Source organism: Neodiprion pinetum, chromosome 4 (assembly GCF_021155775.2).
Source record: "Neodiprion pinetum isolate iyNeoPine1 chromosome 4, iyNeoPine1.2, whole genome shotgun sequence".
Taxonomy (NCBI): Eukaryota; Metazoa; Arthropoda; class Insecta; order Hymenoptera; family Diprionidae; genus Neodiprion; species Neodiprion pinetum.
Window position 1 is genome coordinate 22,960,413 of NC_060235.2, and position 129,668 is coordinate 23,090,080.

At 39.2% G+C, this 129,668-nt stretch overlaps 1 protein-coding gene and 1 pseudogene across 8 annotated transcripts; both read left to right on the plus strand.

The window, feature by feature from the left end:
• Positions 1 to 23,099: 23,099 nt before the first annotated feature.
• On the plus strand, positions 23,100 to 116,305 carry CARPA (Carbonic anhydrase-related protein A). 8 transcript variants are annotated; one of them, XM_046624655.2, is made up of 11 exons: positions 23,100 to 23,189; positions 24,083 to 24,616; positions 65,247 to 65,294; positions 85,479 to 85,615; positions 94,126 to 94,317; positions 105,088 to 105,183; positions 108,996 to 109,062; positions 113,323 to 113,477; positions 113,896 to 114,021; positions 114,139 to 114,190; positions 114,281 to 116,305. In XM_046624655.2, the coding sequence occupies exons 2-11, from the start codon at positions 24,553 to 24,555 to the stop codon at positions 114,343 to 114,345; spliced, it is 1,002 nt and encodes a 333-aa protein (XP_046480611.1). In that variant the 5' UTR covers positions 23,100 to 23,189; positions 24,083 to 24,552; the 3' UTR covers positions 114,346 to 116,305. The 8 variants fall into 8 exon arrangements, with proteins under 8 accessions (XP_046480611.1, XP_046480610.1, XP_046480612.1 ...); XM_046624654.2 differs by having other exon boundaries at positions 23,106 to 23,783; XM_046624656.2 differs by having other exon boundaries at positions 23,106 to 23,209.
• Positions 94,476 to 97,046, plus strand: LOC124218184 (ATP-binding cassette sub-family G member 1 pseudogene; annotated as a pseudogene).
• Positions 116,306 to 129,668: the final 13,363 nt, after the last annotated feature.

Consider the following 129,668-nt stretch of genomic DNA (forward strand, 5'->3'; position numbering starts at 1 on the left):
AAAAAAAACGTTACATAAAGTTGGTACGTAAACGGTGCGCATCAACATTCAAGAGGGAAAAAACGCGTTGTTTGGTTGAAACAGATGGGATTGGCCGGCTTGAAATTAACGCGATTTAGTTAACTCGCCCCTTCGGCTCTTTCGTGCAGCCGACAGACGCGGGTTTTTTATGATTCCACGTACGAAATTGGATTAACATTGTCGAAAATAATTGCGTCTCAGATTTAAATGACAAATTAGTAACAAGATAGCCGTGATAATACGCAAATTGCTGCGTATGCGTAGAAAGACGCGCGTTTCGTTGCATGTGTATGATGCATATAATACTTATATGCACAAGGTATCTAATAAATAAGTAAGCACGTCAAGCTTCTGCAGAGGCGAAGCGTCATTTTGGAAATATTGTAAGGAATTATATTTGAATATTGTATTGTAAGGATGATAATGTCGGTTCTCGTTTCTGCACCCTCACCTTGTACACCCAGCTGTGATTCTTGTTCAGTGAAAATCCGATATACCATGTATAACGTATACATGCATACACAGTTACACAGACACACACGCACGCACACACATACGACAACCCTCCTCGGCCCCCTTTTGACAGCTATCATATATACTCGTGCGATATGAAATTCATCGCACAAATCTCATTTCTCGATTGTTATACGACGTACATTATTCACTGAGAGTTACACTGGCGAAACGAAAGAAGGAGTTTTTTTTTTCTACACGCTGTTCAGTGATAGTTACTTCAAGCATTCAACTACGTATTGAGCAATTTGTAAAATATTCTCATCAGTTTCAATATGATTTTTTACAGAATTTAAACAGTTTCAAACAACGAAAACTGCAGTTTGTCAAATTATGTTTTTTATTGTAGTGAACTGGAGTCTAGTATTTTGAATTTCATACGTGTAGTATAATAACGAGAAAACATGTATTAATAATGTATTTGAATTTGCGTACAATTTATTACCATTATTGTTGTTGTTGTGTTTTGGAAATTCAAAAAATTTGGAACAGTTTTTTTATTTATTAGGTTCAAAATAATTTAAAATGTGTATATACATATAAACGAACAACTGATTGAAATAATTCATAAGACAGCTGTTTTTTATGACATTGCAATCCCTCTCTGTCCTCTGTGATTGCGGAGAGTTTAATTTCACGGATGATAATAATAAATGCGTGACGAGTAATTATTCACGCATTAAAAAGGGTTCGTTCGATACATGGTATCAACGTCCATGTGTTGTAACATAATAGCTGCTGAATGTAACGAGGTGGATCAATCAAATTCGCCAAATTATTTATCCATCCATTCGGCATCTGGAAGATTAACATTTGTTAATTTTTTGTTTGATTTTTTTTTTATTCAGAAATTTCCCTCTCGTCCCATTTTGTACAAATTAATTACATATATGAAGCAGTCCGTGCCAAGCCAACCTACTGCGAAAATTGACATTTTTGATTTGGCTGATACTGGACTATCTTTTTTACATTCTGCGAAATAGAGAAAATCTTTTCCTAACCAAACACAATCGATCGATATATTCAAGTTTACAAGAAAAAGGTTTAATCTTGAAATAGAAAGAAAAAAAATTTCAGTAAAGAAGCCTTCGATATTTTATTGCATCGCATTTTTAAAAAATATACGCAAAAACAATATGAAAAATAAAATTTTAAATTGATTGATTTTTCGTCTAGTTACAAGCATTTGAAAGATAAAAAAATATCAACATTTTTAAAAATTCATATCTCATGAACGGTTCGACGCAAAAATTTGAAAAAATCATGGAATCTTTTTCTCACAGAATGCAAAAAGATAGCCAAGTTTCAACTGATTCAAAAATGTCAATTTTTTCAATAAATTAGCTTGGTAACGACTATCTTATATACATAATCGTGTCTGTATTTTTGCATTTCTAAACACGAATTCGCCAAGTTCCGATTCTCCGCCAAAATTCCTTAATGTAAAATTGCAAACGCATGCATATATATATATATATTTATATATATTTTTTCTATATATATATATAGTATATATATGTTTATACGTACAGTGCATAGACTATAATGCGGGTCATACCTACGCAGTGGTGATAATCAGTATTCGGTCGGCGCCTACCAAGAATTCAATACCATCTCGAGGTTATAAATTTTTTGTTCTCCCTCGTAAAGGCGCGTGTGCTAGAGGGACTCGAACCTGGGCAAATAACACAACGGGTGGTGATTTTCGCGGTTGCAATATCGGCGATAGAAAGGAAAAAAACGTCGGTAACGATTCGAACCGTTGCAAAAATTGTTCGATGTATAAATAGTGGTAACGAATCAAAAAAAAAAAAAAAAAAGAAGAGAATAAATTTAAACTCGTTATTATACGTTGAAGAAAGAATTTTTCTAATTTACAAATTTCAGCTACTTGTTTATTTATCATGCTTTCGACAGGTATTAATTAATTGTAGAATTTTCATTTATCTTGTGGAAGCAATTGTTGAGAAAATATTTCATAGTAGTATACTATGTGTATATATTATTTATAGGAAGGGGGGGCAAAACGGGGTAGGCCGGCAAAATGGGGTACCCCAAAGATTGCGTAAAAATTTTTTTCTTACTGGAAATTGAAAATTGACATTAATTACGTTGTTTGCAACTAAAAAAAAAAAAAAATTTAACATATTTACGTTCATAAAATTTTAGTATTTCTTCAAGTACCCCGTTTTGCCCCCCCTTCCCCTATATATATATATATATATATGTAAGTTATACAACGAATAATATATTTGAATCGATTGATAGTTTATATGTTTAATTATAATTACCATGTATTGAAATCAAACAAACATTATCCGTGAGCATTAATTAGCATGTACTACAAAATTTTTACATCTGTTTCTACGCGATTATGTTTCGACATTCTTCATACATCTACAGAACGAATAAAATTAGAAGATGTAAAAAAAAAAAAAAAATGTTATCGGGAAATTCGTTTTCTTGAAAGTAGAATTAACTCGTTTGAACAAATTTTGATTAAATAAAGACCGAGAGCTTTCCAGTGGTTATAAATAAACTATACACATAACCTTGCGATTCGGATAAGATTCGCAAATGTAAAAATACGTGAATTTGTATTTATCCGAACGATTATTGAACCGAGAATTCGGTCCGCGTGTAGAAAATCGGGCAATCCGAAGCCACCCGTTATACGACTAGCCAGGGGCGAAGGCGCAGGGGCGGATATTAATACCGAGCATAGGGGCACGTGGCGCACACACACAAAAAGAGAGAGAGCGAGAGGGAGGGAGGGAGGGAGAGAGGGAGAGAGCCGTGCACACGTACGGATTAAAGATAGAAGATCATTCCGCGGTTATCATTCATAAGCGGGGTGTAACATCCATAGATCTGCGGGGGGTAGTTTTATCCCTGGCTGTATAAGGGCGGGATGATATTCGCCGGGGGTTGAGGGAGCGCTTGGTCAGAAGGAAAAACGCCGGGGCGAACAAGAAATATGTTTAGTCAGCTCCTCGCCCCGCCGCATTTCCGCCTCACCCTTCACCTTACTTCGCCGGAAGTGGCGGATGCACGATGCGCACGTACGATCAAGAGGAACGATCACTTCCGGTGACTCATACTTTTGCTTCACCCTTCTTTTTGGAAGTCATTTTCGTATCGGTCCGTTCGTTTATTTTATTTACTTTCTTCCCCCCCCGCCCCCCCTTTTTTAAAGCGCGTTATTTACTCGGTACGATTTTTTAAAGCAATCGCACGTCGAAAGTTAGTCAAAATTTACAGGCTGAAATATTGTTATCGATGGATTTTTTACGGCGAAATTGGCCAGAGAATTGAAAGATGGTATTTTATTGCTATATTTCAGATATTTGATAATCATAATTCAATTCGAATCAATAATATATGTATATTTAAAACTAACGGAATAATAAAATATATATGTACAGTATAAACTCGTTGGGTTCGAAATTGCACAAAGTATTTTTTTAAATCGAATGACAAACAATTTCGACCAGATTCTGCAGCAGCTTCGATTACCGTCTTGAATTTATGGTTTCAGTTGGAATATATCGTTGGTAGACAAAAAATTGTTAGGCGTCAAAGTTGTAGGGAACTGAATTTGATGCAGATTTAGTTACGACCATTTTTAGTCAAAAGTTGGAAATGGCAGAGTTAGCTGACAAAAACAAATTCCTACACAAATTCAAAATGGCAGCTGAAGATGGCAGCTACTCTAGAATATGGTGGAAATTATGGATTTGGAAAAGCGAAGACTTCCTCCAACGATTAGAAAAAGAAAATGGTGGTATTAAAAATTGCAATCTTAAATTTAAATTCCGACTCGATTAATTCGAAAACATTAGGAAATTTCGATCGTGCATATCGAACTCTGCGTAATATCAGATCTGTAATCTGCGTTGTTATATACTTACATAAACGAGGTAAACAAATCTTTCGTTTTTCTTCGACGAATATAATTTTCGACTAGAGAATTCCTAGGACTTCGAAGTGATATTTTCCGTACTCCGCGCATGCGCATTCGCAGACTCATTTTACGGTCATGTAAACAGGTACTTTGCGCACGTAAATCATGCATGGAAAAACGCGTAGAACACGCTTGCGTTATATAAAAGCTACTTTTCACCGGGAAGCCTTAGAAAAACTCCGATGAACGAACCTCGTCCAAATTCAAATTACTGTTTCGTTTTGCGCGGTACAAAAACCCGTTATTAAAATGCCGAAGCGATTTTTCTCCTTTGTCAATAAACGTGAGACTGTGCCCTGTAAATTAATCCGCAATATGTAATCTACGTTCGTGAGATTTTCACAGAGAGGAAAAACCGAACGCGTTGTATACTTTGGGCAGGGGATCACTGCTTTCATATTTCTGCGATTCGGATTTTTATTTTATAGATCAGAAATAATCTTTTTCCAACTCTGATGCATATTTTTCATGAAATATAAAAATGACGATACATATTAAAGGGATGCTTATATCAATATTATACTTATTTTATTGTTTAGAAAAATCATTTTCGCAGACCCTAAAACTGGTGCTACAGCGCTCAGTTTATGAGACTTCCTTTTAGACTAGAAAGAAGCGTTTTCCGTACACGCCGGTAGGAAATTCGAAATTTTTTTAAACTTTGAATCACCCCAACGTACATACGTGTGCCTTGAAAAGTTTGTCGCGATGTTACGGATCTTTTGTCGTTTACTTTCCAGCCTGCTTTTTAACGATCATTTTTAATAAGCAGTTTTGCAGTCAGTTTCGATGTTTCTTTGAATTTTATTGTACAATACATTATTAAAAAAAAAAAAAATTGACAAAAATGTAGAATAATTCCGCGACACAATTACCCTCGAAATCCGTTAATTTTTTTCATCACTTTTGATAAACCGAATTACTGTGAAGCGTGTAATTTTTTTTCACAATAAAGAGAAGAAGAAAAAAAAAAAATATCCAGGAAAAAAATGCCCGCACGCATTTACCGTCAGGCCATGAATGAAATAATTTGGAATAAGTTACCGTCAGTAACAGCTGGAAATTTTGGATGAGGAAACGGAGTGGCGGGGAAAAAGGAAGGGTAAGGAGTTTTAAAATAATTTTATGCAAAGTAGACTTTAACTTTGTTTTAACGCGCAATAGCTATCCGCGCCTCGAAACCAGCCATCTCTCTTTCTCTCTTCCTATCTTTTTTTCTCCCCCCGCCCCTCTCTCTCTTTCTCTTTACTGTGATGTATACATATATACACTTCCTATGTATATGCATACATATGTATCGTCGTTATACGTACCTTGGATAGACGGAGAAGCTGCCGCTGCTGCTGCTGCTGCATTCAGAAAACGAGAGGAGCTCGAGACTTCGGGGAAATAGTCGCCAATTCACTAGAGATTATCCCTCGACAAAGTGAGGGAAAATCGTGAAAGGGTTTTAAACTTATGATAATTTATTTCAAATTCCTCATCAGCACTTGCTAATTTTCCTCGTTCTTTTCCTGTCTAGTTAGACGTAAAGACGTATAATAGCTCCATTTTTATTTCGATTTTTCTTAATATTCATTTCGTCAAATCACATTTTCATCCCGTTTTTCAAATTTTTAAACCAGTCGAGAGTAAGGAATTGATTTTTTTCCCCTCGTTTCAAGTTTCAATTATGACATTTGTCTCTCTTCTCTCCCTCCAGTCCTTCCGTACATTGTCATTATACGCGTGAAATTAGTTTCTCGTTGTATTGTCAAAAATTGTTTGATCTCTCGTTGAAGAAACGTTGCAAAATGTAGGAAACAAAACGACGTCTATTCGATTTTTAATTTCTTTCTCTTCTTCCTTTGGTCTTCTTTCTCTGAAGTCGTGGCGATTTTATCTCGATTCACGGTGAAGTTGGCAAGTTGTAAAAAATTGACGAAGGATATGCAATATATACCGTTCGGGTACCGGCTATTATACATTATACATATGTATATTGTATACTTATACAGAATCATTACATATGTATCGTCGCAGAATGATCGAGCATACAAATGATTATACGGGTATACAAAATTGTTCGACAAATTATTTTCGAGCAAAAACCGACGATGCTACCGCCAAGCTGCGCTTTTTACTTGGGTTTGATACGAATATATATGTATACTAAATACGTACTACCTTATACAGACTAACACGCGCGTACCTTGAATAATTATTATCATTATCAACTCGATATCAGAAACCCTGTAGGTTATTATTATTATTGTTGTTGCTCGTCGAGGCGGAAAATATAGTTCTTTTTTTGCAGTTGGTGTTACATAAGATTGATATAACTTTGTTGGTAAGGGTGAAATAAAGTTCAGAGGATGGTATTGTGTTTGTTGTTTAATTTTTTTGTTTTTAGTTTCTCGGTCTTTTAGACGGCTGGTGAGTTGAAAATCGACGATTCTTTACCGCGTTACATTTGTTTATTATACCGTGATATAGAGAGGAAAAAAAATAATAAAAGAAAAAATAGCAGAGGTTTGATTGGATTTCTGTTTTTCATCCATTAAAAACGATATATTTGTTTAAATATGATTCTTTGAAGTTCTCACTTTGTTGAAATTGCACTTGACGATCGAATCAGTGTACGTGTAATAATAAGTCAAAAGTACAAGGTGTTTTATAAAAGAATTGTAGAGTGAAAGAAAAATGTGAAAAACGTTAAGGAAAAAACATAACGTGTTGCTTAGAGAACAAAAATTAAAAAAAAAACAACCGCCGTGAAATAGCCACGTAGAATTTGAAAATCGGTCGTTGTTGGGTCGAAACGTGGGCATATCCGGTTGTACTTCCAGTTTTCGGTTTGTTGTGTCCTCACTGCCCGGTGCCTCGAAAATGTCAGCGAGGGCAAAATTTTGGCAGAAATGTTTTAATTTTTCAATGAAGAACCTTTCGACCGGACCGGACAACGAGTCTCTCTCTCTCTCTTCCTCTCTCACTCTCTCATTCGCACCCTCAGGAGAGAGAATCCAGTTTTCGATATGTAATAATTAACGCGCAAGGGTTAGTGAAAGAGAGAGAGAGAGAAAGACCGCGTCCCGCAGCAGAGATCCGGATAGAGAATTTACATATGTACTCATAATTCACGTGTATGTATAATACACGTGCATGCGTAGAAGCAAGGCTCGTAATAATACCGATGATCCCTCAGGTGTGCGAAACCGGCGCGGGTTCATCGCCGTTCTTCCTTATACACAGCAAAACGTTTATTATACACATGCGTTTAATAGGATCCTGTAATACACAGGCACGTGTATTTAATCATTGAAATTCAACATGTATAGTACGCATTTACAGCACCGGCTCTAATGGCACAGGGACGCCATGAACCGCCTTATTATCACCGCCCCCTTCATCGCCACACGTCAATTTATGCATTCTCGTAAATCAGTTAGCAGACAAAGTATTAATCGAAACATGTCAAATGAAATTGATGCAGGAATTGCTTCTAAAATGAACAGTATTTTTTTTTTTTTCTACACAAATCCAGGTTAATTTAGATTGATTCATACAGAAATGTCCGTAAATTCTGCTTAATTTAAATTATTTCGGACTGATTTCGTCAATATGAAATAATTTTTTCTAATTCCAATCAATTCGAATTAATCAATTTACCTTATGCAATTCAATTCTATTCAATCGATGTTAATTCGTATTAATTTACAATAATTCACATGCCATTAACACGCCGATTCGACAAGTTATTTCCCTCTCGGATTAATTGTAATCGTTTCACTTACTCGATTACTTCTTCTCACAGTCACTTAACGAACGGTAACTTTTACGTATAATTCGTATATTGTTGAAAGTGGAAAACGCGGGGGATTTGGCGAAATTGCTCTGAAATCGATATCTCAGAAGTCACTAACCCGAATCATTTGACTCAATTCTTTCCTGTCGGGATAATGAACTTTTTCTTCGTCGCTGACTGCTCTATTTATATTTTTGCTTTTTTCCATAATAATACTTTTTCTTCCATCATACAACACTTCAACAGTACAATACATTCATTCGTTATAACATTGTTGACTACTACTTTTTCAATTTAGCCCCCTCCCCGGATGTGCCTCTTTGGCTCATGCCACCGGCCGGCATTCTGCACATTTATACACATCTGCATAATACAGGTATACAGCTACGGAGCGACGCGTTTTAAACACGTGTTCCGCGTAAGTAATTAATGTTGGAAAAAGGTTTTTCATTTTTATATACGTTCATAATGAACCCTCGTGTTTTTCCACTTCATGCCCTATTTTTTTTTTAGATACTTTTAAATTATGATCGGAAAGTTTGTTTTTCATTCGTTTTCTTCTCAGCTAGCCGCGCTTCATTTTTACAATTTTCTACCACGCTGTATCGAATTTTTTTACTTTCATCAGATTTGTCGCAAATATCGGTTTTCTCAACGAAATTTTCGGTTATAAAACAGATACAATTATTGATAGGGTAATTATTATTATCGGTAAATTTTCAAACCCAGCGAAAAGGATGTGCTAGACTTGTCAATTACTTTTTTTCTTTCATTCGAAAATTTTGATGAATATTTCACTGAAAAGTGACAAAATAAATCCACGTTTCGTTATGCCTATAGTTAGTATGTATATGTATTATACATATACGTATATTAGGGCGGTTTTTTTAACTTTCTTTTTTTCTTCTTTTTACTAATCGTCATCAACATGTACAGCAGTCTCGACCGTTTTTGTAGAAATTTTGATTATCTACGAAATGAAACCAAAAGCAGCTTCCCAAATTGTGTAGTTTTCAAGATGTTTCGGTTAGAGTGTTTGAAAAATTGAAACCCGATGTATCACCTTTCAGAATTTTACTGCCGAGTTCCGGTTTCACGAGGCCTCTCGTTTGAGGCAAAAAAACTGACTTTGCGAAGGGTACGTAAGACGAAAAAAATTTTTTCCTCTTAATTCCGGCCCAATATATATATATATATATAAATATATATACGTAATTATATACATCTGCAACTATAAATACTCGTTTTTTATTCATTTAGATAATCGTCGTCCAATCAACTTCTATACCCATATAGAACTTATATTAGGTACTCGGTAATTAAAAATGTGCAGTGATTAATCCTTTGATATTCCGATGCTGCCGCCGCGTTGATCAGCGGATTTTCCCACCAATCATCCACATTTAAAATACATACGTAGGTATCTCTGTGTATCACGCGATATATTCATACATATAGAGTAGTGTATCATTGCGTGCAGTTGCACACGCGCTTCATTCGATGTCCCCTACAGCAAATGACGAGGATCGTAATAATAATTACAATAAACGAAAGATCAGGTTTTTTTCTTTTATATAGAACCAAAATACTCAAGGATGATTACAACATTTCTGTGAAAAAAAAATGACCTTTCACGGTGATGGAGGAATTGGTTGGCACAAGAAAAAACAAATATTGAGAAACGTAATTAAAAAACGAGACGTGACATGTAAATAAAAAATAAAAAAATATCGATAAAACTTAAAAAATTGGGGAAAGAATTTTTTCTGGTACTTATGGTATATCGATCATACCCGATTACACCTGACACCCTGAGTATTAACATATTTGTCTTAGCCCCTCCCTCGAGACTTTCTCAATATAGCGACAGAGACAGAGATTTAAGATCGATGATTCATTCGCATACTTTTGCTTATCTCTTATTTATTTCCCACACTGGCACATCTGCAACCCGTTCGGCTTTCCTTATTCTTTCTAATCAAAACTTTTAGATCTCGTCTCGGACGTGCGAGCTACTGAATTCTCCTTCGACTCGTTGCGACGAAAGTATTTCACATGATTTTTCTCACTTTATTTTTTTCTATTAATCAGTTTTCACGGTTTTTGTTTTTCGTACTTTTATTCCACTATTTTTCCTTGTTTCTTCTCTCTCCCTCCCTTGGCATTCTTATGTATATAATATACTAGATTATTCAGAATTTATGCATCATAAATTTAGTAAAAATCAAAATTTATTTTTTTCCGAAACGCAATGATTATATATACATATAAAATATATATATATACATATATATACTTTCGAAAAGACGATTATGAAAATATTTTGTGAAAACCATTTGCCATCGCACAATTTTTACATTACGACATGTAAATTCGAACCTAATTTCGAAATTGTTTTATTACAAATTGAATATTAAAAATTTTCCATTTGGCTAATTGTATAAAATCTTAATGTATACATAAACGAACAAAATTAGTCGAACCAAAACGTTATAATTGCAAAAACGACCATGAAACAAAATTTTTCTATTTCTTTCTATCGTCTATCGTCGTGTAAGATTTTCTACCCCATGGCGTTTAATTTTTCCTATCAAATTCTTTTTTCAAATTCCTACAAGTACGATGATCGAAAAGATTTGTGTTGTGTATAAAAAAAAAATTGAGGAAGTATCGTATTGCCTTTTTGAAAGTTTTTTTTTTTCACACTCTTGCGGAGATCCTGTGCAGGGTATAAGTAATAAAAAATGAAAGAGGATAGAGAGAGAGAGAGAGAGGGAGTGGGAATGGGGGAGGCTCATCTCGCCTTCCTTATCTGCAGAACCATCCTGCAACGAATATAATCTCCTAAATCTTTTGCCAAGGGGGTTTATAGTGTGTGTACCTCCTACACGTGCACCTACACCTACACCTTCATATATACACGTGGGTGGGTATAAGCCGCGAACGACTACCTATCTCGAGCCATTTTCCTGCCACCGGATCTTTCATATCCTTCTTTGGACTCTCCTTCTCTCTCTCTCTCTCTCTCTCTCTCTCTCTCTCTCTCTCTCTTTCTCTGTCTGGCTTCTTTCTCCTTCCGTTTCGTTTCGTTTCGTCTCGTTCAGCAGCTCGCCCCTACCTTATACTATAGATGTACATACTCGTATATACATGTATATTGCATGTATCGTTCTAATACAGAATATTTTAACAAGGCCGGATTTATATACAACGTGTATTATACATACACATGTACGCACGTAACTGAGATGTGAAAGCTCTGCGAGCGGCGAAACGGAAAAAACAAAGAAAGGAAACTGAAAAAAAAAAAAAAAAAAATTCACAATGAAATATGCCGAAAACAAACGGGATATGAGGTATATTATATGGTGTGTGCGTATATACATATATATATATATATATATATACTACGGTGTTTCGGAAAGAAATAATTTGCGATTTTACCACGTGGCACACCCTCAAAAGTTTGTTTAGGTTAGAAGAAAGATTTTGGGGAAATACGAGCGTTGTACGATACGTGGAAGATCGTCCTCATTTGAGTTTTCACTTTTTATATTTTTTTTTTTTTTCAGTTTACGAAGAATAACGAAAACATAATTTTTTTATTGCTTACATCGATCTAAATATCGTCTTACATCGTAAAGAAGACCCACACTTGTGTCGTTAATTCTAATTCTCCGTTTGATATTTAAGATGTGGGCTTGAAGAATTTTTCATTATTCATTCGATCGCGTAAAAAAATTCTAATTTAATATGAACTTTTAGTTTAGGAAAATAAGGTTCCCGTTCGATATATCTTCGTGTTACAAATCGGTGATCTTTCTGTTGAATGTAAATTTCAGGAAGGCAATAATAATTGAGGTGCTACAATATGCCTCTGATTCATGGATTCGATAAAACGCTGAGGAAAGTGAGAAATCAAACGAGGACGATTTTTCACGCAACGTAGAACGCTCATCTTTTCTTAGAACTTTTTTTTCAACCTAAACAAACTTTTCAAAAGGTGCCATTTTGGAAAATCGAAATTGTATTTTTTTTTTTTTTTTTGAGATCAATTATTATTTCTGAATACACGTGCATAAAAAACGTTGCAAACAAAAAAAAAAAAAACAAACAAAAGAAGAAAGTGTACTTTCGACATCATTTTTTTCGTCGGTGTAATTGCGGTAAATTTAAACGCATATTACCGACATGTGTAGATACAAGCACGCGTATTGGTACATTCAAGTACATACATCCGATGTGTATAATGATGCCGTGCAAACAATACGAATATCGCGGCGTTACTTTTCCAAGTGTCGTGCGGGTCGATCGACGTCGACAACGACGTCGATTCAACGGACGAACAATTAAAACGACTCGAGCACTTGAGCGACTCGACTACCCTCCCCCCCCCCCCCTCATTTTCCACCTGCGCCCTGCGGTGACCAATCAAAATAATCCTCTATAGTACCCACGTAGTTAAACTAACGAAGGTAATAACGGAGAATGGACAAGTAGAACAAGAATAAAAGGATTTGAAAATAAAACGGAAACAAAATAAATTTACTTTTTTTTTTTTTTGTTTTTTTTTTCAAATGGGAAGAGTAAATTAAAAAAGCGAAACACTCGAAGGGGTGGAATATTGTAAAGTTGAATGCAAATCGACTCGACTACCGCAAAACGTCAATATACGTATCGGGCTGCGCTTCTTAATCCGTTTGCAGTTTTTAATCTCGTTATCGCATTGTTACTATTACCAGGATTTTTATTATTATCGATCCCCCGAATGTTTGAAATATTGAAAAATCTGTATGTATAGAATTTATTTCGAATCTGTTATTTAGTACGCAGTTCTGTTATTTGGGTGTAAAAAAAAAAAAAAAAAAAACAAAAAAAAAATTTTATGGTAACAGAAAATCTTGGCGTGAAATAAAGGTATTTTTTACGCGATTTATGCGTTATAAGCGGAGATCGGTTGTTCGTGAGGGTGACCAACCATCGGAAATTTGAATAGAAAATGTTGTAATCAAATAATCAAGGATCTTGTCAAAACTCAAGTCAGTCGGTGGAAAAGATTTTGAAAAAAACATAGTTTCGAGAAAAAAAAAAGCAAAAGAAAAAAGTGTATGGGAATCCAGACTTAGTTTTCGATATGAGAGGAAAAAAAAAAAAAAAAACAAACCGAAACTTCACGAAACCTTATACTAATTACGTGTAAAAATCCAACCTAGTCCTTCTAATACTCTGGTAGAAAAAAAAATGTTGAAAATCGAGGTATTTTTTTTAAATCAAATCCTTATCCCAATGGCTTGAATTCCATCGTACGACGGAGTGTTCGCTTGTTAAGAATTCACTCGGTACAACAAATGAAATTTGTCCCTACATCAGCGTGCGTGATAATAAAAACGCGAAATTAAGGCGTGTCGTTGTAAGAATAGCGTAACTCGTCGAATTGCGTTCGTGGCGGGGGAGGTTGTTTCTCCTTTTCTTTTCCCTCCTTTTTTTCTCGGGGGTGAGTCGGGGGGCTAAGTGAAAAGTTTGTTTGCACCCACGTCCAACCGCGCGGGTAGGACGTGGACGAAACCCTATACACGACCCCCAACCCCCAACCCCCAACCCTCAACCCCCACCCCGAGTTTAACGGGGCTGGCTAAGTACCGCCGACTTCTACCCAGGATCGGATAGCGTGTGTATAACAGTGATGTTTCTATGTGTAGGGGAGCCGAAGACGCCGAGGATCGGGTTACTCGAGCCTTGCTGCATTCTCCTTATTTCCGAAATTGCGAAGGCGAGGAAAAGAGGTAAGAATTTGGACGTTTTTTGGTCACTCGATCACGCGTTTGCATTACAGGCGTGGGTTGAGAACATTTTGCAAATCAATTTTGAAGATCATCCTAATTTCGTATTGGTATGAAATGCAGGAAGAACAGTGAACGACAGCTTGTATCAATAGATGTGTAACGATTTTTTCTTTTTTTTTTTTTTTCATCGACCCCTAAATTGTAGAAAACGTTTCAAATGTACTTTACACTTTGAGGAAACCAGTAGAGAAATCCTAATTGAAAAATTAACATTCATTTTTTTTTCTTTGATGTTCGATTTTCGTTTTTTGCCACTTTTCTTCGAGGGTATTTTTTCACGTCGTTGATTCAATTCATTCTTTCGGTCTCTTATACCCTCCAGTGAATTGGTCCTGACCTTGTGAACGTAGAAATGTGAAAACAAAAATCACGTGTGTAGTTACATGTTTTTTTTTTTTTTTTACAAACAACAAAAAATGCATTCAATTTGCAAATAATTTTGTTAAAATTCTTTCTTCACCTCAAGTAACCCGTGTTCACACGACGAGGATTATTTGTCTGAAAAAAAATAACGATAAAATCTCCTGTTTTGATTTTGTTTTTTTTTTTCGTGTGCAAACGTAATTCGGTCAAGACAGAAATCAATTTTGGACAATGTGTAATTTTTTTGAAAGTCGCTCGAATCGCAGCTGCAAGACTGATTTTCATTTTGAACCCAAAACTGTGATAATTTTTTTTTTGCTTATGGTGGAAAAACGAAAACAGTCAAGGACTGTACGACAGGAACGGATAAAAAAAATTTTTCCCTCGGTGTAGGTAATCAAATCTACAAAAATGATTACGAATTGTAAATCAAAGGTTCGATACACATATCGTTCCATTTTCCGAAAAATCAGATTCTTTTTTCCTTCTCCTTCACGATTCGCACTTCGCCAAGCGATTCTTCTCCTCGGTTCCTCTTTTTTATCCGGATCGTCAAGTCTCCTGCAGAATGAATGAAATAACGATAACAAGAACGAAACCCGGGACATTGGTTGGCATTCAATTATTTCCTTCGAATCGAGGAATAACCACTTTTTCACCCCCTCTGCGCGGCATTTCTTTCACCCCCCACAGCTTTCGTGCCAAGCCTTCGACCCGACGGAGATAATTGCGCACGCGACTCGCATATTATACACCCGCTAATTCCAGGATTATGCGTCTCAAGGTATAAGTACGAAATGCTATGACGCTCACATTTGCGGAAGAAGAGTCACGCGGAATTTCCTTGATAGTAAATCGTCGGGATACGTAGATTAGAATTAAACTGTTTCACATCGGGACAGTGTCACAAGTATTTTACAGAGTGAATTGTACTCGCGAAATAATTAATTCTGTATCTAGAAAAAAGAAAATTTGCTCGCACGATAAGTAAAGTCTATCGAGTTTAAGTAAATTTCGAATTACCTAAGTGGCTGAATCGTGTTCAAATAAAATCCTCTTGAAATACAAAAAATCCGCGTGATTAGGCAAGTCTATCAATTCAACGTCAACACTTTTTGATCATCTTATTGCGATACGACCGTACGTCGAGTTTTTATCAAATTAACTGATTCATAATATGATTCGATGATTCTCATGAGTATACAAAAATAAAACAACTAAAAAAATCCTGAACAAAAGCACGGGTGACGATTTTTCATATCGAAACGCTTAAAAACGGTGAGAAAAATCCCTGATATATTTATTCGATTTCACTCTGCCACGATTTGCTTGTATTCAAAAGACAATTCTCTGTAATATCAATCGGACAACGAAGAAAAATATACATATTATTTTTGTTATAACGTTTGCATGGTTAGAATTCTAATTCTTCAAGATTGCACAGCCTTATCGATTTTTATAAAGAAATATATTATCGCAGCAGTATCGAATTGACTATTGAGAGAGAAAGATATTATCTTGCGGTGCAGTTTATTTTCTTTTTTTTTTATACATATAATGAACAGTTTTCCAAACGAATTATATTGATCAACCAGATTGAAACGAAAAATTGATATAAAACACAACTGTTGATCATAATTTCACTATCTTTTTGAAGAAAAAGAAGAAGAAGAATGAAGGGGGAAAAATATCGGCAAATAATTACAATCGATTTTCAACCGCACTACAACCGTCCAATTAAGAGCGACGTCGTCGAGGCCGGGGTTGAATTTCATTCATAATTTAGCCCCGCCGTAAATTCTGCCCGAGTTGTACGCCTGCCTGAAATACCCGCCTAATTTCGTTTAGCCAAAATCAACGCTGCGAACCGAAAGAGAGTCGTGCCAGGCCATGCCATGCCGGCTCGAATGAGAGAACAAGTCTCCTTTCGCCTCGAATTTCCTCTCGTTCGCCGGACCTCTCGACCGGCTTCAGAACGGCTGCAACGAACCGAGAGAACGAACCTAATCGCGAGTTATATAACCTACTTGTGTGCTTGCGCCATGCCATGCCTCTGCGGGCAATTATAAACAGGGAAACGTCATTTCGGGGTGAAGCTGTCTCGAGGGTTGACGGGAAATTCGGAGGGCTCGAGAAAACAATAGGAACGTCAATTTTTTTTTTTTCAGAATTAGATGAAATTTATTTGCATTACGGTGTGACGGTGACCTGTCTGAAAATAACCCATCAAAAAATAACCTCTCATAAATAATCGAAACAATACCAACCCATGACAAAGAATTGACTAAAAATTGAATTATACTAAAATGAATTGAATTTCACATGGGTTGTTGTTTTTTTTTTGGGGGGGGGGGGGGGGGGGGGTAGTAGTATATTATTTGTGGGTTTTTTGGTTCTCGTACCTTACAATACATACCTAAAAAAATTAAATACTGTCGTAGCGATTTGATTTCAGACGTGTATACCTACACGATCCCCCAATTTGCGTGAAGGTACGGAATAACAAGATAATTCTGGTTGGAAAAATTTTTACTCGTCAATTTGTGCAGTGGAATGAAAAAGATTCACATATAAATTAGTTTTGATTGTTTGTACGGCGTAGGACTCAAATTTTTTGATTAGGTTCATGTACAACTGTGGAAAATTCGAATCTTAATACTTCGTAAATTAAACAATCAATCCAAACAGGCTAAAAGACATTTGTTTTATACGAAACTGTTACTGATATGGTTAAAATTTTTAACACCGTTCAAAGAAACTGAATAGATTTTGATAGATCGTAACCGTGTTTTTAAATACCTATTGATTCGGAGATTTGTTACTTATATTAGATATATCGCTGAGAGAAATTTTTAGTTCCGGTTACCGCTCAGTCCTTAACTATTTTCATTTTTTACCACAATCGAAAAATGTAGTTCTAGGTGAAAAATGAAAATTAGGCTTCTAGCTGTTACCGGAAAGTCTAGTATCCGTTACTATTCTTTCTCATTACGATCACTATGACTAGATTTTCTTGGTAATTGTTGCGAAAATTTAATGCTTGTGCAACAATAAATTGACGTTGAAGCCTTATTTAACTGAAAAAGTAGAGTAAACCTCACAAACTGATTTTGCGTTGCAATTACCAAAAAAGGATCGACAATAGTGCAAAATAGTAACGCGTATCTCATTTTTCGTAATACCAACAATATTCGAACAGTTTTTTTTTTAACGATACCTGTTTTACTGAAACTGATTAGGGAAAAATTATGGCTCGTTCGTGCGAAAGTCAAATATTTTCGGTCGTTTTTCGCGACGAAAATGTTTTTCACGTTCATAACAAAAGTTTCGACCGCTTCGATGCAAAAAAAAAAAAAAAAAAGAAACGACCAATTTTGCGAGAAGAACTTTTTTTTCACAATCTTGTTCGGCAATTTCGAAGAAGAAAAACATCGTCCCCGTGAAAATTTTACCGAAATTCAAGCCTTAACGAAGGGCGGAAAGTGCAGGATCGAAATTATAACCGATTTCGAGAGCGCGGCTAGTAAATCGCTTTGCGCTATCGGGCTTTTTGACAATTTTGGAAGCATTTGAGGCGGGAGAGGCGCGGATTCGGGTTGCGTCCGCACCCTTGGCCATAAATCTATGGGTTCCTTATCGGGGCCGTTTGGCTGCGTGTAAGCGGTGGAATCGCGGATCCCGTTGCGTGCTTGTGTGTACGTGACGCGTGATACACGCGTGCACACGTCTCTTTGGCGGCACTCCGGCTGCTGCTGCTCCTCCTGTGTCCGCGCAGAGATTAGGCACCTTTATGGCGCCGCCCCCTCCGAGCCTGCGGTTTATTCTCGAATTTCACCCCATCTCTGGGAACAGATTCCCGCCCCCTTTTCCCATTCCGAGACGCGATAACCCGCGGGAGGAACTGCGTAAACGACGACGAATATGGGCGGGAAATTTTTAGATAAACAGCTACACTTGGTAATAAAAAAAAAAAAAAAAGATTTTTTTTTTCATCATCCCTTTGTTCGATCTGGAGGTTACGCTTTTTTTTTATGAAAGTTAACAATGTTCTACTTGACCCAGCGAAATGCGGTAAAACAGTTCTTGTTGTTTTTAAAAAAAAAAGTATCTTGGTTGATTCGAAGAACAACTTTTTGCGTAATATGGTTTGATAAGACGTTTTGCTTAGCCAAAAAACCGATTTACATATAGTAAATAAAAATAATCGAACGAGGCATTGTCTCAAATTAAATGAGATTTTGCTAAACCATATTACACTGATAAAAATTTGAATCATTCGAATAAATTTTGTTTGGATTCATCGAGCTTTTCTCCGACTACTAATTGTCGCAATGTGGAAAATATGGAAAACGAAAGAAAGATCTAACGATATTATTTTAATTTCATAAATCCAAAACATGAAACAAATTACTGGCCAAATTCTGCTATATTTCACGGCAATCATAAGTCGAGTAAAAAATATTCTCCTATAAAATTGTGCAAAAATTTTGGTACAGACACATGCGAAAGGCAGCAGATGAACATGGGGTGAAAATTCAAAGCGTTGACGCGGAAGGAAGTCGATCAGAAGAGTAAAACGAGGATTGTGAAAAAGAAAGAAAAAGCACGAGAAAGCAAAAAAGCGCGGTTGAATTTCGCTCGTTTCCGGAGTTCCAGGAACGAGGATAAAGTTGTTACCATTTACCCACCGCTCTCAAATTACGCTTCCATGCTTGTATATTATACTCCTGCAAAGGACGATCATCTCGGCACAAAACCGATCCTGCTGAAGCAAAGTTGAGCGAATCGAGAGGCGCTTCAGCGTTTTCCCTTAGCGTTATATCTGCGGGCAAACGATGATGACGCTCAGGGCGAGCATTTCGCGAATACTTAGGCACTCCGCTGCATCTCTATCACCGCTGTGCAGGATTATTCAAAGCTACTATTGAAAGGGTCATAATCGTCGGTTGGTAGGGAGGAAGGGACTCGTTCGCGAACGGAAGTAAAACTCTTCTCTCCGACTCTGTTTTCATCCCCCAAACCAACTTCCCTGATTCAGACGTCGCGCTCTTACGGCTGCAGATATTCAAATTAGGGGTGCGGAGTTCTCTTATCACCTTATTCGTTATATTGCGATGCGAAATTGTATTACGCGAGGACGGGAAAGAGGAAGGGTGAAAAAAGGGGGATGGGGAAATTCACCTCACATGAGGCTAAATTAACGACAAGTAACGAAAATCGAAATTATATGCCGGCGTTACTGTACGGGGTGACAGAATTTAATAACCCGTGTAAAAATTACCCGTGTAAAAATAACGTGTCATAAATAAACCAAACGAAAATAAACAAATAAATAACAAAACTAACACGAAAATAACCTAGAGGGAGAAAAATAGCCTAGCAAAAAGTAATCGAAGACAAAAATAACTCGCGTAAAAATAACTCGTGACTAATATAATCCAGAACACAAAATAACACGCGATGATAAAAACCACAGAAAAATAAGCCACGACAAATACAAGTGACAGAAAATTGACCACAGAAAAAAAAAAAAACCATGCCAAAAATAACCTGCACAAATATAACCCAAGACGAAAATAATCGACAAAAAAATAACCCAAGGCAAGAATGAATCATAACGGAAAAAAAAAATCACGGCCAATTATAAATAAGCCAAGATAAAAATAACGCACACAAAAATAATCCGCACAAATATAACCCAAGTTGAAAATATTTAATGACGAAGAGCAGATAAAACATTAAATTACATCAAATTAAATTGAACTTCAGATGTGTTATTTTTGTGGTGACACGTCTGTTCGACTCGTGACAAAAATAACTCGAACACAAATATCCCAGCGTGAACTAACTCGTGCGTATTTAATACAATGTGATCTTGTTCTTGATTAAATTGAGTGAGCGCCTGACGTCGTGAAAGTGCGACGTTAATACTCAACATCTACGTGTTGTATACATTTGGAACTCAATGAGGTGTCGCTTTCGTTAAATTCGTCTTTGTTATATCTTCTTATCCGGAATAACAACACACACAAGAGGTGCGAACTACGCTGCCGATGTCTCTGCCCTCAGATTTACTTCAGACTGGGATATTTGTGTTGCGAGTTATCTTTTTGAGATTATTTTGTCGAAGTTATTTTCTCACGACTTCAATAGACGTGCGACCATTTTTATCTGGGTTATTGTTTTTGGATCGTTTGGTCCTGGTATCATTATACAAAGGTGGAGAAAAATAAAGAAGGACAATGGTAACGGTAAGAAAACTCTGGCGGACTTGTATACACCAAATTACTACTGAAAGTTGATCGAACGATTTTCACACGAATCTCTGATTCGGTCTTTCAACTGTTCCGTTTGGTTCTTCTCACTAAGGACCCAAATCCCGAAGACGCGATGAAAAGTAGTAAGCGTTCATTAATGTTTATACAAATCCATAAATATAGATTTTCGAGATCACTGTTTAGGAATCCAAAGTCAGATTTAGAAAAAACAAAACAACAGCTCTAAAATGGCACAAAAATGGTTCTGGCATAATGAATAATCGTGTACATTTTTTTAAATTTTCTGCATGGATATTTCCGAGGTCACTGATTACGAATCAGAAAAATATTTTCAGAAACAAAACAGCGAACTCGTAGACGACTACTTTGTGAAGAGTTCATTGGATTGGCACGGAATTCAGTGTTTAGGATTTTTCACGGTTGCTAGATGCTGATGATGAATATGAAGCCAAATTACAGTAAAATGCGTTTCAAAATGGTGATTATGAATAAATTACCTGAAAAATTTCACAATGTTTTAGATACAAGGATTGGGGAAGATGAGGATTGAAATAAAGTAATTAATCACTATTAAAATGATGGTGAAAATTTATTTTTATTTAATTCTACAATTTCTTGTAACTCTTGTAATTTCTTGTTGACTTTTTAGAACGGGAGCAAAAAAAAAAAAAATACGACAACCTTCATGATTAATTTACCATTTGAAATATTGTCGATATTTAACACACGAATCCATTTTGTAAATCAAAATCGATCAACTCTTTACTATTCTACGTGTATACGAAGTTAATGATCGCAATACATACTGTACTGAATGTACCACTACAACTATTCCAATAGTCAAAAGTCTCTGAATGAAAACATCTTTGTCTCAACTTTTGGCCAGTTTTTTGGATGCTTTGATTGGAATTTCTCAGTTTTGTTCAATTTCATTGAACACGTTAATTGACATATGTTTGTGAGAATGTCTCGTGAAAATAATCATTCCCAATCGAATATGAGGTTTTCATTCAAGTTTTGGAAAAAGAAAAAAATTAAAACTATTTCCGACAGCAAAATCATCAGAATCAAAAAGCAGTATTTGTGAAATATTTCACTAATTTCATATACGAGACGTATACATGATATTATAATTCATTATCCGAAGCAATTCAGGATTCGATAACGGCAAACACTAGAGCAAAAATGAGTCGATGTATGGTTTGAAATCTTTCGTGTTGATAATTTTCCTGGCGTAATTTTCCTGCGTCTGGATTTTTTCGTTACTGAAAGCATTTCGGTTCAGAATACGTTTCAGAACGTAGTGCTCTACGGGATTTTATAGCAGAATTAGTTGACGTAGGGTCAAAAGTCACCGTTACAAATTTTGGAAGTCTGAGCTTGGATTCGTTATCGATGACCCAAAAAATCTCCGCTTACTAATCACTGTTAAAGTTGGAATATCTACTATTATTGGAGTATTTTCTACCACATTGGATTCGTCATTTTGGATTTCAAAAGTTTGGCCTCAGATTCGTGATCGGTCACCCAAAAGATCGACGAGTATCAGTTTTCATCAAAATCCAAATGTTTTTATTTTCGGCTTATTGAATGCGCCAAATTTAAATTTTGCACATCCGACCTCAGATTCGTGATTAGCGACTCAAAAACCTCACGTTATCAAATTTCATTCAAATCCATTCGTCCATTCTCAAGATATCATAATTTTCATTTGATTTTTTGAAATTTCGTTACTTAAATAGTTGATAAAGTACTGCACCGATCAAAGCCAAAATCTAATCAGTCAGAAATTTAAAAATGCCGTTTGATACCAAGATCATTGAAATCCGGTAACTCGCGTTCTCGAGATATAGTCGAACAAAAAAATTCATCACACACACAATTGATTCTTCAGATCTAATTTTGAAACGTCGATATCTAGCGAAAGCTCAACTTTTCATTTTCGGAACGATTACGATAACTTCCTTACCCTATGAAAATAGAGAAACGGGAGGTTAAAAAGTATCTCAGGCCTAACGTAATTCCGAAAAAGCAAATCGTCCACTCTCGCCTGACACTTGGCCGACGAAATAATTCATTGCATCGACCATCTCTCAGCTCGAACAATTTCCGAGTGCACCTGCAGCAGCCGCATTAGTTTAATTCGGGATCAGCGAGGCGTCGCGACGCCGGAATCCCGGCGAATGCCGAAAACGGCGCCGCGACGCCCGGCTTCGCCGTCACGCGCATGTTCCCCAAAGTGGTGGCGATACGACGACGCGTTTGTTTCACAATGGTGGGGGCACGAAACGTGGTCGAGAGCGTCGCGACGCCCGCCGGCTGTCAGTGCCCGTCGAAAACTCCGGGAGAGACGGTCGCCTCGCGTCCGAAGGCCCGATTCATACTCTAGAAATAACGAGAATTGTCGAAAGACTGACGCAAATGTAATTTGCGAAATAATTGAGTTTGTACCCAGGAATAAAACTCGCGCGGTTATCGATTGAAATACTCAAATTATATTTCTATAATTTACTTTTTCGACTAATACCGTGTTTTGTTTGTTCATTTGTTTTATCACTTATCCTACAAAAATTAATACAAACGAGACGATGATTTTTAGTCGAACTTCTCATCTCGAGATGAAAGAGAAACTTTTTCCATGATATGATCGTCGGTTTTTTTCTAACAACGGTTTATCGTTGAAGTATTTTTAAATCGTTATGCAGTGCTATCCTCGTTGTTGTTGTTGTTATAATAATTATTATTATTATTACTATCGTCGTCATTGTCGGTCGAACCGATCAAACGAACGACGAAATCAAATTTCAAGAAACTTTTTTTGAAACTTTTACTTTTAATTTATTCTTCGTTATCCTTGGTTGGTGATTTCTCTCTCGTTCATACGTCATCTTCATTTCTCTCTCTCTCTCTCTCTCTCTCTCTCTCTCTCTCTCTCTCTCTCGCTCTTTGATTTTAATGTTCTTCGCGACTGTCTATAAATGATGTGAGATCCTTTGGAATACGGGAATACCAAAAAGGTACGAAGAAAAAAAAATGATCTCCAAGATTGATCCAACGAGAGATAATTTTTCAACTCCGAATAAATAACCAAGTTTACGCGTAATATGAAAATCGTGCTGAATGCACAGTTCATCCTCGTGATATGATATTTCATCATATATTTATAAAAAATATATAATATACATAATATATATATATATATACCGAAGTTAATAAGTTGTTTACGATGAGATAACCCTACGGTATCGAGTTGCGCAAGCAGATGCAGTAAATATAACTGAGGGTACGATGCGTAATATGAATATTTTTAACGCAGCTAGCAACGATAAACACAGTTTCAAGAACAAAGATGAGAAAAACAATGATCAATGAAGCTTAGCTGTTAGCTATACGGAATGATAGCGATAGCGAAACAAGGACGAGAAAAAGAAACGAAAAATCTAACATCGTAGCATTATATAAATGCGTCGTTGAAACTACGATCGCAGATCCATGGATTTGAATATCGGCATTAAGCGCTGATAGATCGTCGACGAAAATTCTCGAGGGTTAAAGAAAATACAAAACTAAAACGAGGATAAATTCTTTTTAAATATCGTGAAAGAAGATCAGAGAAGATAATAGTCAAAACGTGTGAAAGTGAACGTAGTGAAGGAAACGAAGGTGGTGGAAATTTATAAAATAATCACAAATGCAATTAATACATGGACGGACATTATTAGAAATATAAAAAAGAAAATTAATTATTCCCGAGTATAATATAATCACTTCTAATATCGTACGAAAATGTTACATCTGCGGTGCAGGCGGTTTTTCTGTCTCCTCAGCGTTTTTGCCAGCGTTATTATCGGTGAGTGAAGTTTATTATACCCACATTACATTATCGATAATTATCGTGAACAAATCCGACGATAATGATAAAAATCACGTTAATAATAGTAATAATTCCGTATTCTGGTTTGATATTTTACCTCGACCTATTTTTTCATCCCTATTATCTTATCGTTCTCAAATTTCTTCCACTTTCTTCGATGATGCGGTATAATGTATATTATTATTGTGACTATTATTATTATTATTATTATTATCATCATACCCAAGCCTATATCTAATTATAGCGAATGAAGCTATATAAATTAACCAGGAAAATGGAACGGCAAATTTAGGCGTGTACCTATGCATATGCACCAATATATATATATGTATGTGCGTGTGTGTGTCTGTGTGTACGTAAACGTATAGTGTATACGTAAGAAAATTGAGCCACACCCGTTAAAAGAACCCTATCTTATACTCATATTTTACAGCCCTTCTTCTTTGGCACGCATGCCTTATTACAACTGCACGCGTTACATAATTTTACCTATACATAGGTATATACCTATATACATATATACATATTCCTGGCTCCGTCGTTAATTTTTCGAGTCATCTGAAATATTCGAATTTGCAATTTCTATATACATATATACACACGTGTGCATAGGCAAGAATTAGTCATGGGGGAAAAGTTGGTTCCGAAAATTATTTTCTTCAAAATAATAAGAAAAGAAAATACCTACCGACGTTTAGTATTTCACACGCGTACACAAAATTAATTGAAAATTAGAAAAAAAAACAAACTTAAGATATAACGAATTGAAACAAATTAATCCAAAACTCATTAATTTGTGGTATTGAAAAATTGAGGGACGTATTTGCTGCCGAATTTTTTATTTTCTTTTTTGTCGTTGTATTTTGCTCCAATTTTCAAGGTACGAATTTTGAATGAAATAGATAATATTGTTTGATATTTCATGTACATGATTATAGTATACAATATGAAGGCTAGAATATACATATATATATAGCTGGGGTGTTTCAAAAAAAGACGAATTTTTTTTTTTTTTCTTATGGTGTCCAACAATTGATAGTATACCTAAAAATAAAAATTTTGCCGCCAATATGAGCTCTTAATATCAATAAGAAGGTTTGCCCCTATCCATTTCTTTATTTTCCATTTAAATAACACGGGAAAATTTGTTTTTTATTTTTGACAGTTGAAAATTTTTTATAACAAGTTGTTAATATTGTTTTTTGTTGTAAAGAATTAATTGTTCAATAAAATTTCTTAGTATTTAGTAAAAAAAAAAAATTGATTTGTTATAAAAGAGACCCAAAAATCATTTATGTGATATTTTTAACCTTTATATTTATGTATTAGTGCTTTTTGTGAGTTAAGTATTGAATTAATTAGCAAAAAAAAAGTTTACAATCTCAGGTTAACAGAATTAAAGTAATTTTACATAAAAAATTATATGAATATGGCATATGATATTTTTTTGTAGTTTTATTTGAAAATATTTGAAATTTTTGATTAGTGTTATATTTGATCGCTGATATCTTTGAAACGGTTGATCTGAGGAACTTTGATCTTCTGACGTTTTTTGTAGAGCGTAAAATTTCCTACAAATCCCTTTTTCAGATTGTTGTTACGATGAACCGTTCCAAAGTAATAAAAGTTCAAAAATAAAAAAAAAATTTTCCCGTGTTATTTAAATGGAAAATAAAGAAATGGATAGAGGCAAACCGTACTATTGATATTACGAGCTCGTATTAGCGCCAAAAATTTTTTTTTTAGGTATACTATCAATTTTTGGACACTATAAGAAAAAAAAATCGTCTTTTTTTGAAACACCCTAAATTATATACGCGTATATATGAGCACAGATACGTATGGTTTCAGCGTTCATGAGTAACGTGTGAATGTGGGACGAATTCGTTCTCGCTTCGAGCTCACAAATTCGTGATAGAAACCCGACAAAACGTGCTGACGTAGCCGGGATGGGAGGGCGGAAGGGTGAGAGGGAGGGTAGGTACGCGATGCCTGATTTGATAGAGTCCCACGTTGCGCGGAATTGGAGAACGAGAGAAAAATAGACAGGTAGAGGGAAACATGGAGAAAATGAAAAGAACTACGAAAAAGTGGAGAAATTATTTAAAAAAATAAATAAACAAATAAAATAAAACAGCTTGGTTCTGATCGGCAGGAAATCAACTTCTCCCATCCCCCCTCTTTTCAGTTTTCGCTATCAAATTTTAAATCATTTCATTTCACGTTATTATATATTGTTATTTATCATACTATACATTTACCAATGCAATGTAGAAGACAAAAGACTATGGAGAGACTTTATTTTTTATTTATCGATTTGTTTTATATTTTTGATCCTGTTTTTTTTCCCCAGCGCTTTGAGCTTCTTGCCCCAGTGATTTTATCTTTTATTGTACAGTTTTACGAGTTCTTTGAACGAAAGAAAGAGAAGAAAAATAAAATACGCGAACAAAGAAATCGAGTCTAGGTAATAAAACGAGCGAGATATTAAGGTGGATTTTTAAATATTGCTGTGAAGGGTGCAGGTAGTTTCTCGTTGAAAAGGCGCCGAGCGTTTCTGCTCATCTTCCGAAGCTTCTCCAGCTTTTGGATGCACGATAAAGGCTGCTGGTTGGTTTCATTTCGTTCCATTTTTACCCGAAGAAGATTATAATGTACGCGATCTTCACCGCGATTTGTTAAGAGAGGGTATTTTCCTCGGTTTTTGCAAAAACAAGAAAAAAAGAGACTCGCGTATTTTTAAAATCTACTTTCAGTTCTATTTTCACAGTCTGCAATGAAAGGAAGAGGAAAAAATATTGTCCATTGTATTATCCTTTTTCATACCCATGTAAGAATCATCTATCCTTTTTCTTTATCCGCTTATTTCATAAATGCATTATACGAACATTTGTCCGAAAGAAACAATTCAGACAACGATATTTATATTTTACATAAACATAATGATTGTGAATTATTTTTCATTTGATGAGTAAATTTTATTTATAATTATCAGAAATTATTCCGGCGAAGAAACTCAATTACTATGCATATAAAAATTCCATTATACCTATGTATAATCCAAAAATGTGTTTATTAAGTTGTAAAAACTTTCTCGCCCACTCGTAAATTCTAAATTAGAAAAATTACAGTGAAATCAGATTTGTCGAATTACTTTGTGCCCCGAAACTGAGGGTGGAGAGATAAAGTCGCATCCGAAGTCTCGAATTGGTTCAGAGGGAGATTTTCGATCCCCAATTTCTCATCAATATCGTTTAATGATCACGTCTCGTCGTGGCGGTTTTGACGTAAAGATTAAACGATCACTTCGCGGCTGTATGAAAATATCCAAGGATTACAGCCGAACTCCTCGGTCTGAAGTATTCTTGGCTAGAGGGGGAATGACCAATGGGAAACTCGAGTGATAAACCGGATATCGAATTTCTTCCCTCACCAAGAACCGCGGTGAGCCTTTAATCCCCGCTTAATCTTACCTTTTTTTTCGATAATACATCGACCGACCGATAACTGATATCCACCTTAATTAAAAGTCATTATCGAGGGTCAAGGCTATCGGAGATATAAATATATACAGTGTCTCTCTTCTGCTGCAGCCTCGTTTTCAAATCACAGGATATAATTACCTGGGGGTGAAGTAAACGAGGGGAACGAATCTCTTTTCAATATTCGTTTGAATTCATAAACTATCAACAACTGGTTCAGACTGTTAGAAAATATCCAAAGGAATCAGTTAACCAAGTTTTTATATGTTAATCAACTGTGAAACTAATTATCATTCCGTTGTCTCAAGGTGCACAGATTGCTACGCTAATCACTGCAGGATACAAATGCGGCTGCTTTTTTAGTTTTGAATTCTATCAGCTTATTCGGAATCCTAAAATTAGGACACAGCCGAATTACCGAAATAAAGACGGACAATAATTGAGAAACAAAGGCGTAAAATGAATGACTGAATTACGATTTAATGTGGATTTTAGAAGAAAACTATTTCCATAGTATAAAGAATCAGTGATTCCAAACAGTAAATATTTATCAAAATAATTGAGTGATTGATAGTTCGAGACTCGTTAAATTATATAACACGTTTTATAAATGTCAAACTCGCGTAGCTGAACCAAATTTAAATTGATTAACCTCAGCTTCGCTTTTGTAGTATTTACGTGATAATTTATTTATTCTGACATTCCATATGTAACGGTACTTAGATACTTGAAAAATCAGAATAAAAAAATAAGAGTAAAAAAACAATGAGGAGTTAGTAATACTCAAAATCTTACGCAGCATACACCCGACGAATGTAGTCTGAGAATGAGAATAGTCTCTTGAACACCCACTTAAGTTGATTTTAAAGTGACGAAATTTGAGCTACGGAAAATCATTCGAAATCACTTTCAACCATCGTATTGTTTCAATTCGCTTAGGGTACCTAATTCCCGGTCATTTCAAAAGTTACCCAAAGTCTCCGTATACACGAGTGAATTTCGAGTTACTTAAGGGTGAGAAGCAGGGTTTTCAAGTTCGAGGTAGGGAGAAAATGAAATGTTGGGGTTGTCTTCGGTGACAAAAAGAATTGAAAATTACTCTTCAAGTAACTTCGGAGTGCCTTTGTGGAGTTGGTTGATAGTGGGAAGGGAGAACTCGACTCAGTCGATAAAGAAGAATACTGCCGTGTTGACACCGCTGCAGCGGGCGAGATGTCGAGGGGCGCCGGAAATGAAAATCGGGTCTCTAAGTCTGGAGCTTTTCACTCGTTAATACCGGATGCTTGAATAACATTATCACCCGCGCCGAGGTACTTCAAACACCCTCTTTCATCCGGATGCCGTATCTCTATAAAATCATCGGCGAGAATAGGATCTGAAAGAATTTTTTTATTCATGGTTTATTCGAAAATTAACTGAATTAATCTGCCGAGAGAAATTACTGAATTTGGTTACGATGCATGAGTCAATTATTTCCTCAGCCAAATGAATACATTCATCAGGCTGATTCTCGATACAGATTTCCGTACCGACATTTACTAACATTTAGCCAAGACACAAACCTTTTTCGAAAATTCAAGCCAATCAAAAGGATATCCCCCACCGTCTCGAACGTTGTAGAGAAAGGTTTGTATCTTGGATAAGTGACAGTAAATGGCGGTATGGGAACCTGTATTCAGAACCAGCATCGAGGGGTTAATCAGTCTCGATTGTACTCGTTTCTTACTACCTTATCTAACTTATTTCCCTCATCTATCCTAAGACAAACCAGATTCATATGCCTACTTGAATGTTTGTGACACATACATGGTAGAAAAAGTTGCAGGCTAAAACTGTCGTCGAATGTGTAAAAAAAAATCATTCAGTTCGGCTAATATAGCCGAGTGTGTGGCGACAAGAACTTTTAACCTTCTGCAGTTGCGAAAGCTTATGCATGCGCCTGTTGCGTTCTAGGAAGAATGCTGTGAGAGATCTTCGATTCGATGCTTGATTCAGATTTAAGTTCGGTACACAAACCTTGCAATGTCAATGCGTGCAAATTCTGATCTTCGGTTCGTTCAGGTTTCTCGTTTCAGCTCGTCGTTATCTGTGAATCCGGTTATTTCGGGTCTTACCAACGATCACTGTTCGTGATCGAAATAACTGTATTTACGCAGTTTCTTCTTTTTTTCACGCCACTTACTTTTCCCATGCCTGTTATACAAATTACACGTACACCTGATTTCTTTTATCATCGGAAGGAAAAAGTATTTTGCGTGTGAAATAGAAGAAAGCAAGTGAAAAGTCGAGTATTTTTTTTTTTTTTTTTCAAATCTCAATTCTATCGATCGACAATCAGTAGCGTTATCACATGACGCTAAAATTAATAATCACTGCAGAACGATACGTGACGAAGTATCTATTATTACGAAATGCCAGGGTATGAAGTCCAATTAAATTAATAATATGTCGCTTATTTCATGCGAAATGAATTTAATATCTTTTCATTTCACCTTCCTGCTTATCATTATAATTACAGAAGCGCGCGTTCTTCCGTTTTACTTTCTGTCCATCTCTCACTCTCACCTCTCCTCTCTCCTCTTCATCATGATCCGGCATTCTCCTTCTAATTTCAGTTTACTTTTTCCCCCTCCTCTCTTCCTTCCTTCTTTTTCACCACGCCAGGCGTCAGTAACGGTCTGTCCAAGACGACACGGGGATGGAAGTGGAAGTGGAACTGAAAGTCGAGGGGTGAGCGAGTTTGCTTCTCGTATAATAGCATAATATTCTACAAAAGACGCAAGGAACCTCGATGTTATAACGAGGAACTTTCTCAGCGGCGTGGCAGCATCATGCCGTTTATACACACACGCGCGCACACACATATATATATACATATGATACATACACCTGCTGCTGCACACAGTGGCCCGTCTAACTCGCATCCGTTCACTCCTTCATTATACGCCGCAGTAATAATTTAAACTTATTCTAAGATTTTACCCTGCGACGGTAAGGGAGAAGCATGAAAAAAAAAGGAAATAAAATTAACTGAAATATACGTGTGTAGAAAAACTGAAGAACTAGAATGAAACGAGAAATGAACAAAAATGATGGTGTACTTTTGTTGCAATTCGCCGCGAGGGGTGGAAAAAAAATTATGCATCTTTCCTTCGTCCCGTAATTCGATTTCTTAAACACGAATAAACAAGAAAGGTAAAATATAAATTATGATAATAATAATAAGAATGATTTATCAGGTGGCAGAAAAAAATGGTATAGAATATTATACATTCTTAGGATGGTTTTTGCTGTATACAAAATAGAAAACAAAACAAATTTTGTCGCGCTTATTAAAGATGTACGAGGTGTATAGTCATGTCAAAAGTGTGTAAAAAAAAAATCTCTGTGATCCAGATGATAATGTTTGAACACCGAATTTCAATTATAAGCACCTTGTCATCAACAACGTCAGAGACATCATATTATTCCACAACTTTTTCACCCAAAAATCCGTTTAGATCGTTTGATTGTGTTGAAAAATAGCTCATCATGTGTATAAAATAATCCCCTACAAATTGTATGAATCAGAATCTTTCTTGAGTTCGTCAGTTGGCAAATGAAGAGTCCGATGAGTGCAACCGTAATAATTATCACATTTCAAACTTGTGATCCAACAAGAAATACGTTGTTGTCTGTCACAATTCGACTTGGACGAACTATGAAGAATTCGTTTACAAATGAAATCAGCTATCGCTCATTAGAATCGGACAAGTAATACGGATCTGTCGGTAAAAAAAAAAATAGAAGAATACTGAAACTTCTACGGCGCAGTTGGGAGAACGAGGTGTTTGTAATTGTACTCCAGTGTTTAAACATTTTCTTTTTCATCTGACGAACTTTTGTAGCTGAATATAACTGGATTAGCTTCTGTAAGACTGTGCAAAGCTCTGTTTAATCATGTTTTGGTTTCAACACATTTTCAATCTGACTGTACAGCCTTTACGTCCTCAAACAATCCTCGTCGATCAGATAATTGAGGTTATAGAGACATCGGTTTGATTTTATATGCTGGGGGGAAATGGAGAAAGGAGAATAAGGGTTAAGAATAAGAGAAAGAAGTACAAGTGTAAGAGTTTGGAGAAAAGTCTTGGCACTACAAACTCGATGGGCGTGGGTAGGCGTGCATATATATGTGTGTGTGTGTGTAGATAAGGGGGCTAGCCGATATAGGGGGGTGGTGTCTGCGTCTGGCTCTTCTTAGGGGTTGTTGATATCGACGCTCGGTGTGTTTTCCGCGGCAGCTGAAAGAGAAAAAGAAGGAGAAGGAGAAGACAGGAGGGAGACGATAGATGATAAGAAGAAGAAGATGCTTCGCCCGAGGGAGAGCGCAGGAGTTCTTTAAAGAACAAGGTCCTTAAATACCTGTACACATCGCCCCCTTCCACCTTCTTCTCGTTTTTTCCTTCTCTCTCTCTCTCACTCTCTCTCTCTCTCGATATTCTCCAAAATTCAATACCGCGTCCATGACGCGAAATTCATCTACGCACTAAGAGAGAAACAGAAAAAGCAAAAGAGGGAGAGAGCTTGTGTAAAGTATCAGTGATAAGGTGAAACTTTTCATTGTGCACGTGTTATTATTATATCCTGAAACAAAATTTTCATCCAAAGTCAATGCTAGCGGCGGAGGCTGTCTGACTCTTTTTGTTCCCTTCTGTACACCGTGAGGCGCAGGGTTGGAAAATGAATGAATGGATGAATTAATGAATGAATGAATGAACGATGGCAGGAAGGAAGGAAGGTATGAATGGGTGTTGAATTATCAGAGGAAACGAGGTCGTATTTCACTTCCCGTCGATGTCAGTGGTAGGCTGTGAGAGAATGACGCGATGATAATTATGAGCGTGATTCGCTATTCGTGTAAATAAGATCAGCGATTAGTTGTTTTTTTTTTTTTTTTTATTGTTCTACCACTCCATTTCCAATACGTCTTAGTTGTAAAGACCGATCTGTCAGGTGTACAGTCAGTACACAAGTTTAATTCAATTAGCAGAATGTGGAGGAATCAGAAAGGCGAGATAGAACCAACCGATTTGTACCAAAAAAGCTCCGTGAAACGACAATTATTTATAGACACTATTTACAATTGAAAAAACCTTCACCGTATGTATGTACAATTTTGACAAATCGTAATGAATTTAGTTTGTGATTGAACAATTATCTACGAGTCACCCGAAGTCGGATTTTTTACTTAAAACTCGAACTGTGCAAACTCGAAAGACGAATAATGTAAAATCAATACATTGCAAGTTACATCGAATAAACTAATGTTTTTTTTCAGAATACTTAATTCATGGTAATGAAATGAGCTATGATTAATCGATTGAAATTGGAGAAACTAGACGAATTCATGGAACCAGTCTTAGGTCGTTATTTCTAAAATTACCTCGATCAAAATTCATGGTTTTTCAATCATTTATTACTTTGGGTTGGTTTTGGGTAAAAAAATGTATTTAAGGATCACGACGTCGAACTTTCTGGAATACGAATATCTGCCTCACAGAATTTTTCGACTGTAGAAAGATAAAGCGTAGAATACTATAGTGTAGAATCGTCGTAATTCTGCTATATTATAATTCGTATCGACGAATCTGTACGGTGAATTTCTGTACGCTGACGTTTAAACGTTTCGAGAGTTCTCTGAAACAGAATTCGATATTGCAACCCATGAATTTTCCAATCCTTCTACACTTGTACCCCAAGTCTGTACTCTTTTACACAAATACCCACCGCAACTCGAATCAGTAATTAATTAACCCCGATTCTCTGCATCTCAATCCATCGGCTTGGACAGTTTTTTCATCGGACTGTACACCCGATCCATCCTTAATCTTCGGAATGAAATCGAGCGACGCGAACACCCGACTCCACACTCCGGTTCAATAGTGACGTGTACTGCGGTGATAATGACCCGGGAATATCGAAGTAACGAGCCATCGGGTCTGCGGAGAGGGTGGCGGTGGTGGAGGATGAGGACGAGGATGAGGAGGAGGAGGAGGGTTGCGGGATCGAGTTGAGTGTGGGGGATACGTGAGCTGAATTAGGCGTTTGAAACTGGCCGAATTGCTTTTGCCAAACTTTGGATTGGCTACGTTCGCTCTTCGCCTCCCTCCAAACCACGAAAATGTGGAGAAGGAGAAGCGTGCAGGTATGTCGGGTGCAGGTTATATTCGTCTATACGGGAGTCGTGATTGCCACCCGAGGGGTTGTCGTCCTCCTCCGACGCTCGAAAGTCGAAGAAAGAAGAGAAAAAGAAAATAAGCTCAAAAGTTGGTCAAATATTTACCAGAAGTCAGGTTCGAGAATTAAGAACTGGATAAAACGCGACCGAACCAAAAGTTGGGAGAAAAGAATGAAAAAAAAAAAAAAAGCATCCGCGGAACATCTCCGACAATTTTATTTAACCCATAGATTAGAGCTGAGAAGAATATAATGAATAACATCCCTGCAATACGATAAAAATGAATCCGATTTTTTTTGTTCCCTTTACGCAATTTTTATTTATTTTTTTTTTTTTTTTTTATTTTAAGGACCAATTAATCTTTGAGTCGATTACACTCGCGCTTAACTTGATACACAAAATTATCACTTGAATTACCCCAAATTGAGGTTTTGTTTCCTTCTTTTTTTTTTTGTTCTCCAAAAGAGGATGATATCAGTTAATTTTTTTTCAATATTGTTTTCGTCTCCTTCCAGCATTGTTTTTCTTTTCCAAATATCCGTCGTAACTGTAATACGATCTTTCTTTTTTGCAAACGGATCGTCTATCTCTCGAGAGGTAATAGTTATTTTGTATTTTATTTGGGTATTTTTTTTTTTTCTTATCGTTTTTACTTTCGGTCAGTCACCAAAGCCCGTCTCTCGTACCTGTTTTGTCTGCACAACTCCGCCACCCGATTCCGAAACTTGAGCCTTGCAGAAGCGAAGGTTGGTGTGAAAAAAAATGCTTTTATTCGCAATACTGAACAATTCGATCCGACTTGTCACTGCATTTTCTTTGTCTGTTTTCGTATTGTTTTCTGACATAGCTTTTCGTTTTTACTAAGCGGACTCCTCTGTCGTCAAAACACACTTATTCTTCGCAACTTTTTAAGCAGTGACGAGACAGAAAGTGGATAAGAAAAATCAACGAGACGCTAATAAAAAAAAACAAAAAAAAAAAAAACGTCGTATTATACAAATTTACTATTTTCTGACTTTGTCCTTTAAATTGTGCTGTGAGACCCTGCTTGCTTATCTCTGAATTTCATGATTTTAGTCTAGTTTATGCGAATAGTGACCTATAGATTTTGACAATTGACATAAATGGCCGTATCTTTTTATTGCGTTGACTTAGAAGCTTGAATTTTTTACACCTCCAAAGAACCTTAGACCTTGGTATTTGACGTTAATTTGAACTTGATGGCTCTACCCGTTCCTGAGAAAAAGGTTCTTGACAGACGGACGGACAGCGAAGTGATCCTGTAAGAGTTCCATTGTTTATTTATTTATTTTTTTTTTTTCGAGCTACGGAATCCTAAAAACGGAAAATTGTACCTATGAGAAATTTTTTTTTTCACTCTTTATTTTTCTATTATGACTCGCGGATTATTGTAAACGCAACTTGGTTTTCCGCTGTGTTTGTGTAGGAAAAATTCTGCTGGGGGATGGAAATGTAATTGGAATATCTTGTTTGGGCGAAGGTGGCGGGCTGCTCTTTCTCCCCTCTCTTTTATCTCTCTCTCTCTCTCTCTCTTGGCCGAGTTGGTACTTGATTTACGGAGTTTGTTGAAAAATACACTTTATTCCGCGGTACATTTGCTAATTCACCCTCCAACCCGAAAGTGTCACTCGACTGGAGGGGTGGCTCTGCTCGGCGCCGTGCCGCCGCTCTCATGTAGGTATATACATATATGTATACATACACGTACATGTACACATAGATACATAGTGTGCACACCCACCCACACACAACGAATGCAGAAGAACCCGCCAGTATTTAATTTCCGTTCCCTGTTTTATTATACTTTTTTCATCATTCTTTCATTCGTTGGCGTTGCGATATGTACGTAAGATTTGTAAGCATTGCGATACGAAAAATTTCGAGAATTCACGTGTAAGGAAAGTTTCCCAGTGATTTCCGAAAACCCGACTTTGACAAGGATTATCATTAATATTGTTATAATTATGTATTTCGGATAATCGGTCGTTCGTAATTGAAAAGTGTTAATTTTTTTTTTTTTTCATATTTTCAAAACTTTCAAGCCTTGCAAAAAATTCGCATTCAACCGATCATGTAACGTTGTTATCACACGCATGCAAATGATTCTTTGTTTTCGGTTTTTTTTTTTTTTTTGTTGCCTTTTCTGATTGAAACCACCGCTCTTTGTTTTCGTTTTTCATTCTTTTTCGACTCTTTCACTCATTTCCTCCGCCTTCCGCAACGCGCGACGATCATGATCAATCCGAGTCTCTGAGGCAGCAAGTAAATGCGGTGAAAGCATTCACGCGAGAGTTAGCTCTCGTTATCCGTTTTCCCACTGCATGCAGCGTTGACAATTCGGACCACCCGCTTTCGCCCCCCTTTCGCCCCCTTTTCACCGCCCGCATCACCGACGCCAAATTGTTTAAAACCCCGTACAAAGCTGCCCACTTCTTTTTTTTTTTTTTCTTTACGTTTGTCTTTTTGTCTTGTCATTTTGTTTGTTTATCTATACCTCGCCTTTCTTCTTTTCACTCTTGTCTGCCATTGTTTTATTCATCCCCTCTTGTTCTTTCTTCTATTTGTTGTTTGGCTTCTCTTCTCTCGTCTCTCCGCCAGATTCTCCCACTGTTTTTATACCCTTTACCAGGTACACGCAACGACGATATATATATATATATATATATGTGTGTGTGTGTGTGTGTGTGTGTGTGTGTACACACATACGCATACGTCAAACTGACAATGCCGAGAGTAAGCGCAGATTGAAATCGAAGCTTTGTATTATACATACGACGCCCACATGTAAAATTCTCGCTGTGCTGAATACGCACAATGGGCTCCCTGCCCGTTTATCTCGGAATTTGTGTAAAACGATTTATTTCATATTTATTATTCTCGCGCAGGTACAGATCTGATGTAGATATATGTATGTATATTATACACCGCATAATCTTCGTGTTTCAGGACTGATATCGCAACGCGCTACTATCCCGGTATTTTTATCAACAGTAATATACAATTGAACCACACAATGCGTTTAACGAAGAGAAGTTATATCTTCACTGATTCAATATCTATTTTCCTATCGTTTTCGTTTTTCGAATGTTATTTGAATTACAAAAAAAAAACTTGTCACGCAAGTAATCATATTTAGTATAAATTTGTTGTTCTCATTACTATATATTTCTCTATTAAATGAGGCGTTCAACTATCGCAATAGTTAGAAGAAAGTGTAGTACCTACAAATGACCGTGATCGAAAAAAAATGTAGTATCTCATACTACAGATTTTACGTTCGGCGCAACAAATTTCTTTTTTATTTTGTACCCAGAAAAAATGAAAATAGTTAAGGAATTTACGGTAAAGATGACTCGACTAGAAATTTGTCTCGTCGATCCTCGGCCTTCCGATTTCCTCAACTTCGGTTCATCCGGATACCGTCACGAGTAGCGTCAGGTAGAACGAGATATAGCCGAATGGCGGGGGATCGGATTGCGTAATTTGAAAATTTTTGGGTCGAGTTTGGACCCTCGGCCTAATCCCGGGCCTGGCTTTAGCCCTAACCACAAACGCGGTCCGACCCGCCCTGTTATGCAGGGCAGTTAAAATCCCCCAGAGGGTGGTGAAAGTGCCCTTACAGGAGCGGCTTAGGAGCTCTTCGTAGAGCGGGACAATCGGCCAGAGGGTGAAAGATTCCTGGGGAAAACCGCCGAGCGAATAGTTTCAAAATTGAAAAGAAAGTTTGTAGGAGCGACAACTTCATGGCCATTATTAATCTCCGAAGCGAGTAGCTGACAAGCGAAAGTACCCGAAATCTAGTACGTGAAAAAACATTTGACACGTATTTTTTTTTTACATGCCAATTCGGTTCATTAAGGGGCAAAAACTGGTCTCAAAGTTTACCCTGAAAAATTCAATTATTGTTAGAGTTTCTCGATAATGATGTAAATTTTTTCTAAAAAATAGATCGAGTTTGTTCGATATCGGTAGACGATAATACGCACAGTGTTTTCACCCTGAGGGGTTGCATCCCTTGAAATACGGGGGTTGTTTTTATCTCCAGAGCGACGGAATTGACACGTGACAAAAGGTGCGTGTTCGATGTTTTTTTTATGTGCTACAAGGTATCGTGATATGAGAAAAATCGGCGAGAAGCAACTCGGGCACTTTACTTAGTGAGAAAAGACTGGAAAGTCAAACGACAGCAGTTGACTTTCATTCATCATTGTCGTAACGATTAACCCGCGCATCGCTCTTGGCGAAGGTTCCCCCTTTATTTCCCTTTCAATTCATGATGCCCGTTGAATATCGAACCCTCGTTTCTCGTCGCGCGATGATCCTGCGAAAACCGTCCATCCTGCGCACCACTCGAAACGTCGGCTTGGTGACAAGTTCGCCCGGCTTTTTACCTTCTTGTTCTTCTTCGGTGACGAATGAACGAACCTCACTTGAGGCCTGATACTCAAAGCGATGATCCTCTTTGCGGGTTTCGTAAAAGCTGCTGGGGATCGCGTTGAGACTACGGGAGAGACTTTTGTCGGAAGAACGAAACGTCGTCGTGCAGTTTATTTCTGCTGAAACCCAGCTCTCTTCGACTTTTCACGAGCAAATAACACCCACTTCCGGAAATTCACTATGTGAGTTATATCGCCTTCCAGCCGGAAGTAGAGACCATCAACTTCTCTCGCTGGAACCTCTTCCTGCCACCTAAATCCACGTGATGCAGGGGACATCCTTCGATGCACCTTCTCTCTCTCTCTCTCTCTCTATCAGCGAAAGGTTATACACACGTGTGTTACACGGCGAGACTTTTTTTTTTTGGAAAAATCGATCTATTGGATCGGTTTGATCGTGTTGCACTGGTTGATTTTCTCGCTGGTGTTTGAATGGGTATTTATTGAAGGACAAAGTTGATGTTTATTGATCGGGTATTTTTCGCATTATTCGGACAGCAAAATCAAAAACAAACACGGGATCTTACTTGTTCATATTTTATGAACTCGAAACAAAATCCAAACTTGTTCGTTTTTCTAAACAGCATCCCGTATCAACATTGTTATCCAAGGTTTGTCAATTACCTCGACAACCGATCGTTGAAGATTTCTCGTTTGTTTTCGATGTCTCGAATCCTTTCTCGTCTGAAACTTAAAATCCAAACAGTTATAATACGACATACAGTACCTTCTCCTCGTTGTCTCATTTTCTTTTTTAAACCCTCAAAGTGAATTATTCTCCTTTCTTACCTCGCATTGTCGGTATCAGAAGGTACACCTAAAAAAAAAAAGAAAAATTGGAACATCAAAAAATTGCCAGAGAAAGCGGAGAGAGGTTTTTTTCCCTTTGAGCCAGAGAACCAGTGCTTGACTGATCCCAATCCCGGACCTGAACCTTGTTTCAAAGAAGCTCTCACTGCGCAAGCTGGAAAATCGTAATAACAATGGCGATAGTTGAACAATGCAAGTCGCTGAACCACTGCATGCTGCTACTGCTCATTCGGATGTGGAGAAGTGGCCGGTGTGACCCGTTAGCTAAAATTGTCTGATAATCCATTTACGCCTCTGGACGTCGCGTCGTCCCCCCTTTTCAACCCCCCCATTTTCCCACTCCCGACGGATCGCGGGGCGCAAACAGCAAGCGTTCAACGGGACCGAGAGAACAGGGCTTAGCATTCAAATGGGGCCAATTTGCAGCAGGTGATAAAGGTGATAAAGGTGACACAGTGGTTGCAGCACCTAACGCCTAACGCCACCCTCCCTTCCATCCTCCCTCTACCAACTCTCGACCACTCTCGAGGTGATAAGCTCCTAAATAGCTGGCCCCTTTACTGGTGTGTGAGAGAGAGAGAGAAACCGTAAGCCATACTATCCAACCTGCAGCGAGTGTTACAAGCGACGGCTATGAACCAACGCAGAAAGGTTATTTTGAAGTTATGCTTTGGTTTGAGATGGTTATTAACAACCGGACAATTATTATTATTTTTTTTCTCACGTCTTTCTAATTCCCTGGTGGTATACGAAAGGAAGAAATTGGGCTTGGTAAAAATTCTTTTCAAGGAAACTCAAGTAAGGATTAAAATTATATTGTACTCTGGTAATTGAAATAACAACGGTAAGATGATTTTGAGATCCGTAAGTGTTTTTTTCAACTCATCGGATTTGCCGGTTTCCCGCTTTTTATTTTTGAACCACGCAAATCCTTCGCTAGTCGCTAATGCCGTCTGAGATCTCGGTGCAACTGTTTTCGACGCCGACACCGACGTTCCTCGTGTGATGATGTCTGTATGGGGCATTCCACTTCAATTCGACTAGGGTCCGACCCTTACCTTTTTGATTTAACTTCAATGATAATATTTTGACGGTGATTGTCACATTTTTAAAATTATAATCAATAATTACATGAACTCTGTGACCAAAACTAAAAATATTCCAATTCCAATTGAAGTGGGCAGGCAAAACAGTGATTTTTTTATAAATTCTTAACCAATAAATAATTTTTATAGTGCTTAGGTTTGTTGTTATAATCTCCAGGGTTCGATATAGTTGCCCTAATACAACAACAATCTGTAAAATTTTTATTGAAATTCAAAACGAAAAGATCAAAGTAATTTGCAAGAATGATTTTTAATTTTGAACTTTTCTTTGAATTTCAATTGAAATTTAGCGATTGTTGTTGTATTGGAGAAGATGGATTTTTTTTTTTAAGTCAATGCAATACTTTTGTAACGTGCATTCTTATGTATAATAAATTCAGGTTCCGAGGCATTGATGCTGTATTTATTGACCTTCGACACCGAGAAAGCACGTCTCTTGGAGAAGATGTATCGAACCTTAAATATAAAAAAAAAAAACCAAAATGACTGAAAAAAAATTATTGATTAGTTGAAAAATGTGTAAAAAATTACCGTTTAACCCATCCACTTCAATTTTGATTGCAATATTTTCGGTTTTGGCCACAGAATTTATGCAATTTCTTCATAATTTTCAAAAATGTCGCAATCACTGTCAAAATATCATCATTCAAGGTGCTCTGTGTACGTCGTGGTAAAAGTTGTAAAAATTTGAAATAAAGATCTTGATGATATTTAGGGTCGGAACAGCGATTTAAAAAATCTCGGACCAAATCCACGAATTGTCGTGGAATACCCCGTATACATACACACATATTTACACATCATACACCCGTAATGTCCATACATCGGAAAACAATTCGCCCTCTGATAGGTATTTTTGTAGGTGCATACGTGCAGTTATACAAAGTCCTGGTATTACACATATTATGTTATAGATGTACGTTGTTGTACATGAATACGTATAACTCGCATTGCATGATGCGCAAAAGTTGGATAAACAGATTATAATTCCGGTTGAATAATACGTGTTCTCTCGATCCCCGAGCAGGTGTGTCAACTTTTCTCTTCATCTTCGTTGTCGAACCGAAAGTAAACTGACAAGTATTTCTTTTCTCTTCTCTTGGTGTTGTGCTACAGAAATTTTCATTTGTCATGTGCTCTTTTTTCCAATAAAAATGATGGAGATTATGAACGATGTTGAAGCAGCCATCTCACACCACGTTAAAGCACTTTAACGGGAGTTTGCCGAATTTTCCTAATTCCCGTGGGATCATTCTTACTTGGACAATTTGGGAACAAGGCTCAGCAATTATTACATTGCACCCTTAAATACATATATATATATATATATATATATATATATATATATATATATATATATATCTAATTCTCTAGCTTCGAAATCGTCCGATTCCACTCCAAAATACACTTTATAACATCCGGCTAATATCCGGGATTATCGCCTCCTACGGAATATCCGAAGCAGCGAGGTAATGATCAAGATTTTGAAGAATTATATCTATTCCTGTAAAATGAGAGTGAAAAAAAAAAAAAAACGAATTACTCATCAAAAGACGCGAAGTGAATTAAAAGAAAAAAAATTAAAACCATATTTAGGTAGAACAATTTCGAACGAAAAATGGGATCACGAAACTTGGATCACATCTTTGTATAAAATGAAATAGAAATAACGAAAAATGAGATTGTAAAGAATGAGAAAATTTCCCACCTTGGCTCAGATGACGGTTAAAAATTGAAGAAGAAAAATAAATAAAAAAAAAAAAAAACAAGTAATAAAATAAGAGAATAAACACCGAGTACACAAGAAACGTCGCTTTCACTCGAGAGAACGCGGCGGCGATGATCGGGGGTTGGCTCGTTTGAAATTTCTTTACTCCATAACCCTCACTTGTTGCTTCGGGCGCCGGCTTGACACACGAACCGAGCGTCTGGGGCTTAGCGGAGTCAGGAGTCAGAGGCCGTATACATTTTTCCTCATTTTTCTCCCTTCCACCCTCCTTCTGTCTCTCGGTCTCTCCCTCGATTCTCCTTCATGCCGCCCTCTCTGTCCCTCTAGGTGTTTTCGCACGTTGTCCAAAAATCTGCGTCGTCGGTAGAATTCGTGCAAATTGTTTGCCTTCTTGCTTTTTCTAGTTTTATTTATTTATTTTTTTTTTTTTTAAAGGTTAGATATAATACAGATAATTTTCTTCGTGACGTTTTAGAGTTTTCTCTGTAAGGTTTAATTTTCATACGAAAATCGCGATCAGCTCTCGTAGGCATGAATATAAATTGGATGGAATCCAATCGGATATCAATATATAGTGAATTTATTCGTGTACCGCTGTTCTTACTATTCCCACTATTCCTTGCACTATTTCCACCATTGCTACCATTTCTTGCACTATTCCCACCATTGCCATCATTCCCTCGATCACCGCTCCACTCACTATTTCTACTATTGCCACTATTCCTTGCACTATTCCCACGATTACCACTCTACCCACTATTCTCTTGCACGATTCTCACTATTGTCACTATTCCCTGAACCATTTTCACTTTTTTCACCATTCCCACAATCGCCACTGTTTCCTGAACTATTTTCACTAGCCGTCACTATTCCCGCGATTACCACTTTTCCCATTATTTCTACTATTGCCACTATTCCTTGAACTATTTCCACCATTCTTCTTACTTCTATCATTATTAACAAGAAAATACAATCTCATCGTGTATTGAAAAAACCTTCAATACACCTGCACATTTATATAGTGTTAAATATATCAATCCACCTACAGAGCGAATAGTTTCAATTGTTCGGATTAAAAATATCTCGCTATTATGCTGAAAAACATCAAGCCGTTGACGCTGACGCGTGCAGCGTAGAGTGAAAAGAAAGCGTGTGAAAACGGGGAAAGCAAAGAGAGAAAAAAAAAAAAAAAAAAAATGGCACACCTCGAGTGAAGAAAAGTGACAGCAACCGATGGTATGAGAGAGGGTCTCTCGTTGGTGTAACGTGGCTGCCTAAGGGGGGCTGAAGGTGTTTGGCTGGCACTGAATGGGTTAATGGAAAATCACTATCCGCTGTGACGAGGGCGAAAGATTGTTCATCGCTCTCCCCACGAGAATGGCTCGAGAGAGCGGGAGAGAGAGAGAGAGAGATATGGTGATTCCTCTTGCAATTTATCCCTTTATCGCGTTTTCATCATCCCCATAAAGAGACGAGCGCGATCTGCACACGCGTAGTTCTCTCTTGTATTTTGTGTATTTTATGGATGTACGTATGTATAAACGCGTCGTTATATACACCCCTCGTTGTTCGCCCACCTTACCGCCCTAATCTCGACTGTTCCACCCTTATCACACCCCGTCGAACATCCGCGATATTGCTTGCCTAACGTCGTAGTTTCTACACCGTCCGGAGGAAATTTTTTCGTCGCCTGTACGCACGCGCAAAAATTAATCCACAACTCTGATCGTAACGGAGATTTTTGCGCATTTCGAGCACAGTGAAGGGATTTGGAAATTTAGAAGAATAAGAAAAAAAAAAACAAAAAACCGATGCAACTATTCGGGCAATCTTGTAAATTTATCAAATTATTCACCGACTATATATATTTTGATCGTTGTAATCTGTTGCAGCTCGTTTGAACGGCATTGTAAAATAAAATTTCGAAATTGATAAAATGTACATAACCGGTTAAACAAAAACTGTGGGTGTTAATGGTAAGTAATTTTTTTTTTTTTTGAATTTTCAATTACTAGTCTGTCTCCTTGACTGACACTTTTTTCCTCTTCTCTGCTTCTTTGTTGTAATGAAAAAAAATATTGTATCGTAGTGCGTACTAAACAAAAAAAACAAAAAAACTCAGTCATACGAACGGAGACAAATAACAGTGCAGGCGAAAAAATATAAATTTCGTCCGCGTCGAAGCTAAAGCACCGTTTTCGTTACATAAACATACGCGTGTGCATTATATATGTGTATATATATATATATGTATATATATATACACACTTTACTATGTACTCAACTGTCGGTTTTAATTGCAGTTTGGAAATGAATCTAGGAGATCCACGGCCCTGTTGTTATTTCCGGAAATTCGTGCTCGTTGAAACTCGGAGGCCGACTTTAATTAACGTATCACTCGAGCCTGTAGTTAATTAACTATATATGTATACAAAATTTATACATATACATATACATAATAATCGCAGTTATTTATTTATGCGAATAGGGGTTCAACGAGTGTGAATCATACATATACATTACAACGCAAATTATTTAATAAAAACATTGTTTAGCGAACGGAAGAAGAAAAAAAAAATAAATAAATAAATGAATGAAACTGCGTAAAAATATTTCAATACATTATGCCGATGTCTTATGTAATGAATCGTATACATCGCATGCCGAAAAATTGTTTCGTAAAAAAACAAAAAAAGAAACAGATAAATTCGCCACTTGGTTCAAACTTGGCCGCGTTAATTTTGATTACATTTTGAAATATTTCAACGAGTTCCGACCAATCTGTTCGAGCTTTCAATTATCGTTGAATATGGTCTTGGAAATGAATTTAAAGACAATTGAATTATCATCGTTTGGGGTTTTTTTCTCGCCAATTTGACGTTAGCTTGTTCGCTCAGTGATCAACCCTTTCGTATGGATGGCATGCATGTATATATATATCCGTCGTTTGCGGGGGGTTGAAACAAGGATCCGGCGAACCGCCGCGAGTGTCACAGCCGGTGATCCGAACCGAAACGGAAACCTCGAAAACCCTGCGGAACTCATCCCCAATTTTCCCTTTAAACTCGTTCGTACGGACGTTCCTACGTAACGACGCCCTGAGAATTGTTTCAGGAAAAACCCTTTCGTTCGTATAACCCATACGTGTTTTATATGTACCTATACAGGTCCGAGCTGTTTATAATTGGACAATAAATTTCAAGCCTTCGCGTTCCGGCGAAATTAATTGCACGTACGCTTTGAAACACCCTTTGCTGAAAATTTTGCACGTGTCGGTTTATTTCAATATTCAATTTCTTTCTTAATTTCTTACGTTTCTTTATTCGATTCTTTTGTTTTTAGATTGGTTTTTTTTTTTTTTTTTTTAATTCTCTTCGCTATCATTTTAAGAAAAAGAAACATGGACGAGTAAACTGGTGAATAAAAAATTTTGGATTCTGTACACTCGAATATTATTATAATAATTGAGCGGTCCGAAACGATTCATCTCAATTTTATTCTATCCATTTTTTGTTAGATATATAATAACGATGATTATTATTGAGGTTTTTTCCTATCTTTCTTTCGTCGGTTCGGTCATTTTTCTTTTTAACTGTTTCTCTCACTTCTCGTTTACCGGCCTAATTACATTAAGGAGAAAGTAATTTTTATTCCTGCGTGTTTATATGTTATATACGCGTATAACGTGCATGTAAAGACTTTTGGACATGCCAAAAGGGAGTAACGAAAACGTGGGAAATAAAAAGAAAAAGAAAAATGGTATAAAAAAAGAGAAAAACCAACATTCATATTTCAAATCCAGACACGCCCTAAGCGAACGGCTCTTCCGTATTATGTAATGTATTATGTAATGTATTATATACATGTATATATATAATGTACATTACGCGTGCGTTTGTAATACAGTTACATACATTTATGTCTATGTAGAAGACCTTACGTGCGTTCATTCTTCGCCCACAAACGCACACGCATGTACGTACATCAAATTATATACGAGTACATGGTATATTGTATGGTATTGTATTATCGGAATTAGATACTTGAGCTGCATTATCGAAATTGATGGATCGATTTTCCACTCCGTGCTATCGCACGACGATATTAACTCCTCACTCATTTACATACACGCATATTTACAATCCATGCATACGGTTATCATGTACATACGGATGTATAATATGTATATATATTCCTAGAAACACACGCGTATTGTTAATGCATAGTAATTTTTTACTCACCCGCCTCGCTTTTTGCCTTAACGATCATCATCTGTTGTTTGTTTGTTTGTTTGCTTGTTTGTTTGATTACTTACTTTTTTCGAAGCCGTTTTTTTTTTTTTTTTTTTTTTTTTTTATATTTTGTCTGCTTCTACTCCGAACTTCTATTTTATCCGCTTCTCTCTCTCGCTCTCTCGCCGACGGTTAGCCGCCGTAATTAGAGTCGCATGTACCATGCATGCCGCACATATAATGCATACGCGATATGCGTGGGAGCAAACCGTTACCGCCCAAATTGTTTATCACGTTTTATATACTATATAGTTATACGTACGTATAACGTATATCTGTATTATTTACGGTAAAGCCTCTTGCCGAGTGTGTTACGCAATGAAAATTGCACAACCCCAGCGAAAAGAATTGTCCTTTGCAGTCGCGTTCGCTTTTTGCCCTTTATTGGCTAAAATCTATTTCAGGCTGTTACATATACACATACATACATATATATATATATATATATATCCGCCGATCGGTCAACACATTATTCATCATGTGTCCGAAGTAGTAATTCCATTCCACTATACATGTATATAGTATACAGTAATATATGTATGCATATTACTGCATTATACAGATATATACAGGGTGTCTTATTTTAAACAATCCAGTCGAATATCTCGAAAATCAAAAGTGCGAGTGAAAAATGTTTTAGACAAAAGGTTTGAAGAAGGAAAGAAGATGAAAACATCGGATTCAAGGTTAAAGTTAAAATCATGTAAAAAGTCACTTTTTTCGAGATTATATATTAGCGAAAATACCAGACTTATCACAAAATATTGTGGTTTACTTTTGTGAAGCTGTGAAGCATTTTAATCACCATAAAATCATGTCATCAAAAGGTACAAAAAATATCATATGCCATATTTATATTATTTTTTGTGTAAAATTACTTTAAATCTGTTAACCTGAGACTGTAAACTTTTTTTTTGCCAATTAATTCAATACTTAACTCACAAAGTAATTAATTCAATACTTAACTCACATAGTTTTATTGGAAAATATTTGAAATTTTTGATTAGTGTTATTTTTGATCGCTGATATCTTTGAAACGGTTGATCTGAGGAACTTTGATCTTTAGACGTTTTTTGTAGAGCGTGAAATTTCCTACAAACCTCTTTTTTCAGATTGTTGTGACAATGAACCGTTCCAAAGTAATAAAAATTCAAAAATGAAAAAAAAATTTCCCATGTTATTTAAATGGAAAATAAAGAAATGGATAGAGGCAAACCTTCTTATTGATATCAAGAGCTCATATTGGCGCCAAAATTTTTGTTTTTGATATACTATCAATTTTTGGACACCATAAGAAAAAAAAAATCCGTCTTTTTTTGAAACACCCTAATATGTATACATGTATATATATATATATATATATATATATATATATATAATACATGAAAATCTGTGCTTCAAAAATATACGCGCAGATCAAAGGAAAACGCGGGAGCTTGAGGCTGATGATAAATTCGGAAGGTTTTGGGGGTTGAAAGGAGGAAACAGCAGGTGTAACGAATATAAATCAGGAGCTTTGAATCATTCGTTTGGCTTCCTGTTTCCGGGTCTGAAACTTCCGGCGTTGGGAATCAAAAATTCCCTCGACCCCTGGGCTTCGAGCAGCGTATGCCCGTAATCTCAACCCTCGCCCCCCACCCCCAACGGTATTTTAAGGAATATAAACGAGCCGGATTGCGTCATCGCCGCCGTGCCCCTTATTCTGCGCCCTGTAACATTAAATAGATAGGATATATACCGATCCGTGTACGTGTGAAGGCTGCGATGCTATGTATGGTTGTCTCTTCCTTGTCGACCCGCTCAATCAAATCAAACAGCCTCGTAAACTATCCACGTCAATTTGTTAAGGATCTATCAGGCATACAGTCGAGGCGGAAAACAACCCCCGGAAAAAATTATATTTTCCTACGCGTACGTGATACTCGCATTTATTTGCACTCCAAAATTTGGCAGCTCGGAAAGCTAAAAACTAATTTTATTTGACCGATACAATGAGAAAGAAACACGACAAAACAAGAACGGTATTTCCTTTTGAACTCTGAATTTTTCGAATGATGAAAAAAAAACACACCGTACCGCTTAATCGATCTCTATAAATCGTAAGGTAATTTTTTTTTCCCCCTCATCTTGTAAATGAATTATTTACAGACATTGCCCGAAGGTGAATTTTTAATCAGCTCGTCAGTTATAATCGCGGGATAAACAATTTACGTAAAATAAATAGAGATCACATACAATTGCGATAAATTGATGCAGATTTCTTTCGAAATATATTCACGTTATTTGAAATTGACAAAAGATTATCCATAACGTACTTCATCTCGATTGATCAACTGTTTCGATAAAAATTCGTATATGTAACATTTTTTTTTTTTTACCCTGCCAAGGGGGTACTTTTCTATCCAGCCACTCATTCGTCGCTTTTGCATCACAATTTTTCTATTCCGATATTTTTTTTTCACCTGACTGTACATCTGATACATTCTTGACCCCGGTTGTTATGCCTCGCTAACCACAGCCGCTGTTGCCTTTGTCAAAATAAGAAAGAAGAAGAAATTTCCTGACGGCGCGTGTTATATGAATCCCATATATTCATTTTACTTTTTTATTAAGAAATAAAATATTTTGGCGTGATTAAAAAGAACATATTATACATATGCACGCAATGTTCGATAACTTGTAAGTTTTTAAATCAACAGGTTAATCTCGACGAAGCGGATTGAATAAAAAAAAAAAAACAAAATTACCGAACGGAGTCTCAAGAAGCCGGAGAATTTTGGATCCTAATAATTTTCATAGAATATAAAATTCTCCCCTCCTTCCGTTCCCCCATTTTTTTTCTTTCCCTCGCATTCTTCACACTTTCAATTTCATCTCCAATTCTTCGCAGACCTGCGATTCATTGCAGAGGGTGTAAAATTTTCACTTTCGGGAAGTCGAAAATTAACCATCGTGACGACGATGACGACGCCTACGTTTCACCGGAATTTCATTGATATTATACGCACGATAATCGGGGACAAAAGGAAGTTCTTGAAATAAAAAGGCAACGGGCGTGACGATAAATTCGACGAAGCTTTATTTCTCTACAAAATCACCTCAGATGGATCGGGATACTTTTTATTTTTTCTTTCCACTCTGTTATTTCTCAGCTTCCGTTCTTCCTTTCAATTGTCCTTCCTCTTTTTTCTTTTACTTTGTCCTTTTACGTTCTCCTACATTCGCTCCGTTTTACTTAGTTCTTCACTGTTGTTACACTTGCGAGGGTTTTCGGTACGACTGTACATATACGTACGACCGCTACTTAATTTCACCAACCACCGATGTTACACTACTACTATTATCGCGGTAAACTAATTCCCCCTCTCGAAAAACCGGAAACCTTCGATCCCCGACGCTTGAATTTCGCGACAAAAAAATCTCGGCGCAGTAAAGTTGGAACGGAAAATGACAGGAAGCGAGAAGTCACGTGGATATTGTTGAAAAAGTTAGACGTTGCAATAAACGTAAATAATGGCTCTCGATATTCTTCATTCAAATTTTCTCAATCAGTTATTATTGTTGTTTACTTAAACACTTGTATTCATTTTTCGTCTCATACTCATAGGTTCAAAAATTTGTGCTTCAGATGACGGACAACTGCGAGGGTGTTTTATGTGTATATATAAGTTTATACATACCGCAGTGACCGTATAAATGAATTTATTTTATGTTTTCTTTTGCGGTCTCACGATTCACTTAGCAGATTAAAACATTCGGATGCTGCGCATGCGGCGACAGCGACTACGAGTCAGGAAGATTTCGTACTTTGGTATATTTGGGGAAGAGGGGAGGGGGTGATAGATAAGAAGACGAAGAAGAAAAAATCAAGGAGTGAAGGTAAACGAAACAGCAAACGGAGAGAAGTCGGTAACGAAAAAAAAATTTACAAAAAATGGGAATAGCTCACGAAAATTGAAATGTTTCTTGTTTTTTTCTTTCTTTTTTTTCCGTTCCGTTCTTATTCGTCTCACGATATTCTGCAAAAAAAAAAAAAAATACCGTCATTAATTTTAATTAATTTGATAAAATTAATACGATAGAAGATTAAAACACAAACAAAATTAATTCCTACACTATTGATCATCTCTTTTTCATTGTACGTGTTTGTGCATTTGTGGAATTTGCTTCATTTAAGACTCGTTTACGTTACAATACTCTGCGAAGAAAACGAAGAAAAAACAAAAGGTTTGGTACAGTTTTCCGATAACTATCATTGTCAACTACACAGCATACAGCGATGAAATCAAATCTATGAAAATTTAACGTTGACGTTTAACAAGTGATATATCGATGAGATAGCGGCGAGAGATTGAGAGATAAAAAAAATTCGTCAGATTAAATGACGTATATAAAAAAAAAACGGAAAAAGAAAAAGAAAAAGAGCGGAGAAGCGAGCTTTGATTACATGTTAATTAATTTCAAATTCGGGTTAACATTGCGCGTATTTGTGTTACACCGTATAAGCCCCCGCACGCACGTATAACGAAAGTTTTGCGAATGACCGACCTAATTACAAGTCTGGCCGTATATATAACGGTGGCGAACTGTGCCTATAACTAGGCACGACGACTAGGTGTTGCATTTACGTGACATATGTATACATACATGTGTATATTTATATATATATATATATATATATGTGTGTGTGTGTGTGTGTGTAATCCATAGGCGAGAGACTAGCTTGTGTTTGAGGCCAAAACATGCGAGGAACAACACCCTGAGCACCATTTGACAATTTAATAATATTCCATGCCCCCGGCTCCTCCTCGTGACGCTGCGACAACCCGCACGGGATATTATATCCCATCCTTACATCCTTCCACCCCTCCATCCCTCCGCCCCTCTTCCCTCCTTACACTATAACCGTATACGAAATATATAACGAAATACCACGGGACACGTAAGGGTGACTAATTAAATTCAGTGCCATTGCCGGGAATGCCTCACGTGCTGCGCTTTCACTGTCCTTTTATACGCCATTCCCTTGCATGATTAAGGCGAGATACCCAACCGCTGATTTGTCACTGAATCGTCGGCGATGCGGTCTGAGAAAGGTTTGAAAAAATCGTTTATATTATCTGGATTTTCAACTTCCTTAACGAATTTCTTTTTATTCGGATGGGGAGGGAATAGGCGATATAATCAGTCCCGAAGTTTAATGTTAAGTTTCTATTTGCAATTTCCATGGTTTTTAACGGCTTGTTCGATTTTACAATTCTTAAACCTTATACGTAACAATGATGTCACATTGGGGTCGCTGGAGACCCCGCGTCAAAAATCATTGCGGAGAAACGGAGATGTCGATTCAAATAGCTTGAAAATATTCTGGAATTCTCTATAACTATTATATTTAAACGCAAGTTGATTAATTTTAGCAAAATGATTCAAAGCATTTTTTAAGAGCTGTACGACGTCGGGAAAGTGTTATAGCAGAAAAATTCATATTTCCGTAAATATTACGGGTGAAGCTGTTCTTGTGGATCGGTTGATAATTTCTGTTTGGTTGTTGCTTCATTTTTACATTTTTTACATTTTTTTCTAGGATAGTTATGGTTGAAAAATTGTGGGTATTCTTTGGAAATTCTAGACTAAAGCTGGGGATAAAATTTCTTATGATAAAATAAAACTGAAAGAAACTGATACAATATAACAACCGTTGTCCTTCCTTGGAAAAATTATTCCGCAGTCCGTTTATAAATCATTCGTGAACGTGACAAATTCGAAAATTTTTTTTTCATCAACGTTTCTTGAACTTTCATCAATTGTACACACAAGACAAAATGCGAGAAGTATACACGCGCAATGGAACAAAATTTGAAAACTGGATTAATGATTTGCTTTATGTTTTTCTTTTTTTTTTTTAATTCCAATCTGCCTTTTAAAAAGAGTATTTCTGTTCCTGGCCAAAAGTTTTATTTCAATTTGTTTCAAAAAAAAAAAAAGAACGTTCCTTTCGATAAGTGAGCTTATAGGCAAAAAAAAAAATTATTAAAATAAAAAATTCCCTCTTAAAAGCGGAGTCCCATATTTGTCCGTTAAAACGAGAGTTTGATTGGGACTTAAAAAAAAAAAACGAAAACGACTAATTAATTACCTCCAAATTTTTAGCGTATATTTATTGTTATGTACAAGTTAGGTATTAGGAAAAAAAAAATTCTTAAAAATGCAATCATCTTTATGAAAAATTCGGCCTGAGCGTAACCACTGGTATCAAGAATTTATTCACTTCACTTTTGGTAGCCTGAAAAATAAAAAAAAAACAACAACAACATTTCAGTTCGTACGCATGTAGCTATCGTTCAATAAATTTTGGTTATTTTTATGTATTTTTTTTTTTTTCAACACCTAAATTGTCAATAAATATACCCGGATTCGTAAGTTATTGACCGCACAGTTTAATTTCATTTAAATCCCTAAGAAATTGTAGTCTCGGAAGCCAAATATGGGAACTCCACCCTTAAAATCTTGTCCGAAAATCCGAACAGTGACATGCGGCCTCTGTCTGTCATGTGCATGTCTGAAAAGTCCTGGGGCGGGGGTCGAAGGGTGTATCAGGTTGGGTTGCCGGGGTTGCCGGGGGTTCTCTTCCTGCGCGGGCCGAAAATTTAATATTGTGTAAAAGCTTTCCGCCGTTTTAGGAGTAGCCTTCTCTGCATGCACTGATGCCGCCGGCGAGGCGGGGGATCGAGGAGTCGGTTTTAACGCGAAGCAATTTAATATGCTGATGCGTCGCATAAATACTCAAACAGCACGTTTCTGGCCGACTTTGGTCGCTGCTGCTGCTGCTCCTGCAGGATACCGGGATCCAGATCCTCGGTCTGGCCACCGAAAACACCGGATTTCGCTTCGACTTTAATCCTTCACTCAGAAAAAAGATTTTTTCAGACGCGGATTTTTTTTTTTGTTCTAATCTTATGGCATGAAATGAAAATTTAACGGATTGGAATTAATTTTCATCGAATCAAACAGAGTTTTATCGTTTGATTCGAAGTCGTTGTTGAAAAATAATCGTATTCTTTTGTTATACGAACAAATTCGGAAGTTGGTGTTTTATACATTCGTGAAAATGTGGATAAAGTTGCGCAATGTTATAAAGAAATTGTCGAATCGAAAGATTTTAATTTTATTTCAGAGAGAAAAGAATTATTCCGAATGAAATTCTTTGTACGTATATTCTTATTTCATACATCGTCAAAGCAAAAACGTGGGATGATTAAAAAATAAAAGGATGTAACGGTGTCGAATTTTCGAATACGCGAAAATTTATTTTACGTACAGAATTCCGAGATGTAGAATGAAATGAAAATACGGAATCTTCCAAATGTTCTGTATATTTTAACATACCAACTATCTACAGTATACATACATCATATAATTCTAGAAATCATAAATTTGCAATTTACAAATTTCTCTACCGCAAACCTTCTATATTCCAAGTTCTTCTGAATTTTTATTAAATACATATATGATCAAAATAATATCGAGAATAGAAGATTGATAGAGTGAGTATAGAAAAAAGAATACACCGAAAATTATGTATTCAAACGTGACTCATGCCGCGGTTATATTATAATTATTCTCTCGAGGAAATTTATCCCTCTAGATGTTGCATGTGCGGCATGGTTGAAATTAGTTTTCAGGTGGTTCTGATAATTAGCCGCTCATTACGGATCGAGTAGCGGTAGAAGGAGGGAGGGGAATAGAAAGAGAGAGAGAGAGAGAGAGCACCTTCCGCACCCTGTAGCCGTACGCTTACCCAACCATCCCCTATTTCTCCCCGAGGTTACGAAGCAGCCCTGTTTCTCCTCCTCCTCCTTCTCGTTCTCCTTAAATTCTCCTTGTCGTCGCGTCGTTACGTGTGACATAGTTTCCTAAACATTCCAAAATAGTTTTGCCAACAATTTTCGGCCTGTATTTTCCCCTGGCATCGTAGCCACCCAACGGCAGAACAGACTGTTAAAATCGCGTTACAATAGGTGTATGTATAATATTGAAATCTGAATGTTTCTTTGTTTGTTCGTTTGTTCGTTCCATACGCCTTTCTATATACAAATCGTCCGATCGCAACGAAACGTTGGTGAATTGTTGTGCGCATACCCGCGACGCTTGCTGAATTAGTACAACCATTTTACAATAAGTGGCGAGCGAGTCGTTTCGACAAATATTAATATTTAAAAGTTAAAAAAATCACTATTACGGATTTCAACATAAATTTTTTTAATCTAATATTATTCAAATTATTCAAATGTTAATATTCGAAAGTTGAAAAACTTAGTTTTATGAATTTCAACATAGATTTTTCCGTACTAAAAAAAAAATCGCACGCCTCGAAAATTTGACAAAAACTTTTGTTTCGTGGTACAAAATATACCCACCAAAGGATTTGAAAATTCCCGAAAACACTCTTTTTTCGAAATTTCAAAGTTTTTGAGCAGAGGAAAAAATTTTTTTTTCAGCCAAACCCTTTCGCGTGAGTTATTTTTTAGTGAAAGATTACCAGAATCTCGGCGGAGAGGATATATATAATAATATATGTATATTATAATTCGTATAATTATTACACATAATATATGCACAAAACTCCATCGAAAAAGGTAGAGAGAAGATTCGTGCGAGCGTGTTAAAACCACATCATGCATCATATGTCGAGTGAAAAATATCTATCATTCATATTTCCTTTTCCAGTATGTTAAACGCGCAGCGTTGCGTTGTTACAACACGTACGGACATGAAATACGCCGGAGAGGAGGGGAAAAAAGGGCGAGTATAGTAAACAGAGGAAACATTTTTTTGACATAAAAAAATGTGGGGGCGGGTTTAACTAAAACAAAAATTGCGGAAAACAGATTTCCGTTTTTTTTTCCGATTTCGTTTTTGTTTCGCCTTTCTCTTCCACCTTTCGTTTTGTATCCACTGCGAATGGTTATACGCGTGCACCAAACGTTCGCTCTACCGCGAATTTATAGAAATTAAAAAAAAAAAAAAAAAAAAAATGCGACGTTCTGAAATAACCGCGGTTTTATCCGCTGTAGCCTGTATAATAACTCGCCACTCCGCACCGCTGCTGCTGCTTCACGGTTTTGCATTTTAAACCGCGTATTCCAAAGATTCCTAGCCTGACCTCAACTCCGTTTTTACACTCCACGTTTGGTCGGATGCGGGATATAATACACCGTTTACACGCATACTTATATGCACGTTACCATAAACTAGGCATGTAACTTTGTATATAATGTTTCAACGAAGGGGGATATCCGGTATTTAAGGAATTCCGATTTTTACTGCAATTTTTTTTTCATCCAACAGTTTTCTTTTTATTTTCACTCCTGAATATACGCGAATGTAAAATAATTTATTCAAGCGTCCGCAGAGTTTACAACTGCCTTTATGACGCAGGAAATTATATCGAAGGTTTTTCTTTTTCTTTTTTTTTCTTTTTCTTCCATTGAACCGTTTTCGGATGTAATTCTTGCTTTTGCAAATTATGAAACGTTATACCAATCGAAATGGGAAATTTTAATCAACAGTGCGGTAAATTTCTGCTTTCTCTCTGTTTTTTTATTTATTTTTTTTTTTTTGATCTACTCGACCGAGTTTTGTCGCAACGATTATTACGTGATCGAAGGATTGATTGTTATTGTGTTCAAAGAAGTTTGAGTTACAAGTTGGGATGATCTGCGATTAAATTTTATCGGCATGAAATGAATTATTCTTTCTCAACTTTCTTCTTCTTCTTCTTCTTCTTCTTCTTTACTGATCCGGAAAATCGTATTTCTCATGTTGATAATGAGTAATCAGTCCGAGTCTTGATTAGCTCGTTGATCAGGCGCGTGCAGAAAATCCCTTCCCAAGACTTTGGAGGCGGTAGGAAATAAAGAAGGAAAGGACTTAAGGACTTACGACGGATGGAAGGATGCATCCGCGCCGTGGAGAGATAAAAAGGTCTGCTCGGCCAAAATGAGATTGCGATCCAATTAAAAGTCCTGCGGAGTCCGGCGAATCCTGAATCCCAGGCTTCGAGCCTTGGAGAGCCGACTCAAAAATTCATTCCCTACCTTCTTGTCTACCTTCTTTACACTCTCCGAGTAAGAATATAAAAGGAACAAAAAAAGAAAAAAAAGAAATAAAAAAAAAAAAAACGCCCGACCACCGTGCCAATTTTATCTAACCACCTCGTCATTGGGTGTTGCTGTTGTTGTTGTTGTTGTTGTTGTTGTTGTGTCGTTGTTCTTGCCGCTGCTGATGAATTGCTCCGAGAGGGGTGATTAACCTTGACCTGACAAATTAATTGCCCGTTTTTGTTCAAATTCACGGAAGGAAATGAAAGGGAAGGGGATAAAGCAAGGGAATTATATTGTTGAAACAGATGAGAATAAAAAGATATTCATAAGAATTTTTACATCTTGATGCGGTTGAGGATGAATCGGCACGAATCAAAAGTTGTGAAAAGAAGATGGAAAAAAGTAAGTGTGCAACTTTTTTTACGCCTGTGATAGTGAAGACAAATGATACAATTCTGCCTAATACTAGACAGAAATAAAACTATTTTTGAGCAAATTCCAATAATTCAAGTTTAAGATATCGAGATTTTGGAAAAATATTTTACATAATGAGAAAGTTCAAAATGATGAAGAGAATTCCAAAGATCCTTTGAAATTTTAATTTATTTTTTTTATTTACAGTTTTGTCCAGAGTTACTAAAAACAGATTTGTCTAACAATAAGTACGTTAGTATAAATATTTGGTGATACTTCGTAGGCATCTGATTAACGAGTAAAATGAGCCAAAAAACATGAAAATCGGATCAAGAACACCAGAGACTAATTATTTTGAACACCGAAGTTCAACTTTTTTTTTCGAACTTTTGACATTTCAGCTCAAGTTATTCGAATTTGCTTAGATTCATTTGAATTGGATACAGAAGCGATGTTTTTTCTCGAAGTTCACCGTGACCAGCGCAAATAACATCGCGGGGGATGCTTGTGAACGATTTTTCCTCATTTTCAAACTTTCGATTTGAACGGTCTACAAACCAATTCGTCCCGACAGGGAAAATTCTTCTCAATTCTGCTTCCCTTCACATTTCTTCGTTATTTTTGATTCTTACGAGAACAATGGAAAATTATAAAATCTCCAGACACAAAGAGAAAGAACAACGCGATAAGGGATCAAAAAGGGATTCTTCATTCGGGGGTGAATTAGCCGCGTAGGAAGGAACTTGAGCGAGTAGTTTGAAATAAACAAAACTATAAAGCCGGTGGCTCGGATTACTGCCTCGGGAGGCGAGCAAACCCCCATACCGTCACCCCCCTTCATCCCCCTTCGACCCCTTTCTCCTCGCGAGCCCCGTGTGGTTGCTTTTTATTTACCCTATTCCCCTTGTTTACTTGAGGGTTCGCTCGACGCCCGGGAATCCCCGCCGCTGCAATACCTCGTTTTTCACCCCTCGGTAGCCTGCAGGAGAGAGAATTAGGGGATGATTGAGACCTCGAGAGGGAGAAAAAGACGAACACGTAGAGAGAGAGACAGAGAGAGTTAGAGATTGAAAGAGAAAGAGACGCGAAACGTGGAATAAGAAGGTAAAGAAGAACAGGAGAAAAAACGTGCTCTCTTATAATATATCGACAAAAAGGTTTCTCCCAGAAATTTGACTCCACGACAATTTTGCGGGGAATCAAAAACTTCCTCCCAAAGCAGGATCATGATCCTCTTCTATCTGTTCCGCGGATACAATTGTGAAAATGTGCTTAAAAAAAAAAAAAAAAAAAATGACATCACGAAGCTTGAAAGAACCAACGAAAACTTTGATTTCTAAAAATTCAAACGACTAACCCATTTTTTATTCGTCACTTTCTTTACAGTGAATTTAATAGGGATAAAGAAGATAAGGAGAAAAATTACGAAATCGATTGAAATTAATCGTTTGTTGATTTACATACGTCATTAAATTTACGGACAGTTTTTTTATTTATTTATTTTTTTTTTTCATTCGTCAGTTTGTTTCGTGATCAATCGTCTCTCAAATGTCAAAAAACGCGACAATCAAAGCACAGGTTTTGGCTGTTTGGAAGCGAATTTTGAGGCACCGAACCGGCTTGCATTAGCCGTAAGAGAAAAAAAGGTGACAGCGGTGGGACGAAAAGATCGGAGCGGCGGCGTGGATACGTTGAGGAACGTGCGTTTAAAATTAACGTGGGACCGAAAATAGGGTCACCGGCTTGGGTAAACGAGTTGTCACTCTGACGTGGCAGGGTCGCCAACGAGTGGCCAAATGTAATTTAAAGAAGAACCGGCGAGCTCTCGCTTTTTCTTTTCTACTACTTTATTCTCCCATTCCATCCCCACCAGGGCTGCCAACCACCTCGGAAAAGTTTCCACGGTCGGTTTACAATTCCGCCCGCATGTAGAGTCGCCGTCTTATTTGACTTCGGTGAACCACTTCTTCTTCTTCTTCTTCTTCTTCTTCTTCTTCTTCTTCTTCTTCTTCTTCTTCCTTGTTCTCTTTCTCTCTCTCTCTCTCTTCTCTAATTTTCCCTTATTCACTTCGACGTCGTTGCAGGATTCCGCCTCCCTCTTCTCCACGTTTCTCATCCAGAGAAAATCCCACTCTGTCTACAACTGCGCAGTGGTCAGGGGTAGTTCTTAATCCCTTCCACCCTTCTTTCGTCAAATCTCTGCTGCGAATTGCTCCGAGGGAAGCGAATGAGAAGAAACGGAGCAATATGACGGAACATGCAATATATTCGGGAGTAAATCGAACCTTTCTTACACCCTCTGCAGGTGTAAATTATCTTGAGGCTAGAAATGACGTTTGTACATTGTGCAGACCAGGGAGCCATTTTTGGTCAGACATAAAAGGCGGTTCCGTTGCTTCTGGTACTGGAAACCCATTCGATTGTTGATTTATTCACTGAAGCCATCTGTCAAGTAAATATCGGTGCAACTTTAGACCAATAAATTCTTTTCATAATTCTTTTTTACGACGGTCAAAGCCGATCAAATACTCTTATGAGATTCGTGATCAGGCCTTTATTTATACATGCAATGAGTGTGGCCACAAATTGGATCAATCGATGGTCAAATATAGTACAACTATCCTACGCAACACGATTGTTTCATCCATTTGAATTTTCAAGAGTGGGTTAGGAATTATTACGAACTGAGGGAAGAAGTTGAAAATATTGTTACGAATTTTTGTTTTCTGAGCTCCAGTCGCGTCATTGGAATATTGCAGAAAATAAGAAGGATAAGAAGAAGACGAAGAGAAGGAGGATATTTTTTCTTGGTAATGGTTCGAGGGAATAAATTTAAATTATAACGATCCAATGAAGAATTAACTGATTACGGGAACGCACGCGAGGGGTCGAAACTCCTCCTCTTCTCTCCCTCTTACATATATTCGGATGAAATGAAAAACACGCGAAAAGTGTATTTAAACCTGCAACCCTCGTGGCTCTGACTCAGGTGTATAATAACATCGTGCGGTACATTTTTAAAATTGAAATTTATCACTTTATTGCCAAAAAAAAATTTCACCCTGTCGTAGACACTGATTATCGTCGTTTCGTCGATTCAACATTTAACGAAAATGAAAATTCTGGTCTAACAATTGCGATCACTTAAGGGGTTGCATCATCCTGAGAGGCTGAAATGAGATTCGGTATTCATGAATATTTTTTAGCTTAACTAATGCATATTTTTCATTTCCATCTTTACACATTTTTAGTAGAGGTTTTCAGCTTCTTAGATGTATTTTTGTAATTTAACAATATTTATACACACCTCCGTGCGCATCAATTTTTTTTCCATCGCCAATCTACGGAATTCGTAACGGCCTCACGGTTCGCTCGAAACATAAAAGAATGAAAATATTTTGTTAACTTGGGTTAAATGCACAGCATTACAATCATAACAATTAGCTCCGATGGTTGTGTTTAATACGTATAATATTAATAAAATATTACTATAGCAATCATTGTAAATACAAGTAGCGATGTAAGCAGCTATTTCAACTACTTTCGTACATGATGTTGACATTTATTTTCCGTACGATTTTTCATATCGCACCGTTTATATGCTTTCGTTACAGTTTTTATTATATTGTCCTAAACACCGTTCGAGCAGATGCTCTGTGTCAGTGAGAGATTCGTAAAAAGGGCGAATTGCTTTTCTGTACATCTTTACGAAGCACAGATTCATGCTGATATTAGTGAAAGTTTGCATGTACTTCCGCTTTTCGCCAAGTCCGCCAACTCGTTTCACCGGGCAGACAAAATTCGCGTTCAGGTTGTTCGTTGGTCGAAGATTTAGGATAAAACGTCGACCAGATCGCGTTTTTCATATCTTCTACGGAATTACAATTGCTTCTTATCGAAAATCTACAGTAAACGCTCAATTCGTCTATTAACTTTCCTCTAAGTTTACCTCTACCGCCTATTTAGTGTATTATTATCTTTTTTCACCTTGCGGAGTCTTTTCCCCTTATTTTTTTTTAGTTCTAAATCGTTACCACACGGTTTGAAGTCTATTACTGCCCTGAAGGTTTTAAACAACCCGTCACCCACATAATTACAGTATTTAACACCTGCAGCGAGCGAGCGCCGCACAGTGCGGTAGAAAAAAAATTAACATCTTCGTTAATATTCTCATAGGCACAGACTTCGCATTCAGCAGAAAATTGTCCTCAGGGTTCAAACTTTGATAAAAAAAATGAAAAAAAAACATCGATTTCCAGAAATTTTCAGGGTGGTGTAACCCCTTAACGTTTTACCTTTATTTCTTTTTTTTTTTTCCAAAAATAAAAATTCGAATGTCCGCTCGAGCAAGTCTCACGGCAAAGTTTAACTTCCGTTCAAAGAAACTGACGATTAATCAACTTGATCGAGCTTTCATCCCCGATGATTTTTGATTTTTGGTTTTTGGAAGCATCGGTTGTGGCCTAAGGTTTTTTCGATTTTTCTTTTTATTTTCACGCATGTTTATCCGCGTATATCAGCGTATAATATATTCTAATGTAGTGTAAACAGAGAGTTTCGAGGGTGCTAGGAACTCGTTGTGCAGCACTTGACGACACTCGGCCACTTAAGCTTGCGTAGCCATGTCCGCGTTGCACGCGTGTAACACACGTGTTACGCGTGCTTAGGGCAGGTAGGCCGCACTCGAGGGTCGAGGGTAAGGTCGCGTTATACGCGGGCGTCGAGTGGGGCGGAAAACCGTTTCCTTTCACCTCGCCCATTTACCCGCGAACCCTGCTCCAAACGAATATATCCATATCCACTGCACCCTCCAATCACACATGATATAGTTATACTCATATTTCCATGCACGGTATTATTTACCATGTGTAATCATTTCTTCCGGAGATTTCTCTCACTCTATCTGTCTCTCTCTTTCTCAAGTTGACGATGACGTGAGATTTCTTCGGATCAATGATTAACGCAACTATGAAAATGGGAAACAAAATTTGGAAACAATCGAAACGTTGTGAAAAATGCAATTTTAACCAATTGTTGTTATGTTTTTTTATTTTATGTTTTTTTTTTCACCTTAATTAAGACGAACGATTACTGAATATGAGAAAAATGGGTCTAGAACAATTGAAGCGCTGTCAAGAAACTATTGTCACCATTTTTTACTGATATAGATAATTATTTATTCTGATTAAAACAATTGTGTGATGTAAAAAAAAAAAATTAAAACACTTTAAAAAATACATTTTCACCATTTTTCAAGTCGGTGATCATGTTATATAAGTTCAAAAAAATTTCACAACTTGAATTAACTGACACGATGTATTTAGAAAGAAAAAAAAAACTGTCTTCTCCTCTATCAAGTTTTTCACGATTTTCTAACTTTCCGAACCGTTAGAATAATTTAAAATATAAATTCAGGTTTTCGGCAGAGATGAACATTGTTGAATTCTGAAAATTATGTATGGACTTTATAAATTGCGCGTGATAAGATAATTCGTTTTCTTGCTACAGCAGAGTAAGAAAAGTCTAGTTTTTTCAATGATGTGTTTTTATTGTAGTACTATTTTATTTTTTCGTTTCATTCGCTTAAAAATCTATTAGAAATTGTATAATGGATGTGATTTTTTCATACTTGAAATAAACTCATATCGAATGTGTATGATTTCTATAGGTACATACATGATCAATTTATTTCTGTAAATATATATATTATACATGGAAATCAATTAATCGAGTTATGTATAACTTATTAAATTAAATATACACGTGTAATTACCGGTTTTTGAAGATTTGAAAAATATTCGAGAAAATTTCAAAATGTACGAAATCTTGAAACAAAAATAATAAAAAAAAAAAGCGCGCCAACTACGGCACTTAGCCAGAAATTATCACCTCGTGTGGCGTGATTGGTAACCGTATACGTATCTCTTTCTCTCTCTCTCTCCCCGCGTTCTCGTTTTTTCGTCTCTCTCAATAGGTCAGGTATTGCGCGGTTGTACAACGGCGGTAATTTTCACAAAACGTACGTAAATTTATTCAGCGAACGAGGGCAGAGCTTTCCGCTATCCGCATGCCGCAGGGACGGGCCGCACCGCAACCTCCGCTTCCTTTATAAAACGTTTTATTTTTTCCACCTCAAATTTCTCCTCCTCATTAACGAACGAGAAAACAGAACGAAAGAAAAAACAATTTTTTTATTACTTACGTTATCTCATCAAAAACCCTGCGGCGGCGTTATTGTTCTTTAGCCAGGCTTGAAACTTGTCGAGAGCTTTTTCACAGGATAGCAAAAAAAAGGATTTTGGTGGAGATACCGAGAAATGAGAAAAAATATTTTCACAATATCGATTTTTATAAATGTGAAATTATATTTTATACAATTTTTCAAGTATGGAAAGTCCGCAAAATCGAAAAGTCAGGACGTAGAAAGACCAAAATAAAAAATTGTCAGAATGAATGTAAGAATATATCCGAATTTCAACCATTTTATATTCTGGTTTTCTATAATTCATCTTTCTGCATATTGACTTTTCTACACTTGGACTTTTCGACATTGAAAAAATTCTGTTGCATATATTTTCGCGTCTTTGAAAATTCGACACTGTGACTCTTTTACTAACCAACTGATCCTTCTATATATTTACCCCCACTTACAAAATGAAATATATCATCATATATCAATATATCAATTTTTTCCTCTTTCTCTCTCTCTCTCTCTTTCTCTCCCCCCCCCCCCCCTCCCTCTCCCTCTCGATCTTCCACCCACCCCTTTCTCCGCTCTATGCGTTCGCATAATGCGGCCCTGTTCAGCCGGCTTCTTATTCCTCGTTCTCGTTCCCATTCTCATTTTCTTACCGCAGGTTTTCTCCTCCTCGTCTTCTCGGCAGCCAGTGGTCGTAACAGATTGAAGGCCATAAAAATATTGTAATTTTCCAGCGAGACCAAGAGCAGCCTGCTTTCTCTCCCTCTCTCTCTCTTTCTCTCTTTCTTTTTCAGCCCCTCTTTTTTCCTCCAACCATCCCCCTCGACGATAGGGCTGGCTGAATTATGTATCGCAGTTGAATTATTAAAAGCTGTTTATTTATCGCCTTAACTCTCATTATGCTATCCCTCCCCTCCTTTTCCTCGCCCTGTTTTCCTCCTCATTCCCATAGCTCCGGAGGTATTTCGCCTCTTCTTCTTTATCGTTTCAACCATTTTTCCCTCAGCTGTATTCTTGTAAAATTGTATTATCGCGCAGCCAGCGAGACGGCCGGTTTTATATCTAGGTATAGGGTGAAAAAGAAATTGATAATTCAGCTTAAATCGCATGTTTTTCCTGCAGCTCCGGCTGCTGCTGCTCTTCTTGAGCCAAGATGAAAACTTAAATTATGCGCCCATGGTGCTTCATAGGTACACGCTCCTATCGGTTCAAACTGCGAATCTTATTCCCATCCACTTTTTTCGCCGCACCATTTTCGCTTTTCGTTTTATACCCTCATATCGATTGCAGATTTTCTTTTTTCTTTTTCTCAACTATTAAAACGGTGTGCAAAAAATCACGCTAATACAACCAGAAAAAATGTCTTTTATAGTTTCAATATATGAACGTGTTGGAATGTTGTCCCAGCTCGAAACAAAAATTTATCGGATTGAAAGAAAATTTTCTTGCTTATGCCAAGTATAATAATTTAGATTCATATTCAAACGAAATTTTCTTGTTTTTCAATTCCTTCGGTATATCGTCAGTTGTGCAGTATGTAAAAAAAAGTAAAAATTTCACATCGTGAGTTGAAGAAAAAAAAATGTCACAATACTTTGATTAGTTTTGAGTGACCCGTATAGTGTTAAATAAATTATTTTAACCGCAGCAAACCGTAATATCTACTATTGTTCGAAATATAAAGCAATGGTATATACATGAATATAAAGAACAAATTTTCTAACTACATTTATGAAATTTTTACAATTTCACGCGACATTCACTAATGAGAATCACATATTTATCTGATTTCAGAGTCCCAAGCCAGCTGGGAAGAATGGTGGACCTACGACGGAATATCAGGTATGTCATGGTAGAACAATAAAAAAAAAACAAAAAAAAAACCGGAACGGAAACGCGAACAATATCATTAAAAAGAAAAAAAAAAAAAAAAATGCGAGCAACCCAAATAAAAAGCAACAACTGAAATTGAAAGAAAGAATTTTTCAACCCTGCAAAGGGTGGCTGTATATGTATACACGTGTATACATGTATACATGATACATATACACAAAGTACTATTACATTACCACGCGCGTTTATTACATTGCCGAATGAGGAAAAAGTGAAAAGAATAGAAAGGGGGAGGAGAGGGGCAACATTTTTCCGTCGAAAATTTCTTAATTTTCTTAATTTAAACTTACGATCCTCCCCCACATCGTCCTACTCGTATATTGTACATATATAATATATACATATACATATACATACACATGTACCGGAGAATTTTTTAATCTCCGTCATGTACAAATGTTCCTTTCTCTCTCTCGGTGTTTTCTTCTCTTTTGTTTCTACCTTCTTCTTCTTCTTCTTCTTCTTCTTCTTTTTTCCGCTTCTTCCTTCCTTCCGTATACATGTATACCTATATGTATATACACATTCGCATGTACGTATAGATATATTTTGACCATCTTACCCGATCGTCCCCTCCTCTCCGCGGCTCCCTCATTTTTCTCCCTTGGTTTATTAAAACTGGGAGGAGGGTGGGGTGTGGAACCCTGCCTCGTCAGGCGCGAAACGCGTTCCTTCGGGAAGAAGTAGGCAGCGGATCGTCGGGGGTGAATTTTGAGTTAGGGGGTGTAACGGCTGGCGCCGCCTGCACTCGTTCTCTTCCGCCGGCGCGGATTATACATGATATGCGGCGTGTATGTGCAATATACATGCACGTACCTACCTACCTACGTACCTACTATACGTACCTCGTAACCTTAAAAAGCAGAAGTTGTGTCGGCCGGCTGGTCGCTGTGTATACATATATACATATGTATATATATAAATATATATATATATATATATCAGCTCCGCAGTCAGTTTCGGTTCACCCAGGCCAAACTCCCTGCCCTGCCACCCTCCGCCCTCCTGACTACGTCGTAAAAAATACCTACACGGAAGGTTGCGGAAAACTACCGCCGCTCTCCCGCCTTTTTCACCCCGAGCCCGATCGCCGCGGATCGGTCGTAACTTATTATGCGTTCAACGTTATGTCTTTCCTGCTTGTATTCGTATGGGGCATTCCACGACGAATCGACCAGTGTCTGATCCTTGACCTCGTGGATTTTGACAGTGATTTTTATATTGTTAACGCAACTTTAAAAAGTACTGGATTTTTTTTTTCCACAATTTTCTTGAGTTTACTTCTTGTTTCACTTAGGATTTTAGAAACGTCAACGCGTCTTTGGACGTGATTTAGAAATCGATAAGGAAATCAAAAATCTTGTTTCAGTCATCGAAATTTTTAAGCTCAGACCCAGAGTGGGCCGGCGTTCGCTTCAACTCTTTTTTTTTCAGCTTTTTAAGGAAAAACAATTGAAAACAACACGCAAATAGAAATGACTTCAAACCTTGGGCTAAGTATGAATATGTTTGAACGGCAACCTAAGTAATCTGATTTTTTTTTTTTCATTATTTCTACATTCAAAAGCTCAAAAAAAGTAGAAGCGAATGCTAGCTGATTCTGGGTACAGGTTTAAAATTTTGATAACTGCCACAAGATTTTTGAGAATTTTTTTTGATATTTTTGAATTAAGTCCAAAGACGTGTTGGTTTTCGGTAAAACAAAGTTACTTGAAAAAGTTGGAAAAATATTTTCGTACTCTTTTGAGCTGGAACAACGATATAAAAAATTGGGTAACAAATCCAAAAGGTCGAGGGTCAGATCCTGGTCGATTTCGCGTGAAATGCCCCGTAAACTCAAGCAAATGCAATACACATGTATACGTGCGTACGCGTACATGTTCGTATGTTTGTGCAACGTTATTATGCTACTCGATTCTTCTTATGGTCCAAAACACGTTACAATCTCACGTGTCATTGATTTTTTCCTTCTACTTTCTCACTGCCATTGTAGTTTTATATGCCACAAAGTTTTACCTCGCCATTGCAACTGATCGGCCCCTCAGTTTTTTTTTTTTTTTTTTTATTTATTATTTTTTCCATAAGACACATATGTATAAAGCAATTGTATTATTGTACAAGTATCATTATGTTACAGGCATTTAGGAGAAGGGGAAAAAATGGCGAAGAATTGTGTGTCGAAGAAATAATTAATGCATGTACCTACATGTATAGTGTGTGTCAGAAGCGAGGGCAAACAAAATTCACTGGGTATATAAATCCCGGTTTGCGCATTCTTTTCTTCTTCAAATTTTGATTTTTTTTTTTTTTCTTTTTCTCTTTTTTTTGTGAGCAGCGAGGGCGTAAGGGTGTCTCATTAATCTCGTATCATCTGGTAAAACACTGATAACGAGTAAGCGAGCGCACGAGCACAAAATCCAGCTACACTGGGCATCCGATCCCGAGCGAGCTTTAGATTTTATGATTTTGACAATTCGACGATTGCTCTTCATGTGTGTTGTTATACACAACCTGTAGGAAAATATTGTTTAGAAAAATTTATATAGAAAAATATTCTGTAGAAAAATATTTTGTAGGACAATCTTCCCGCAGAACAATTCTCGTGTATAATAAATCATGCAGAATTATTCTGATGCGAATCTCGAATTCCTTTGTGGAAAAAAAATTTCTGTAGAAACGAGTCTATTATACAGAAAATATTATTCTCTAGAACATTTGCTTTGTGGAACTGATTTCCGTAGAATCGAACCGGATGTATCTTGAAATATGTAACATATGTCTACATATTCACACACACGCGCAAAGTTATATGTAGATAATCGTATTCATTGCGAGTTACTGAAAGGTCTGCAGAGCCAGGAAGCAGATTGATATATTCGCGTTGCCTTATGCAACGGGGTCGCGCGTGAGCTGAAAGTGATTCGTCGTCACGCGTCATACGGACGAGTTTTTTTTTTTTTTTTTTTGCTATTTTTAAAAACTTTTTTTACATGCATACATTCGTATAATCGTAAGAAAATTGCTGTGATACGGGATTTTTTTGCGAAATGAAGCAAACGTACGAAAACAATCCTTGATGAAAGAAAAAATTGAAACAAAAATTTGACTTTGGGAATATTTATTTATCGTAATTAATCGCTAACCATTTTTGATCTTTGATTTTTCACTTCCTCGTTGAAACTGGAACGACGAAGACTTTTTGGTTTAATTTTCTTTTCTTTGTTAATTGAACAGCAGTACCGGTAATGTGATTTTTTCGTCGTTAGTATTTTTGCTGTTTCTCGTTTGACGTTGCTTGCAATGTCGGATGCCCTCTAGGCTGGAGATCAGAGGTTACACCGCCTCTAGCTTTCATGGCATAAAAGTGCACAGTTAGAGAAACCGAGGGCTGCACGGTTCGACGCATTTGCATGTTTATATTCGGCCTGGCCTCGTCGGCTGCCTTTATATTACCTTACGTAGGTACATATTAAGCCTTACCGTACAGAGCCACTTGACTTCTTGACTTTCCTCGAACCACGAAGTCTCGCGAATTATTATACGTGCCATGAACGAGGCGCACGCATCGTCGCTACAACTATAATAATATGACTGTTGTTATTAGTTCATGCGGGGATTGGCTGAATTTAATCCATCGGAAAACAGACTTTCGAGATTTTCAGAGGGTGGGCAAAAGAATATTAAGAGAAACGGAAGAAATGAGTTTCCAATATTTTCTAATAAACAGATTTGAAAATATTACATGCCCGGTTTGCGAGAAATATAAGAAACAAGCGGCTTTAGGCTGGCCGTGACCTCCGAGTTCGAAGAAAAAAAACCTAAATATCAAATTCGAATTTCGAACTACAAATTTAGATTCGTCATTAACGATTTAAAAGCCCTCACGTACCATATTACATGAAAGTATGATGATTTTTTCTATATTCAATTACTATTACGGATCCATCTTTACAAATTTTGCAAGTCTGAACTTGGAATTGCCATCGGTGACCCAAAAAACCTCCACCTACTAATTTATGCCAAAATTCGAATAATTTCAGATTTATTTTCCACCACATTGAATTTCGCAAATGTGATCTTAGATTCGTGATCGGCCGTTTATCAAACTTTCGAGTACGAACTTTTCATCAAAATTCAAATGTTTTTAGCTTTATCAGTATATTGAATATGTCGAATTTAAATTTCTCAAATCTAACTTTAGATTCGTGATTAGCGACCCAAAAAATTTGACTGTACCAATTTTTATCCGAATTCATTCATCTGTTCTCTAGAATTCATTATTTTTCTTTTATTTTTTGGAATTTTGTTATGTAAATAATTTGAATAGTATTGAACAGGTCAAAGCCAAAATCCAATCAGTTCCAAGTTTAAAAAATTCGCGACGGCTGAGGCTGAAATTATTGAAGTTCGAAGACTCGCTCTCAAGATATCGTCGGACAAAAAAATTAATCAAACACATGCGTACATACATACCTATATGCACATACATAATTGCCAACTGATCACTTTGGTTGTGACATCTGGTGGCCGAAAAAGAAACCAGTTTTAGTCAGAATTTAAGTAAATTATTAAAGCACAAAAGTCATTTAAATAAAATGGAAAGGTAGATAAAATTTCTTCTCAATACCATGAAAGTTAAACAAGTGAGCACTGATTGTAAATAAACTGATGAACATTTCGGTGCACGTAATATTCAGCCATGCTTTTCCAGCTCCACCACTATGACCATTCCCAATCCTGGCTGCTTGCCACGATGACCAATGACTAACCGTCATGAATTTGAGCTGAAAAATTTTTACAGTCGATCGTGTCGAGCAAAACTCCCAGCGAGAACTGTCAAAATTTTTGAGGTTACGTTGACGACGGTTGGTTGCCCTGGTAAACAGCCGCTCTCGGATTGTAGCGCGTGCGCATTAAATTTTAGCAGACGACGGACCGCGCAGTCGTTAGGAATTCACTTTGTATACAAGTAAAGGGGGATAGAAAGAAAAAAGGATGGTAAAATAAATGAAATAGACGAAATAGAGAATAATTGAACCGTCAGACCGTAGTTGCGGTACTTTTAGAAAATTGCGGTGCGAACTAGCCCCAGTTAGGAGAAAACGGAGTGGAGGGAGGCTGCGGCAACCGTTGCGCGGGTACCTACAACAACTTCATGGTTGTAAATTTGTTAATTAACTAAGATAATTGCTCGTGTTGCTCGTAATACACCCAATCCCGGACAGTATAAACACGCTGTTACAACCGACGCGACGCGACTCGACGGGCTGAGAGAAAGGTTTGCCGGTTTTAGCCGCAGCAACGGTTACGAACTGACTTCGAGTCCGATCAAAGGATGAACGAAGCTTGTCTACATTTCGGTAAATTTTGTTTGACTTTTTTTTTTAAATAAGGGTGGTGGTAAAAATATCGAAAGTTCAGAAAATGCAAGAGTGGGAATATGGAATTTTGAAAGAACCCGAAATTGTTAAAAATTTATAGGTGTATTTTGATGTGCAGAAAATTTAGAAATGGAAAAGCTGAAAGCTGAAATATTCGTCGGAATTTAATGAATAAGAGTATAGCAGAATTCTTTTCTATAACGTCTCAATTTTCTGCATTCCAAAAAGTCTGTAAAGCAAATGTTTCGCATGCACGCAAATTCGATAACGTGACACTTATATTTCCCGTATTTTACTATACATTATGATACCCAGCTTTTATTTATTCGTCTTTATTTCTAGTTGCTTATAATACTCATCTGTATGCTATTATAAACATTGGGTGTGAAGCTGAGGAAATGAATTATTCACAACATCTTATTCAAAGGTTGATGAATAAAAAATTAATTCAAGGTGCACGTACCTAATAGGTATTATAATAATAGTAATATAATATACATTTTCACAACTAGTTTAATGTACAGAAAGATAGAAGAATACGAAGCAAAGAACTATACATTATTTCTTTCAAAATATTACTTTTTCACTGCACTGTAATACAGATATCGAAGGATTTCAGTAAACAAGAATTGAAAATGACATGACATTGAAATTCAAGTCGATAGCACATCTTTCTTCTTGACTATTTAAAAAAAAAAAAGAAACAAATTATTTTTTAAAATCGAAAACTCTCAGACTATTTTAAATACATACAAAATTTAAAAACAAAAATATCGACTTTCGGTATCATTATAAAAATGTCGAAAGGAAGCATTTTTCGGTACGTTGGCTTCCCGCACACTCGATGCATTTTGGTGTCCGGCTACAGTAATTTTTGGTAAGCCCATACCTTTGACGTTTTGTGCATTGTGGGATTTCCCTCATGACTCGGGGTAAATCGATCACTACCACGGTGTGCTTAAGTAGTTTGATATTATAAATTTCTTTGTTGTTTTCTCGGGGTTCTAGATCCATGCAGATCATAGGTTATTTTTTTTTTTTTTTCCTTTGCTTGGATCTTGACCTGTTCCCCGTTCATGGCTTTTAGCGTGCAGTCCTCTTTAGCTATTTGATCTAGTAGTTCTGTTACACCCGTTACATTAATCGGGGATGGTTTTGGCTCGTTTTCGTTCTGCCAATCGGTTTCTATGTCGTCTACATGGGGTGGATTTTGAAAGTAAGCTATTATTTGTTTCGACAGTAGTATTACTCAGCCATAGTAGTCGCGTTCACCCTTGGTTGTTCGAGATTTCCGTTGTCATCCTTTGGGCTTCCGAGTCGCTTCTTGGTGTTAGTCACCTTTTGGGACTCACTGTTGTTATTCCATTGTGTAGGCGGTGCTGCGGTGTTCGCAACATTGTTGTTGTTGAACTGGCTCGTTGAATATTTCTCGCCTTGTCTCTCATCTTCTGCTTGCGTTGTTGTTAAGTGTATTGTTTTTAGTGGGTTTTGCGATCGCAGCTAGGGAATGTTTGCATCGCGAATGGTAGTTTTCTGGCCATCGTCACCAGCGCGTGATCTTGTCTCGTTAATGTTTGGTTTTATTTGGTTATTAGTCCCGTTGTAACTGCTTGGTCCTACTTAGCCACCGCATACGGATGTCGCCGTGAAGTCACTTACCGTGTAAAAAGTGACCGGCATAAAACGGGCGTAAGCACGTCCGACTACGACGAGTGTCAACAAGGAATCGCTGTGATATTTGACATTGAAAAATTGCATGATTTTGGAGAGATTTCTTTCGTTTATTTGGAACCAATCTGGAGAATGTCCCGGTCGAATTTCGACGAATTCCAAAATAACGACGAGCACGATTTTTATGTTCAGACGCGCTTATACCCCGTCGCGATATATCGTGACTTCTGCTTTCACCCTCCCTCCCCGCCTCCCCATAATTCGCCAGGGGTCGAATTCGGGCAATGCGATATTCGCGGTCGGATTTGGGGGTGTTAAAGGGTACGTGGAATCGGAGCTTCAGCCGGTGGTGCAGTAGGCGGATTTGTCCGGCGGTCACTGCAGTATACGATCGGCACGCGGGGATGTCCAGGTGTCGATTTTGGGGGTAAGAACGGCGAGGAAGGGGAAGGAAATTCGCAGCATATCGATGCCGATGTGGTGTACCCCTAAACTTGCGGACGGGAATTCCCGTCCAACGTGTTTGCGGGGCGGATTCCGGGGAACGGAAGGGGGAGATTCGTTCGCATCCCTGGATATACATGTAGAGGGGGATGAAAAGACGAAGAGAGGGGGAAAGAGAGAAAGACAGAGAGAGAGAGAGAGAGAGAGAGAGAACATATTCCATGCATACATGCATACCAAAACGAGGAGGAGGTAGAAGGAGAGACGGTGACCACCGTTCAACACCTGCCATCCACCCTGTCGCGTAACTACGTTACATGCATACGTAGGTGTACGTATAGACACACAGATGGATACATGGCGTCACGCGAAGGCTGATACGGAATATAAACGATGGTCGGTTTTCTTTCTATCTTTCTCACCTCCAAACATTATAATAATTTTGAAATAGCCACGAGCGAATAAATTTTTCGAAGCATTATTATACGTACCCAATCACTGTATGATGGAAAGAAATTTCGCTATCTAGACTTTTTCTTCCGTTTAGATTTGTATGAATACGAATTTGTCTTTTCTGAGAACTATTAAAATTAAATGGAAACGGAGGAAGGATACAAAATGGACGTATCGCAGAATATTAAAACATTGTCCGTCTCATAATATAAATGCGTTTTGAAGAATTTCCGTTTGACAGAAATTTTTTTTCTTCCGTCTCACATGTTTCTTTTGTGACCGGTTTAGTTTGATTATTGTTTGTTCACGGAAGAATCAAATCACCACAATAATTTAACACTCGTTTTGAGACAAGGTTCTTAAATATGATTCGCCTGAAATGAACGATGAGTTTTTCTCTCTTGGTTATGCTCTCGTGTTGAGAGGGAATCAGCTGCTGGATGAAAAAGGTGCCATTTACGTTTCGTTGATCTTGATAATTCGCGCTGCGGGCGGCTCTGCGTGTCCGGCGGTGACTGGATATGGTATAAACTGCTACGTTGTTCGTACTTTTTCTAAAAGTACGGAGTTTAATAAAATTGACTGACAAAATTTACGCACGATTGCTCTGGCTGCGATAGCTGAATTATTGTCTCTGGCTAAATGAATGAAATTTCTTCTAATAATTGTGTTTATTTTCACACTTTCAACCTGTTATTTACAGTGTGGATTCATGGAGAGGTTTCAAAAGAAAAAAGTATAATTCACCAATGCCAAATAGGGCGCCAGTGGATATAATAAAAAATTGGTACGGAGACAGTTTAATAGGTTTGCAAGTCTGGTTTATTCACGTTGAAGGTAATTAATTAGGTTAATTCGCAATGTAAATTAAACACAATGATGAGGTTTATTCAAATCCAACTGAATCAAAGTTACAATTATTGAATATTATTGTGAAAATGGTATTATTCGATAAGGAGACAAGTACGAAATTTCATCAGGCTTATTTTAGAGGACTTGCCTTGATTTAGGATATTTTACGAACTGCTCTGATCGAAGGTTTTCGAAGGACCGCTATAATCAGATGACGCTTTCGAACTGCCCTGATTCTAATCAACGGAACGCTTTTAAGAAATTCGTTCGTCAGCGTGTTGTTTTCTAACGTGCTTTCTAATTGGTTCCTTCCATTTTTATGGAAGTTGAACCAATACGGAAGATTCTCACATATGTAGAGATAATATTCTGGGCCTTCTTATTCACCCTGAACTACCCCTGTCCTCTGGGACTAGCGTGTTAGGTTCGTTGCATCCACCTTTCCCACGGGTGCGGGTAAGAATTTTGGTACCTGCCTTGTATACATTTATATTAAATCTGGACATACTTCCAGAGTGTGTAGGAGCTGCCTAGGCAAGCATGTTGAAATCAGAAACTCATCATAACTATTCAGTCGTAGACAACGGTACAAGCTTCTTGTGAGAAGTTAAGAACAATAAAAACGATGGTAAAACATGTTACAATTAGCAGTGGTGACTCCAAGTTGCTATGGGAAAATCGCAGCGCCAAGCAATTTGTCATCGTGCCTTGGAAAATGTGACGTTATTTTTGCAAGTTTTACCAGTAAATTTTGGCAGAATTGTACAGCATTAATTCAAAGAGATTTTACAGCGTCTGCTAGTTGCATCAATTTACTGAATCCATTTTTTACTAACCGTATGTATGGTATACATATGGGGAATGGACGGCAGATATTATATTTACATTGAATGTGACAATTAGTATTACGTATTTACACTTCTTCGTCTATCTAAGCTTAACCTTAACCTAGCTTCGATCTAACCTATCTTACAAGGAAAGTATCCCAGGTCGATCTCTCCGATTTCATTTCTTTTGTAAAAATATGTTATAGTAGACCAAAAACTGAGCGACAGGTATTTTTTACCTACCATTAAACACTTTAAAGGGGTGAAACAACCCTCGAAAGTAAGGTAAGCATGTCAAGGAGCGATTTGGCGGGTTTTTTTATTTTTTTTTTTTTTTTATTCTTATTGAGAAAATTACATTTTTCATTTCTCGTTATGAGAAAACTTTTCCAGTTGGATCGGTTGAAAAATATTATGTTCTTGCGGGTGAAACCGCTAAATCGCCCCTTGACATGCCTCACTTCGGAGGGTAGTTTTACCCCCTTAAAGTGTTTAATGGCAGATAAAAAAAAAAAATTCATGTCACTTGGTTTTCAGTCTACTGTAACATATTACAAAAGAAATCAAATCGGAAATATCGACCTGGAATACCTTGCTTGTTACTCTTAGCTGTACGCTCGGTAGTCCGGACGAATTCCAGTTACATATTCATGTTATAAACGCGGTTCGTTATACACTACCTGATGATAATTTGCAGCGCTAGCGAGAATCTACGTATCTGTGTGTAGCCATATATAATAATGAGCGCAGGCGAAGTTAACCCTGCCAAACTCAAATCTCGTGAAAAATCAATGGTCAGCATGGAATTTAAACTACGAAGCTCGGTGAGTATCGAATTTAGTCGAAAATTTTCGTCGATGAATTTACTATTCCTGCTGGGAATCTTTTTAATACAATTTCTCGACTTGTGTTGTATTCCGATACAGTTAGCCCAAGATGTATCACATCCACTCTACACTCCTGTTCGTTACGGGGAACTTACATCAGTATTTTGATGGAAGAAATATTAATTCGCTAGTACGTTATTCCTATTTCTTTAGTAGCCTTCACTAATTTCATTTTTACTACTTGCGGATTATAACCAGCGATGCGCATTTATTACTTTTTGCTCTGGTGAACTAATAAAACGTAGTATTCAAATAACGATTTTTCTTTATACCGTAAGAAATATTGCGAGAAATGCCGATATGTCCCTAAGATGTCAGCAATTATAGAACTTTTTGGAAACAATTTGTCTCTCCGTGTACCACTCGTTCTATGGTGTGGTCCTTCTGGTAGGCACGTGCACGTAAACCTGTTTGGGTCAAGTCTTCCCTTGATATTATTCGATTATAGGGTTAACGTAAACAAGAATGAGCGTTTCCCGAAAACGGGTAAGAGATAATAAAATATTTGGAGTGAAATATAAGAACGACTTGAAATGAAATTATAAACGTTGTTAAATATTTATACGTACATAAAAAGAGTCCCTAAACGATATATCAATCCATGAAATGTAGCAGATGATGCAAAATAAGTCTAATATTCAGGGACATCAGGCATCGAGGGTATGACACTTTTCTTTTCTTCTTCTCTTTTAAAATCATACATCAATTTTTGGCGTATCTTTATTCTTTTATACATTTCCTTTTCTTCTGTACATATCTTCTATCTGGTCATGTATATGTAATATATATATATATGTATATATGCGATGCACAGTCATCCTCTGCACCGTTAAATTACGCCATTTAAATAATCTCATTTATTTCAATTCGTACGGTCAACACGCAGGGGTGGTTCGCGAATAGAACGAGCATCTACACCTACTCGCGTTGTACATCTATACAATATATATATATTGTGTATAACATATAGCTGCGGCAGACCGAGATAAATGAACTTAACAGGGGTGCAAATTTCACCCTCAGCATGAGCTAGGCAAAAACCGTCGTCTCGTGTTCTCCAGATTACTATTTCTGCATATGTGGTATTAATTTCACCCCGTCTACCATTTTTCAGTATAAATTATTTTCTGGTTTTTTTTTTTTTACAATCCTTTCGTTCCATTCGTAAAAGTTTGCCGAACTGCGACAGAACTATATAAAAATAATGCCTGGATTTTAATAAGCAAATAATTTTACATAAATATGGATGGCTTTTTTTTTTACGGTCAAATCAAAACTGATTTCGAATATGAGAAAATATAATGCTGATTTGTATCGATGAAAATTTTTGAAAAAGAAGATCAAAAAAGTGTATAACGTGGATATTAGTCCACGATTTTTAGACCCGGATACGTTGACTCCCAAATAATTGTGGCCCTAAAATGGGGGCAGGAAAGTCAGAAGGGTAAAACACAGAGGAATCTAAATTCCATTCTGACGGGGCTAACGATTATTCGAACCACTGCCGTTCCGGGTGTGTGCCGTGATATTTTGTCAAACTTTGGAGAGTGCCTGCCGGTGTTTGCGGGTGTAATTAGGGTCAGTCAGTCGGTCATGCGAACGTTGTATGAAAGACGAGCTTTTTATTAAAGGTATATCGTGCCGAAAGCATTATCCGCGAGAAAATATCTCTCGATCGTCAAAACTCAACTGGAATTGTTCGTAATGAGGATTTTTTACGCTCACATGTAGATGTTTTTTTCGTAATCCAGAGCTTTCGTTATTGGCGATTATTGAAGCGGGATATTTTCTAGAGTTTTGTAAATGGCGCAAAAACTTTTGAAGCTTCGACTCATCATTTATTGAGTTCTCGTTTTTTTTTTTTTTTGGAATTTTTGAGAGGTTGGTTGGCCAAAAATCGACGCTTTTTATTAATTTTATTATGAAATAGTCCTGAATTGATTGTTCGTCAGATTATGATTCCAAACTATCAAGATCTCTCTGGAAATACTAAAATGTAAAATACGGGGGTTAAAAACAAAAAATTAATTATCGATGCTTTGATTCAAATGAATTGAAATTCGTTTGATTTCATTCTATATTGGCTGGTTTTACTCAGAATGCTATTGTCTACAAATTCTTTGGGACACTTTATTTTCGTCATAATGGCATCGAAGAATATTTAATTTTACAACATTGCAAGAATGTTTGATAGCAACATTGAATTAAATGTTCTACAACGAAAAGGACATCTGTTTCAGTGGCTTTGTACAGAAAACTGTTTTACTGAAAACTAACAAGTCATCGTAGAATGAAATCGAACTAATTTACGAAATTCTTGACAACACGGAGACGATTTCAATCGATGCATTGAAATTCAAGCCTTTGTGCAAAATTCCAGTACTTTCTATTTTTATAATTTTAGAAGGATTTTATTGGCTGAAGAACTTATAACGGTTTGACGAATACACAACGTGCAATCATCTCGTAATAAAATCTATGAAAAGTATCAATTTTTGACAAATTGAGAATGGAAGAACCTCGGTACAACTAGATTTCCAATAATCCAGAAAAATTAAATACTGTCCAGATTCTTATTTTTTTCCAGCAAACTCTTAGTCTTAGAGATTTGTAAAAATGCATGATTGTTGACGATGGTTTGAATTTCATAACCTGTGATTCGCATGATATCTTAATGACAAATAACAAAATGCAAGCCTTCTCAACAAAATGACTGCCAAAAAATTTTAATCAGACCAAAGGTGCTTCGAAAATCCTTAAAACAAGTGACTGATTTCGCTTCAAAATGGACTCACCTATTCACCAATGCCTTGCTTTTATTTGTCATCGGTGTCTCATGCAAATCGCCGTGATTTTTTTCTAAAAATCGGATCTCCAGAGACAAGTTATTTAGACGTGTTGGATGATTCTGAACTGATCAAAAACCTACTGGTGGATTGAGATAACTTAGGTTAGACGAACTTGAGTCAGACGAACTTGGGTCAGGATGACTCAGGTTGAACGAACTCAGGTCACGATACTTATTATGGGTAGGTTAGGTTGGGTTAGGTTAGGCTAGGAAGCCCAAACCATCGACATAAACATTGATTTTTCCCAAATCTCGCAAGACCAAAAGTACCTACGTCAGAAAAAAGTTAAAGTCCGACCACTTTTTGACTTTTCTGTATTATAATGAAAAAATCGGATTAATACTTGGACGGCGACCCCGCGATGTGAGTTTGAAGGAGCGAGGCGAGGTTATCGGGAGTGTCGAGGGGTTGGGAATTGGATACCACGCGGAGGAGTAGTGATTACTTTCTTATCACGGCAGGGAGAGGAAGACCATTATCACATTTATCACGTGCCCGAGCTTGCAGCTGGAGGCGGGAGGCGGAGGCCAAACCCCCGGCAAGTTGTCGGTGCGGTGGAAGGAAGGAAACAACCCTATTATTGAAACTTCAAGCCCCGCGAGCAATCATTCTGCAATTAGCAAAAGTGATTAAGTGCGGCGGGAGGCTAAGGCTAACAAGCTCCTCGCCGAACCTTACCCTCCCCTTTTCTACCTTTCCTCCCTCTCCGCCCGTTCCTTCCTCGCTGCAAAGTTCATTCGACACCTGCTTCAATTACTCTGCCAACCATCATCGCGATCTCTCTGTTCTACATATCCTCCGTACGACCGAAGACGGTCTGATTATTACCTATTTCACACCTCGAGATCCCAACTCATCCCTGTTTCCCCGCCTCGTCTCTCGCTCTCTCTCTCTCTCTCTCTCTCTCTCTGTGTATCTCTCATTAATCTTCGACATGCCTCAAATACTTACCGACAATTTACTAATTAGCCTGGAGAAATTTGTGCACATAGTTATACGTAGTTCTTCCGTTTATTCGAACCGAATCGAGTGTTTCGAACTTGGAAAATTCTATACCCACCTGAAATGAGAATCTGATCCCTATTGTGCAGTTTCCGATTCGTAATGAAAATCCCCCACTCTTCATACTCCTATCTCGATTACACGAGTCGCGCGGAGCATTCGTGCATACGGAAGCTGGGAAATTCACCCCTCGCATACGGGCAAGCAAAAGTGAAAAAGAGATACTCGCTGTGTTTTTTTGATAATTGTTGCAATCCGTTGCTCGCCCTGAAGCATTATCTGCACTTGCATCTGCATCACGTGGAACATTTTTTGGCGACCGAGGCGCCATTCGATGCGAATAGACTCGGTTCTAATGACGAAAGCTCAGGGGTAGCGAGCTTCGTTCACTCTGAGGGAGAACCGTAGGGCGCTCAGTCCAATTAAGATGTTTTTCACCGAGCTTCGTGCGCCGGGTTTTCTCCAGTTTAAAAGCATCCCCTCTATATTTATGTATACCTTCTTTCTTTCGTCGCGTTCGCCGTTCGGAATTCATATGCATACATTAATACATTTTGCGGGCACGTGCATAGGATGGCTACACGCCTAGGGGTGGAAAATTTCCGGCCAGCATGTCTCTGAGAAGTCAAGATAACGCGTGTCACATTTTTCTACCAAAGTTTACGAGACATTTCCGCAACCAATAATTAATTATCAGGCGTAGAAAAAATAAATGATATGTCTGAACCAACTATCTGGATTAGTAAGTCTCAGGGTGAAAGACAAATTATTATTACTGAGAAAACTAAAATGACCGAAAGATGATTTTCGCGAAACTAGGCCAGCGTAAATATTAGACAATTTATAAGTTCACTAAACGGAGCTGAAACTAATCGGATTAAAGTATCGAATCAAAAAAATATCCGTGTTACAGGAAAACAATTTTAAAACGCTACTTTTTAACCGTACTTGAACACGTTTTACTATTTTTTTTTTTTTTTTTTTTTTACTGAAAAATTCCTAACAGTCTTCAGATTTTAGTGAAAAACTGCTTGTTCCGAACGCGAATAAATTTCCTACTAATCTTCTCTCAGATACATTCTTTTATTTTTAGCTTGTCATGTTTTTAAATAAAAATCGGATTCGAGTGTTTGGAATCGTTGTAATAATTTACAATTTCTAACAAGCTGACGATTCAAAAAGATAACATCGCTGTTGTTATTGTTTAACTAAATCTAACCTAGATCATTTGCGGGGAATTTATTTACAAATTAAACAAGCCATTGTTCATCATAATTGGTCAAGTAATGAAGATATTTTAATTAAAAAAAAAAAAAATCTGGGATAATGTGATTTCTCTGATATTGTTAATTCGTTGAAATTTGTCATTCAGGGTTTGAGTTCTGTGTATTTAAAAAAATGTCCAGTATACGCAGAGACTTTTTTAATTAAGTTTAACGTTTATTCAGCATCAGCGACACATTTCAATGTATCTTTTTTTCTACAATTAATGAGAAACAAAAACCAAAAACGGTGAAATTATCGACTGCGAACGTAAAAGTAAAACCTCCGACATTGCACAGGTGGAGACACGAAAATTTTGAGTGTACATGATATCCAGTTACGGATATATATTTTTGCCTGTCCGTCCGTATGCGGAGCTGTAATTCGCCGGGAGACGAAGAGAAGCGAAAGCGAAAGCAATAGCAAAAGCAGAGGCGCGTGTCTCGGGGTGGATAAAACGTCGGGGGTGCTTTTCGCCACTTAGCTCAACTGGTTGGGACGCGGTAAAAGCCACGAGAGTTCCTCTTTCCTCCCTTGTTCGGTTCTCTCGCCCCCATCGCGACCCCAAAGTCTCGTCGAGTCTCGTCAACACCGCAAGAAAAGTCGACGACGACGACGACGACGACGGTGATGTTGGCACTGATTCTAATCACGGATCAGAGATGAAGTAAACTGAAGACTCGAGTCGAGAGTCGAAAGTCGAGGGTGCGAAAGATGGGAGTGAAAGCTCTGCAGAACAAGTGTTTCTCTCTTTACTGTGTTGAAGAAATTTGCGAGCACATTTGCAGTGTGATTTTATTTGAAAAGATTGCTTCTTGCCGTTTATTAATTCGTTTCATTCGTAGACTGCGAGGATCTATTTGAAAATATGGAAGTATAAAATACTAGAATTATAAACGAAAGCTTTTCGTTCGAAACGCTTTGAAATTGTTTTAGAAATTTAGTAAAGTTGATTCGTCGATTTCACTCTGCGATGATACGTTTTGTTCAGGTTATTGTTTTCTACAAACTTACGTGAACACTTTTTTCCATTGTCTTGGTATCAGTGGTTATTTAATTTCGTAATATTGAAACGATATTGGTTATCATCGGCAAATGGAAACATCGAGCCAATTAGCCATCTTTGAGTGAAATCGGACGAATTATATTCTAGACTTTTTTGATAATTTTCAAGTGATTTGACATGAGGTCTCGATTTACGGATCTGTTACTTTATATTATTTGATAAGTGCTCAAATTAATGGGACGTCACATATTGTAATAAAATCGATAAAACATAGTAGCCATATTCGGTAACCAACCTCCTTTAAGAATTACATGATTCGTTCATATCGTCACGCTGTCAAAATTCGGTCTGTCCATTTAGAATTTTTGTTTAATATGTGTCCAACATAAAGAAACACAAAATAATTAGTTAACATTTTTTATGTATCATCCATAAAAGATATATGCAAATGTTACGAGGAATTGAATTTTAAAGATTTTGTAATGTATAAGTACGTATCAGGTCACGTTATTGTAGTTTTAAGCCTGTGGTATTTTTGTCTAATATTTTAATTTTAATTCAACAGAAGAAAGGATATCATACAATCGCTTTTGATTTCTCTGCTCGATACGCATTACAAAATTCCGCGTCCCAATCCCGGAATATCGTCATTTCCTCTTTGGATATTTTGTGTCCATACAAATTTTCGAGGATGTATACATGAAGGTAAAAAAAAAAAAACGCATTTTATCGAATATGTTATAGAAAATTCCTATGAATCTTTACAACGATAGGGAGGAATTTATAACGGGACGCCAAGAGTAGAAGAAGAATAAAAAAAAGTAAGAAGAAGAAGAAGAAGAAGAAGAGAGTAGAGTGAAAACGGGAGTGACGGACCCTCGCCGCCCTGTCAAGACAATAATGAATGAGGATATTGATGACGCCGAGCCGGGTGAAAACGTCGAGATTCTTATTCGCCTCGGGATGGCTAATCGATTGATAGCGACAAATGATGGGGAAATAATAGAAAAAAGTCGGAAAGAGATTTTCCCCCTTCTCCGCCGCCCGTAGTGCAAAATAATCAAATCCCACTCTCGTCTGAAAACTCGCTTCTCAGCTCCAATGAAATTAACCCCCGACATCCATCTTGCGCAATCTTTTCACATCCCTTTTCCGTCATATATAATATTCTACAAATTAATGTCAGCCTTTTCAAATCTCGGCGACGTATAAAATCGTGCCAATTTTTCGCGCATACTCATTATATACAGAATGAATTGCTGACGATAGAACGGGGATCCTCTTCCTTTACAGTTAAATGCGCATGCGCGCTACAATCCAAGAGCAGTTGTTTTGTCAGGGTGACCAACCGTCATGAACGTAACCTCGAAAATTTTGACAATTTTCGCTGGCAGTTGCGCTCAACACAGACAGCTGTCAATATTTTTTAGGTTACACATATCGCGGCGAACTGTCGTCTAAATTTATGACGGTTGGTCACCCTGGCAAACAACTGCTCTCGGATTATAGCGCATGCGCATTGAACTGTAGCAGATGACTGACCATTATGTCGTTAGCAATTCACTCTATATGTATATACCTTGTTTCTTATATCTGGCTCTATTTTTTTTTTCCCTGCACTCTCATAATTCGGTTCGATTCCCGAGTGTAAAGTATAATATTTATCAATAAGTGAACGAGTGAATAAATGAACGGACCGGGTATAACCGTGGGTATATGTATACTATAGAATAAGGATCCGGGAAGATTGCCTCGGCAATAATCCATAGCCTCGTTCTTATATGCCGCGCGTTGCTCGGCGAACGAAGTGAATGCAGAGAACTTTTCCTGGGCTGAACTGAAGAATCAACCGCTCGCCCTTTCGATGTTTTTCTTCCCCCGAAATCTGATTAAAACATTATGAGACCATTGCAGCGAGAACTAGACGCCGAAGAAAGGGAACCAGGTCCCCCAGGTGTGTCCGAGGAGGGAATTAGCCTTCGCGAAAAGTGAAAAGTGTATTTTTTCTTCCCTTATTTCTTTCTTTTTTTCTTTCCTTCTTTCCACAAGGTTCCTTTATATTTTTGCCAGAGTTTCGAGAGTTCGACTCGCGTGCTGGATTATAAAAATTTCACATTCCAACCGCGGTTTCGCCGGGCAAAACTGATATTTGATGTATACCCTTGTACAAATCCCGAACATATACATACGCACACATATGTATACATGTATATAATATGTATGTATGTATGTGCATTTCGAAAAGTTTCTCCACCGTTATTCATACCCGTGTATGCCCGGTTCCTTCGGGAATCAAACCGCGGGAACCGAGAATCGGGGGAGCGACAGAAAGATTATTATCATAACTTTTTTTCCTCAATTTCTTTATTTTCTGCATTCTATGTTCAGGCCCCAGTTCTTGTATGAAGTATGTTAAAGTGCGTATTGAGAGAAGATAATATAATTGATTAAAAAGTTGGTAAGATGAAACCGCTGAGTTGATAATGTGCAAAGATAATAGTTAGGTTGATCTAATCGAACTTTATTGAGAGAATACTTTCTCAATTTGACGGTAAAGAAAGCGGGAGGAAAGAAAAGTTTCGAAATTGAAAAAATTACGCATCAGTAATGCAATCGATCGATTCTTCTTTTTTTTCCCCTCTTAACGTGAATTGTGTATCTTTGGAAAAAGAAATTAAAAAATGCGGTGTAGGTGAAAGAGTAGAATTATTACACATCTTTGACGAATTTTCGAAAAGAATAAAATACAGTTTGGAGGTTTTGAAAATTCCGAAAGTCGTTGTGTAGAATCGTAAGAATAATTACATAGCATTTTGTTACTTCGACTTTTCTATTTTCTTGAATTTCAAAATTGTCAAGTACCACTTGAACAAGTAGATGATTTGAGAGGATGTTTTGAGTACGGAATTCGATATTGTGACTCGACACGTTGTTCCCTAAAAATAAGAACTTCCACTCACAAGAAAAAACTATGTCTTATTTATTACAATAGTAATATGCACCTTTTTCGAATCCCTTTGTTCAATCTGAAGCGAAAATATTTTCGAAGCAGGAAAAACAGCCTGCTCCTTTCGTTTAATAAAAACATTTTTATCACAGATTTCATCAGAATAATAAAACAAAAAAAAAAAAAACCATATTCAAGATTTAATGAAGATATCTATCGTGCATATAGATTGTCCTCCAAAACAATCAACACTTAATTTCAAAATACAAAATGTAACGGTTAATGAGGCGTAAATATTATGTATAACATTGAAAGGTAAAACCGATTTATTTATGTTAAATTATGAATAAGAGTGTAAACAAGATATTATGTTTCTTAAGATGAATAAGAATTTGATTCCATACTGTACAGTATTGTTCCTAAAAAAAAAAAAAGCGTACGTTGATAAATTTTGTCGATTTGAAAGCAAACTTTTCGGTTTTCCCCGCAAATGTATACGGCCACCGGTAAAAAGGACTGCTTTGAGCTAAGGGTGCACTTGACTGTTTCAGGTCCGTCGTTCTGGGGCCTGATAAACCCGCAATGGTCGCTGTGCAGCAAAGGGCGAAGGCAGAGCCCGATAAACGTGGAGCCGGACAAATTGCTGTTCGACCCTCACCTGCGTCCGTTGCACGTTGACAAGCACAAGGTGAGCCCGGAAATTATAGCTCTACCTTTCATTTATCCTTCGTCCTGGGCTGACCGACTCCCTCTTCTCCCTTCTCCTCCTCCTCCTTCTCTTCGTCCTCGCGGCGCGACACGTCGCTCCTAGATCGATCTGCAAGCCCACACCGGAATCCGACCCCCACCTTTCTGCTCGCCGTCCGTTCTTCCTTCCTTCCTCCCTTTGGACCTGATTAAATAAAGCGAATCGATCGCCGCTATATAAGCCAGTTCGAACCCTGACCGAATACACCCCTAGGCTCCTTTCGGGGTGAAAGATTCGCGGCTGCCTTATACCTCCACCCCTACCCCCCGTCCACCCCCTGTTATCTTTCCCCCGATCGTCGTTACTTCTTCGCTTTTATACTTCTTTTCCATCGCCGTTTTGCTTCCATCTTGTTTCCAAGTCAATTTCTTCGTTTTCTCTTCTCTATCTCTTTTTCTTTTCTTCTCTACTCTCGTCGTTCTTTCTCATTTTTAAGAGTGGAGGCGCGCGCTGAAAATTTACCTTTTTTTTTCTTCTTCTTCCTCTTCCTCCTGCCAATTTTAAATTGGATCGGTATTTGGTTTAGTGTTTTTTTCCTTTTTGTGGTTTTTTGGCTCTTGTTTTCGACGAATGGTTGCGAACATTTACTCTCGGTTCGGTTCTGTAGAAAACCCAACATCCATTGTAACAAAAAAAGATGAATTTCGAACAAAATGCATAATTTCGAAGCTCATTGTTCGAATTTTCATAACACAATCGAAAAAAAGAAAATTACAACATCTCTTTCGTTTTTTTTTTTTTTGTTATTTTTTCTCGATCGATGACTTACGCATTGGAAGAAAAGGACAAAAAAATGTATACGAATGTTATCGAAATGTTCACCGGAGTTATCATGTGTACACAATGATGTTTTTTTTTTTCTCGCAATCATTTCACCTACGAAATTTTTGCCGATTTTCGTATACCAGTACGGGTAAAAATACACACACACACACGCACACGCGCGCGCGCGCACACACTATCATACAACGATACTTATACGGATTTAGATTTAAAAAAAAAAAATTAAAACGGAAGAAACAATAAATTACGCCCGTATATCGAGTGTTTCCAAGTATACAACGTTCTAATTTTGGATTGCCCGCCCCTAAGGGGAACAAATATCGGTAAAACAGATCTACTGAGACATAGTCAAGTCAGGTCATTTTATCGGTTTAACGTGACTCCGGGACGCGATCACTGAACTCTTCAGCACGTGTTATAAACAACGTAGCAACAGCTTGGCCAAATCCAGACAACTTAGCAGCATGAGCAGTTCCAGCTGACTCGCAAGAACCTACCGATAACTCGGTAGCTCTGTATTACCGATATTTGTTCCCTTCAGTGGTAGGCAACCCAACATACTGCATTCGTAATTTTTATTCCGTAATCTCGATGATTTTCCGAATTACGGAAAATATGAGGAGAAAGACAAAAAAAAAAACGACTCTCGCCGTAAAAATTTACATTGATCGATAATACGTGATTCGCGTATAAAAAACACTGCAGCACAAGCTATGAAAACTTTTACGTGATGAGTTTCCCCTGAGTTTCTGGGATGGGAATTGATGTTGTTGTTGCTGCTGCTTCGGCGATAACGAACAATGCGTATAGGTATAATATTATAACACGTTAAACGTGTAAACGTTGAATGGGGGAAGATGCAGAGTCGTTGGTGGTGGAGTATGGGAAGAAGAAGGGGAAGCGGAGTGGATGGATCCCTGTTAACTCGCGGCAGGGGGTTGCAGGGTGATAAACCGTTGACAATAGAATTTCAACGAGGCTTTTCTGTCTCTCGAATTCACCTACAACTTGCTCTGCCCTAACGGAAAGTTTTCCCCCTTCCTCCCTACAAACACATATCATGTACGTAACAATATACAAAATACATCATTACGCGCATATGCATAGGTACACACATTGATCTTAGCATGGTATATTTGACACGGAATTTCTGATACGTTCGTCGATTACTCCATCAGCCTCGTTTCTTCGACTTCTTTTATTCTTTTTTTCTTGCCTAGTTTACGAAACTGCCCCTGTGATCTAGAAAATAGGATTGACATAATAAAAACAAATAAAAGCAATTAGGAAAAATCGAATTCAGGTTGAAATAACTCTGATCTCTCAGTCTGGGAAATTCTTCACTCAAGATGGACACGTTTTTAACTTTATATACAGGTATATAAACTGTACCGTTTATAAGGTATATATACACGTTTCGCTAAGAAGAAGAAGAAGAAGAAGAAGAAGTGGTTGAAGTCAGCTGCAAGCCAGCCCGCCACGCGGTTTAAGGTGATGAATAAATGTTTCCATAATGGAAAATTAGTGTTCAGCGAAGAGTGTGTGTATATACATATATACCCATATATAGGTGTATATATATATATATATATAGTTTATACATATATATGCGTATATAGACGTACATATATACAGTATATATGTACATTAGACGCTAAATAGGCGGTCTCATAATTAATAACTTCGTTATCGAATTAGCGAACTTTCCGCCGCTCCGCTTCGCGTCGAAGCCGCTTGGGTGCAACAGATTTTTAAGATTGTAATATAATAATACAACTTATACGTATACATGTAAAACTTATACATACAGAGGATGAAAATTTTAACAGACACACACACGCGAACACAATTGATTTCTAAAATCGTTGCATACCTCTATTAACCAATCGAACGTACGTAATGATATTAAATACCGGGAGTTTTCTGTGAAACTCATCACACATCGCCAAAAGACAGGCAAACGAAGATGCATTCTGAATACGTACAGCGATTAAAAATGCGTCGGACGGCGAGTTTCGAAGGTGATTTCCGGTGTGAATATTTGTGTGATATCATTGGTTTCAAGGCGAGGAAAAAACGTTTCTTCTTCAGCTTCCTTTTGGTTTTTTCTTCGGGGGTGGGTTGTTATTACGAGTGGACTCTCTGAGGTCTAGTCTGACGTCATCACGCCACCCTCTGGATATACAGTACCTTCGGCTTTATCCCCCGATCATTTTGCGAATTTATACGCCATTTAACCCGGTTGAAAACTTTGGCACTTAAATTAAACAATAGAACGAGTCGAACGTATGTCTTTCGCCCCTCGAGCTGCTCGCCCCCTTTTCCCTTTTCCCTTTTCCCTTTTCCCTTTAACCGTGTTCCTGTTCGACCTTCTATATACCGCCGGTTCTCTTCACTCCCTGCGGAGGAGTACATTTCGAAAAAGACAAAGAATAGGAATTTAGAGGGAAATATATATACGAAAACTCGAAATTTGTCGGGCGAATGGGGGATTAAGAAGATTTGATTTATCTGCCGTGAAGATTAATTTCGAGCCAATTGCAGTGTGAAAATTATTAAACAGAGCACAGATTGTTTGAAATTTATTTCACGTACATATGACGCCGGAAGAAACTGAGAAGATTGTATATTTTGAGCTGGATTATTTGAAAAATCAATTTTCGACCTTTAGAAAAGTTTTAAAAAATTCGATCAAAAGTCCAGAGTGATCCGAAAATTTACGTAAATCAAAAGTCTAACATTCGTAAACTGGATTGATTTCTTCGAAGAATTATTTAAAATCTAACCTTTGCCTGTATTACAGTTCTTAAAAAATTGAATCCGGAATTTGAGAAAATTTAAAAATTAATCGTCAATCTTTATAACCTTTTTCGATTCGAACAATATAATGCCGAACAGCAGCGCTTGTGTAAAGTGAGAATCGATGAAAATTGAATGTTTTTCGCACCACGGATTACTTGACAATAATATACAGTGTAATATATGTATACACATATGTATCGTATGTATGTAATGTATACACCAGAGTATCCGAACAGCGTTTGTCGCCCGTAAATTGGAGTCGCGTGTGCGGCACCACGCCTGATAATATTCAGCCCCGTTCCGGGAATGAAAAAATGTCACGCTGTTATAATGTCAGCTGGGGCTGGAGTAGAAGGAGGAGAAGGAAGAGGAGGAAGAGGAGGAAGAGGAGGAGGGATAAAGCCATCGCAATCCGTGCCAAACTCTCTGTACATAAGCCGTGTGCAGATTTTCTTCGTTCCATTTCCGTCTATACGCACATTATTTAATTTTTTATTTCGTCTCTTTATATTCACGCTATTTTTTTTTTTTTTTTCATATTTTTTCCCAACTTTTTCTTTACCTTCAATGTAGTTTCAGAACTTTTGCCATTTCCGTGTATACATAGCCACCCATAACAAATTTAATCCCTCTCTCTCTCTCGCTCTGTCGCTCTCTTTTTCTCAATTCTTTCCCTTCTTCTTCTTCGGCACTTTTTTTCCCCATACGCGGAGCATGTAAACTAGAAAGTTTTTTTTTTTTTTTCAATCTTCATCTTGTTCTTTGTCCCGGGTAAAGAAGTCTGAGCCAAAAAACTGTAAAAAATGTACGAAGTTTACGTCGAACAAGATAAGAACTTTTGCGCTCGCCGCGTTTTCTCATGTCGATGATGCATATTCGAAATTATTATACCTACAACGCGCGACTTGTATGCGTAATTAATTAATCATATGACTGAGATTTTTTTCTGTTAAATTTATGCAAGATCCGCGCGGCTTTACGATTTACGCAACAATTACAGAGCCATTGATGCAGAAAATGAGTTGTTAACCAGAAAAAAAAACCAGAAGTTGTAACAAACGCAAACGCAAAAAAGTATTGCAACACTGTTTTGATAAATGAACTGGACAAATGCCGCTCGTAAAGATAATCCCGATCATTTTTCATTCGGTAGTCTCTTTGTCTTTTTCCGTCACAACGAACAGTATTAATTGTAATTGATATTTTGATTCATACGACCGTCTCTAATGACCGTTAATGGCGTCGACAGTTCAACCTTCTGTCGGTGAACAGACACAGGTGAAAAAAAAAAAAATTAAAACAGCCAAGAAAAAACGTCGCATGTTTATTCATTTATGTTAATTGTGGCGTCGCGGCATCGGTCCTACGAATAGTTGTTATATTTTGATTATTTTTTCTTCTTATTTATTTATTTTTTTCTTTGCATTCTTCGGGATTCCGGAGAGAGTGTATAATAAAGATGTATGTACGTTTGCATGTATCTATAATGTATAATCTATACGAATGACTAGCCGTATATCTAATGAGTATAATATCATTAAACCGCGCACCTTGAAGTCGATTATGTAACCTCTAATTATATAAATGTCAGAAGTGGGAAGAATTTTAAGACTATATTCATGAGCCATTTAAAGAAAACTGTAGTAATAATAATAACAACAATAACAATAATAATAATAATAATAATAAGATAAGACAAGGCGACAAAATCGCGACTCGATTAGCATTTCATTATGTAATACATATAATTATGAAAATATCCGAAGTTACGATTCTTACTCATCGTAGAAAAAGAGAAAACTTGAATGATAACTGCGTGTGGGTAAGTCCACCAATTATCAACACGTGAACGAGACGTGAAAAAATCGATTTGTTTGAAATTTTTACCTCTGTAATATGTACTGAGATTGAAAAGTTGACCAAGTTCGAACCTTCTAGGTTTTACCGTTCGCGAGAAATGCCGTGTCAAACTATCGTTTCGACCTAATTGTGGTTTAAACTCGAATCGTATCGTTATCGGGATAAAAAAAGAATGAGGAAAAAATTGGTATCTTGTGTAAAAAATTCTCACCTTTCCGAATATGTTCGCGTAGTTCCGAATATATGCAGTCGACTCGTGAACTGCCACTAAATGCATCTAATGGTCCAGAATTCAAAGAAGTAAAAAAAAAACGAATTCCAAAAAGAGAGCATGTATTATTTACAGACCTTTATCAGTTGAACGTAGCTCACGTGAAATTCTACGGCCATTCCACTCTGAAAATTTGAGTTCCTCACTGAGAAAATCCAAAGTAAGATAAATTTTAGTGGCCCCTGAAAACAGCGGTTTTTTTTCTGCCGAAAAACGTGTTTTTAAGATTGATTGCGAACAGTTATCCAGAAATGAATAACATATTCGGATAGGTGAGAATTTTTCACATAAGATACCTATATTTTCATAATTTTTTTTTATGCCGATAACGATACGAAAGCAATTTGCGTTTAAACCTCAATTAGGTCGAATGATAAACTTTGATGTGGCATTTCTCGCAGACGGTAAGTCCTAGAAAATTCAAACTTGGTCAACTTTTCAATCTTAGTACACGCTACAAGGGGTAAAAATTTCAAACAAATCTTGGGCTAATTGGTGGGCTTGCCCATGTATATATTTACTTTTTTTTATCTATATATCGGCACTTTATAGATGATACGAATCCGTTGTTATCTCTCAACCTCTTTCTTCATCTCCTCGGACAGACAGACGGCGTACAAATAACAAGCAACTTCAGCAGTTTTCTCTTTTAGCTTTTAAATAACGGTTATGTCCACATCCGTGTTCAATAGTAATTTACAACATAGGTAGATATACAATATACATGTATGATAAGTTATAATAAAAAAGGATTAAAAATAATAACAGATTCGTATTGTGTAAAAAGTACAGACACAGAGAAAAATATAACGTAAAAACCAACTCTCGATATGATTTGCAGTTTGTGCCGATATAAAACAGTATAAATCGTACGTACTTGAAACGAAGTTCAATATAATCATTCGATATTTTCAATCACCGAAGAACGGATGACGTTTGTTTATATTATACGTATAATTTATATATTTTTTTCTTACCACATCGTATTTTATTTCATTGCCTTGCCATTTGAATATTGAATTCGATAATAACTGTCAAACAGTCATAGTCAATTCTAATAATTCTTATACGTGCATACGGATATACATAATATATTGCTGACATTTGCTATTTATTGATTTTCAATTCATCGTTAAGTTGAAACTCTTAATCGTATAACGTATACGTATATGATAATATTTCCACCTTGACTCTTCAGACTTTCGTATTTTATTGTTTTTATTCATCCTTCGTTGCAAGCCATTTGTCAATGTGCATATTGGTAGAAAAAAAAAAAAAAAGTCAATTCGTGGAGTAAACAAGCAATCAGGGAACACATTTTTCACGACAAACATAAAGAAGAGGAAAAAAATCTTGAATTGCACAAAAAATAAATACCGTCAGAATAATTCCAATGTTCGAAAACGCGAAGGTAATAAAGAAGTGCAGTTCTACGATCGGCATGATTTTACCGAGACGAAATTCAGCCGCTGCCCTGTAACATGTGTAACGAAAATAATACGCAAATAAAAATATGGTAAAAGCGTTGAATGAGTGAAAGAAAAGTGATTCGGAACTGCAATAAAAGAATCGAATTATAGTTTCAATGAAAACGTGTATGGTCTGACCTCTGGCATCCGAAGTCTATCATTGGCATCTGCATCTTTTTACGGTACGGTAATAAAGCCAACTAGCTAACACGCCTCACCGGTAGAAATGAATAGCATATAAATGTTCTCACTCCATCAGCGCGATCGGGAACCGGTCATCACTCGTTATTTCATCTGGACGGTGAAAACTCATTAACTGTAAGCAAGTCACACTCGCAGGCCAATTAATCCCCCTCACCTTACATCTACCGCCATCTCTGTAAATCGGGGCCTGATGATTGTTCCGAATACGTCAACGTCGCTGTCACCTAATTCCCGTCATGTAAGACAAATTAGCGACGTCTCGTTATCACAGCTGAATTATTACAACACGGATCTTGGACGACCGGCATTTTTTTTTTTTATCTCTCGCTCTTTGTTTCTTTCTTTCTCGTCACTCCGGATAGACACACCATTTTTTTATTTTTTTTCTTCTTTTTTCTCTCTAGCCATTTTTATCCACACTCTTCATCTGTGAACGGTTTTTTCTTTTTGCAGATAGTAAAAAGGCATTAATCGAATCTTAAGTTATTACAGCGTCGTGATTTTTTTATTTTTGTAATTTTTGGCTCATTTCGAGGAGTTGATACGTTGTAGTAGTGACGTGTGATTTGCAGAATGTTGTCCGAAAAAAGAGGGTTTCATCATTTTTGTTGGAGTCATAAAGTACCGGTAAAGGGGGGGGGAGAGAGAGAGAGAGAGAGAAAGAAAGAACACTGATCACATATTATTATACTGGTCAGATTTCAGAAGCTTGGTGAATTGGTAATTAATACTTTTCGTTAGCTTGATTACCAAACGCTGTCGCACATTAAACGTTTAGAAAATTAACGTATTCACACAATAAGTCTGTGGAAGAATTCTAACCTTGGATGAAAAGAAGGTAAATATAAAAAAATCCACTAGGTACAGAAGATCCGATCTACATTCACCATCTTCGAACGATGACTCTCATCTAGATCTGTAAAGTAAAGAAAAGTTTCTCCTTCCTTGGCAAATAAATTCCTGAATGTCGTTCCACAGTGAGGAAAATAATAGCCACCGATGACGGCGTGTTGGGATTAATAACACTGTTAAACGACTTGTCGCATTGTTTCTGTTCGTAGGTTTCCGGTCACCTGCACAACACGGGTCAGTCGCTGGTGTTCAGAGCCGACCGTGAGGCGAAGGTCCGAGTTAACATAACGGGGGGACCGCTGGCGTATCATTATCAATTCGAGGAGATTTATATTCACTACGCACTCGACAATAACCACGGCTCCGAGCACCGCGTCAACAACTACGCTTTTCCTGCCGAGGTAAGTCGAGTCGCTGTATTATTAGTCGAACCTCGAATCAGCTACGTGCATTCAGTCCGCACAGGCACGTGGCCGGATCAAGAGAGGGGACCCATTGTCGGCATCGATGAGTTACGGAAACAGTAGATCCGATCTTCGAACAGATAAGAGTCGTTAACACTGATCGTACAAGCAGGCCCGGTCAAATGACCGACCACACTACGGAAAGAACAGGGATAGGTATGATACGTGAAGTGACGGTGGAGTCAATGGTGAACTGCCTCGTCAAATCCGGCCAAACTCCCTGTCCCCTTTCCTCTGGCAGTAACGCAAGATCGACAAAAATCGTCTCACCTTGATCGCGGCGCGTTATTGTGGCGGAGGACTTTTGGAGAACGGTTTTTACCGTCCGAGTGGAAAGAACCGATCCAGTGTGATCAGTGTCGCGCCGAACGTCGTGACGAAGAGAGGTAGGCTCCTCGGTACGATACCCAATCGCAATGTCCGTAAACTGGGCGAAACCGCGACCCATCGACATCGAGTTCGTCAAGCTGACGTACGCGACGCCTCACAGGTCACGGAAGCAGGGCATGAAGCAGATCCTGAAGGGAGTTTCGGGCCGCTTTCGATCCGGTGAGCTCACCGCGATCCTTGGACCTTCGGGGGCCGGAAAGACCTCGCTTTTTCACATCCTCACGGGATTTCACCGCACCAACGTCACCGGAGAGGTGCGGTATCTGGGGACCGACGGGTCCGTCGACTTCGAGGAGTACCGAAAGGCCCTGCGTTACATCCAGCAGGAGGACAAACTCTATCCAAGCTTCACGGTAATCGAGGCGATGCGCATAGCTGCCGAGCTCAAGCTCGGGGTACACGTTTCGGCAGCCGACAAATGCAGGATAATCGAGGACACGCTGAAGACCTTCAACATGACCAGGGTGCGGGATGTGCGTTGTGACCTGCTCAGCGGGGGGCAGCAGAAGCGGCTCTGCATCGCCGTGGAACTCGTCGACAATCCGGGGGTCGTTTTCCTCGACGAGCCCACCACGGGACTCGACTCGTTGCTGTCCACCGAGTGTATCGCCACCCTGAAGACCCTAGCGGCCGACCAGCGAACCGTTGTCTGCGTCATCCATCAGCCAAGCGCTGCCATCTTCGAGGCCTTCGACAAGGTGTATTTCCTCGCCGACGGAAAGTGCGTCTATCAAGGTCCGCCGGGAGAGACCGTTTCCTACTTCAGGGAACTCGGACTATGCTGTCCACTCTACCACAACCCCGCCGACTACGTCACCGAGGTCATAAGCAACAAGCTCGAGTTCATCGAAGAGCCCGAATTCGTCGAGGAGTCGGTCGACAAGGTCGATTCAGGGTGGGTCGAACGGCGGCCGGCCGCTGCAGAACGCACCAGATTGTTCGTATTCGAGTTTCACAAGTTCATCGTACTCTTGAAACGGTGTGTTCTTCAGCTTATCAGACAATGGAGCGACGTTCAGATGAAAATTGGGCTGAGCATTCTACTCGGCATTGTACTGGGCGTCATGTTTCGCGACTCCGGTAATAACGCCTCGAAGACCTTCGACAATATCAGGTTCATGATATGCTCCTGCGTCGTTCTCAGCTACACGACGCTCATGCCGGCCGTCTTGCGGTTCCCGCTCGAGCTGCAGGTTCTTCAGAAGGAGCACTTCAACAACTGGTACCACCTCAGGACCTACTTTGCCGCGGTCAACTTCGTCGGCATACCCTACCAGGTTGGCCTCTCCCTAATCTACTGCGGTATAAGCTTCGTGCTTACGGGTCAGCCCATGGAGCTGATGAGGTTCCTGATGTTCTACCTCATCGGCGTTTGTACCTCGCTCACGGCCGAGTCGATCGGTCTGCTTTTCGGGACCCTGTTCAACCCCGTTAACGGGACCTTCTTTGGAGCAGCAACCCTCGCCGTGATGATATCACTCGCCGGGATCATACCGCTGTTCCAACACATGTCGGCCTTCATGTACAACATCAGCTACCTCAGCTTCCTTCGATACTCCCTCGAAGGTATGACAGTGGCCGTTTACGGTTTCGGACGCGAGAAGCTGCCTTGTCCCGCCGGTCTCGATTACTGTCACCTTAGTTACCCGAGAAAGATCATGAGCGAATTGTGCATGGACGATTCTCGATATTGGACAAACGTCGGTGCTCTCCTTGTAAACTTTTTCGTTATTCGTATTTTGTCATGCTTTGCTCTTAAGAGGAGACTCTCACAACCCTGTTGAAAACTGTCATTTACCAGTGCGCGTAGTGGTGCTATTGTATAATTTATTTTCTATGCCTATTACGAATATTTGTGATCCAACCATATTTTCGCAGTTTGAGAAGAGGAGAATGTAGTAAAAAAAAAAAAAACTTTGTGACTGAGTTGTAAGATCGTTGACCTTGGTGTACACAAGTGTCGGCAAATTTATTTTTATTCTTTACTTTCTTCATTTTTATTCACCTATAATTTGTGAACATATTGCATGGATGATGGATGTTTCTTTTTTTTTTTTTTTTTAATTTGGTGAGAAGTTTGGGTACTGTTGAATGACGTTTTTTTAACAACGCGTGGTCGTCTTACGTGTAAGAAATACAGGAATGTGAAGGGCGTTAAGCTGTTATTCCAACAGAACGTGAGAATGATGCGTATAATTGCTATCGTTAATATTGTTATATCGATAAGTCAATTCGTTGAAAAATCAAATAAAAAAAAAAATTCGTAAGATAATAAATGTACAAAGTAGTCGGACGATTAATCAGTGATCAGCAACGAGAAGAAGAAGAAACGTAGAAAAAGGTGAAAAACAAAAACCAACTTGACCGTGTCGAACGAACGAATCTTAATAGCGAAACACTTTTTTTTAACGATGCGTAATTATTACCTTTGTCTCCGATCGTGATAACAATTTTTTTCCTTTCGATTCTTCTTTTCTCCCTCTTTTCGTTATTCAATCTTTTACATTGAATACAAATTGTTCATATTCGCTTAATAGTCGGTGATTAAATTGGAAAAGAACCAGCTTAAGTAGCGATTAACGTATAATACCGTGTGACGTAAGTAAGACGGAGGTAAGCGATTTTTTAGCAATACATAGAATATCGAAGAAACACGTTTACTAAGTATTCGTACACAATCTTGCTTCACGTGTCTATGAATTTTATTCTGCATGTTTCAAAGCGAGGATTTGAAATTTATTCAGTTTCATTTGCTTTTTTTCAACCATATCTTTTCTCGATTTTCAATACCGAAATCCTCTGCACACGTGTATTAATATCAAAGTCGATCGCTGAAGAAACAAGCCGCGGTTCGGTTTGTTCAACTTATTTTGCTATTTGGACTTATTTTTCAACCTATGCATTTATCCATATTGTAATTGAATTTTTTTCAAACCCGTAACTACCGTACAAGGCCTTGAGCTTTGAGCACCACCGAATTCGAGGATGACCCCAATGAATTTAACCAATAATTTCCGAAGTACCCTGATAGGAGATGAATCGCACCCTCTCCTTTTCCCGGATTCATCCCCCAAGGAACGTTTCGGACCAGCCTCAGCCGCATCAAAGCCTCTCTGTATCTTCCTTCTCCAGGGTCCTCCATCAACCTTCGTAGGATCGCTTTCTCAGCAGAACCCCTTTCCGGTTCCCTGGAATCGCGATATCCGTGCAGGTCGCGCCGTCTCTTCCTCCGAACATTCAACTTCTTACCTCTTACTCCGTGTCCTAGAATTAGTTGATATTGAATTTCTGCAATACATGCGTTATTTCTCCGTCGCGACGTTTTGAAGAATTTGCATTACTTGATCGGCTGTATGAAAACCGGTGGGTATCACGTTGCAGCAAGACGGACGGTATTCGCTGCGAAAGAAAAATAAAAACAAAAAGGAATAGAAGAAAAAAAACAAACGTGAACGTCACTCTTCGGTATGAAGTAGGGGGAAAAAAAAACCACATGCCGTTCGAATTGGAATTCACGTTAAACTCGTTTCAGTTTCGACCAAGTTTTCGCGGATAAACTGGCACCGTTTATTAACTGACCGTAGCTGCGACCTAAAACTCTGGAACAGGAGGACTTGGGTTCAAATTAACTTAGCACGTCGATGGGGGACAAGGACCTGAGCGACACTCGCAAAAATGGTAAGACGGATCGCGTCGTTTGGATGCCAAATCGGCAAGCTGAGGCTTAGACTCGCTCTTACGAGGTTACACCTGGGCAAGCTTTCCGAAGTTTTCCTTATCCCGTGCGCCAATGCTGGTGTTTTTATTGAACACACATTAAGACGATCGCAGACGCATAATGATGGGCAGTAATCGATCCCCTCCATTGCCCCGTACAAGTCAAACTGCTCACTCAGATATTCGAAATCGGGTATGACGGGTATTCGGGATGATTATTATCATAGTTAATATTATTATTGTTATTCAAACACGCCAGAAGATCGGTTGACCGTCATGAAAAATCGCGTAGTCAATGACCCGGATCAATGTCAATTATGAGCAAATGTTTGGGCGAAGATACTGGCAAGCGTTGATAAGTTTGCCGGTGTGGAATGCTGTGGGTCAATTATCACGGTCAATACGGAAATTTAACATCGGACAGAGTTAAACGGACGCTGGATTATGGTCTGTAGAAGTGTCTACGCCAAAATTCTTCTAACAGCACTGTCGTGTTCGGATCAAAAATAACTTGAGGAAGTTTTAGCTTAGACTAGCGTATTGGGTTTTTCAGAGTTTGGCAACGTCGCGTCATGTTATCGGCAAAGCTTTGTTCATTCACTTTATATAAGATCCAAGATTCCAAGATCCGTCATGCATAAAATTTATATTTTTATTTATAACCGAAAAGTAACTCTGATACAGCAATTTCATGTTTTACGCATGCGATGCGCCGTTGCCACGTAACTGCGTGTTACGGCCTGCTCAGCTGGATACAACCGCAGACATATATACATTATTTTAAATAATTTTGTCCACTATGACGGAAGTGGTGAATAATTCCAAAATATCTTTATCAATTATTATTAGACTTGTTTCTACTGCCAAGAATAATTTCCACGAAATTTCAACGTCACTTCATCGCAAATTTAATCAATGTCTTCAATTCTCGTCGATTCCTCCGCAACTATCCAATATATGTTTATAAATTTTAATCCGGTGATTGAATCACACAAATCTACCGAATCGCCAAAGTTTATCGAAGACCAAATGTTAATTCTCGCATGGACAGATCATCCCTTAACAATATGGTTTAAAATTCCGGAAATGTTTACGATAACGAGCTGGCAGCAGACGCTTCCGGCTTTCGGATCAGTAGGGACCAGGTTCCCGGAGGTTCGGGACTGCTCCCGACGCTCGGAGAGAGGCCGAGTGATGTAGTGGAGGCTTTGGCTGGCTAGGTGAGGGTACTGAGGGACAGCACTCGATCACGTGGTCGATAAGTGCGGACGAGGGTCGGGCGGTGCTGGTGCTGGTGGTTCATGGTGGATGGAGGGGCTTGCAAACCGGGGAAACTGTCGCTCAAACGCGATCTGGTAATGGCCCGAATCACGCCGGAGGACCTCGGCTCTGCCTGCTAGTACCGCCTCTCAAACGGGAGTCGATTCCTAGGCCATGCAGATATGCGCGCTACTAATGGTCAAACACGGTTATCATCAGTGTCCGATCGACCAGTCGCTTCCGCGTAACGGAGACGGAGAAAAAGTTGGAAGGACTCGTCGGCTCTGGGTGATTGGCTTTTAGATTTCTTCATATTCGGCAACCTGTTGACCTCGGCAATCCTCGTTATACAATGTGTTAAACACTCTCGTCGCCGACTGTTTTTATCATCCTCGCGGTATTTAATTTTTAAGGAATGTTTTTCGAGATCGCTTTAACCGCTCTTTTTTACCGTCGTATTATGTACCCGGTCCGGTTCACCTCAAGGCTAGACGGATTACGTGATTCTCTCTGGGTATCGAAAGTAGCCCGGTGACGTAGGTGTTTGACGGCTTTTTACGGAAATGGTCCGATGCACCGTCCGTATTTATATATCCGAATCTCGAAATGTTGCAAGAATAAACTTTGACGGTGTCCTTGAGATTGCGGAAATCTGTCCGCCGTCCGTATTCACCTCTCGTCAATTCGTTTAACAATGAAAAACTGAGGAATCCTGTCGTTCGGAGGAACCGTCACGTTGAGGTAAACGGAGAAGCTCCTTATCGCCGATGTGGACAATCGATATCGATCAACGATGTGTGGACAAGCAAACGAGCTGGCAAACAGCTCAGTTTTATGGGGGCTGAAACAGACAAGGTGGTAAAAATACCTTCGTGACAATCGTGAATCCGGGTATTACCTATATCGCACGACGGTTGAAAAAGCTCTGATTAAAACCAGCCGAGCGACTTGTTAAATTTTCAGACGATGTGCAGTGTGATCGAAATGCGGGCCTCATCACTGCATCACCACCTCTCTCTCTCTCTCTCTCTCTCTCTCTCTCTCTCTATGTATATTTTTTAGAACGCTGTGTCTGGGTGAGCCGGGACTCCTCGGTGACCAGCTTCGACTTAGGTCTGACCTGGTGAGACGTCGTGACTTGACCCGGACCGACACGCTTTATGTGCCCACTTTCCAGAGATCTTTTCTGGTTGCTGGAATCCAATTCTGGAACTCCTTGCCGCCAGAAATCACTTCTGCTTCCACACTTTCAACTTTTCGCCATCTTGTTCGTATTAAGTATCTGCTGTCCGAGGAGGAGCGTGAGGCTGGGATGTCCGGGTGACTTACCAGTCTGTAATCTACTTTTAATCCCAATTTTAACCTTAGTTTGAAGTTTAATTCAATTTTAACTATTTTTATTTATGTTATTTTTTATTGTTTTAATCGTGCATATAGCTTACAGACACATTTTATACTAACATTTTATATTTATACTTTACATTTATATGATTATTTTACGATATACATGTATGCTCTGTAATTTGCCTGTGGCCCTTAGGGAGCATCGCTCCAGAGTCAAACAAATGTTCTCTCTCTCTCTCTTCTCTCTCTCTCTCTCTCTCTCTCTCTCTCTCTCTCTCTCTCTCTCTCTCCCCCCCCCCCCCCTCTCTCTCTCTCTGTTCGTTCGTTCGTCAGAATTTCTGATCAAAGAGAAGAGATATCCGTCCCAAAGCGATACGCCGGACCGACCGATTCCCGCTTACTATTTGACGATTTACCGATCTTATCCTCCGAGCGAGAATTTATACGATTAAAAAATCCGAGCCACGTTGTGACGTTGAGATCCACGCTAAGCTCGCAATTCCCGATCCCTTTTTCAGTGCCGATGGTATTTTCTTCGCAGCTGAATTTAGCTTTGCGGAGTCTATGTTCTTCTCCACTTCCCAAGTTAATTGAGCATCGAGTAGCTCAGCGCATCGTGGAAATGGCAAAGGAGGACACGGCGAATCGAATAACCGGAAGAAGGTGCCTCGTATTAGATTCCGCTTGTGTCATAGAGACTCTGCATAGATATATATCCGACTTGCCCGTCCGTCTATCTATCACTCGAAGACGAGAATGGAGTATTGTCCCGGGTCTTGAGTATGCCGAGTGCAGATTCGCAGCCGTATTGGTAACGCGTCGGTTGCATACGTGGGCTGCAGGATCCTCTGTGACCGGGAACTGGAGATGCTCAATTTCTGTTCACCGTGCACTCGACACGTCAGCGCATCGCCGAAGAGTCTCATGAATTAATAAGAATTCCATACCGGTCGTGATCTCACTTCAAATTTATGCCTCGATATTGAAAATACATTGTGCTTGTGTGACATCAACGATTATTGGAAAATGTGTTCGTAAATTAGTATATCCTTTTATCCTTTTACGGTTAACCTTCTCTTTTTTCCCTCTGAAAGCTAATTGGCCAATCAATCATTTCACGTTCCGTTCGACAAGCCGGCTATTTTAAACTCCCGGGAATGACACGCAACACGAGTTTCATGCGTGCTTGACTCGACTTCGATGTAACTACCTCTGTGCGTTTCTGTGTCCGTGTGTAAAGCGTTATACGAACCTATCAAGTCAGCGATTTAACTTCGGATTCATAGATCGATTCTGCTAGTTCCGAATATGTACCGTAATCCTGGGTTCCGTGCTCAGAGTTAACGTCTTTGACGAACTACAATGAACTCGGGGTAAATTAGCATTGGAATAAATAAGCTGTACGAAGATTGGTTTCTAGTCGTCGTCTATGTTCGTGCGAAAAATGGGGTGGAAAAAGCTCGGGGAAAATATTGAGCCCCCCATTCCCTCTCTCTCCCTCTCTCTCTCTCTCTCTCTCTCTATCTATCTCTTGATCTCCCGAGAAGCAATGCAAATTTGCTTAATTATCAGCGACGCTGCAGCCCCCCTCGTCCTTCGCAGCGTCTGGTTCAACGGAGTGATAATTGTAGTGGTCGTTTATAGTTGAACGATCCTCGAGGAAGGCTCTTCAGTCGTACTGCATAATCGCGCGCCGCGTCAGCGGATCATCAGGAATAAGTCTCAAAGCGCGGGACGGTCGTTTAAAGCGAGTTCGAACTCGAAGCCTTCTTCTATTTTATTCCTCCGGCGTGAAGGCGGCGCCGTCTCACCTGCTTCCACTTTCCAAGCCTCGCTCAAAACAGTCCGTCTCTCCTCGGCCGCTCTTTCTCCGTCCGACAGTGTGAACGAGGGGGTCAAGTGCCGGGGGTGGGTAATAGGATTACGCTCCCTCGACGCGAGGTGTATCGACATTCAACTGTTCCCGCCCCACGGAGGCGAAAAACACCCCCGGAAACATCCGGCACGCATGCACGGCCGCCTTTTCCCTCGATTTAAAGTCTGCGGAACGTACAGTCCGGTCAGAAATGTGAAAAAGAGAGACTTGAGTTGAGAGTGCGATACTGGAGCCAATCGAGTCGAATCTGATGAAAACGATGAGAGATTATATCGACTCGTAAAAATCGCAGACCACTTTTGATTCAGATTGATTAGATATCGCTTGGAACCGCTTGGATATTTTTTTCACCACTTGGAAATATCTTGGAATCGGTTGGAAACCATTTATAACTCGTTAAGAACTGGTGAAAACCAATTTAAATTCATTCGAAATAAGTTTGCAATAGTTTGGAATAGTTTTCAATCAGTTTGTCATTGTTTTTAAATTATCTGTTAGAAAAAAATCATATTCGTCTATTGACATTATGAATATCAATTGGAACTAATCTCTCGGTCCATAGCTAATGTATCGGTCTTTTCTAAATAACTTATACAGAAGCATCGTTACTCTCACGTTTCATCAATCCTCTTGAATATACATACAAATCAGTAATCCCACGTCACGCGAGAAATTATCTCTCTGAACAAACAGAGATAACCAGTCAAATTCGAAGTGTATATATACCGTATAAATTGTCCTGGCAGTGAAACCTTTGAAACCTGTCTGCTATCGCGTTTTCTCTAACCAAATCGAGATGAAGGTTATATCAGGTCTTGAAAAGTGAAACCATCCAAGTATATTAAGTTGGATTTGATTGTGGGAGAAATCGGCTCGACTCGGAGCTTCTCAGGAAGCTTTGTTTCGTTATACGTTTCCCCCTGTTTCGACACTTTTTGCTGATACCGTATCAGCCCGATAGGCCCGTGCAGATCATTATCGAACTGCGTGGAAACGGAGGAATGGGAAATCGTCGGGAGAAAGGATTTCGCGAGGTAGGTGGTGGGCGGTTTCCGCTAATGGTCGGTAATGAAAACCCGGAGGCACTCGAGGCATGGACATCGCAATTAGAGCGCGACTCGCGACTGGGAATGTAATTGTTCCACCTAAATAATTCCGGTATTGCATAATCGCCAAAACGCTTTGCGCCTTGTTCTCTCTCTCTCCCCCCCTCTCTCTCTCTCTCCCCCTCTCTTAGTATGTGTGCGAGAGCCGCATCCAGAGGGGGATGAAAACCTCTCGAGAGTAAGTCGTTACCCTCGGTTTTCCGAGGCCTGCAGATGTCGCCCAACGGAACCGGAAGTATTCCTTCCCCAATTCTATCTCCCAACCAAACTCACGCGGCTCTAACGATGCAGCGAATGGATTAATTATTTATACCGGTACGTGCGCCGGAGCTCTGTCAATTTCTGCAATTCGAAACGGACTGCATCACGCACGCCTCACCCCGCATTGAAACGGGTTAACCGCACTCTATCGATCCTACTTACCCCGCAATTAAAGCCGTCTCAGATTATCCTGAGCCGTCGGGCGGTTTACGGAAGCTCGAACCAATTCCGGAATCACCTATTCTTTTCCACAGATCACACAAAAATCACCTTGATTTACACGTGTCGGCTTGGGATCGGGCTGAATTCATGAATTGCAATTTCGCGAACATAATTCGACTCTGTATGATTTCATTCAACTTTAACTTTGTCACGTTGAAGATAATTTTTCTTTCCTTTCTTCAACCGACGCAGACTTTGAGTGATTAAAAAATCGTCTCTGTGTATTTTTCTCATATACTTTGAACAGGCTGAAACAACTTTGAACGATTCTTGGATTACCCCAAAAGGACTTTGAACTGTTCACCGAATTTTTACCGGCTTCTAAAGTTCGTTTGAACAAGTTTGTTCGAGAGTTTTTATTTCTGATTACTTCAACCGAGTTCAACGAACTTCGAGTACCTGAGGTATTCGAATTTGGTTGGACTTGAAGTGACTTCGAACGATGTAACATCACATCTCTCTAGATGTAAACGGTAACAATTTTCGGAGAAATATCGACACTAAACTTGTCTTCTTCTCGTATGTTTTCAGATCCAAATCTACGGCTTCAACGCTGAGCTTTATCACAACATGAGCGAGGCGCAGCACAAAAGCCAGGGACTGGTTGCGGTTTCTCTGATGGTCCAGGTAACAACCTCAAATCATCCTTACTTGTACTACATTTGCGGGTGACAAGTTCCGTTGACGTGATTCTCCGATTTCCACTTCCATAATACGATCCAATTTGCTTTACAAAAACCGTGAAAAATAAAGAAATGTGAACTCGGAATCGAATTCGAGGGGTTATAGGATAAGGTCAAGCAGTCCTAATTTCATATCCACGTCATTCTCCCACAGCGGAGTGGATATGGAGGGGGGATCTGGATTTATTTGATTTTGAAGCGGTAGGAAGTCAGCCAGACAAAGCCAGCAGATTTTAACGCAATTTGCCACGAGATTACCTTATACGCGCTGAACGAGCCAGCGAGCGGCGTGAATGATTCGATAAAGTTGAGAAAAAAAAAATTATCCACCACCCCCCGGGTCTTCTTCTCTCACCATCCTTTTCGGTTTTTTATTTTATTTATTTTTTTGCAAACGTGACGCATCGCCGGAACCGGTTAGTTGAACCAGTTTAACACTTTTGGGCGGTCGTTCTGCACTTGTCTCCCGGGAATCTGGGGGCTGCAAAATACCAACAACCCTAGGGAACCGCGAAAGCTGCGGGACGCCGGTCTCCTCAGGGTTTAATCAGCTCCTAGGCACGTCTAAATTGACAATTACGTCAGCAGTTAACGCCGAGCCGGCTCTCTTCGCTCTTGCTTTGCATCATCTTAAGCCACCCTTCTCTACGCTGTCGAAATCCCTCCACACATATCGCGTGGTTGACAAGCGAAAGGAAAGAAAATTATTAAAAAACGAGCTTATCAAACTTTTCTTTTTGATCTAATTTTTATTAAAAACAAAAAAAATTTCTTCATCGCTCCGGACTTTTCGCGATTCTTCGACTTTCTCCGACAATCCTCCCCCCCCCCCCCCCCCCACCCTTCACGGGAGAAAAAAAAAAATTATCACTTAATTATAACTTTGAAAATATGCCAAGCTGGGCGCGAGAAAAAACGTGGAAAATTTATATCGGATTTGTTAGTCTTACCTAATCTTGGAGACGGCGCGGCCTGCGCGAGGTTATTGGCTAGGATATAATGAAGATCACGGTGGCATGTAGCCTTTACATACCTGCAGGGGGTGGAAGAGAAGAGCGAGACTTACAAGTTGGCGTAATCAAGCCCCGGAGCCTCGGCGGAGGCTCGAGAATCGCTGGAGGATTTAAGTTTGATGACAGATCACCTTCATCCCCGTTTATTATATCGCTGTCCCCGCCGTGCCACGGGGATTAAGTTAAGGAAGAGAGATTATATATTTGAATAATATTTGTAATACGCTGATACAACGCTATCATCGTGTGTTTAAAACCTTCGGCCCAGGAGTGCGTCATTTTTTCAAGTCTTATGAATAATGCGTTTCTCGCTCAGGTATTGTTTGAGTTATTACGTCGTGCGATTTTCACGCCGAAAATAAAAGGAAAAATACAGGAGAAAATGTGCCGACTGCGAACCGCGAACGAATGCGAAATCTTAAACATTTTGAATATCATTACATCGTGTATAATACAACATTTTATATATTCAGGTATGTACGAGTATAGGGAAGGGGCAGGCAAAATGTACAACCCTGAAAATTTTTCATATATTTTCAAAATTTAGAAAAGGTTTCTTTACCAATATTTCAACTAAGGAACGCTTGGCATTTTCAAATCTGGTAATTCAAATCAGTAATTAGAGCTTCAATTCCTGGAGGGGGATGAAAGATTTCAAGATTTTACGACAGAGATAATTTCATGTTCAAGGTTGTCGAAAAAGAAAAAACTCGAGCGGTGAAAAAATTGAAAAAAAACCACGAATAATTCAGGATTCATACAAACAATTCGGCGAAATCGTTTACACAGGCGTAATTATTTTATCTGCCAGACTCGATATTCTGAAATTTTCATTGTCACAGACTCGATTCTGATTCAGACCGTTCGATTCTTTCCAACCCCTCGACTGTCGACGTTTTTCTCAGTCGGGGGAAAGAAATGAAACGAATGATAAGATTTGCAACGAAAAAAAACCCGCCAGAAAAAAAAAAAAAAAAAAAACAATAAAAAAAAAGCAAAAAATAAAAAATCGAGAACGGGGGGAAAAAATTATCGGTTTCTCACAGGCGGCGACGGTGACTGTCAAGGTGGTAAGCGACTGCTAATCCGCACAGTCGTTCCCAAGAGTCGGTTTCTTGAGGGGTGGATGTCGGCGGAAAAGCGGGACGGGTGGGGGGGGGGGGGGGGGAGGGGTGTGGAGTAGGAGTCCTTAATATTCATAAGACGAACTCGACGGGCTTTCGGAGCAGGGGTTGCGTCGCCGAAAAGCTCCTTGCGTGAGGGCCGCGAACGCGTTTTCAGGTGCGGTCGGAGTGACGGCTGGAAAGTCGGGGGTGAAAGGGGGAAAGTTGGAGAAGGACGGGGGGGAGGGGGGGGGGGGGGCGTGTTTAAGTGTTTTGGGAGAATCCCAAAGCTCGGTTATATTAACAGCGAGGGTTTCAGGGGTTGGGAATCGGGGGGAGAGAGAGAGAGACGCTCTCTCATCGCTCTGTCACTTTGCGCGGCACGACGACGGCAACCACCTTCGCCTCCCTTGCGGCCCATAATCTGTCTGAATTACCCGCACCGCGTGGCTCGCAGAAAAAGAAAAAAAAAAAAGGAAAAAAAAAAACGAAATTTCAACATGTCCAGTCGGTAACGAACATTCCTCTCGTACCCCTGAAGTTACCGAATCATTGAGTTTAACCGAGCACAAAATATTTCTCTGCATTCCATGCTTTGCCATCAAAATGCATGCCTACGGGGGGATTCCATACCAATTCGACCTGGGCCTGATCCTCCACCTCTCAGATCTGATCCGCGATTTTTTTGAATCATTCTTCTGTCTCGAAATAGTGGTTAAAAATTTTTTCAGATTTTTTTAATTACATTTCAGCGCGTCATGAATTCTTAAGTTTTTTTTTTTCTTTTTGTAACATCTCTATGATCGTGATCGGAAAATTTAGAAAAAATTAGAAAAAATTCTGTGTTGGAAATACAATTTTTTTAACCAAAATTCATAATGTCTGAAAGTCTGAAATCTGAAAAAAGTTTCAAAAATTCTCTTCTATCGTTAGAAATATCAAGCAGCAGTCCACGGTGTATTGATAACCGCTTCTACTTTTGAAAAATTTTCTTTCAAAAAAAAAACTTAAAAGAACAGGCTGAAGCAAAAGCGCAGACAATATGAAATTGAGTTTAACATTCCCTGTTTCTGATACAGAATTTTTGAGAATTTTTTCAGATTGTTCCATCACGGCCATCGAGGTGTAAAAAAAAAAGTTCGAAAATTTATTACGTGCTCAGATTCGGCCTAATAAATTTGAAATTAATCCTAATCGCTTTTTAGAGTCAAAAGAATGATACAAATAAACATAAATCTAAGAGGTCAAGGGTCAGATCCAGATCGGATTGGTATGGAATGCCCCATTACAGATAAAATATGCAACTTTCATAGCGATTTTTTTTTCTTCATCTCTCCTCATCGAACACTCAAAAATACAAAAGTTGCTTTAGTTTTAGTTTCATACTTGTGACGTCATTGCTCCGTAGTCTTAAACCACACAGGAAATAACTTTAGAAATTACCGGGAGATTCTTTTAATCCAAAAACAGTTGCCAATCAAAGTTGCACGTCTTCTTCCGGATTATTCAATAAGAAAAAAAAAAAAAGAAAAAAAATAGGAAAGTTGAAAAACTATCCAGTTACACCGCACATCTCGTGAGGGATCATTTTTTAAAAAAATCTTTGATTAATCCCACGATTCTCGTTTAATCTGTTGCAGTTGGGCGACACTCCGAATCCAGAATTAAGGATCCTGACCAGCACATTCAACAAGGTTCTGTACAAAGGTGAGTGAGAAACTGAAGCATGCAAGCTTTATGCGGAGAGAAAGCTCGAGGAGAAGGAGAAAGAATAAATAAGTAAGTGTCTAAAAAAAAAGAAAGAAAAAAAAGAAATAAGTAACAAAGTAAGGAATGGTGAGATGAAAGGCGCCAGGAAGAGTTTCAATTGGCAAAACCGGCACCGGACGAACTTCTTCGGGTTAAATTCTCGAGCGGAGCAAGAGAAGAGAAATAAGAGCCGAGTGGCCAGGAGGAGGAGGAGGCGTGGAGGTGGAGGAGGAAGGGAGGCGTGTATCTCGGTTCGCTGCAACCGGGGCGAAAGGGGTATGAAAGCATGGGGTGCAATTAGCGGGCATCAAAACCGGGGGATTACGCAAGACGATGAATGCCACTCTCACACGCGACATAACCCCGCCTCCGGGCCGTTATCTAACCGTGACTCGGCGTCTCGAGCCTTCGGGATAACCTACCTAAGGAACACCTGATGCAGGGATAATAGGACCGTGAACTCGGGGATGAAAGAAGACCGAAACACACTCACCGAGTTGAGAAAAAGAGAAATGAATATACGTGCCCAACACTATCCGCTGAGATTTTCTTCGCATCTGTGTTTTGTTTTGTTTTTTTTTAATATCATCGCGCTTCGTCTTCTTCATCTTTTTCAAGCATATCGCTTGAATACGGATAAGAAATTTTTTAATTACGAATTATAGTTGCGCGAGTTCCTTTTCTTCTTGTTTTTTTTTTTTCCTTCCCTGTTTTACAATGTATACCTTTTAGTCTTCCCCCCCCCCCCCCCCCCCCCGTTCGCAAAAAATACTTTGAAAAAGTTTTTGAGAATCCGCGAAACGATTGTCACGGCAAACAATCGTACGATTCGTCATTAACCTTGAGAACAAGTATTATTTTTTGCATGCTAAGCAAAAGTTTCCTATTCTCTTTTTCTTTTTTTTTCCCCCCCGCTCCTTCCGTTATTCTTCTCTTTATCCACGAGACAAGATAGTTTTTATTTTTTTGTTTTTCTTTTTTCTTTTTTTTCTTTCTTTTCGTTTTCTCTCTTAAATTCAAACACGCCACGACGAGACACTTTGAGATATTATTATAAGTAAAACGGGGGTTGCGTTTGCGGGTTCATTAATCACCCCTCGACGTGCATTCGCCCGTATTTTTTCACCGTCTTTTACCCATATCCTGGGCGCGCCTCAGCATCCCCGGATTTTCTTTTCGCCCTTTATGCTCGCTCGCGCGTGTGCGTCTGTGGGTGTGTGTCTGTTTGTATATCGTACACAAGGCGGCGAAAGGTCGGTTGATATTTTTCTGTCTCGCCTCCTCCGCGTTATTATTTGTCATTTCACGGACCGGCGTCTCCGGAAATGTCCGCCGTTACATATTACATATATCGTATACATACATATATATATATGTGTGTGTGTGTGTGTGTGTGTGTGTGTGTGTGTGTGTGTGTGTGTGTGTGTACGAAGCTTGCAAGGGGAAATCGGTACAACCCACGTGTCGATATATAAGAGCATCGGAGATTGTGTATTTTTTTTTCATTTCACGTTACCTTCTCGTCCGCCCGAAATTAGAAGCAAAGGATGAGGAAAGGGGGGAAGGGGGAGGGAGGCAGAAACAGGGAGGAAAACGCTTTACCCCCATTATGCAACGGACTCCCGGTGCTTTCTGCAACTCTTACCCGGCCTGGATGGGAAAACCACCCTCTTCTTTGACGTTTCTTCGTCCTCTTCGTTCTTCATACCTTGCGACAGAAGCACGAGCTTCTCTTCTTGTTCATCTTCTTCGTCTTCGCGCAGCCAGCTCCAACGGATGACGGGCCGACATTCTCGTTCTTTACAATGTCAACCAGTCTCAATAATAAAAGAAACGCCGCGGTGATGTATACCCTGTGCATCGTGGCATCGTGGGCGAGATATAATGCGCGAAAAAAGCAGCGACGAGGAAAGGATGCTACGAGGAACACACTACGCATTCCACGGCTAGCTTGTGTGTATGGGGAGAAAGATATCTCAGCTGAGAAAGAGAGAGAGAGAGAGAAAATTCGAGAGCAAAGCCTTAGTCGTCCTCTGATGCCGCTCGCTGCCTAAGTGGTACCGAAAACAAGTTGTGAAAAATTGCTCTTCTTCACTCCACATCCTCTCTCTCTCTCTCTCCCTCTTTCTCGGTGGCAGGACTTGCCAAGGAGAGGAGAACTTGAATAATGGTTTTTTCATTCGCCGGCGCGTTACGCGCGCCTTGCCTATTTCCTTTTTCGAATTCTCTACCTGCTTCTTTTTTTATTCGTTCCGCGTGTGTTGTTTTCTTTTTTTTTCTTCTTCTTCTTCTTCTTCTTCTTCTCAGAACCCATGGCGCGGAAGAAGAGGGTGAAAAAAAAATTTTCGAAGTAAACAAAAACACATTTCTCCCATACTATTAGGTTTTGTACTGTTTTTCACGTTCGCGGTGTTAATAACGTTGAGAATAAATTAAAGAGCAGATTAGATTCGATCATTTACTATTTCTCGTTTTAGGATTTTTATTTTCAACCTGCAACGATACCGATTATGGATAACATGTAAAAGAAGCCTTAAAAAATATGTAACAAAAAGTTTAATCAGAAAGCTTCGTTTTATATCGAGACCATGGGTGAAAACAAAGCTTTTACAATCTTTGAAAAAGAACAAAAAACAGATCAAAGTAGAATTCATAACAACGTCAAGGAACTAAAACTGGTGACCATATAAAAATGAAGCTTGTAAGAAATCCGAACGTCTCGAGGAAAACCTGACGACGGAACTTGACTTTGGAAGAACAGATGAAAAATGATTAATTTCGTAGGTATTGCAGTTACACTGAAATCATCAAGTGTGAATCATTCGGATTAATAGCGGCACGTTGAATTCGAGAACCATCGTTGGGAGTAAGGTTGTTGAAGGGAAATCCCTTCGCAGGTCGACGAGAATCCCACGATATCCGTTCTCCATCATCCCCCGAAAGATCTGCAGCGGGGCGAGCTAATAAATTACGTTAACATTGTTGTCTGTGTATATATACGAGAAGCATGGCAACTAGCTAAGCTCGTATCGCCGCGATACATAATCTCGTGGAAGCTGGCGCCAGGGGCTCGGCAGGGCTTGGAGAACTTTGAGATGCCATCGGCGCAAAGGGGCGGAGGAGGGAGAAGAACGAGGAGGGGGAGGAGGACGAGTTTGAATACACGCCGAGAAGAGCTATTACATTAATTCGCATCTCTCCGGGCAACGATGACAATGGGACACTTAGATTCCTGATGTCATTCCGTCCCCCCGCCCTTCGGAGGAACGGAGCACCCTGCATTGTCTTTTGATTTATGTTCGCTGCCCGCTGCCGTGTTAACAACCTATTGATTGAAACACACGCGGCACACCGACTCCCGTCCCTCTTCACACCCCCCTCATTGTCTTCACCACCAAGATGCTCCCGAAGGTTTACGAAAGGATTCAAAAACTCACCAATTTCAACCGGGTGGTCAGCACTTGGCACCTTTTTTTGTTCGCTCTTGATTCGAAGACTCGATTATTAAATTTCTAAATGATTTGTCGAGGTTTTAAGATTTTGAAGAATCTAAATGACTTTGTTCGATTTTACGAAATGGCATTCGTTATTTTGTGGGATTTAATGTAATTACAGAATTTTCAAATATTTCGTTGACTCTAGACGATTTAGCGGTATCTCAAAATGTTTAATAAAAATTCAAATATTTCGAAGAATTGCAATGAAATTTAACGATTTCTTAGCATATCATGAATGGTGCACACCATATTTCACTGGTAGATTATTTTTTAACACTAAAATCAATCAAGCACAGTTCAAAATCGACTTAGTTATTTCGTATTACTTACGTATCGTAATATCATGGAACCAAATATTTCGCAGATCATTTCAAATCGCGGTAGTAAATGATGAAAATTATTTATGGGAATGCAATGTATCCTTGGATGATCGAGAAATGATCATAAGATCCTGTTGTCTCAAGCAAACCTCAGTCCGACGAAAAAAAAATTCATCACATAAATTTCATGAAAAACAGTATCTGTGATAAAATCCATAGAATCGAACATAGAAAAATAAAATGAAAAGTTAATGCTTGTAAAGTCGACGGACTTGGAGGGTGGAAAAATTGGCACTCGATCAGTTTCTTTCATACTTGCGTCTCTTCAGTCTTGAATCGATTGTTATTGTTAAATCATAATTACCGGTTCTTCTCAAAGTCCTCGTCTCGTTAATTTTTAGGCGACAAGGCGCAGGTCAGGCACTTGTCGGTGAAGGAATTGCTGCCGAAAACGAACGGCTATATGACGTACGAAGGAAGCACAACGCATCCCGGATGTTGGGAAACCACGGTCTGGCTAATTCTCAACAAGCCGATATACATAACGGCGCAGGAGGTGAGAAAACAGCGGAATAAACCGAAAAACGGGCGCAATTGCATTACTCTTTTTCAACCCGTCATACGTTTCTCTCAATCTCTCTCTCTCTCTCTTTCGTTTCAAAATCACGTTTTCGTTTATTCGTTTATTATTTCTCCGCATTAATTTTTTTTGCAGAGAATAATAAAATTGAGGATGAAATAAAAAAAAGGAAACTAAGGGAAAGATTACATGTGAATAAGTAAGAACGAAAGGAGCGATTTTCCGGGGTGCATCCTCTTTATTTTTGATCATTTCGTTTTGTCTTCCCCTACCGGGTCCGTCCGACTCCTTTTATCAGTAGCGGCAGGATATTCGGTTCCCGCTCCCTCCGTCAAACATTTGAATAAATAATGACCTGATTCGTTATTCCTTGCATCTTTCTCAACTCTGAAAGCTCTACGTGCTGAGGAAGCTCATGCAAGGACCCGACGGCACCCCGAAAGCTCCCCTGGGGAACAACGCGAGGCCTTTGCAGGGACTCCACCATCGCACCATCAGGACGAACATCGACTTTCGCAGGGTGAGCTCGGTTTCTAACGGTATAATAATAATTCGCCGATATACCGGTAATCACTTTTCGCAATTTAATACCGACGACCGTTTCATCCGTCTCTCTTTTCTCACTTTCTCTGCACAGCAGCGCCCGGACGCAAAATGCCCGTCGATGGCCAAGGACATGCATTACACAGGTAACGATACCGTGGGCTCCGTTAAAGAACCCCGTAGAAACCCACAAGTGAAATCGGGGCGGGTAATTTTTATGAGTGTTTTAAAATAAGACGAATTTTTCTTTCCAGCTAACAAGTGGCAGGACGATGGATCCTTATCGCACAACGTCGTGTAACGACAGTAATTTTATATACGTATAGATATACTACGATATCGTAACGATGATTATAATAACGATTATCCGATAATCCGATAATGATGGTGTTGACTGCAATTTGTGACGCGCGATGGTGCGTAATGCGTGTACATTGTACGTTACATGCAAATATCGCGCTATTTCTTTTTTTTCTCTCTTATTACATGATTTCTTTATTCTTATCTTAATTTAATTATTTCCATTCTTTCCTTCGCATTTCTTTCTGTGAAAAACTTCTATTTCTCACGGATCGTGACGATGGTACAAAACTGTCTTTAGGGAAAAAGGAAGGTCGCGAGAGATGGAAAAAGAAAAGAAAAACGTGAACGACAGAGACAACAAACGCAGAGACACGATAAGATAATCGGGCCTTCGCGTACACTGCAAGTTAAAACTGATTACTATATACAAAAGTATAATTTATTGTTTATACGGTAATATGTAGATGTATAATATATACTTATGCATTGTACACATATTATACTGGTATATAATATGAAAGAGGGATGAAAAGTGGGCGTAGGGGGAATGGTACATAAATGACAAATTTTTTCGACACACAATAATACCTAGTAATAATAACAATAATAATAATAATGATAATAATAATATTAATAATAGTAATAATAGTAATAACGATAAATTAACTAACAATCGAGAGAGAGCTTTACATGTCCGGCGATGGGAGAGCGAATGAATGATGAAAAATATGTTAGCATTATTCTCGTAATTTGCGCAGGATATTTCGTTGATCTATTTTCATGTCGAATTTTTTCCAAACAAGTGACTTATGCGTAATTACGTGCAGCCGTAAACTAATGTTCTTATTTGTGCGACTTTATTTCGCTTCTCCATTTCTTAGACCGTCGATTGATACTTTCGGCTCTTTTTTTCTTCGTCAATTTCGCATCGTTCTTCGATCGTGTCGTGTATAATAGTTATACGTAAAACATACGACAACAATACATATTGTAATAAATTCGATAATGATGATGATGATGATGATACAGACACACACACAGACACGCGTATAAATATAGGGTATATAAATAAACATATGCAAATATATTATATTATATACATAAAGTATGATTACCAATGACGTGTTTTCTGTCAATTACTTTTGTAGCCAAAAAAACAAGGAAGACAAAAAAATAAAAATATTGGACTAGCAAAAATGCGGGGGAAAAAATTGAAAAATTAACAATTTACGTAATGTACGTAAAAAAGGAAAATACGTATATCGACGCCTCGCGAGGAGGACGCATGTATAATTTTATCTAAGCATATAGGTATAATTATAGAAACGAAGATAGAGATTCGGATCAGCAAACTAAAGCTGTGTATCAAAGAATGTGGGAGAAATTTATCATCAACGATGTAATAATATAGTGATAATGCGGAGGAAGCTCGGGTGAAACGGGGGCTCCGGCATAGTTACACTGTATGCATACCATATAATATTATAAGCGTCGAGGATTAAAATGCTTTTGTAAATACGTACGCGCTTGGGTGTATGCATGATATATGTATGGGTTTAGTACACTTGTATATTGCCCACGCGGGTATGTGGCGTAACGGAAGATTTGTATAGAGAAAATTGTATAAAATGAAACTCTAATATGGAATTGGGAAGAGGGATGCCTTCGCGGAAAAGATCCTCGACTCGGGTGTCAATTCGGACCCTAAACTTTTTTCTTATGGGAATTTAGCGTTATCTATAAGTTGGGGGGGTACGAATTTACCACCAAGTGGCAAGTTTTTTCCGTGAGGGTGCGAAAAATGCCGAAGTAGAAGGAGAAGCGGAAAGAGGAAAACAAAAAGACAAGGTGGACTACGCGAAACCATCGATAATAACGAAGAAAAAACAATTGTGAACGAATAAGATTTAACGAACGACAATTACGATGATGATAATAAACGTAATGTTATATTGTAACCAACTTCGCCAATGCGCGGCGCGTTTTATTCAACTTATTCAATCCCTAAACCCATTATTATTTTTGAAAACGGAATGAGCCCTGATCTCGGAGAAAAAAAAAATAAATAGATGAAGAGTCTGCTTTTATCTTTGAATTAAAAAACTGTACGGTATAAATAAGGCTTTTGTAATATTAACTTATTCACTTTCTCACGTGGTTAAATTCAACTCAATTGTAAACCTGATCCTCTTTCTGATTGATGCGAAAAATCCGACCACGGTGCCTAGGGGGTTGGAAATATCGAGTCTTCATGTTCCGCGGCTGCATCATCGGGTGCTCAAGTTTATTCAACGACGCACGAGACGAGTATGGTAATTAATTTGCAAGTATTGACCCGTAGTGCCGGTTACAAGACTTGAAGTGGGCGGGGGTGGAGGAATAAGAAGAGGAGGAGGGTACCTGGCGTTTAAATTTCCATCAAGAATCCATTATGAGCACATCCACATGCCTGAGCACTCGACCGTAATACGGTAAAACAGGAGTAAGTAAATGTGAAACAAGACGGGGGTAAAAAGTATGCGCGATGAAAGTGAGCGAGGGTAACAATTTTTGGAAAGTCTACCGGGCCGTGCATAGCTGCTGCATGTCTTCGAGAATGTGTGACTTTTTGTTATAATAATAACCGCCGACCGCTGGTAATAAGCGAGAGTAATTTTAATAAACATCGCGTGTATCCGTGAAAATATATTCGTAATGAAAACTTGACGGGAGGGTGAAAAACAGGATGGAATAAGGAAAAAGAGAAGCGGAAGAGGGTGGGAGAGGAGAAAAAAAATTACAGGACCGGGTAATGGCTATAACGGTACGGCGATAAAATGCGGGCGAGTTCTGGGATGCTAGGAAAGAAGGAATGGGGAGGGGGGGGGGGGGCGGAATATGTGCTTACGAAGCTCAAAGCTCGCAGACGAGACGGCGACGCGCCGCGTTGCCTCCCCTCATCATCCCTCTACTTCTCTCCTTTGCTTCCTACTTCACTTCACTATGGAAATTCAAGGACTCGATTTCCACCCCCAGACGTATACAAAACTCTGATAGAGACGCTGGTCTTCTTATCATGTTCTTCTTTTCTTTATTCATTATTTTTTTTTTTTTTTTTTTTCTTTCGCCATGTTGCAAGCTCGGAAAACCTCCTCATCGACGATCATTGAAATACTCCCTCTTCCGGTGCCTGAATTCAAAATATGTACTGCATAGAATATGGCGGAAAAAAGATTTCGGAAGTTTATTTATATAAGGATAATTTTTGATTAATTTATAAAGATAGGTTTTTGCATGCAAAAGATATTCACAAGTTGAAGACGTATCTATTAAACTTGCGACTAGAAACGATTCGGGACGATTTTTTATGGGGGTAAAAATATCGTCAGGCTGATTTAATACCACGCAACAGCCGGTATGGCGGAGCTGATAAGTTTATCGATAGCGTATCAATAAATTTCGAAATACCGGCGAAACCAATCAAAAACTTATGTCATCAGAAACTCGGAACGCTGTTAGCTACATCGGGGTTTTAACTAGCGACTCTCGAGGGCAGCGAATACTGTTCGTCAGAGGCGAGGACGACCACTCGAGTAGTCGGATGAAGATTGATTACAGGAATCAGAAGCTCGCCGATCCTCAGTTCCGAAAATGGCGGGGCGAAGAAGAAGAAGAAGAAGAAAAAGAAAAAAAAAAGGCGAGGAAAAACTTTGAGGTGGAAAAAATAAAATTGATCGGTCCGTGGAGAGTCTAACCCGAGTGGGAACGAAAAAATTCCTCCATCCACCCGCTAATTAGCCTCGAGTTCCTCGATTCCGGTACAACCCTTTCGTATCCCTCGATAAAAAATTTTGATATACGTATATACGTATGTTTACTTAAGCTATACGTCTAACCGAGCACTCGCATACTTACTCGGGACTCGATGCATTTTTATGCATATTTATATAATTACGCTCACTCTCGAGCAACATGGCGGCGAAAAAGCAATCAGCTGATCGTTTCGGTTAAGCTGTGCGATTATCGGGTGACGGAGAATGCCGTGCAAGCAACCAGACTTTTCTACGGTCGGCTAGATCCGACGGCGAATAAAAAATACGGGAAAAAAGTACTTTTAAAATTAAATACGAGAGCCACGAAATGGCGTCGTTTACTTGGCGCGTAACCCGGAGTCGGTGAAATATCTCGGCTATTCTTCTACGTCGTTTGGTTCGGTTCGTCCGATTACAACAAGTGCAACGGACGAGGTTGTATAACGAGGTTATGAAAAGATACGCGGTGCTGACGAAGACGATGAGGCAAAGGAGAATGAGAAGGAGAAGACGGAGGGGGGAGAGAAATCGGATAGAATGATTGGTAATAAAAATATTACGAGGTCCTTTATAATCTCTCGCTTATAATGGCGCCCATCCCTCGGGTGGCATCGGGAAGCCACGATCGGATACGTTTACCGTTGTCTGCGTGTATCCGTGTAAGTACGTGGTTGACAGAGGTAGGTACTCCGAAAAAATTGCAACCTCATTCCCTTCCGTGAAAATCGATCTGCGTATGTAATACGCGCGATGGAACCGCCAGGAAGATATATACAAGCTGGATATCAGGGAGGGTAAACACTGTCATGAATTGGAAGGATTTCGAAGTCGTTTGAAGATTCGATGTATCAAAGATCTGTTTCCCCTATCACGAAGACTTTTTAGGTTAGATGTTATGACGAGAGTCCTATAGCTTCGATGCGACTTTCTAAACCTCTGTTGGAAAGCGTCTTTGACTCGACTGTACGTCCCACGCGTCCGCATAACTGACAGTTGGAGTGTCACATGAGACAAATAGTAGGTGAAAGTTTTGGAAAAACGGGGTTTTTACTATGTGCGTGACGTCTTGAGGGGTGGAATCGAAGGATGATGAGCACAAGTCTAGGGTGGAAGCGGGTGGGTTCCCAGAATCGAGACGTGGTCCCTTAGGAGCGAACTTCGGGATGGCTAGATTCAATAGAATTAGAATATTTCTGGTTATTTAGATGAGGGCGGAGGGTGTCCACGGCCCTGCACGGCAGTTTTGGCTTCCTGCCTGGCTGCAGGGTTGTTATTTTGTTTTTGTTGAAACGGAATATGCTCTCCTTAACACAGTTATGCAAATTGTCTAACGGCGAACAGCCACCGGCGGCGAATTCGTGTCGAACACTGTAACGCATAGGTATGTACATATCTATGTATGTACATAGGTGGTATATAAATGGAGGAGTATTTATACCCGACGTTCGTTCCCTGAGGATGCACTGTGCAGGGGCTAAAAACTAGCCTCAAACTATCAACCCTTGATATTTGAAGACATTGACTGGTCTCAACATCGTCGAAGAACTTTCTGCACACCTAGAAGAGAAATAAAATTGCTTTAAAATTTCGAAACGGTGAATTGATGGAAGCCCTTCAGCAAGCACTCGAAACCCGCAAGCCATACACGCACGACATGCGTGAACTGGAGATATTTCGTCAAAGTACTTTTAAGGACGATTCCCCTTATTTTCAGGATGCTCCCACGACCATCAAAGCCTCCGCCCACTTCCTCCCGAAATTCCAACCTTATCCCATCGGCAATATGGAAGTTACATCGACTCTGTCTGTAGAGATAAACAACAAAGAGGAGGAGAAAAATAAGAAACTGGAATGACTTTACCTCGTTTATTAATATATTCTTCCGAATCACAATACTTTCTAACTCTCCTACATTTCTTGTAGTGACGTTGTAGACTCTATCCTGTCCTCTTATCTCTATCGCTATTACTCTGCCAATTCCATTCCTCCGTATTCTGGATTCTCGCACCTTTCGTGCACTCGTACGCTTTGTCCGTAACGCACTTGGATTCCTACTTTCATCGACTAAACCGCTCATGACACGGTCCTCGTCCTTTGTTCACTCTCGTTTATAATTGAGAATAAATCATTCGATATCCTTGTACAAACGACGAACGTATCATTCAATCACTACTCTCAATAGAATGGCAAAATATGACTTTGAGCGGAAAAGAACCCAAACAACATCGGTACTCCATAACGGACGTAACACGGCATTGTGGAAAAAAAAATTTTAAACTTACCGTATAACGCAGAAAACTCGACTCTTCGCACGACCTTTCCGAGGCCATAAGCCAACCTGACCGCGGAGTTTGACCGGTGAATAAAAACGTTTGAATTTTCATTTGAATTGAGAAAGAAGAAGTGGAGGGTTTGGAGATTCAGGGGGTTCTGGAAAGGCGCCGCTTCTTTCGTATTGTGCGAGCGTTGAGCCGATTCACCGCTATTACGATCCCCAGCTCTCCCACGTTTGCACCCTGCGTATACCAGTAGACGATGAATGAAAACGATTTCGAATGGCAATATTTTCCCAAGCTCGAATATCAAAAAGTTATATTCCAGCTTCTTCCAGCCGTTACATTCGCGCTCTCGCCTCCCTACAATGAGCTCTCATCCACCTCGTCGATCCACTTCACCGCATCACTCCGCACGGTAAGCACATTAAAAGTTCATACCGTACAGCACACACGTTATGCCGTGCCTCTCTGCCGAACAAAATCTCATCTACCTTATAAGCAGATGTATGAAATGAATGCAAACGCGCGCATTCGCGAATGCAAATTATTTTTATTGTACGCTTGAATATGGAAATGAGCGTCTATTAGCGCAACGGCCAAGGCACCGAGTGTCTATTTTGCACAGTTTTCATATCGAGCGATACGAATGAAATCGATAATATCGTCTAACCGACACTCTTCCTGACTACTTTTCTTTCCCTCCCCCCTCCGCCGCCGAGATTTTTGTTGAGACTTCGCGGTTACGTGCCATGAAATCTCAGGGAGCTTATCACTCGTCCCAATGTTCCGAGCCAACAAAGCGTAACTTTTCACCCTGAGTGAGCTCCAGTCGCTTTCAGAGTCGGTCGGCTAGCTTAGGCTGGATTGACAAACACAATGAGACTCTATTCTTCTTTCTCTTACTCTCCGATTCGGTTGATAATAGGAGGAGGTGTCAAGACTCTTTGCGCCCTGTTAGGTGTAAATATTTTGTTGTAGTATAAATACTCCGCATTCGATTCTCCTCGGGGTCATTATCGCCGGGGGTTGGGAAGGGTGATGGTGATAAATAACGCACTGGCGATTAAACGCCGATATTTAAGTAATGGAAATTTAATGCCGTTTGGCTGTCAGTCGTAAATAACCCGATGATAAGACCTGGGTGATAGTAGACTAGCTGTGTATACCGCGGAGAAATGGAAACGACCAACGGTTTCGCGGCCGATTCCAGGACTCGACGGAGGAGAAGGAGGAGCTCCTCCGAAACTAAGACCCGACACTAAGATAACTTGAATAAAATATAAAAGCAAACAGCCCGACTTCTCTAAGTGAAAATCGATAGGTCGTTATTACAACCACGTCCTCTACGCAGCCCCGCGTAGCACAGCTCTCACCTAACTTCACCCTGCACTCTTATTTCTCTCACTTATCGTTACCCGTGTAGGCAGGTAACTCTTGCCATCCTCGCCGCGAATCGACAAGCCCTTGGTGCCTTTTTCTATTCAAACCGTGGCCTCGTCATTCGCGAGAAAAGAGGACGCAGTCCCGAACTCTCGACTCTCTTCTTCCGGTGCTTGGTAGTCGATTTTGATGAGGAACCGAGCTACTTTTTCCACTGTCACGCTGCCCACGGACAGTCCGGATAATTTGGTAATCTTGGTCTTTGCCTGGGTGCGTCGAGAGAGGTAAAAAGCCTGTAATTCAAGGCAGGATCAGCCCTCTCTCTTCCTCCCCCTCTCTCTCTCTCTCTCTCTCTCTCTCTCTCTGTATCCACAAAAGCGCTGAGTGTGGGAAGGGTAACAGAACTGCGAGTAGTCTATGGGCACCTAATCCGAGAGAGATCCCGCGGCAGAGACAAGGTCCGAGCCGCGTTCTTCGTTCATAATTCAAATCGGCGTGCTGAAGCCGCTTGTGTTGGTCCCGGAACGCGTGTGCGTGTTCATAATTCAAAAATTTTAGCCGTAGAGCCGGAAATCCCCCGCGCTCACCCGACCCTGCAACATGATGATGCTAACGCACGGGAAAAGCTCGGGGCCGGAAATTTATGCATTTTTTAAGCACCCGCCGCCGTGTGCTTACTTACACCGCATGCGTGTAACACTATGCTGAATGTTGGAGGATGGTTAAATTAGCCAAAATCGCCGAGCGCCTTTCATCTTCCGCCCCCCGTCGCTTAACGGCCAGGCATTATACATAGGAATAATATTTTCCTTCGACAAACTGGGGAAGAACGTTGATAAATACATAGCAAAGGACTCGCGGCACAAAGAAGCTCGAGAAGCTGAAGGAGAAGAATCAGATTTCGACGAGGATGAGAAAGCTCGACTGGGCAACTCTACACGCTCCGTCGCCTTTCTTGAAATATTCGGACCCGCCAGCAGTCGGCCAGGCAAGGAGAAATTTCTGCTCGTGTGGAAAAGTGAGACTCGGTGTATCTCGAAGACCTCTGGCCGTCTGGTCGTGTGAACGATTATTATCAGAAGATTGCGAATGAACGAATGGCGGCGAACGGGAATTCGGATACTGGAGAATATGGAGCCTCTTCAGTGTTTGATCAACTCCCGTCCATAGATGCAGCACTCAGCAAATTTCCTCCGTGAACTGGACACGAGGATCCACCGAGCACACGAGAGAATACCGCGAAAGCAGACTAGCGGCCAACTCATCTGTGAACCTCCGACAATAACCGGAGAGACGGACAAGCCTGGTTTCCGGTTCACCCCTCTCCTCCTTCTCCCTCCCCCCCTCTTCGCTCGCTCTCTCTCTCTCTCTCTCTCTCTCTCTCTCTCTCTCTCTCTCTCTCTCTCTCTCTCTCTCTCTCTCTCTCTCTCTCTCTTCTCCTCTCTCTCTCTCTCTCTCTCTCTCTCTCTCTCTCTCTCTCTCTCTCTCCTCTCTCTCTCTCTCTCTCTCTCTCTCTCTCTCTCTCTCTCTCTCTCTCTCTCTCTCCATCTCTCTCTCTCCTCTCTCTCTCTCTCTCTCTCTCTCTCTCTCTCTCTCCTCTCTCTCTCCTCCTCCCTCTCCTCTCTCTCCCCTCCCTCTCTCTCTCTCTCTCCTCTCTCTCTCTCTCTCTCTCTCTCTCTCTCTCTCTCTCTCTCTCTCTCTCTCTCTCTCTCTCTCTCTCTCTCTCTCTCTCTCCCTCTCTCTCTCTGTTTCTCTCTTCCTTCCTCTGTGAACAAGAGTGAGTCGAACAGACGTGCAATTCGCCCTTTGAGGCGACTCCGGTCTGACTGCATAATGAGTCCTGCTACTTGCGAGCTTCTGACCTCTGTGTCCACAGCGTCTAGCCACCGCCGAGCAAGTCTCCACCTACTTCCCTTGTTCAATCCCAGATGGGACTGAAGCTTTTGGACCAAGCGCAAGAAACTTTGAGAGCTGAGAAGGGTTTTTTCAGGCCCTCTTGGCGCGCGTGGACTTTGAACCAAAAGAGAAGCGGCTCGATAGCGTTAACAAGAGAACAGCTTAAGGATACGTCGGATGTAACGGTCGAGTCAAAAGAGTGCCAAAATTTGGATGAGAAATTGCGAAACGGAGTGTCAGTCGTTAGTAGCTAAATCTGTTGAATTGAATTGCGTAATTTTAAACGATGAAAAACGTTCCTAAATCGGATTTACGATGAACGGATTGGAAAGAACTGATTTTGCGTAGATTTTTCCTTTATACGTGTCCCTGAAAGCGAAGTGCAGACTCATCGAATTTCGCGGAGGCAAGGATAGCTTGAACGGAGGGATAAAAGCATGTGTGTGGATCAGAGCGCGCAACGTTTTATATTCGCAAAAATTTTGTTCGAATCCAATTCCATTCGAGGGATTACAATTTCAGTTTCTAGAAGTCCTATTCACATTCCGTGCATAGCACGCGCTTCCCGCCATACCCAGCGGAAGAGTGTATCTCTTTTTCTCTTCTCCATTGCTGGCTGGTAGGAAAAAATCGGATTGTCCGGTTTGTTGGGTTGCCGCTGACTCCGCAAGCTCAGCCAGTAATACATCAGAGGCTTACCAATACGCCGGAAAAGCAGACTCACTCGGCTACACTCGAACCTGAAATATCCATCCACTTCACGAACTGAATATTCCCCTCATGGCCGCGTCGCTCCCGCTCGTTTTGCCATCGGTTGAAGCTAGTGCAGGAACAGGTTCGTTGCACACGTTACAATTTAGGCGAGCCTCTTTATTTCTTTCTTTCCTTCCTTCTTTCCCTCCGTTGTGCAACGTTTTGAAAGTACCGCGGTGCTATTTGCCAGGAGTGAACGCCTCAAATCACCCGTGCGGGTTTAATCCAGCGTAAAAGGAAAGAGATACCGGCGCAAAGTCGTAAAATCGATCTCGGCAATCATATTATAACAATAACAATGTATTATCAGTGTCGGACTCGAGGTGGGGTATTAGGTTACGTCAAGATCTGTCTGGAGGCACGTCTGCTTCTCCGTCACGGGTTAATTATAAAATGGAGATAACCTTGTCACGGTGAATTTATTCCCGAGGACGACTCCTCGCTCGATTGGCATTACATTACACCAGACAGTTGATGAATTATAAAAAGTTTCGAAGCCTGAATGAGTTCATCGCTGAGCTTTCCGCGCTGTCTGGGTAAAGAAAAAAAGGAATAAGCTGATCTGAATTGCGGGATGATCAGACGGCGGAAGGGCGTCGAAAAATAATAACGACTGTGCATCCGGTGGCAGAATCTTCTACCTCTCATCGGATGATAATAAATTAGTCAAGCGAATCGATAATCCGCTCTCTGATTCCCGATGTGCAGTTCTATGAGCACCACCGGCGTGCACCGGCGGTCCGATATAAAGGCTTTAAGCTCGCGCGGCGATGTTTAAGAATAAAAGTAAGACGAGAAAAGGCGGAAGCAAACAAGAATTCCAAGAAGAAATGAGAAATAAGAGTGTCTGTGTGGGCGAAGCCGTGAAAGAAATAATAATGACGGTAGAAGCCGTATTATGTAGCTGTTTCATTCTTTTCAGACTCTCCGCTTCGGGTTCGGCGCGGAAACCGCATCCCGCGCCCCGATCCGCCGCCCCTGAACAGGACTGTCTAGCTTTCCTGTTATCGGGAATACTCGCCCGGGGGGCTTTCGCATCATTAGAATCCTCTCTTTCGCCCGCTTCTTCTTCTATTCCCGAAGCCGTCTTTGCGCCCTCAAACGGCCTCCACCTCGCCCGCGTATCGCCAGCTTCTTTATAATGCCAGCGTAATGCTCGGAAATTTTGCACTCGGTTAATAGGCGCCAGTTTTGTATAGGTAGGTATATTCGTTCGCCGACTCACCTCGCCTCGGAATTATAAGAGGGGAAGTTGGGAAATTAGATTTGTTAACTCGCGGTTACACTCGCGGGCGAGACACACCGCCCGCCGGTATCAAAGCGGATTTTACACCCCGTACAGTCGCTCAACAACGCCAGCTATAACCACCTGCAATTAAAACGCCGCGTGGCCAGTCCCGCTTCCGCTCATCCCCCGCGGTCTTGAGATTCAGATTTTTTCAGGGGTGGCAGGTCGTTCCGTTACTCGCGCCTCGATACCTTCCGCCCGCCTCGAGAGATCCGGGATTGCGAAAACAGATTCGATCGCCTTTCTTGCCAGATATTAACATTACGAGACGATCACCTTTTTACGAAATTCAACCTTCTTTTCACACGGAAGTTCAAGCCTGTGCTCAGACGGTTCCAACGAGCCCAGTTTTGCCCATGTCGGACCAGCCGAACTTGAGATATCGCAGTTTTAATTCGACAGGTAGCGCGCGAGCGGTATAAGCTAGCGGTGCGCTATCGGCGCGAGTCAGTTCTATGCTGACCGTGCGAGTAGCAAGTCGCACGCGTCTCGCGATACTTCAAATCGCTGTATCTCACGAACCGTTCAATCAATGTTGACCGGACAAAGTTCGTTGTGTTCGTCTCGATGGCCGCGGAAACGCGAACGGTGACGGAGGACATTTCACAATGGTCCAAGAACAGTGATTCCAGTTCTACCGTCTCGCAACAATCGGAATAACGTCGAATTCATAACTCCAATATTTTTTCACTTCGGGTAGCGGTTGAAAAATGTTCGTAATTGGGAGTGACTACTGAGAGTGATTTTGAAAGTATACCACTGAATTTTGGTAAGTAAAAGGGTTCGGTAGTTGTAGAGTTATGGGCGATCAAAAAGTGAACAGGGTCTGATCGACCGAGAGTGTAAGAGATGTTCGAAAAAATAGGTGTGTACTCGAAGGGTTAAAGCTCGGCTGCGGATGCGCGCTCACGTATAATAATAATGGCGATATAAATGCGAATGTGTGTCAGTGAGGTGCGAAGAGGGGCGGTGAAACTCGGGACCGTATCTCTCCGGTCCAAAATCCCTTATTCTATTACTTGAGCGGGCGTCACGCGTCAAATAAAGGATAAATAAAGAAGGAAGAAAACCGATCATTGAACGAGCGCCGAACCGCGACAGGCGAAGCGAGGCGAGGCCGGCGGGCGCGGCCCTTGAGGAACAAGACAAATGCCGCTTCGTCCCTGTCAATCTTGTCAATCTTCATACCCCACGTGTGCTAAAGAAACTTCTGCCTCGTTTCGCCGTTGCCGAAAATAAGGGAGAAGAGACAGAAGGGTGCTCAGGTGCTGTATAAGGTAAATGAAGTGCTGGTTTGTACGTTTTATTTTTTCATTCCTTTCAACGCCGAAGAGCTGATTCGACTCTGGGTAAAAGAAAAAGGAGCATAAATTTGTAGAGAAACCCGACGCACATGCGGGGGATGTTACACATTCCCGATGATGAATTTCGCGGGTGCTGCGCGGACCAGCTGAGTCAGTTTTTTCCTCCCCTGTTCTCGCTCCGTCAAAAATTATTACGGTTCGAGTCCGCGAGGGTGGCGTACGAGCCATTTTCCCGATCGAGCTTAAGCACCTCGTACAGGCAGTAATTAAATGCTCAGTTTGTCCCAAAGTGGTGTGGCTAAGAGGCACGGAACTTGTTAAGCTCCGGCCGGGCGGCGTCGTGACGCTCGCGACGTCCCCGACCCCTCTTGAGCGATTCGCGTCAAGTGTAATAAAGTAGCTTCAACCGGAAATCGCCTCGATGCAGCCGACGCTTCGCTCCTCTCAGCTGCTGATGAAGTTGCTAAAATGTTAAGAATCCCGCGGCGATTAATTTCACCACCGTTGAGTGTAATCGAGTTAACTCATTTTCGTCGAGCTTTTCGTTTATTTTTCACGGTACTGGATTCGGGAAATTTTCCACGAGTTTTTTCGTAATATCCTTTCAGTGCTTTCTCCGACGTTGAAACACTTTTACGACCGTTTAAAAGAATTTCACGTCAATCTTCCGATCACATTACCATGCAGCGCAATAAGAACTGAAAGGAATCTCTTTCTTATTCCCGTGTTTCGTTTTCTCCGTTTTTTTTTTCTTTTTCTTCTTTTGTGTCTTATTTTATCTCACGGTTGACTACTCAGCGAGCTTGTCCTTCTTCCTCTCCTCAGCCCCGTCCTCGCGGCATATAAGAAACAAACGAACAAAGAAAAAAAGAAAGAAAGCTTTAACGATGCTATATTGGCTCCATTCCTGCAACGTAATTCGGAATGCCTTCCGCGCCTCTCATGCCTCGGCTCTTGATAAGACGGGGAAAGTGGGCCCGAAATTTAAGACATTGCTCTCGAATCGGACGGTACAACAGTAACAGCCACGTTCCACCCACGATTTAAGACACTAACGGGCGCAATTTCGATACGAAATTAAAACTACAGCCTATTTATTCGCGAGAGAAAAAGGAAAGTAGTGGAGACTAGGTATCGACTTTTACGAATTTCCCACTCACTGCACCGCCACCTTAATCTCATGAACCAAGATGGAATCTGTCGACAAATGTTTCGCCTATATCAAAGTGAATCGCATTTGATTATAAAAGTGGTCCTTCATCGTGTATTCTACTCGATATCGACTTAACGTCATGTAATGAAAACCTGCTAGCTTGCGCGAACTTTACCGTGCTTTGGTATTAGCATAAATCGCCTGAAACGATCAGCCGATTACCCGGTTCGACGCCAAACCGCCAGCACGTAAATCAATGCGAGTGGTACGAGATTAAATAACAATGGGAAAAAGAAATCGGAAAAAGATGACCGATAAAAAAATTATTGCGAATTGCACGACGTGACTCGAGGTTGGATTGAGATCCTTCGCTCCTTCTCTCCCCCTCTCTCTCTCTCTCTCTCTCTCTCTCTCTCTCTCTAAATATCTGTTCGACCCTCGTCGGCGAGGCTAAGGGGATGCGGTGAAGACTGTATACTGATGGCGAAGGAGGCGAGAGAGTTTCTGGCGCCACGGTTACGAGTCTGGGCGTCGTGATGTCTGCATCCTGTTTCACCCGGCGCCATCCAGACTGGGACGTCGGGGTCCTGCAGGCGCCATCCAGACTCCCCTAGCGCCGGAATATCTCGTGTCTGATTCGCAACCGAGGGACGGCTGTTTTGTATCGCATATTCGCGTGTTTGTGTTGCGAACAAACGTGAGATATAGAAAATAGATAAAAAAGAAAATAAAGAAATCTTGGAAAATGTCTTATTCTCCTGATTGAATAAACGCTTGAAATATAAAAATCAAGCTAATCCCGATACATCGTCGATCTGTTATAAAATCTCTGGATCCATGAAAGATGTAGCCGAGGCTCTCGAGTGTGCGGGAAAAACAAGGTAGGGGATTGCAGGTCGCTGGAGATAACGGGGAGCCTTGCCTTCGGGGTTAAATCAACCCTCGTTAGATATTTAGGGGCTGGTTTTTAGGCGCTAAACTGAGGCCACCGGGTCCCTAGGAATCCGCATAAACTTCTACGCGAGAGGCGCGTCTGCAATCAGGTAATCGAGACGGGACTAGAACCAAACCATTCAGTAATTCGCGAACGGATTCTCGAGTCCTTCAGGAGATAGTATCCCTTACCCTTAGAATAAGTCTCAGACTTAACCGGCCTTCGGGTGCAGGAAGAGATTTTTTCCCTCTTCTCGGCGTTTACCCTTATGAAAAATTCACCCCCGTACACAGCGCCAATTCGCCCTTCCTCGCCCCTCTTTGGCTTTTGCTTGTAATTTCATTACTTGTTTTTTTGTTCTCGTGCATTTATAAAAAAAATAAATAAAAATCATCACAGCTTTTGAATACATCATTTTCAGGGGTAATACTCATTGTGTGGATATCTTTAGTATTAATTAACACAACTCGTCGACATGGAAACATGATATTATAATTCCAAATTAGTTATTACATTTTTATCTGGTATACTGAAATGAAGAATTAT

Bases quoted from the DNA above. Each gene is read 5' to 3' on its own strand.
- CARPA (XM_046624655.2), top strand. From the start codon at position 24,553: ATGTTACATCTGCGGTGCAGGCGGTTTTTCTGTCTCCTCAGCGTTTTT. The intron at 85,616-94,125 runs GTGAGCCCGGAA...TTCTGTTCGTAG, and splicing joins TGCACGTTGACAAGCACAAG to GTTTCCGGTCACCTGCACAA. The intron at 114,191-114,280 runs GTAACGATACCG...TTTTAAAATAAG, and splicing joins CAAGGACATGCATTACACAG to ACGAATTTTTCTTTCCAGCT.